General features: G+C 42.6%; 2 protein-coding genes, 2 long non-coding RNA genes and 1 other non-coding gene across 9 annotated transcripts; 1 reads left to right on the top strand and 4 right to left on the bottom strand.

Moving 5' to 3' along the window:
• Window positions 1–1,380: 1,380 nt before the first annotated feature.
• On the bottom strand, window positions 1,381–48,416 carry LOC136788694 (uncharacterized). Its single transcript, XR_010827330.1, has 3 exons — window positions 47,483–48,416; window positions 4,561–4,740; window positions 1,381–1,769 (listed from the first exon to the last, which is right to left on the bottom strand). It is a non-coding gene; the product is annotated as an uncharacterized lncRNA (long non-coding RNA).
• Window positions 20,758–25,969, top strand: LOC136788693 (uncharacterized). Its single transcript, XR_010827329.1, has 2 exons — window positions 20,758–21,451; window positions 24,528–25,969. It is a non-coding gene; the product is annotated as an uncharacterized lncRNA (long non-coding RNA).
• A 253-nt stretch (window positions 48,417–48,669) lies between the features above and the next one.
• Window positions 48,670–63,594, bottom strand: LOC136788609 (HAUS augmin-like complex subunit 6). The gene is given in 17 exon segments (XM_066987171.1): window positions 48,670–49,079; window positions 50,587–51,603; window positions 51,983–52,118; window positions 53,541–53,717; window positions 54,361–54,424; window positions 55,858–55,956; window positions 57,105–57,200; window positions 57,764–57,945; window positions 58,441–58,570; window positions 58,572–58,600; window positions 58,800–58,851; window positions 58,968–59,033; window positions 60,286–60,430; window positions 61,013–61,145; window positions 62,160–62,238; window positions 62,967–63,062; window positions 63,271–63,594. Coding segments are annotated over 17 exon segments (2,739 nt in total). The 5' UTR covers window positions 63,456–63,594; the 3' UTR covers window positions 48,670–49,026.
• Window positions 54,494–54,623, bottom strand: LOC125183976 (small Cajal body-specific RNA 8). Its single transcript, XR_007166920.2, has one exon. It is a non-coding gene; the product is annotated as a small Cajal body-specific RNA 8 (non-coding RNA).
• An 86-nt stretch (window positions 63,595–63,680) lies between the features above and the next one.
• LOC106048358 (perilipin-2) lies at window positions 63,681–84,173 on the bottom strand. 5 transcript variants are annotated; one of them, XM_066987395.1, is made up of 9 exons: window positions 83,845–84,171; window positions 74,285–74,341; window positions 74,010–74,205; window positions 73,255–73,337; window positions 72,487–72,772; window positions 71,988–72,172; window positions 71,131–71,265; window positions 70,150–70,440; window positions 63,681–64,837 (listed from the first exon to the last, which is right to left on the bottom strand). In XM_066987395.1, exons 4-9 carry the CDS (start codon window positions 73,309–73,311, stop codon window positions 64,706–64,708), a joined length of 1,086 nt encoding a protein of 361 aa, XP_066843496.1. In that variant the 5' UTR covers window positions 73,312–73,337; window positions 74,010–74,205; window positions 74,285–74,341; window positions 83,845–84,171; the 3' UTR covers window positions 63,681–64,705. The 5 variants fall into 5 exon arrangements, with proteins under 5 accessions (XP_066843496.1, XP_066843497.1, XP_066843498.1 ...); XM_066987396.1 differs by lacking the exon at window positions 74,010–74,205 and having other exon boundaries at window positions 83,845–84,173; XM_066987397.1 differs by lacking the exons at window positions 74,010–74,205; window positions 83,845–84,171 and having other exon boundaries at window positions 74,285–75,860.
• Window positions 84,174–121,896: the final 37,723 nt, after the last annotated feature.

Genomic DNA, 121,896 nt, shown 5'->3' with positions numbered 1-121,896 from the left:
TAGATTACATACCTGCAAATGAATAGAAACAGCCATGTGTGTGGCTGAGAATAAATAAGAATCTTGAAACCTCAAATTGCAAAGTCATCTGACATTAATTGTGATATGCAATATCAACATCTTAAACCTACAATGTTATTTGACCTGTGGTGCGTGTAGTGGGAAGAAATAGGACAATACAGTAGGAAAGGCAGTTTAATAACAAAGCAGCACTTGTACGTGTTTTATATGCTGCTTAAATATTTGAATTACAATAATTAATGGAATAGCATGTTATAAAATTTCATACTTGGAGTGTTGATAAGTAAAACGTAGGAGTGCTTAGAGAATAGCACAATGAAAACTCTTTTTGTGAACCTGGGCCTTTAAAAGTGAACAAATTCAGTATGCAACTTGATCTTTCAGGTGGTTTGGATGAAGATTTCTATTTGCAGTGTTCTCTGAAATACTGCAAATTATAACCAAATGTATATATGCTACATTTTATTAGAGTTCTGGAGTAACAGTTAAGGTATTGACCTAAATATTGATAAAAGACAAGGATATACATCTGTTTCAGATACAGAGTAGTTACGGATATATAAATACAGAAGGAAAGATCCTCTGCTTGTGCAAAGCAACCTTCTGTTGTTGCACACAGTGAGGTTATCCCAATGAATACCATCTGGTTACATAGCCTATGCAAAACAAAGTGTTCAAAATTGTGTATATGTGGGTATTTTGCACTGTGGGTCATAGTCTTCACCAGGCAAGTCATTCTAAATGGACAGTATTTCCTGTATCCTTAATGTAAAAATTCCAGTTCCTGCCATTGCAAATACGCAGCTGTATTTAAGTCCAACTTGCAGTCATTTCATTAACACTGCGTTCACATACCTTTTGTTTCCTTACTTCCTTTATCATTTTGAGTTTTAAGAAAAATTTGTTTCTGTACAATGGGACAAATCTCAATGCCAGCACCAATCAAAAGTTTTCATATTTGTAAAGCACAATAAAAATAAGACATTAAAAAATATTGTAAGAAATACAACAATACTAGCTATCTACCTAGCACCATTTTGCAGCTGTGCAAAAGTGGAGCAACTCTAATTTTCTCTTTATGTCTTTCTACCAAAACCAATAGTTACTGTGACAGTGTAACTGAAAGCTTTCTTCCAGTGCATGCAGACAGAGAAGTAATGCTGGTGGAAAGGAAGGAACGTGGTCCCATGAAGCCAAACCACCTACACCAAGTTACTGTTGCTTAAAAAATGAAGGCATAGTTGGGTGCACAGTTCACATGTTTTACCAGGAGGAGAGCTTGAGTGCTTTGGACATTTGCATGGAATTTCTGGATGTCCATAATTCTCTTACGTCTCTCGTATATCCACATATTAACTCTGCAGCACACACAAAACTGGTCCCATGCTTCATGACCTGCTCAGACCTATTGAATTCTGCACATTTTAGATGTGTCTGATCCACTGACCGTGTGTGCCAACCATGCAGTACACCAAGAGTATAGTCAGTATAGCCTAAAGGTAATACTGCTGGAATAGTCCTGAAATGAGAACCAAGGACACATACCTTCATAAGTGGATTTTGTGTCCATCTTGGCACCAGAGATGTCTCTCGTCTCACGGGGGAGGCAAGGAAGTACTTGACAGATAGGGTGGGGGTTATAATCTTGTCTATAAATGGAGGTCAAATCCATGCTCTCATCACTCTTGACATGCTTTTCAGGTACTTTAAGTTTCAATGGCAACACTTCATGAGCTATGTAATCTCTCCTGTGAATAATAATTTCATTATGTCTTTTTTCTAAAGGACAAAATTATGCTCCTTCTGGACATACGCAGAAATTATTACTTCCTCTTACCTTCACAACCTAAGCAAGTTTGGATAGGATACAAGCATTAATGAAACACACTAGCCCTTCACTTTTGGAAATCCAGATTCTGAAAAAGGAACTTAGGCAGCTCTGGACAAACTCAGGCAGGACAGATTGCCCCTTCTCTCCACCGAGCAAGGTTAATGGCCTTCCTCAAAGCTATGTCTGTTATCCAGGGAAGTTATACCAGAAGACGTAACTTCTTTTATAAAGCCCAATAATTACAGCAGGCTATCTAGGCATGACAGAGGGAACAGCCTTCCCAGACAATGCATTGCACAGCTGTTTAGCCCCGGATGGAGAGAGAACAAAACATTTTTCCTGCTAGACACCAACTGAGAAACGAAACATCAGTGTGGTCAGACAGGCAGCTTTTTCTCATGTACCGTTGTAAAATAACTATGTTAAGATACTGGGGTAGTGTTACGTAACAAAACATCACAGAAACAAGATGGAGAAGAAAATTACATCACCGTCTGACATTCACTGACCTGAACCTATGTCACCACACACATCCTCTTGTATAGGACAGACAGCCTGCTGCCTGGCACCAGAGAATTCAGTTTCTAGTGTCAGAATAATATTTCAATGGTATGCCGATTTGTTTACACCTTTGGCAGCTGGGCAGGAGAAACGGTCAGTACTGGAGCTATTCTAATATTAACAGTACATTTTCTGAGGCTCTGAATTTAATGTATTAGTCACATAATTTAGGAAATAAACAAGATTCTCAAAAGACTGTGTGGCAGAGGGAAGGAACATTCACACTGCAAATTTTTAAGTATGGGGTAAAAACAGAAATGCAAAAGTAAATAATTCCAAGGGCATCAAGAATTCCTTATGTAGATGTCACACAAGTTGTAGCCACTTGGTATCCTTTTTTAAGGGGCCAAGAAAAGGCAAGCAGCAATAAAATAGGCATGCAGCAGCCTCAGTAGCAGGGAGGGTTCAATAACAGAGATGATCTTTCCCAAGCCACTCTCAGAGCACAATAAAACCCAATTTTGAAGCAGCTGAGCCTGTACTGGGGCATGTAACTGATCACAGGCAGGTGATTCTTCACCAGTGTGATCAAGCATTTCTTGGCAGCAAGAGCACTTTCTCTCACTCTGTCTATTGCATTGCAACAGAACCTGTAGTGGAGACAACAGCGGACAGATTGATGGGCTGGTAAGTCAGTGGCAACCTGCATCCAAGACACTGTGAAAAGTGGTACTGCCTACAACTCCTGAACTTTGTCCAGGAGGCTTATTGCTTACCTGCAACATCTGATGCTCAGCAGAGGGTTCACTCCATCAATTCACTCTGCCTGAGAGGAGTTTAATCACACAGAAGTAGAGATCCTAGCAGAAGTCTAACATATGGTGACACCTTTACACTAGGCCTTGGCACTTTCCAGGTGGATGTCTTTTCTTGTGAGTGCTGCCCAGAGGACAGCAAGATTTGCAATCCAATGGCTAGCAGCTCAAGCTCTGTTTTCTGCTCTTACAAGGGTAGGTGATTTTTAGTTGTTTGATAAAGTGCATGCTCTGAAGAAGCAAGTAGAATTAGTTTCTTCTTTTCAGAAACTTTTCACTAAACTTCAGGAGTAATAGTTATTATAGGAATAACCATCCTTGTCCAAGCAAGGGTAGTTTTTCTGGTTGACCAAGAAGTTTCTAGGACTCCTTGACAGAACCCACATAGTGGCTGCACCTCCTTACTGTCCTTAAGAGGACACAAATGAGCCCAGGATTTATGGGCAGACACATGGACATCTAGCTGCTTCGGCTCTAGGTGGGAGGCACACATAGAAGTGACGTGTGAGAATGTCTCATCAAAGCCCTCTCAGTCCCTGCTGAAACCTTTAACATAGAGAGAGGCATCCCTAATATGAGTGAAAGTCAGGCATTTTGGCCTTCAACGGCAACATTTGTGTTTTAGTTTGACAACTCTTAAAAAGGCATAGAGAGGGGAAGGAGTTCATAAAGCTTGTCAGGATAAGGACATACAGATGGTGTTAAGAGTTTATTAATAGCCATTGGCATCTCCTTGGTCTCTTACTCAGCTCAGCAAAGGCAAGTGTGAGGTTGTTTGTGACTGTGCCTCTGAGCACAAAGAAAGCAAATATCAGGCAACAGTGCAAGTGTGAGGATTTCTGCTGAACACCAGCACTGGGCTGCAGCATAGCCGAGAAGAAAAACTGCCCAGCACTACACAGGGACTACCCTGAGGAGCACACCCACACCCCCCTTCCAGTCATCAAGCTTTACCATATTCATACCTCCTCACAAACCAGTCACTCGTGTTACAGTGTACAAAGTGCCACACAAAGCGCAGAACAAAAGAAAAATACTCCCCAGATATCATCCGTAGTTTCCCAGGCAATATTTCAGCTTCTTTCCCAGAAGCCTTCCCAAAACAGGAAGCAAGCAAACACCAGGGCCATAACCATGCTGCTGTGGCCTGTGTTTTCTTCAATCAGATCACATCTCAGCCTCCTGGAAGTGCAAGAAAAATAACCGCTTCCCTCCACTGCAACAACTGGCCTCAGACATCCATCACTCCTCACCAGTGCTTGTATAACCCCAGAGTTGTTGTCTTCGGGTTCCCCTTGTGGAAAGCAATCATTTTTGTTTTTTCTATTGCCCATCTCTAAAACACACATTCTCTAAAACACAACCCTCATTCTCATTCACTCCTTTTCGTACTTTGCAGTTGAGATGCCTTCCATGGGTATCTGTGCCATCTTGTACTCATCCTTTGGTTTGAATGAGTCTCTGGGAAGTGTGCAGGGTTAAAGGGGGTATTTCTCCATGTACTCCGATAGCACACATGGCTTCTCGCTCTTGTCATAGGGCCTGGTGGGCAGATGTGGACAATGGTGACATCTGCAAGGGAAAAAAATAACAGGGGATTTAGTGCCTCACAGGTCATTTTAGATAGCTGACTGAAAATACCTTCTATAACCTGGCTGCAGGGTACAACTATAAAACAGTGGATAAGTGACCATTGCAATGAATGCTATAGCTTTGATTATACCAAGTCCAAAATCACACCCTGCACAAAGAATGGGTTGTTTCTGTCTTATTCCATAGCCTGCAGTCACAAAAAGTCAGCAAAGCCAACAAAAACAGCCTAAGAAAAACATGTTCACCTGGATGAAGAAAATAAAAAAAATTAATCTGAAATACAGTCAAGTACTCCATATTGTACTGGACTGGAAACTCCATTTAATGTTCCTTTTGTTCCATTTCTCATCAATTTATTGTCCTACTTTGCACACTTATTGAGCTCACTTGAGTAGATAAGTGACAGTTTGGGAGTCTCTATTCACTCCTCCATGAACTCATACTTGGACAGCAGTGCTCTGGCTTTAAATGACACACATGCAGGAAAATAGAGACATGAACCATAATGATCTCGATGTCCTCCTGCCATAACTAGCTGCACTTGTTCTGAGATCAGCAGAAACAATACCAAGGAAGTATCTCCTATGAAAGTCTGAGCATACATGCTGAGAGCAGATGTTTGTACCTTGATAAACAAATAGACACCTTCTATGATCAGGCTCCTGAAAACTTACAGAACAGCTCTAAAGATGAAAATAATGATATGAATAATTTCATCACATTTTTGCTATTTGCTGTTCTTTCAGTACTTCACAGAATCCTTCCTTTTCTGAAAAAGCCACTTCTGTAGTAAGCCAGAGCCTTCAGATTAAAGTAGTTCCATCAGCTCCCGTAGATCAACAATGTGATGCACCAGCACAGGCCTTGCTGCTGGTGAGTGGGCACATCTGAAAGGAGAAGCTATACTGCAGCACATTTAAGGTGTCAGGGTGGGGGAATGAAGGCTGCCATGTAAACAAGAGAATCAACAGACGGGCGAACAGAACAATCCACCCTTTGGCTCTAGTGGAGATTTTCTGGAGGACAGCACCTAAAATATGGAAAACATCATTTGTTACTTCCCAAAGCAGTTATGTAAGTTGTTGACTGCTGGTGCTGACTTTGAAGGCATCGCTGTTTCTGCCAGCTGAAGCTTCTAAAACCTCTACATCACTGTAAGTATATTAGTTCTGGAGATAGTCTCGTATGAAGCCAGATGACCACTCCTAAAGCTGTGGTGCTTTCCAGTCTGTTTTCACTTATATAGCTGTATACACTAGATGTCACTGTATGCTCTCCCAGGAAAGGGTCAATTTCTACTGCTACTTGCAGTGGCACATAGAAGTGCCATAACTCCTAGAGATCAGTGAAGCTATCCTGGAATGACTTTTTCAAAACAACAAAAAACATGGCATCCTCCTACCTATCTATGGATTTGAGTCAATACAGGTCTATTGACATGGTAAACAATAAATTTCTCAGTATGGAACCCTGAGGTAAAGTTACTTCTGAAGCTAAAAATTCTTAAAATTAGTGTTGATTAATATATGCTTACTCCCTTAAATTAGACAAAACAAAATCAAAGTCACATGCATTCTATTTTTTTCAATGAGAGTAAATCTTAGAAACATGGAAATCGTCTAAAACATATCACACTTATTTTAGGGGCTCACCAAATTTCTTAATTAATACTGTGTCTAAATCCAAAGCAGTTACCTATTTAGAAGTCTGTACTCTGTCTGAGCAACATATTATTTACCAGGCTGCAGGTGTTTTACAAAAGTTGTGTTACTGAAAGGAATGGTAGGTAAGTGACATTTTTTGTTTTCTTCATGAATGAAAGAGGGCTGTGTATAAAACCAGTTTGTGTTTTTCATTATAGGATTGTTGCTACTTGTCTTCAGCGTTTCCTGCATTGCTTTTTATACAAAATCCTTTAGGCCATGCAGAACTGTATAACATTAAAGCTGAGCTACTGTTGCGACTTCTAGCCTAGACATGACAAGGCCAGATTTGTTAAAACTCAGACACTTTTCAGAGACTTTGCAGAGCTGAAACTATGGAGTTATCATTTCTTGAAGCAGATTCAGTATTATTCTCTACCAATTGCTACTATTACAGGTGTTCACAAGAGCAAAAATAAGTCCCGTTACAGAATCAAGATCTCTCAATGCTGGATGCTTCTCCCACACATAACAACAACAACAACAACAACAAAAAGGCAGTCTAGCCATAACCAGGCTCAGTTGTGGCTTCAAGCAAAGGGTGAAACAGAAAATATTTGTGTATCTGTAGACTGGCAATTAGTGCGACTTAATAGGAGCAAAAAAAGCTTTGAAGGCCCAGCATCCACCATACAGACACCTTAGGGTGGGTTTACCCTAGACGAGCTCCAGTCCAGTGCTCTGCCAGAGGAGCCGGAGATCCTCTCTCTTTGTGAAAGGAGCTCAGACAAGGTACTGCAAGACTGCTCCATAATGTGCACCAAAATGAGGACACTGAGGACTAGCTGATTTTCTGCAGAAGCTCACTCCTGACTGGAACTAAAATACCAGCATGGATTATCCAGCACTGGTGACCTCCTTCTTTCCGTGCTGTGGCCAGGCCAGAGCAGCGTGCGGAAGGCTTATCCTGTCAAAGACAGACTTTGGATCTCACCATGTGATTTCTTCCCAGAGACATAACAGTTTATGTCCCTTTCCAGTTTGATTTAAACCTGCTGGAGTCAATGTGAACTTTGCTGATTAAGGACTTTAGGAATAAGCCTATGGGACTCACAGTGAGAGGAGGCCTCTGGTTTTATGTCTCATACATCATTCCTGTCAAAGTCAGAGTGTTCCCTTCTGAACGTATGCTTTCCAGTGCTCCATCTAGTCCAGATTTGAGTTATTTATTTAAAAGAGCTTCTATACTTAGCAAAATCACTGTTAAATCAGATGTTGAGCAACCTAGGGTCAGTCAATGTCTGCTTACTCTTGCTTGTCCACATGACATTCTTGAAATGCACTTTGTGACAAAAACCTTCCAAGCACAAGCTGCACTGACACTTTCTGGCCACACTTGTGGTCTTTTAGCATTCCTATGAATTATTCCTCATCCTCCAAGGGAAAATGATCTGCCTATTCTTTCTGCTTCAAATCTGTTGGCTTCACACTTCCCTTAAGTGCACTTTCTTCCCACTGCTGTCTTAAAGTCTCTAACACAGCAAGCTAGTCTTAAGCTTGACTTTGGAATGTGTTGATGAGGCCCTTATGTTAGCTTTTTATGACAGAATTCACTCAAATAGGGTGGGGGAAATAGCTATACCACCTTGTTCACCACAGCCCTGCAGTAGCACTTTGCAAATAAGGAATTAATGACACTTCATTAACATCATCAGGTAGTATCCCATTACAGCTCACCTGCACACACACGGTGTGGAGGGGGTCTCTTCCAACACTAAGCTCCAAAAGTGTTCCAGAGCAGAGGTTCTGTGCAGTCCCCTGCCTGTGTCAGACAGGCTCTTTGCCACAAGCACTTGGTCCTGTATCCTGACAGACGTACACAAGGCAGAGGCCTGTGCCTACCCAGTGGCCCTGTTGGGAGCAGGAGACATGAGGGGTCCTGCAGATCAGCATGGCAAGGGTGGGTAGCCCAGATGCCCCTCCAGAAGACCACACAGTAGTAGGAAGGTAACAACAGTTTGCTGAACCTATGTTTTTCCCCTTGCAGGCATCTGGTTCTGTGAATACTAGGGGTCTTCTGAAGAGCCCAGGATGGGAAAAAAGGACAGGATCTCCTGCAGACAGCAGCAGACCTAGTTTGCCAAGCAGTTTGCCTTGTGATGAAGCTAAGCCTACATGAGGGACCAGCAAGATCTGGCGGTGTTTTATACCTCAACTATTCACCCACTCTTCATGTGTACATTTCTCCTTTCTCTGTTTTCAGGCACAAAACAACAGAATGAGATTTTTCAGAGTTAGCTCTTGGGAAAAGCACTTTCCCAAAAATAAACCCCTCACAATTGGGCAGAAATGCAAATCTGAATCTTCTGTCTTCTATTATTTTGCACTAAATTGCAATGTGTGCCCACAGATATTAGATTAACACACATTCTATCAGACTACAAGCGAAATATGATCGTCGTTGGTAACTCACCACGAACATATGATACAATAAAAGCTTCACTTCTGCATCTAAAGAGATATTATTGAAAATATTTTACTGAAGACTAATGTAAATAACAGAGCAAGACTCTCAAATATAAGGAATGGAAGAACACTAGACCTTGCATTTTGCTACACTTTACTACTTCTGGCATGATAAATATTTATAAAAGAACTACATAATTCTCCAGTACTGAATTCACTGTTATGTGGCTGCAGCAAGATGGCACACTAATGTCAGAACTAAACAGCCGAAGTCATGAATAAATGGTAGGTTACCTTACAGTTGCTATTGTTTTAGTACTGCATTTGTCAAACTGTACCTGATTTTCTAAATGCTGATGAGACCTAGATTTTGACATTTCTTAGGCTTGCCTGCTTAGATGTTTGTGTTTTTCTTCTTCTTTTCTTTTCTTTTTCTTTCTTTTTGGCTAATTCTACTCTGAGTTTCACTTGTCCAAATTATTCTTTACTTAATTGGGGTCTATCAAGTTAACCTGGCCAGTATTTGTAATCAAGCATGACAAGGAAATGCATAGGTTTTTTAGGCCCACTAAGAATTATGGAAGAACACCAGACTCTTGGGGGGTCGAATGCTGGAGAATTTCCATTTTGAACCACTTAGATTTCTAGTAGCCTAGAAGCAGACAATGATATCTTGAAAGCAAATATTTCCCAATAAGGGAACCTACTCTGCTGAAGTTTTGGACTCATTCTGCAAACATTTTCCATTTGGCAGAACTGAGCCTTCTGATTCCACATAGCCATGTGCTGTCCATATTTCCAACATAAAATTAGCAGTTATATACACTGTTGTATATGTAAATCAGCACATTAGTATAGAGGACATCAATGTAGGAAAAAATGTGACAAAATTCACATTCTGCAGTTTATACATTTGATGTGGGAAGTGACCCTAGACCTCTTATTCCCAGGCTACACTCTCAACCACAAAAGCAACAGCTGTCTGAGATTTGGATTTTATGCTTTGTAGATGAACAAGTAATGTGCTCTATGTAGTTCACTTAATTCTCAACAGCACCACCGAACACAAACTTTACACCAGTTGACATCAGCTCTCATCAGAAGGCACTGTCTCTGAAGAAAAAAGAAACTACTGCATGTCAACATGTCCTGCTAGTCCACAATGAGAAAGCCAAGAATTCAAAACAGCATTGGTAATAATTCACACTTGCTCAGCAATTTCATCCAAGCAAAGGATTCCAGATGTGCTGTCCATGTGAAAATAAGATGATCAGGACCTTGCCATTGTGGAGAAACACAGGGACAAAGACAGAAACATTCATATAGATGAAATACTGTATCATATGAAAAATACTATGGGCATGTGATCCTTAGGGTTAAGCATCAGGGTTTTTTTTGACTAAAAAGAGCACTCTCAGCTTACAATTGGAGATGTAACTTGTATTCTGATTAAGCAGGTTGAGGTGCATCAGCAAGTGTATGCTGCTGCTGAAACTCAGCCCACTTGTTATAGACCATTTTTGATGTACTTGTACCAAATTTGTTAAGTATGGAAAGAAAAAATATGTTCTGAAGCTATGTTAGCAGAATGTGGATAGCTAGGCAATAGCATGTAACTCACCTACCAGTCTGTGCAGTCAGAAGAAGATACTCTCAGCTCAACAAAAGTCTAATTGTTTATAGCCCTGGGGTCTTCAGTTCTGCTGTTACCTGTTCCCTCCCTCATATCACGCCACACGTACACCTCTATGCTACATCCCATGTCTGCATTTTCAAGGCCTCTGCTATCACACCAGGCCAGTATTGCCTTGCATTGCATCACTATGGTAGGGTCATAAGCTTTGCATTCTGCACAGAATAACTACAGGTTACCACTAGCTGTATAAAATTGTGGCAATAGAACATGACTGCGCAGAGACAAGCAGAACTAAAATAAATAAGGTGATGGCCACCTGGACATTAGAAGAATTGCTGTTAAGTTAAAAAGAATAAAACAAAGCCCCAGGCAAGCCAAGAGAAATTCAAATTCTAGTAAGTCCTGAGGTCTCGTAGAGTTAATACAGAGCCTGCAGGTTGTTCTAGTGATGGGAATCCTGTATTTATTGGGCTTTGGGGCTACACAAATAAAGGTATTATGGTCCCTCCTTAAATTTTATTTTGTCTCTAACATTATCCCCATGCCTAGCACAACAGAGGTTTTGAGGTCAGTTTCCTAGCAAAGTGCAGATACAATACTGATATCAATAATAGACATAATGTATGCATAACAATAAATAATATTTATTATTTAAGTTATATATGGGACCCCCAAACAGATTTTGTGAAAGAGCATGGCAGATATTTGTTTCTTCCCAAGTCAATAGTCAGTATCCAATTCCCTTCATCTCAGACAGCTCTATTGTTGGAAAACATTTTTAGCCACAGTTTTCCTGAACAAAAACTAACACCGACATAACTTCTGTATTCTCAAGAAAAAAGCAAGCCAAGAATTCAAAGTACATTAAAAAATACAATGATCACCTATAACCTGTGGTAAGTGTATTGGTTCTCCTAGCCCATTTCAGAAAAAGTATTTCAGATTTACGGCGGTTTCAAAGGCAGATAAAAGAATATATGCAAGTCTGGAGAAAGGATTGAGTAAAGAATCCCCCCAAAAATGGAACTATACATTAAAAAGACAAATTCTGGAAAAATTCTGGAAAGCAAAACATTCAGAACTGAGAAGAAAAGTTCTTTCCACAAATGATGGTGTAACTTGTTGTCATGGGTTGGTGCATATTTTCAGGCTTCAGGCAGAAGGGTATTTGTAGCTTTCCCCTTTAGCTGCTCACTCCACATTTAAGGAGATCAGATTAGACGGAGGACAAATCAGATCTTGAATGGTAATGCATATTTTTCTACAGACTCTCACAATGCATACAAACAGCATTCAATCGTGGCTCACAAAGCAAGAATCTTCAGCTTAACCTGCTCATTCCTGTCTCATAAAATGCCCTCTGTTATGCGACATTTCCAGCTTCCATGGTGCAGCTAAGCAGTCTGCACCAAGTGCTGCATTGCAATCGGTTACACGTTGATACAGGTTGAAAACAAGCATTTCTTGCAACATCTTGCACAAGAGTGTTGTGCCCTCATGTGGGGGCATTAAGGTATGAACTATAGCTCTTCCCCTATGTAAGCTGATCATGCTGAGAGCAGCACTCTTTTGTTTGATTAAATTGCATCTGTATTGCTCAGAGTATCTCATAGTTAAAAGCAAGATGAAAATCAGATGAGAATACCTTTTGAAATCATTAAGAACTACAAACCAAACTTAAATGGTAAAATGAATGCAACTCCCCTGCCTTAAAGGGTCTTTGGTTCATCTAAACAGAAGTTAAGATGAAACACCTGAACAGTTTACCAGCTCATATTAAAAACATGTTTAAACCTAGAATGGTTAACTTGGAGCCACAGCCCAGGACCAGAATCCAGGGTGTTTGATTTCATTTTCTGTATTTACCACAGTCTTCACAGTCAGCACAGCTCTCTGAGAGCTAAAGATAAAGTACAGCATTATTCAGAGAAGTAGGAGGAATCCTGCAAGGATTTCTCAAGATTTCAATGTTATAGAAATCTCTAGCTCAGGTAGAACTACAATAATGTCCAAGTAAAGATAGGAATGTGAAAATGCACCAGAGAAATGGGGCATGCTCTATGTCAGGAACTGATGATTAACAGACAGGCTGCAAAGAAAATCACTGAAAGTGAGTCTTTATTTGTGCAAATCTTTTCTCTTCCAAGCAATGGAGATGCAATCAGAGATCCAGCTACATGACTGGGTTACCAAAGGATAGACGATAGATTAGATGTCTGTGAAAGGAAGAGGAGCATCCAAGTGCAAAGTATCAAAGTATATTGCATATAAATATTGGATGTGGTAATAATATCAGGACAATGAAAACATTTTGGTGGAGCACATGGAAGGTACGAGGTTCTGCTTTTAGATGGTGAGTGGTCTTGAAACCAAAAGTAAATGTGCATAAAAGAAGAGATCGGTTGAGAGAAGTTTGAAGTACTTGTGATCATAACAGTACAAAAAAAAAAAAAAAAAAAAAACTCAATTGAATTCCCATCCAGCTCAGGAGCTTTTTTCTTTGTGTCATATCAGAATGTTGAATTCTGGATGCAAAACTTCACTTTTTCTTTGGCACATAGACTCTTTCACCAAATGCTGGAAAAGATGGATCAGTGATCACATCCAAATGAATAGAAGTGATAACGGAGAAAGAGAAGTTTGACACATTTGCACACACATTGTCTTCACTGTGAAGTCAGGCAAAAGTTTAACAGAAGAGGAACACACATTTATAGATGTACAGTGCTTATCAGTGGGAAAAGAATGAAATGTGGTCAGCCAGCCCTCCGAATTCACCCACATCAGAATGCCACCACTGGGAATGTGGAAGGAGGCCAATACGCTGGGGTTTGCTATTACATGTTGTTGTGGTTGTGTCCCTTTCAAAAGCTGCACACAGTCATCATGGTCATCCTTTTTAATGACCAAGTGAACTTCAAGCAAACCCCATACTGCGCTCACTATATTTCACATAGCCACTCCTGTCTTTTTTCACATTTTTTATCTTGCTTTCTACATGTGCAACCAGTAAACAAATTCTGTTACAATCTTCCTGCTAATCTCATCTCAAATACCCTTAATGAGTAAACATTCTACTGTCTCTTCAATACTCATCAATATGATTTTAGGTATTATCAGTACAGTTCAGAGGGCTTTGTTGACTTGCTGTATTTCAGCACCTAAAGGCTCACAGGCGATAATTTGCAGAAATAAATATAACTATCTTCCTATCTCCTTCAAACGTTCTCTTTGAAATAATATAAGCAATTATTAAGAATATTAACTCATTCAAAATAGAAAGTATAGCAAGTAGAAAGGAAGTCTTAAAAATCCTGATTAAACTCCCCCTTCCCCCCAACAAAAAAAAAAATATATATATATATATATAAATAAATCTGTGCAAATGCAGGCAATAGAGTAGACTCAGTAACTATTGTGTTGTCAGAACTCACTCATCCTAGCCAGACACAGGAAACAACAGAGAAACTGATGCCAAAATTCACTTTTGAGAGTTCCAGGATCTGTAATAGTGAGAGCACATACAAAAAATATGTGGCTGCATTATTTTTGTTATCTGACACAAGACGTTAGCAAAAGAAAGGTCCAAACAGTCCAATAATTTTAATAAATTATTTGTGGAAACAGTATCCTTTAATACTGGAATGTGCTCTTGATAGTAAACAGGTAGATATCTATATCTAGGGATACTAAATTTGGTTGGTAATGTGTTTAACTTCACAAAATGAATACAACGATTTCTCTGTACCCTCCAACTGAGAACTAAGTTTTATACCCCTCTCCACCAAGACAGCGGTCAAAGAGTAATTAGACCTGTTATGAAGTATTATAAAGCCATCATTATTTCATGCATGAGAGCTCAGATTTCAGTACATTAACACAATCACTGCATATCATATTTTATACAAACTCATGATGACAGATTTTGTAACTTACTAAAGCAAGACCTAGTGAAGTTCTTCCCTGTATGTGCATACCCACTGCACCTAACCAGCAATGATGGAGTAAATACTTTTACATCTAAGATTGTATAGCACTGCCATAGATCAAGTAGAGGCATATACTCGGTATTTACTTGAGACAAGAGAGAGAAAGGAAAGTATTTCATATAAGCCAAAATCCAAGAGATTCACATATCAGACCTCAGAGAATTCATCTGTAATCCACAAAGATTGACCAGTTTAAGTAGACAATGTCGCTTCCTTACGTGAAGCAAGGTGTTTGGATGTTAATGTCCAGTGTTACTGTGAACAAGCTGTGCCCATACTTAGGATGCAGATCACATCAGTGAATCCTGTCTGGGCTGGCAGGAGCAGAGACAACAGAGGGACATCTGACCTACTCAAGTATAGTGAATGCTCAAAGTATAGTGAATACTCAAGTATAGTGAAATGCTCAGCTGCATTTCAGGCTTGCAGGGATATTATAGCTTGTAAAACAGTATCTTTAAAAGTGTGCTAGGGAGGTATTGAATGAGGGCAACTTCTCTTCTAGACTGATAACTGTCAAGAGCTTCTCGTACAGATGACAGGCATCTGTTACATTTTATGTTGTCTGCTTTTGTGTTCACACTATCGAGGAACAAAACTCGTGGAAATAACTACATTAGAAGCTCGGAGAAATTCAAGAAAACTTCTAGCTTTAGATGTTTCCTAGGCTGCAAAACTGTTGGCCAAAAGAAAGAGTGCAATTGAGGGCATCAGAGAAAGGAATGAGGGAATGAATCAGGATTGAAGACATCATGGTGCATCTGGTGTGCCTGCTGAAATGGTAGGGAATGGATTACATAGATTAATTGTGTCATCCTTCATCCTAGTGATCATATGATATCTCAGGTCTCAGTAATACAGTACATCTGGAGTGAAAAATGATTTAGTATGAAACAGTCATCAGCTTTGTCTGGACAGATGGCTACCAGTCCTTGAAAAGAAGCTAGAGGTTTGGAAAAGTCAAGTACACCCACATATACTGGGGTCAGAAATGGCAAATACTAACATGTATCTTGGGGAATTGACTGTCTTCTGGCTGCACCTGGGAAACAAATGAAGGACCCTTTTCCCCTATTCCGGTAGACCCCAGCAATAACAGTGGCCTGCCCATGACCTGCTAGTTCAAAAGTCCAGTATGTGGAAATGCTATGCTGAAAATGGAAAACATGCCTCCTTCTGAAGGAACTGCTGAGCTAAAGGTCAGTACTCATAAACATGCAAGCTCTTAAATGGAAAGACTATTTCTCGTTTATTTTTTTGTTTTAATGTGAAGCAAATCCCTCAATCTAAGCTCCACAATTCTGAAATACCCTGGACTTTCACTTTGGACACAGACTTCATGTTTGGCCTCTATGATAATAAGGAGCTGAGGCTATGATGAAGGTTCTTTTAAAATTTAGACTTCATTCAAATGTTGATGACTTGTGTTCTAAATAGAAATATGTTAGACTTTCTTTGACTCCTCTTATTCAAGCTCATTTTTTGTTGTATGTATTCGGAGGAAAGTACAGTCACACCGAGTGATGTAGAGAAAAGGTAAGTGGAGAAATAATGCAGATAATTGAAACATCTGTGAAAACTGAAAGGAATCAAAGCTACCTAAACAAGTACACCAGCATATGGATAATTAGCTCCAACACTGCTATCCTTCACACCATTTCAAAGTGTAAGTAATTAATTGATAAATTAATTGATAAAATCTTGCCGAGGCGACCGGCTCCGGGGCAGACGCGTGCTGCAGCGGAGCGCGGGATCGGGACAGGCAGGGCTATTTTTCGGGCATCGAGCCTATGTGAGGGAGCCGCCAGGCACCAGCAGCCCTCGTGAGGGAGGCTGACGAGGCGTAGGCGGAGCCAGCAGCGTCAGCGACAGCTCCTCCCCCCGGCCGTTCAAAGGCAGCCCTTAGGGAGCGCGAGCGACCAGGAGCGCGGCGAACAGGGCCGGCAAACAGGGAGTGACACGGCAGTTAGCGAGGCAGTGAGCGCGGGCAGGAAGGGCGGGGACCCATCGTCGCTCTGTTGCAGCTACCTCTCCCTTCCGTGCTTGTAACCTGCTTGCATAGAACCTGACCATGGTATCAACCAGGCAGAAAACCATGGACTCCGCATCTCGTGCAGCATCTCCAGCCACGGTCACCACAGTGGCTACTCAGACGGAGGGATCCGGGAAAAACACAGCCGTCCAGGTCCTGGGCTGCAGAGTGTGCCCCAGCCTTCTGTCGGTCTCCGACAGCAGTGGTGGGTATGCCTGTGGGAGGTGTGCCCAGGTTGAAGAACTGCTCAGCCAGGTAGCGGTGCTCCGGGAGGAGGTGAACAGGCTCAGAAGCATCAGGGAATCGGAGATGGAAATTGACTGGTAGAGGTGCACTCTACCCTCTCTGAGGCAGGCTCACGAACCTGCCACAGCACAGGCGTCTCCTGTTATGTAGAAAACGGAGGTTCCCTCCTCCTGCCAGGCAACGGGAGGAGACCTAGATCATGGGGGGGAATGGAGACAGGTGCCTATTCGGGGTGGTAGGCGAGCCCTCTCTCTGCCCACCTCACCTTCTCATCTACCCTTAAATAATCGATATGAAGGACTAGAACAAGACAATCTGAATGACAAAGTAGATAAAAACCTGTCCCAGCTGGAGGGGGCGCCTAAGACAAGGCGATCTACACATCGCATTGCCACATCATCCTTCAAAAAAGAAAGAAGGACTATTGTTATGGGGGGCTCCCTTCTGAAAGGGACAGAGGGACCGATATGCCGACCGGACCCAACCCGCAGAGAAGTCTGTTGCCTCCCTGGGGCTCGGGTGAGAGACTTCGCCAAGAAAGTCCAGCGCCTGGTACGGCCCACTGACTACTACCCGCTACTGGTCTTTCAGGCTGGTAGCGGTGAAGTAGCAACGAGAAGTCCGAAGGCGATCAAAAGAGACTTTAGGGATTTGGGGCGACTACTTAGAGGATCAGGGGCACAGGTTGTGTTTGCCTCTGTCCTTCCGATAGGGGGGATCGAAGCTGAAAGGCGTGCTGTTCACATAAACTCGTGGCTTCGAGACTGGTGTGACCGGCAGAACTTTGGGTTCTTTGATCACGGGAAGGTCTATGCTACACAGGGCCTGATGGCACCGGATGGGATGTGCCTCTCTCGAAGAGGGGTAAGGATCTTTGGTCAGGAGTTGGCAGGGCTGATAGATAGGGCTTTAAACTAGAGTCGAAGGGGGAAGGGGCTAAAACCAGGCACGCCGGTGAAGACCTAAGGGAAGGTACGCTAGAATCAGAGGGGCTGGGTGCCAGTGAGGTCCTTCGGGCAGATCCACAAGGTGCTGAGTGTAAGGAGACGCACCTGAAGTGCTTCTACACGAACGCACGCAGTATGAGGAATAAAATGGATGAGCTAGAAGTCCTGGCCCAGTCCCGCAACTACGACATCATCGGCATAAGCGAAACCTGGTGGGATGAGTCCTGTGACTGGGGTGTTGCGATAGATGGTTACAGGCTCTTCAGGAGGGACAGGCAGGGTAGGCGAGGTGGTGGGGTGGCGATGTATGTGAAGCAGGGGCTGGACTGTGTGGAACTTCAGGTCGGCGATGGCAAAGTTGAGAGCCTCTGGGTAAGGATCAAGGGACGAACGAATAAAGGGGATGTCGTTGTGGGAGTCTATTACAGACCGCCTGGCCAGGATGATAGCGCCGATAAATTATTCTTTACAGAACTAAGAGAGGCCTCGAGATTAACTCCCCTTGTCCTTATGGGGGACTTCAACTTGCCAGACGTTAACTGGGAGTGCCACACGGCTGACACGAGCAAGTCCAGGAGGTTCATGAAGCACCTAGATGATAACTTCTTGGTGCAGGTGCTAACGGAGCCAACTAGGAAAGGTGCCCTCCTAGACCTGTTGCTGGAAAACAGAGAGGGTCTGGTGGGAGATGTGGTGATTGGTGGCCGCCTTGGTCAAAGCGACCATGAAGTGGTTGAGTTCAAAATTTACGGTGACAGAAGGAAAAGTGCCACCAAAACCTCATCCCTAGATATGGGGAAAGCGGACTTCAGGCTGCTCAGGGAACTAGTCAGCAAGGTCCCCTGGGAAACTGCTCTTGAAGGCCTCAATGTCCACCAGTGCTGGTCATTCTTTAAACGATGCCTCCTAGAAGCACAAGATCAGGCAATTCCTAAATATCGCAAGTCAGGCAGGCGGGGCAGGAGGCCGGCGTGGCTGACCAGGAACATTCTAATGGAGATTAGGCGGAAACAGAGAGTGTTTCGCTACTGGAAGGAGGGCCAGGTGTCATGGAAAGAATACAGGGATGCTGTTCGTGTTTGTAGGCAGAAAATTCGTGTGGCCAAAGCACACCTAGAGTTGAAGCTGGCTGTGTCTGTGAGAGAAAATAAAAAGGGCTTTTTCAGATATGTGAATGGAAAAAGGAGAACTAAAGAATACATAGGGCCGCTCCTTGATAGGGAAGGTCTCCTCACAGACAATGACATAGGCAAAGCAGAGACGCTTAACGCCTTCTTTGCCTCTGTCTTCAATGCCGATGATGGGCTTCGGGACCCAGGGTGCCCTGAGCTGGAGGACCGGGACGGTGGGGATGACAAACTCCCAACCGACCCTGAACGTGTGCGGGATTTGCTACTCCACCTGGATCCCTACAAGTCCATGGGTCCGGATGGGATTCATCCCCGGGTGCTGAAAGAGCTGGCGGACGTCATCGCGGAACCTCTCTCAATTATTTTTCAACGATCCTGGGAATTTGGAGAGGTCCCGGTAGACTGGAAGCTGGCAAATGTTGTGCCGATTTACAAGAAGGGTCAGAAAGAAGACCCTAGCAATTACAGGCCTGTCAGTCTCACGTCAGTGCCTGGTAAAATCATGGAGAAGATGGTTCTCGAACTTATTGAGGCGCACCTGGGGGACAAAGCAGTCATTGGTCCCAGCCAGCATGGGTTTGTGAAGGGTAGGTCCTGCCTAACTAACCTGATTTCCTTTTATGATAAGATCACCTGTATGATGGACCAAGGGAAACCAGCTGATGTGATTTTTTTGGACTTCAGCAAGGCTTTTGACACGGTTTCCCATAGGATCCTACTGGACAAAATGTCCACCATACAGCTAAATAAAAACATCATACGATGGGTGAGCAATTGGCTAACGGGCAGGGCCCAAAGGGTTATGGTAAATGGGGCTGCGTCAGGCTGGCGGGCGGTCACCAGTGGTGTCCCTCAAGGCTCCATTTTAGGGCCGGTACTTTTCAATATTTTTATAAACGATCTGGATGTAGGAATAGAAGGTATTTTGAGCAAGTTTGCTGATGACACCAAACTTGGAGGAGTTGTGGACTCAAATGAGGGTGGAAAGGCCTTGCAGAGGGATCTGGATCGGTTGGAGAGCTGGGCGATCATCAACCGCATGAAGTTCAATAAGAGCAAGTGCCGGGTCCTGCACCTGGGACGGGGAAACCCTGGCTGCACGTACAGACTGGGCGATGAGACGCTGGAGAGCAGCCTAGAAGAGAGGGATCTGGGGGTCGTGGTAGACAGCAAGTTGAATACGAGCCAGCAGTGTGCCCTGGCGGCCAGGAGGGCCAACCGTGTCCTGGGGTGCATCAAGCACGGCATCGCTAGTAGGTCAAGGGAGGTGATTGCCCCCCTCTACTCTGCGCTGGTGCGGCCTCACCTCGAGTACTGTGTGCAGTTCTGGGCACCACAGTATAAAAAGGACATGAAACTGTTGGAGAGTGTCCAGAGGAGGGCTACGAAGATGGTGAAAGGCCTGGAGGGGAAGACGTACGAGGAACGGCTGAGGTCACTGGGCCTGTTCAGCCTGGAGAAGAGGAGGCTGAGGGGAGACCTCATCACAGTCTACAACTTCCTCGTAAGGGGGTGTCGAGAGGCAGGAGACCTTTTCTCCATTAACACCAGTGACAGGACCCGCGGGAACGGGGTTAAGCTGAAGCAGGGGAAATTTAGGCTCGACATCAGGAGGGGGTTCTTCACAAAGAGGGTGGTTGCACACTGGAACAGGCTCCCCAGGGAAGTGGTCACTGCACCGAGCCTGTCTGAATTTAAGAAGAGATTGGACTGTGCACTTAGTCACATGGTCTGAACTTTTGGGTAGACCTGTGCGGTATCAAGAGTTGGACTTGATGATCCTTAAGGGTCCCTTCCAACTCAGGATATTCTATGATTCTATGATTCTATAATTCCAGGAAGCCACCTGAGGCACAACAGTAGCATAGAAACTATCACAAACTGTACATAAATTGGGCCAACTGTGATGTATAAGAAATGTTTGTTCATTATTTTTCATGGCTATATTAAGAAGGGAACAAAAGGAGCTGCTCAAGCAGCGGTAAAAACCTTGAGACATCCTGCCTGTTGATGTCTCGGATATACGGTTGAGAGAACTTTGTGTAAACAGTACAATTGCCAACCCGATAACCCACTGCCCTATCTTAAGAAAAACTAACATGACCAAATAAGGAGGAGAAACGCTGCAAACTAAGCAGAGGAAGACTACTGCCTTCATCCGCGCGACCACCAGAGGGACAGAGACGACCCCCTAGCAACAATCGACGCAGCCGCAGTACTAGAAAGGGGCCACGTAACCCCGGAAGAACCTGATGATAAAAGGGGACTGCGAAAGGGGGAGGGCGCGCGCCGTTTGGAGGAGCATGGACTCCCCGGCCGTCCAGCGCTGTTTTGCTTGCTGATCGCTTACTCAATAAACTAATTCTTTCTGGCTAAAAGAGTAATTTATAACAAATTTGGTGCCGTGACTCGGATAGAGGTAATTTGATCGAGAAACCTATCGAAGGGGGCGCCCCGCCGATTTCGGCGGCCTTCGCCGGGACTACTCCCGTTCAAGCCCTCTACCGACGAACCCTAAATTTCGGGCAGCAAGCAAATAAAGCCGGCAAAACCTCTAGGTAATCTCTGTGCACGAAGGCCAAACGAAGACCCACGGGGTGGGTAAGTATAGGCCGGTGATCCGTTCGGTCGGGGTTGGTGATCCCGGAGTGCGTCTGTGTGAGACGTCCAATTGCGGACGAAGTGAGTGCGGACCCCTCAGTAGTGCGGTTCCCACATCCCGCGAGGGACTGGGCCACGACAAGGGGGAAGCGGCTGTGTGTGTGTGTGAAGGCACTCCGGAAGATGGGACAGAAGAAGAGTAGGCCTTCTTGTCCCATGGGTGGGGTAATGCCTAGTGCTAGGTTGCCCCCTATTCCCCCAGATAGCCCACTGGGGTTAATGATTAAGAATTGGAGTGATTCCCCTTCTAGGCGAGGAAAGGATAAAGTAAAAATAATTCATTATTGTGTTGAAGTTTGGGGAGGTAGGCAAATTATTGGCCCATATCTGGGTCGTTTGACGACTGGGTGTGCCAAGCCTTAAATGTTTATGTAAATGCAAAGGAACCTTTTTGTTTAGAGGAGAGCGAATATGCGAGCTTTTGGATTGGCTCAGAGAATCGAGTTAATCTGTACCCTTTAAAAGAAAAAGGAGGGGCAAAATTACAAATTGTGGAGCCAAAATTACAATTTGTGGAGCAAGAGGTAAAGTACCTGGGTCACCAGTTAAGTAAGGGGACTAAGAAGTTAGACCCAGACAGAATCAGTGGAATATTGGCTTTAGCGTCCCCGCGAACTAAAAGGCAGGTATGACAATTACTAGGATTAATAGGCTATTGTAGACAATGGGTAGAGGATTATAGTGGAAAGGTAAAATTTCTCTATGAAAAACTGACTAGAGACAGGTTGCTGAAATGGACTCGGGAAGATGAGGAACGACTGAACAAGTTAAAGGAGGAACTAGTACGCCCCCCAGTGTTAAGCTTACCAGATTTAAGGAGGCCGTTTTGTTTTTTTTGTGAACAGCGCAGAAGGCACGGCATACGGAGTGCTGGCCCAAGAATGGGCAGGGAGTAAAAAACCTGTGGCCTATTTGTCTAAATTATTGGATCCGGTTAGCCGGGGTTGGCCAAACTGTTTGCAGGTAGTGGTAGCTGCTGCCTTGTTAGTGGAAGAAGCACAGAAGATCACTTTTGGGGGGGAAATCAAAGTAATATCTCCACACAATATATGCGGGGTACTGCAACAGAAGGCAGAGAAATGGATCACTGACGCCAGATTATTAAAATATGAAGGAATTTTGATTTCCTCTCCGAAATTAACATTAGAAACAACCTCCCTACAGAACCCTGCTCAATTTCTTTATGGGGAACCAAATGAGTCCTTAGGACATGATTGCCTCCGAAATATAGAAGAGCAAACGAAATTGAGACCTGATCTAGAAGAGGTGGAATTACCCATCGGTGAACAGATATATGTGGATGGTTCCTCGAGAGTAGTTGAGGGAAAGCAAAAATCAGGATAGGCGTTAGTAAACGGGAAAACATTTGAGATAGTGGAATCTGGACCTTTGAGCCCTAGGTGGTCTGCCCAAGCTTGCGAGCTATATGCCATATTGCGGGCCCTAAAATTGTTGAAAAATAGAAGCGGTACAATATATACAGATTCAAAATATGCTTATGGGGTAGTACATACATTTGGTAAAATATGGGAAGAAAGGGGGCTCATCAATTCACAAGGAAAGGGTTTAATACATCAGGAATTGATTACCCAGATTTTACAAGCTATCAGAGAGCCCAAAGGAATTGCCGTAGTACATATAAAAGGGCATCAAAAAGGCCTCAACCCTCAGGTTAGGGGTAATAATCTAGCAGATCAGGAGGCAAAAAGGGCATCATTAATGAGTATAAGAATTATAAGAACGAGGGAAGATTGCCCAGACTGTGGGAAATAGTTAATACTTATACTTAATACTTAATATATAATAATTAATATAATAATTAATAATATAATGAATATATAATAATACTTAATATAATATTTAATACTTAATACTGTGGGAAAGACTTAAAGGAATTTCCATGTTATGATTGCTGGAAGGATTTTGGTTTTGATGCCATACAATGTAGTTGCTCGTTCTGGGAAAAGGAGGAAGGGAAAAATCCGCATTGCTACTTGCACGGGCCCATATATACATTGCTCTGCTTTACGCAGCCAGAAAAAGGATAAAATGGCTCAAATGGGTATAAAAGAGATGGGGGTAAATGGGTATTGCCCGATGGACGGGAGATGCTCCCTAAGTCTGCAGCTTTAAGAGTGCTACGGAGGTTTCATGAAAACACTCATTGGGGAGCTCAAGCACTAGTGGATCAATTTGCTACAAGGTATATGTGTATTGGGATATACAATGTAGCAAAACGAGTTGTGAATGATTGCCTTGTCTGTAGGAGAGTGAACGCCCGACAAATGAGAAAAAGAGTGTTAGGAGGTCGGGAATTGGCGCACCGACCTTTTGCCAAAATCCAGATGGATTTCACAGAGCTTCCAAAAGTAGGAAGGTATAAATACTTATTAGTGATTGTAGACCATCTCACGCACTTTGTCGAAGCTTTCCCGACGACGAGAACAACGGCCCATGCCGTGGTGAAAATACTATTAGAAAACATTATCCCGAGATACGGGATTATAGAAACAATTGATTCTGACCGAGGCCCGCACTTTGTATCGAAAGTGTCCCAAGAAACTATGAAAGCTTTGGGGACAGATTGGGAATATCATACTCCGTGGCACCCTCAAAGCTCTGGAAAGGTGGAACGAATGAATGGTGAAATTAAAAAGCAACTAACAAAGCTTATGATGGAGACAAAAACCTCCTGGGTGAAATGTTTACCGCTTGCACTATTGAATATCCGGACACAGCCCCGAGCCGATGTCGGAATCTCACCTTTTGAAATGCTGTATGGTATGCCTTATGATTTAGAGATGCCATCTGATCGCCCCCAGGTACAGGATATCCAATTAAAAGCTTATTTAATACAGCTTATGAACCGACGGAGGGAGTTGCAAGCGAAAGGCTTGGTGGCTAGATATAGCAATCCATAGGATACAACCTGGAGATAGGGTTCTAATTAAGACATGGAAAGAAACGTCTTTAACACCACAGTGGGGAGGCCCCTATGTTGTTTTACTTATCACAGAGACGGCTATCCAGATGGCTGAGAAGGGGTGGACGCATGCCAGTCACATGAAAGGACCGATCCAGAAAAGCGAATGGGAAGCGGTCGCAGGCCCTGATGACTTAAAGCTCACGTTGAAACGAACTCGATAAATATGGTCTAACTGTCTATGTATCGTAAAAAAAGGGGGAGAGGGGACCCTGTTTGATCAGAAAAAGGTTGCAGTTACCCGAGAAACTCCCCTGAAGAACACTGCTGCTGCCGAGAAGAACCTGCACCTTGTAGTTCGCTGCAACCGAACTGACAAGTGAGGCAGAGAGTGAAACAGTGGGGAATTACGTGGCCAGGTAAAGAACTCCGGAAAATGGGCCCTAGCCATTTTTTTGCGATACATAGTAATGGGTACGATTGTTTTCACTGTTCCTGAGTCTGCGCACCCTCACAAACCTTTTAAATGGAGCCTGATTAGATGGGAAGATCACCATGTTGTTCAGCAGATAACTACTGCTGGGGGACTGATAGGGGAGGCATCATCTATATAAAGAAGGAAGAGACTAAGAGTCCCCAACGGGTGGGACCAAATCAGGAACTGTCGGGGAGTGTTTTGAGGATTCAGCCTACACAAGCTTTTAGAATGCTAACTCCTAATAGCCCTAAACCACTGGAGGTTGCTAATAAATCAGTAAACCCGGAGTACGGGATTAGAAATGAAGGGCTGACCGGGAGAAACATATGGAGAATCATGAATGCTAGTTATCAGTTGTTGAATCAAACAAATCCAGACGTGCCTAGACCTTGCTGGTTATGTCTTGATATAAGGCCCCCATATTACGACGCCATTGGGGATCTGGGAGAGACCACCCGTTCAAACGAAACCGATCCCCCACAATGCAATTGGGGAAGGGGTAGGAATAACATTAACGGAAGTAACTGGGAATGGCAGGTGCGTAGGCACGGTCCCTGGTGAGAAGTTCCATCTATGCAATATTACAGAAAATGTTACACAATTAGACAAAGAAAAATGGTTAATACCAGCAGATAACACTAGATGGGTCTGTTCATTGATGGGTGTTACTCCTTGCTTATCACTCAAACTCTTTAATGTGTCTCAAGATTTCTGTATACAGGTAATAATTGTACCAAGAATTCTGTACCATTCTGAAGAGTGCTGTGTATATGCAGACCACACTGGAGTAGTGAGGGATACAATGATGAAACTCAGAGAAGGATTGGAAAAGAGGAAACGAGAGAATGAAGCCAGGCAGAATTGGTACGAATCTTGGTTTAATTATTCACCTTGGCTTACAACTTTGCTGTCAACAATAGCAGGACCCTTGTTGTTATTAGTGTTAGGGCTAACCTTTGGACCATGTATTTTTAACCGAGTAATCGCGATTGTAAAAAGCCGTTTAGAGGCAGCGCATTTGATGCTTATCCGTGCTAAATATGAGCCTGTAACTATGGATGAGGATGCAGAAACTTTAATGCTCAGTAGTCAGGCATACCAGGAATTAATGAACAAAATAACTAGCTAAAAGAAAAAGGAGGGATTGTGATGTATAAGAAATGTTTGTTCATTATTTTTCATGGCTATATTAAGAAGGGAACAAAAGGAGTTGCTCAAGCAGCGGTAAAAACCTTGAGACATCCTGCCTGTTGATGTCTCGGATATACGGTTGAGAGAACTTTGTGTAAACAGTACAATTGCCAACCCGATAACCCACTGCCCTATCTTAAGAAAAACTAACATGACCAAATAAGGAGGAGAAACGCTGCAAACTAAGCAGAGGAAGACTACTGCCTTCATCCGCGCGACCACCAGAGGGACAGAGACGACCCCCTAGCAACAATCGACGCAGCTGCAGTACTAGAAAGGGGCCACGTAACCCCGGAAGAACCTGATGATAAAAGGGGACTGCGAAAGGGGGAGGGCGCGCGCCGTTTGGAGGAGCATGGACTCCCCGGCCACCCAGCGCTGTTTTGCTTGCTGATCGCTTACTCAATAAATTAATTCTTTCTGGCTAAAAGAGTAATTTATAACACAACCACTTTCTCTGCTATATTGTGAATGCATGCATTACAGAAACCAAATTTTCCACATGTACTTTGACGCCTGTATAGGACACATCCTACATGATTGAATGACTTTCCTTTCAGATGGCCTCTGGAGCAGAAAATGCTGTGAAGTCTGTCCTAAATCCAGTAACTGCTGTACTTCGGGAAATTAACCATCCATAAGTCATGACTGCAATGGAAATAAATATTACTGATCGTACACGAAATGTGGCCATGCAGACAGAAAGTGAAAAGCAAGAGAGGAGATAATGGAAACACAGGCACATAAATCAATGAATTTAAGACTACTAAGAGAAGGGAATTCATTCAACAAGATAGTTCTATTAACATCCGGGTTTTAACATAGAAGATAAGATGGTTTTGAGCCACTTATCTCAAGTGAATTAAATGACAATTGTAATGTAAGTAGTGCCCTTCATTCACCACAAATAAATGATGTGCCCAGAGTAAAACAAAGCAAATAGAAACCAACTCACAGGATGAGGTTGGCAGTGAAATCCGAGAACATTTCCATGTCCTATTTACACAATTAGGGGCACCTGCAAGGAGAATAGACTATTTTCTTTTCTAGTGAAATTAAAAATAAAGAGGCAGCTTGCCTCAGGATGGATGCTACTACTTGCAGAGAATTTCTGAGACAATAGGTTAGTGCTTCTAATATATGCAGCCTTGAATTCAATGTCTTATTACAGAATATAGTGAAATAGATATACAAGTACTCAAGAAGAACAGACAGAAATGTTTTAGAGTAAAATTGAATGTTTAATAGTAAGCATTTTAATAATTACTGAGATGTGAATTAATTGATTTGAAACAAAAAAATGTTTCCCACTGTTTTGTGCTAAATTAGCAGCCAGTGCTTTTACCTCCACTGAGACAGAGCATGCTGGAAAATGAGAATGGGAGTTGAGATACACAGCCACAATTGTCTGCCTCATGTTTGATCTTGAGAAACTCCCTTGTATCCAGTGCAAACTGCTCACAGCGCCCCTCTTGAGTAAAAAGCTGAAGATATTATTGTATCTCTGCTCACAGGTTATCCACCAGTGAATCTCACTTAATTTGCCTGTCCCCCCTCCCCAGCCCCAACCCCAACCCCAAATAAGAGTTACCATTGTTTTATTTTTACAAGTGGAAGCAGAAAAAGACAAAGTGATGCTGCAGCAGGTGCCAAAGACAACTGCATTGGAGCCAGTGGCTGATGAATTCTGCTCTATGTGCCCTTCAGATTGTGCTCCCTGCCCAAACAGTACTGTAGAAGACTACCACAATACCAACTTTTTTCCACTAACTGAATACAAGCAGAGTGATCCAAAAGCAGAAGCCAAGCTCAGTAACCCTTTGCTTAGTAGGCAAAGGATGCTAAGATGTGAACATCAGCAGGCTTGTGTTGTCACATAGCCTCTGCAGGCAGAAGTGCTGTGCTCTCCTTCAAGCCAGAGGAGGTCACAGTCCAGTCATAAAAGTTGTGTGACCATTTCTATGGGAAGGATGTAATGCAAAAGCAAAAAAGGTCTAAACCAGAACACATCTTAACTACGCTTAATGTTGGGAATCTGCCTCAGGACAGAAACTTCTGCAAAATGAGAGGCAGGATTCTCAGTCAGGATTATCTATGAAACCCTAAGGCCTTGATTTCATTTTGAATATAGGACATTTTACACTGAGCCACACAGAGAAGAAAGAAAACACTTTTGAGCAAAAGACTGAATTTCCCTTGTCTGAAATAATAAGCTGTCTGCACTGAGTGGTATCATCAAGTGTTTGTTCATCATGAATACAAGCAGAAAACTGTGCTAAGAATGGAGACTTCTTTGATACCCATTTTAGAGCCCTTCAAGTCTGATGTGGGAAAGCTACTCTGTATTTCACAAAGGTCTGCCAGTTGCTGCCACAACTACTGGTACTGCTGCCACAGTAGAAGTCAACTTCCTCTGTGTCACAGGGAGTCCCTCCCCTCTGCTCGCACAACAGGCTCTTCCGTATCTCATCTCTCAGTGACAGTGTTCTTCAGAAAGGAGGAATTCTCTGCCCTGTCAACCCTGACCCCTCCCAGAATCTCACGCATTTTTTCAAGGCACATCTCAAAACCTGTGGACCATATGCACATCTGCAATCCCAGCCTGGAGTCGGTGTAATTCCTTTACTCAGAGTGCAGATCCAGCCCCACAGTATGCTTTTTTCTGGTGCCTTTGCTTTTTCTTCAGCTGTGTTCCTGCTTCAGCATGTTCTGAAAACTTCGATGACACCTGATGTGGTGGTGGGATGCTTTGCAATCCGCGTACCTTCTGACCACAGCCTAGTGTCCTCAAATCTATGTAAGATTTAGAAAAAATGTTTTTAGAAAAATAATTATACAATTAATTTATTATAATAAAGGGGAAATTAATTTCCTTTCATCTTTGGAAAAAAACAGTAATTATGATAAACAGGCAAATGGACTTTAAAAACTGTCTTAGATTCAGAGAAACTAGAGAAATACCCTAGCTAATTTCCTTTTACACTAGTGAAACGAAGAGCTATTCCTCTGCAGTCAGTAGATTTAAACCAATGTACAACAGCAGCACTTAAGAAGAAAATAAGGTCCTGTATTCTTTTAATAGGACTTGAGCTTGGTACCATAGTAAAAATGAATGCTGCTGCAAAACACATGCTAAAAGCACACTTTCAACAAGTGTTCTAGTTTTCAGGAAGCATAAGAAGAGTGCTGATAAAACTTTGGCAGAAGGTCTCCAACATCTGCTTACTGTGATCCCTGTTGGATAGGATAGGATAGGATAGGATAGGATAGGATCGGATCGGATCGGATAGGATAGGATAGGATAGGATAGGATAGGATAGGATAGGATAGGATAGGATAGGATAGGATAGGATAGGATAGGATAGGATAGGATGGAACGGAACGGAACGGAATAGAACAGAATAGAATTGAACAGAACAGTTGGAAGGGACCTAAAAAGATCATCTGACCTCTTCAGGGCTGTCCAAAAGCCAAAGCATGTTACTGAGGGCATTGTCCAAACGCCTCGTGAACACCGAGAGGCACGGGGCACCAACCACCCAGCTAGGAAGCCTGTCCCAGTGCCTGACCACCCTCACGGCACAGAAATGTTCCCTAACGCCCAGCCTGGCCCTCCCCTGGTGCAGCTCTGTGCTGTGCCCGTGTGCCCTGCCATCGGTGACCAGGAGCAGAGACCGGCACCTCTCTGCTGCTTCCCCTCCTCAGGGAGCTGCGGGGAGCCATGGGGTCACCTCTTGGCCTCCTCTTCTCCAGGCCGGACAGCCCGAGTGTGCACAGCCTCTCCTCACGGGCATGCCCTCCAGGCCTCCTGCCGGCCCTGCTGCCCTCCTATGGGTGCCTTCAAGTACCTGAACACCCTTTTTGTGCTGTGGGGCACAGACCTGCACACAACATGCAAGGCAAGGCTGCACAAATGCTAAATATAGCAGAGGAATCACCTCTATATGCTGTGCTGTGTTAATGCACCCCAAAATGCAGTTTGCCCTCCTGGGTGCCAGAGCACACAGCTGGCTCATGTTGAACTTGCTGTCCACCAGCACCCCCAGGTCCCTTTCTGCAGGGCTGCTCTCCAGCCACTGGTCTCCAAAACTGTGCCTGTGTCCAGCATTACTCCGTACCATCTGCAGCACCTGGAATTTTCATTTATTGAGCTTCATATGTCATTTCATGCCATTGCTAATCGCCCAGTGCGCCATCCTATTCAGATCCCTCTGCAAGGCCTCTCATCGCTCCTGGGGGTTTTCTAATTCCTAAAACTTTCAAATGTGCTCTGCATAAAGCAAACTAAGAAGGGAAGGGACATGAGGAAAAAAGAGATTTACAAACAACTCCCTTGCTCCTACCTACATCAAATTTGTTTCTCTCTCTCTAAAAGGAAAGGCACTTTTTCACCATCTCTATTTTTCTGTTGAATTTACAACCTGAAGTGATATAGGAAAGCCTGGTTAGCAACATGGCAATACAGTCTGACAAAATAATAAGTTTGGAAAGTGGAAACAGCTTGCGTATGCGTCCTTCTAGCTCAGAGAACTGCAGGCAAATTTTGGCTGTTAAAAGAAACAGTCACCTTGCCAGGATGGGAGTTCTTAAGCCATAAAAACCTTTTGATATTTAAAAAAAAAATCAAACAAAGGAAGTTAAACACCAGGAAAAATTAAGGTTTCCTGTTGGAAAAATAAATAAATAAATAAATAAAAATCTTGCCTTTTCCACCCCCCCCCCCCCCCCCCCATTTCTTCCTATCTCTCCGTTTCTGAAACAGTCAGTTTTCACTACTGGTTGGTGATGGGCTTCCATATTTCCAAATTTGTAAAGTAAGAACACAATCAGTCTTTTTGGGGAGAGATTAATTTCCTAGTCTTTCCATCCTTCCCTTTATAAAATGGCTTTCATATTTTAATCTCTGTTTTGTCAGACTGTCAGACCTTCACAAGCTGTAAATTAGAACTGAATCCTGAATTATTGACAGGCTTTCTTGGACAACATTCTTTCATCTTTAAAAAAAAAAGGAAAAACAAGAAATGCACTGTCCATACCCCAGAGAGGTTTTGTTAACTTCGCTTCTGAAAAAGCCCACATTTCAGATGAAAACTCTGAGCGGTCTTACTTTCTGCAGACAGATACGCATACTGGACATCAAACTGAACCTATTCATAGTGGGTTCATTATAGGGCCCTCAAAGCAACAGCCGAACAACAGTAGCTACCATCATTTTTTATTTATTGACTATTTTTACAAGTATGAGAATGGCAAGAGAAAAAAAAATAGCAAAATAATAACTTGCATAGAAATATATAATTTGTTTTCTGCCATGATGCTTACACTGGAAATCTATATTATTGTTGTATTTGACTATTTATGCCCCTAGTGCTAAAGGTACACATAACAATTGATAGTCATTTTTACTATGCTCTTTGTCATGAACACAGATAGGCTAAGGAAGTGCTGTTACTCACACTTTCCAGACAGAGAACTATAGCACTGACAAATGCAGTAGGCTGTTGTCTGTGGAACAAAAACTAAAAGCAATTTTTCTAGCTTTTCAGAAGCTCCAGATAGCATCACCTCCTTCTTACCTCCCCAGAGCACTTGGCTACCAGCACATTAGCACCAATGAAATGCTATGATAGCATGCTGGGCATCAGGAAAACTATTATCATCATGTATCAGCACCCCAAGAGAGTGTGTCCTGACTACCTCAAGCTATTTTGTATCTTACAAATAGGAAGGAGGAAAAATTAGGTTCATTGGAAATGTCTTTCACTGTTTTGTTTCTTGAACTTATGTTACCACACCAAAAGTAGTTCTATATATCCTCTCACTTTCAGCTTTTCTGATCAAAAATATATATACATATCAAAAGCATGAAGTCCCCTTTCATGGGGGACTTTGAAAATTATGGCCTTTCTATCCCTAAACATAAATATTTAATTACATCCCTGTCAAATCAAACACAAAAAAAACTCCTCAGGTCAAACCAAAACAATGCGTAAGGGAAGCAATTTGGGTAGAAAGAATAATACAATGACATAAATATTTCCACAAGTCTCCACAAGATATCTATTTAAATATTAATCAAATTTTAAACTGTGGTTCATGTGCCACAGTGAACAACCAGTTTTTCAGAAACTCTTTGCATCAAGCAGATGTGGAAATGAATATGGAATTTAAGAAAATACATTTCTTTCAGGAAGATACTTAGCTAGAATACAGGCTACCATTTTAAGATTTTTTAGCAAGTGTAGAGTTCACAAAATATATTAAGACTACAAGTTCCTCTACAATTACAAATCATTATATTCAAGGCAAATGCTCCACAAAAGTCAGTGCATTATGAAAGTAGGTCACACTAAGTAGTCATGTGTCCTGCAAGGCTTGGAAATTATTTACAAAACTATTAAGGGCCATAGTTACCTATCTTCTCTTTGAAGTATATTACTACAGGTTATTTATTTCCGATATTTACAAGCATTTTAAACAAAAGACAGGGCATTTCTTGGAGAGATGCCAATGCAATAACAAATTGGTTACAACCATTCAAAAGGGACACCAACCTCCAGAGTACACCCCCTTTGTTTTATTTCAGTACAATCAGTATACTCTTTCTGAGAACTTGTACCAGGCTGCAGCACATCAGACTATTTATTCATGAGGCAGTTGCTTGAACATTTAAATAAAGAGCAGTAAGAATTATGAAAGGATTGATAGCATTTCAGACACATAATCTGCCTGAAATACTTGTCCATGTACCCAACTTACTTTACTTAGTTACAAATTTCTGGCTTTGCCTTTGGCTAGCTCTTTCAGCGCATGATGGCTAAACTTTTCTATTCTATGTGCAAGAATTTATCAGCTTGTTTTCCTAAAAACTTTAGAGAAACCTAAGGTACTTCCAGATTACACAACTTGTAATAATGACAAATTTTCACAAAGTGAATTCCAGATGCTTCTCAACAGCCATTTGTAATAATTTGGATGTTAGAGTCCTTTCAACAGAAAAAAAAAAAAAAAAAAAAGAGGCCTTCACAGACTGTAAACAAGAATTTGTAACACTAAAAAAGAGAATTAATCTCTCATAAACTTTAGGTAGGTTTCTAAATACCAGTATTTACTACAATCAGATTAACTAAGATCCATTGTTAGGTTTCAACTGGGGAAATGCATTCTTTTAATTAAAACCAGTAATTTTTAATTAATTTTTTTTTAATTAAATCCAGTACCTAGAGGGGGCCTACAGGAGAGCTGGCATGGGACTCTTTGCCACGGAGTGTAGTGACAGGACAAGGAGTAATGGGGCTTTGGGCAACCTGGTCTAGTGAGAGGTGTCCCTGCCCATGGCAGGGGGGGGGGTTGAAATAAGATGATCCTAAAAGGTGCCTTCCAACCCATACCATTCTGTGATTCTATGAAAACTGCCACAATATTTTCTGGGATTTCCTGCCTGGAAGATACAACTTGCATACTTCATAAAAGGCATAACCTTTTAAACTTTTTTCATCAGGAAGCCACATGCTCATGAGCACAACGTACCTAGAACATTGGCCAAAGCATTCCAGCCTTTCCAAACACCTGGAAAGAAGTGTCTAAATCACAGCAACACTCAGCACTGCATTCAGCTTTGGCCGGAATAGTTAGCAAACATCCCACAGCAGAGCAAGTTAAAAAATAGTTGCAGAAGCACTACATATGCCTTTCAGGCCAGCCTCCTGTCCCCAGGGGTGTGTTGCCACCCTTTGGAGCCCAGATGCACAGCCAAAAAGAGCAAGGACAGGGACCAGCAGTGCTTGGTCGCATCAGATCACTTTCCCTTCAGATCAATGCTTCTGCAGCATCACGGGGCTCTCTGGGCTTCTCTCTTCCTTGCAAACGCTCTCCCCAGGACCTAGGCTGTACGATACTGAGGATTTGAAGTATCTCTTACTCTGTACTGGGACAGGACATTATGGGTGTGACCAGGTTTCATGTCACATAAACAGTGAATAGATAAGGGCTGCACTTCCTCACTGGCTATCTAGAGAAAAGGAAACCTAAGAAGCAGGGTCGCAAAAATCCACCAGAAGCCACGAGAAGGAACAGATTCCTGCATACCTTCACCTTACCGAGATATGGAACCAAAACTTGCAGGGTCAGGCAATGCTAGGTTATGCCTGTTTGAAGCAGCAAAAAGAAACCCTCAGTGGAGATTCAAAGACATGTCAGGAGATGTGGGAGGGGACAATGCTCTTTTGTTTTATTTCCTTTATCGTTTTGTCAAGTGATTCTACAGGTGACAGAAGGAATAGGCACTGGAAATATTGCACATACTCAGCTTAAAGGCCTAGTCAAGCTGCAAAATACCTCATATTCTGACCCTGGCCTTCAACAAAACAGGCGAGGCATCAGCTGAGTCCTGTACACCAGCTCATGTCCCATTGCCAAGCGCCAAGAACAGAAAAGCTGGAGGCTAAAGGCTGCAAGTAGAGGATCTGAATTTTCTGCTCATCCTTTATGTTCTGCAGCCAGCAAGATCTGTGGGATGACCCTACCTTCTCTCCTCCCAGTACAGATGTCAGCATCCAGGAAAAAACAAGGAGGGAGAAGTATCTGAAAGCAAAAGTTTTCCCACTTGCCTGGTGAAAGAGTTGATGGAGTGCAGTTTAAGCAGCTGGAAATGCAAAGCACTTTCTATCTGAATTTAAAGAAAATTAATAGGAACAGATTGCCCACATTAAATCCAAGTTATTTTTTTTCTTTGAAATTGAGTAGCCATTAATATAAACTCAAGTCTGGGTTGTTGTGTTCCTATGCTTGAAAATTGGGAGAGGGCTGTGCTCTTGTAAACCTGCATTGCCCATATTTCCATCATGCGCTCCAAGAGACTGAATTTCTGAAAATGTTCCTAGGTTATTTGAGTTGGCTGTGAAGTAAAGTGGGTAAGCTACCTTCTCAAAAAATGGTAGTACTCCAACCAGTAGCAAACTTAGACATGCTGTTGGAAATCCTAGTTCACTATGACAGATCATTTCTTGGACAATATTTTTACAAGGCAAATGTCACAAGGAAAATGAAGCCTACCCAGAAGTATTGTTCAAATAAATATTGACTACATCTAATGGCACTAACTAAATAGATCAAGCTAATATGAGCAGGTGTCCTGGTTCCAGTTAGGACAGAGTTAATTTTCCTCATAGTAGCTGGTAGGGTGCTATGTTTTGGATTAGGATGAGAAGAGTGCTGATAACATGCTGATGTTTTAATTGTTGCAGAGCAGTGTTTACACCAGGCCAAAGACTTTTCGGCTTCTCGCTCTGTCCTGCCAGCGAGCAGGTTAGGGGTGCAGCAGGATCTGGGAGGGGACAGACCCAGGACAGCTGACCCAAACTGGCCAAAGGGGTATTCCATACCATCTGACGTCATGCTAAACAATATATAGGGGTGGCTGGCCAGGGTGGGGGGGCCGGCTGCTCGGGGATAGGCTGGGCATCGGTCAGCGGGTGGTGAGCAATTGCATTGTGCATCACTTGTTTCTTACACATTATTATTAGTAATACTATTATCATTATCACTATTATTATTATTGTTATTATTATATTCCTGTCTTAATAAACTGTCTTTATCTCAACTCACAGGCTTCACTTTCCCATTTCTCTCCCCCATCCCAGAGAGGGAGGGGGGAGGGTGAGCGAATGGCTGTGTGGTGTTTAGCTGCCAGCCGGGATAAACCACAACAGCAGGGAAAAAAAAAAAGCAAAGACCAATAGATAAATTTTGTCATGCATCTGTCGCTAACCTCATACTTTTTGCCATGCATTTGGAGTGGGAGACCAGAAGGAGACAAATTGGAGAAGGGGGACAGATACTATGCCTTGTTCATTCCCATTGAAAGCACAGCTCCTGCAGATTTCCTATCAGAAAAGGCTCTGCAGCAGTCAGATATGTGGAGGGAAAGAAGCTGCAAGCAGATGCTCCCAAGTGCATAGAGATGTGAGAAATATGCTGGGGGTGGAAGCAGGAGAGGAAAACACCTGCTACTGAAATGAGCAAAAGTGCTTAGGGGGAGGATGGGGATAAACAGTGCAGGAAGACAATTTCTGGACTTAGACAAGAGGACAGAGAGTGTAGAGGGATGCTGACGGATTGGAGGGAAATACTGAGAGCCCTCAGAGGTAAAGAGAAACCCAAAGATTAAGTGGGAAGGAAGAAGTGTGGGAAAAGGCAGGAGAAGAGGTGTCCAAGTGCTAGGAAGAACAGCTACTTTGGAAATGGATTTGCCTTCAGTGAATAATTATACTATTAGGTGATTTGGACTAGTTTTAGAAACACACTGGCAAAAACACACTGTCTTTGGCATGTTAAAGCCTCCTTACTCTGCTGCATTAAAGTGCAGCTACATGAACTCACAAGAGCTCACTAGCGAGAGGTATTCAGTCCCTTTAAAAAAAACAGATATAACGAGATTGAAAGTACATGTGTGGAGACTTTCAATGCTAAGTAGACCACATATTAAGATTTTTAATAAGAAGTATGTATGTGAATGGTTGAAATCTGACATCCTTCATTCCTGCCCTTTTGGCTTATGCAAAGCTGGTCATCAAAATGAGCCAGTTCACTGGTGCTCACTTCAAAAGTCAGTGCAAATCCTAAACTAATGGATTGTTACAAGTCAGAGAACTTCTGCCATCTTGCACATTGAAAGTATTATTTTGATAATGATTTATGTTGTGTTTTTTTTCCATAAATATGTTTGGAAGGCTGCTCTCAAATTATGGAATGCAGTTTTCTGGAGTAATATGCCTCTCAAGGAGTACTGCTCGGTTCTTATGAGAGTTAATAGAACCAATGGTGAAAAACAAAGCGTTCAGAAGCTAGGAAACATTGCAATTACAGCTGCTCGTGGAAGATCAGTCCAGACACATTGTCTCTGTGGAATATACTACAATTTAAATAACACAACCAAACAACGTCTCCACAGGAAAAGACTCATTGAGAGTCAGTTCAAAAATATTTTGGTCTTCTGCTTATTTGTTAGTTTGGGAGTGGCTAGCTTGTTTTGCTGTAACAGATCAGTAAAAATAGCTGCTGGCACATCGATGCTACAGATGTGAACTAGAAATCAGTATGTGGGAATCAACAAGTGCCCTCTTGGACTCAGTCCGTTGTTTGTCTTTGTTAGCTGCCAAGTGGGTCTTGGCAAGCCCAAGTGATCTCAGGCCAGGTAATTTCTTAGAATCATAGAGTCATAGACTTATTAAGGTTGGAAAATACCTCCAAGATCATCTGGTCCAACCATCCCCCTACCACCGATGTCACCCACTAAACCATGTCCCTAAGCACCACGTCCAACCTTTCCTTGAACACCCCAGCGACAGTGACCCCACCACCTCCCTGGGCAACCCGTTCCAGTGCCTGACTGCTCTTTCAGAGAAGAAATGTCTCCTCATTTCCAACCTGAACCTCCCCTGGCACAACTTGAGGCCATTCCCTCTAGTCCTAACACTGTGAGAAGAGGCTGACCCTCAGCTCCCCACACCTTCCTTTCAGGTAGCTGTAGAGAGCAATAAGGTCTCCCCTGAGCCTCCTCTTCTCCAGACTCAACTTATTCTTACGTGCCTTGCCATTTTGAATACCTCAGAGAAGCACAACCTAAGATACACATGGAAATCTGAAGATTTGGCATTTTTATCAAAACCTAGAGCGATGGTAAGTGATCACACTGACTAGATTTGGTGTTTTACTTAAGAAATTACATTCTTCAGAAGGAGATTTTTGCCATTGGTAAAGTTATTCTGAGTTATCTGAACACTTGAAAATAGCCAATCCATACATGTATCGAGACCGACATTTCATGCTTGTTAATAACATGATAACTGAAATAACAATATGGCAATCTGTAAGCAATCTGGGTGACTTCTGGAGTGCACTGAGGATAACATCTTGCTGCAGACAGCAGATAGCCCAATGAGAGAAATGTTACTGGACCTGATGCTCACCAACGCAGATGAACTAATTAAAGAGGTCAAGACTGGAGATGGTCTGGGCTCCTGCAATCATGCCCTAGTAGAGTTTGTTATCTTGAGGGATATTGGCCTGGCAAAAGAGTCAGGACCCTGAATTTTAGAAGAGCAAAAAGTTGTTTACAGATTTAATGGGTGAGATCCCTTGGAAAACTGTCCTTAGGGATAAAGGAACTGTTCAGGCTGGCAGGACTTGTCATAGAGCACAAGAGCTCTCAATTCCCACGCATAAAAAATCAAGCAGAGAAGACAGGAAACCGGCATGGCTTAACAAGGACCTGCTGATGCAAACTGAAGAGTAAGAAGGAAATGCACAGGCAGTGGATGCAGGGATGTGCGGCCTGGGAAGAGTACAGGGACACCACACGGACACGTAGGGGTGAGATCAAGAAATCCAAGGCACAATTAGAGCTGAATGTAGCAAGGGTTGCAAAGAATAATAAGTGATTCTACATGAACATTAGCCAGAAAAATCTAAAGAGAGTGTACCTCCTCTGATAAACAAAATGGGAGAAATGATGACAACAGACAGGGAGAAGGTCAAGGTACTCAACTTTTTTTTGTCTCAGCCTTCACTGGCAAATCACTCTTCCCACATCTTTCAAGTCCCTGAACCTTAAGGCAGGGACTGTCAGAGCAAAGTCCCTCCCACTGTAAGTGAAAATAGAGTTCAAGTCCACCTGATGAACCTGAACCTACATAATGCTGTGGGGCCCGATGACATGCATCCCAGGGGCCTGAGGGAACTGGCTGATGGAGTTGCCAAGCCATTCTCTGTCATATTTGAAAAGTCCTGGCAGTCAGACAAAGCCTCCAGTATCTGGCAGAAAGGAAACATCATTCCCATTGTTAAAAGGGATAGAAAGGAAGAACCTGGGAAGTACAGATGAGTAAGCCTCACCTCTGTGCCTGGGGAGATCATGGAACAGACCCTCCTCAAAACCACATAAAGACATATGGAAGACAAGGAGGTGATTCAAGACAACCAACATGGACTCATCAAGGACAAATCAATGCCTGACCAATCTAGTGGCCTTCTGTGATGGAATGACTACATCACTGGACAAGAGATGAGCAGCTGATGTCATCTACCTGGACTTCTGTAAGCCCTCTGATATGGTCCCATACAACACCCTTTTCTCTAAATCAGAGAGAGATGGATTTGAAGGGTAAACTATTTTATTAATAAGGAATTGGCCAGATGGACACATCCAAAGAGTTGTGGTCAATGGCTCGTGTCCAGGTGGAGATCGGTGATAAGCAGTGTTCCTCAGGGGTCTGTATTGGGACTGGTGCTATTTAATGTCTTTATCAATGACAGACAGTAAGATCGAGTGCACCCTCAGCAAGTTTGCAGACAACACTAACCTTACAGGTGCAGCTGAAAAAACAGAAGGAAGGGAATGCCATCCAGAGGAGCCTGGACAGGCTTGAGAAGTGAGCCCCTATGAAGTTCAATAAGGCCAACTGCAAGGTGCTGCACCTGGGTCAGGTCAGTCCCAAACATCGGTACCAACTGGGTGATGAATGGATTGAGAATAAGTCTGTACAGAAGAATTTGGGGGTAGTGATGGATGGAAATTCGGACATGAGCTGGCAGTGTGTGCATGCAGCCTAGAAAACCAACCATATCCTGGGCTACATCAAAAGCAGCGTGGCCAGCAGGTTGAGAGAGGTAATTTTCTCTCTCCCTCTGCTCTCATAAGACCCCACCTAGAGTCCTGAATTCAGTGCTGGGGTCCCTAATATAAAAGGGTATGGAGCCATTAGAGTGGCTCCAAAGGAGGGTCATGAAGATGACCAGAGGGCTAGAGCACCTCTTCTTTGAGGACAGGCTGAGGGAGTTGGGGCTGTTCAGCCTGGAGAAGAGAAGGCTCCAGGGAGACCTTATAATAGCCTTTCAATACTTAAAGAGGGCTTATAATAAAGATAGAGACTTTTTACAGGAGCATGTAGTGATAGGACAAGGGATAACAGTTTTAAACTGAAAAAGGATATATTTAGATTAGATTTTAGGAAGAAGTTCTTTATTGTGAGGGTGGTGAGGCACTGGCAGAGGCTGGCCAGAGAAGCTGTGGATGTCCCATCCCTGGAGGTGCTCAAGGCCAGGCTGGATGGGGCTTTGAGCAACCTGGTCTGGTGGGAGGTGTCCCTGACCATGGCAGGGAGCTTAGACAAGATGGTCTTAAAAGTTTCTTCCAACCCAACCTATTTTATAATTTTATAAATATTTACTACAATAAAGATTAATTTATGGCTACAGGGTTAAAAAAAAATCTTTTCTTTGGCTAACATAGCTTATTTTCCACTAAAGATACCACAAAACATCTGTCATAGCTGCTGAACTCCACATTTTTTAATCAATATTTACATAGGCTTCTCAGTGCAAACAGGAATTATTTCTGCATCATACAATATCAGTTCCAGTTCTTTCTCCAATTTCGCTTTCTCATAGAAAACGTACATCCAGACTTAACTGAAGTTTATTGCCAGGCAAATTAATTCTAACAGAATGAAACATTTTCCTGAACTGAAAGGCAATATGCAATAAATACAAACTAATTTAAGCATCAGCTCCACCTGCTTTGATTTTTCTTCCAAACTAAATGCTATTGAGATGCTGACAAGTGAAAGTCTGTCATTGATGTTTAGGAACAAAAGCCAAGACTTGAAGAGGACTGCAGGCCAGCAGACAGACAGACCTACAAAGCCACAAAACTGCTTGACACACAGTGCTTTGCAATGTCCATTTTCACACTGTCAGCTATGGCAAACTACTCAGTTCCAAATATTTAGAACCATATCACAAAATTTATCAAACAATAAGCGTCAGGAAAGTTTGTGACTAACATCAGCCTGCTGCCATCTTCTGGTGAAAAAAATCAGGACATTGACGAACCACGGGCAAAACCAATCAGTTCTCGCTTGCTCCCATTATCCTGGGCTTTTATCTTACAGTCAGCAGATGGTACACATGACTCATGCAGTGATATAACTTTGAGAGAACAAGCTGATTAAAATTGTCTCTCGTAGGATCACAAAATAGTGATTTCACAGGGAGTAACGATCCTTTTCACAAACCCCCTTTCACTGACCCTTTACTGTACCTAGAGTAATGGGAACAGTTGTCCAGAGGAACAAGGCAGCTTCAGCAGTAAGTAGTACTGCTGTTCTACCCAAAGAAATGCACCAATCCAACAACACTAAAATACACCTCAAACGCCATCTATTTACATGCACTGTAAATAGACAAAATAATCTCCTATTGTTCTTCTAAAATTCTCTAATTCTCCTAAAATCAGGAAAGATGGAATTTGATACTAAACAGGTAAAGCGGGTTTATGTTAACCAAGCCAGATCTGCAAGGGTATAAGCAGGTGGCACTCCACTGATGTCTCCTACCACTTAGTCTTGATTCTTGCCTGTTCTTTTCGTTGAGTGTGTGCAGCTGTGGAATGTTCTTCACAGCGTGAGGCATCCTGCGATTTGAGAAACCTGTATGTGGTGACTCCAAGGGGAAATCCAGGATTCACATCCCCAGGTCACTTCTTTCCATACATGCAAAGAGCAGCAAATTCTTCACGATGTAACCAAACTGATGGAGAAGGAAGACAGAGGAGAAAGCTGTTTAAGGGGCACTGTGACATTAGCTGTGATGCTTGGGATGTCTAGCAGAAAGATGACAACTTGCAAACCTTTAGCCCTTTTATTCCAGCCACAACTAGCTCTTGAACTGAAGTTGTCTCACAAGTCGAACTATAATTTAGAGACACTATTTCAAATATTTAGACCAACACACTTGAAGTAAGTTTACTCATAAGGCACTACTGCCATAGGTCAATTGAGTGTCAGCTATTGCTAGAGGCACAAAATGCAGGTCTGCAAATTATTCTGGCAAACCATGTAACAAAAAGGCATATGCACGATTTGCAGAAGACCACAAGGCTCACAAAAATACACTACTCATATACAGCACCGCCACTATTTTCCTTACAAACTATTTTCCACTCACAAACAAGTTTCACCAGAGCCTGAAAAGCAAAGAAAGGATTCTAGCAAGGAAACTGAAAATGGATTGAAGGTCACAAGTGCCCTGCTGACTTCAGAAACACAACACATGTAGCAGTTCCTATCTTCAAAACCCCACCAAGAGCAGTTGTGCTTTCATAACCCTGACCTAGTTTCAATAGAAAGACCCCATCATTTTTGAACACTGTCTTCCATCAGAAGGTATAGTTAGTTGTTCAATGACCCATGAAAATACATAGATTTTGAAGCAACATAATTAAGCTATTTTTTTGTTTCTTGCTAGGCTATCTTCATTTTAACCCATCTAATAGTTTGAGACTTTAATGTTTTATTGTTTTCCAGAATTGTATACTGCTATAATGCCATGTTGAGGCCTATGAAAGAAGATATCTCAGAATGCCTAACATCACAAAAACTCTTCTCTTCTGGATACATTTGCTTTACCCCTATGTAAAAAGAATTTTTGAAATGACAAATATTAATTTTGCACTCCTACCTATTCAAAAAAAAAAAGACAATACTGCCAAATTGATAAACGGTAAACCCTTGATAAAATCATGATTTTATGATATTAGCACTTCCCACGTTTGTGAAACAGTGGCTATAGACATATGTTGAATAAAGCTTACTCAGCTGAAAATACACTCTTGACTAAATCTTGAAAGGTAACTTGAAGAGACAACTACCAGCATTGCCACAGAGATTGTTCTTCCTACTGCAGAAAACCTGCCTGGAAAATCAGCATAGCTGGTCAAGCCCCAGGAAATGACTCTTGCCTTGCACAAATTGTCTGCATTTTAGTTCAATATCAACTGCTTTGATTTCCTATAAATGGCTGTTGATACTCCCTGAATGCCTGTGTTACACAGTGAGAGCGTGACCTTTGAATCTGTCTCAGCCTTGGTCTCTGCTGAAGACCAGCCTTCAGCTGTCCCATGTCTGACATTAGCAGGTAAGTCCAGGGAAAGGAAGACTTACCTCTAGCGGAGGAGGATCACATTAAGAAACTTACACAAACTGGACTCATCCAGATCCATAGGACCTGATGGAGCACCCACAAGTGCTAGACAAACTCACCCATATCATTTTGAGGACACTCTCAGTTAATATTGAAAGGTTGTGGCAACCAGAATCACAGAATTGTAGGGGTTGGAAGGGACCTCAAGAGATCATTGTGTCCAACCCCCAAAGAAGAGGCTCCTCAGGACTGGGGGGGGATCAACTGTCATTCCCATCTTTAAGACCAAGAACAGGAAAAACAGGCCAGTCAGCCTCAACATCACCCTGCGTAGATGGCAGAGCAAACAATGCTGGAAAACCAATTCCAGGCAAGAAGGTAATTTGGAGAGGTCAATATAGATTTATGAAGGGGAAATCAGGGTTAAACCAACCTGATAGCTTTCTGTAATGATAAAACTGGCTTGGTGGATGAGAGGTAAGCAGTGGATGTTGCTTACCTCAACCTCAGTGAGGCTTTTGACATTGTCTCCCTTAATGTTCTCACAAACAAACTGGTGAAGCATGGACTAGGTAAGCAGACAGGACGATGGACTGAATAATGGCTGAGCTGCCTGGATTCAGAACCTGAGATGATCTACACTGCAAAATTCACAATCAAGCACCTTTGATAGAAGTTACTACCAGGAATTTTGATTTAGTCCTTCCATTAAAATGAACTGACTGAGATCTAAACACTATTTCCATCTCATAAGAGCATGTAATGCAACATGGAACCAGAATAGCTATAAGCAAACCTGTTCCAAGGACAGGGGAAACATATTTCTCAGTTTACCTAATGATCTTTGATTATCTGTACAGCACTGTTCCTGCATACATGTACAGCTTTCTGTGTTATTCTGAATCACATTGGTAACACACAGCCCACCACTTCCTTTCTTTCTCACAGGCTACTTTAGCTACCATCTACTTTACTCGCAACAGCTACCAGTTATGTCCCGTCATTTCTTTTCATTCAACTATTACCTGCAGGAGCTACAGCATAGACATCATCAGTCCTATTTGGATTTAAAACATCTATCTTCCACACCTCTAATTAGACTTCTTGCATTGAATTGTCTTCACCTAAAAGTTTCTTGGGACAAGGACTGTTCTTAGTCTATTTGTCTTTGCTCAGTTGTTTCACTTATTTATTTATGAAGGATACTGTGTAAATAAGCTCTTTAACCAATTAAAGGTGTCCACACACAAACACAAATGATATAATTGTGTCCCTGGCTCCTGTGGTGCTTTCCATTAAACATGAAACTGCTTTTTGCAGCTTTGCTTGCCTAGTTTTCATAATTGCTTACTGCTAAAATGCTTGCAGCTGGAAGAGACAGTTAAGTAGCCAGAAAGAACATGTATGAGTGATTATGGATTAGATCCACTTGTTGGGGATGTCTCTGCCTACATGTAAATGTATCAGAAACCACTGTTCGTGACAAAGCAAAGCACCACCAGATGTGATACATGACTTAGAATTGTTGATGTACCCAGAATAGGAACAGAAAGATACTCTAACCCTCTGCATTTCTGCTTTATGCCAACTAAACAGAGTTCCCCATCTGTGAGCCTACACGCAATGCACCAGGCACAGCTGAACAGCCTCGCATAGACTGGAGTGCAGGTAGGTAACACCAGGTAGGTAGCATGGTCCAGAAGCTGCTCTCCATATTATATGGAAGAGCCACTTCCAAGCGGTACCACATTTAACAAGTTAGCCCACCTGAAGTTGCGTAAGTGCTGCAGGTGGAAAGACAGAGCTCTTCTGCAAATCACTAGCAGAAACTGGATAGAGTAATTTTTTGGCAAAGTTTTTCCAAATGATGCAACCCACAACAGTGAACCAGAACTATCAAGCCATGAATGTAATTCAAGCTTGCTAAAGGACCACATGACTCATCTCAAACTGGAGTACTCTCTTTTAAATTCCTACTCATCTTCTTCCTCTCACCAATTAAAAAATAAAATATTTGTTAGCTACTTTTATTTTATGTCATCTACCAGTTCAACTCTGAGAAACCTCTCCATAGCTACACTGAAGATGAACAAACTCTTCTCCATACAAAACAATGAAAAGTTATGAGTTACTATGCAAAAGCATACAATCATTTCAACATACATATATATATAAACTATAAATAAATGCTACACCATGTTACAGCACATAATTTTGTCCTGTTCCCTTACAGAATAGAACAGTGGTAGTTGGAAGGAGCCTACAAAGACCATCAGGTCCAATTGCTGGACCACTTCAGGGCTAACCAAAAGTTAAAGCATACTATTGAGGGCATTACCCAAAAGCCATTTGAACACTGACTGGCACAGGGCATCAACCACCTCTCTAGGAAGCCTGTTCCAGTGTTTGACCACCCACCCTCACGGTAAAGAAATTTTTCCTAATGTCTTATCAAATACACTGAATAAAAATCTGCCTCGTTCTCACTGATCCCCATGGAACTGTGAAAACTGCTCATCTCTTGAGCAAGGCATTACGATGGCCTCAGCTGTGAGCTTATGGCCTATGGGCTCAGTATTACTTCCTTGTGCATAAACGTACCCGATATGCACCACCAAGGAAGGAAGGAAGCCTTGTTTGCAGTTGCTCTTGCCCATGTACATTCTTAGTTTCAGAGATTTTAGTCAGAAGACACAAATTGTTGGGATGGGAAAAAAGAAAACAGCTACAAACTCACTGTCTGAAACACCTCAGTGTTGCTGCTGCTACAAAAAGCCAGTTTGTGTGACTGCTCTCTAGTACAGAAGTCACAAAAACATTGCACAAAATTGTATCTGTAGCTGCTACGAACACACTGTTGTTCCCCCAACTCCACCTCCTCACTGCTCCACAAGGGAAGGATTTCATCCTAAATCTCAACATAATTATGATGTCACCCTAATATAAACCTAACCAAAATTTTAAAGTATTCACCACAAACCAATAGGCAGGCGAACTACTACCTACAGCACAAAATCCATAATTTTCTAGTTGCCTGTAATCAATTAAAAAAAAGATTCCTAAAGCACACAGATATTTTTTCTTTAATATATACTACTTGCAGTCAGAGGCCAGGTATTCACAGGAAACAAACAACATCCATGCTCAAAGTTCTTTGCTGTTACTTCTTAATCCAGAACTGTGAACATGGCAGCAATCCAAAATCCAGTTTAATTTTTCTTAAGGTAAGCCATAATAAAGGTATTATCTACATCTTTAATATTTAGCTACTCTAGCAGTTCATCTAGCTCCTTTGGGGACTCAATTGTCTCTGCAGGTCCCTTCCAACTCAGGATATTCTATGATTCCTGAAAGACTACTGAGAGGCTCAAAGACGGGCCTATGTGGTACTTGGTCAGAACCAGAGGATCCCTTTCAACCCAGATCTGAGTGCTATAAATTTAGGTCCTTGATACCGTGGCCCCCTAACAGGATAATCAAATCACTGTTGTTCCTCTCTTTAACACGTTCCAAAGTCAAATCTAAATAACAATCAAAAAAAGGAACAGTAAATACAGGATGAAGAATGGAAGGAGCAGTGGTGTTTGTATCTTATCGGTAAGACTTTGATAAAAAAACTTAAAAGATACAGCTTAGTAGTCTGGTAACATTTGTATTAGTTTTCTTTTTGGAGTACATGCATTTGTTACTCATGATGAATAAAAATAATGCATACCAGGCTGATGTGAACTCTGTGTGGGCATCTTTCGCTTTTTACTGTCTTTAACAACAATAATTTAACAACTTTAAAGCAAACTAAGGCAAGAGTCAGATTATTTTTTCTACCTAATCATAATTTTTACTTTTAACCTGCAAGTATGGGAGAACAGATCTCATGCCAGAAGGCCTAAAGTTCATTACTACTTTCAAGAAAAGAGCTTGCGTACACTCACAAGAATTACACTTAACAAAACTACTAATGCGTCCTGCTATTTTCAGTTGTCTCTTGCATGTGTAAAGCTCTCACCCTTCGTCTTTTCCAGAATTTGCATGTTTACAGAGGAAGTATCACTTTGTACTAAATAAAACACTTACCAAAGACAGTAACACCTATTCAAAAGCCGGTTTGTAGGCAAAGTTTAAAGCTCTCCTCCTGGAGAGGCAATCCACTTACATAAGCCAAAATGGGAAGTCTCTCTGACACGTTTACTCTTATGACAAAACCAAGAACCATAACATTCAATAGGCACTATGTGGAAAAAATCATTACTGTTTTAAAACTGCTCTAAAATACCTTTATTTCTAATTTTCCATATGCAACTTATAGCAGTCAAAAACATCTGCAGCCGTAAGGAGCAATGCAGCTTGCTAGCCAAGGAACTACTACTCCAAACTCCTTCCCCCATCCTCTTTTACATACCCGCAGGAGCGCAGCTGACAAACGCATTTCTTCAAGGATGCAACCTTGTGCAAAGGCACAGGAGACGTGGGAGGCATGTTTGCTAAGAAAAACGGTTACAGATCAGGTAATGCTCTATAGTGGAAAAATCTCCTTAGCAGCAGCAGTCCCTGGAGACAGTGGTATCAGAAAAGAATCTGGGAACCTCCAGAAGCATCATTAGAGCGCACAACGATGGTACAGACTGTACTGACAGAGCACATCCCAGCTCATCAGCTCCTTTCCTGGCCTGGTGGTGTCCTGACCAGAGCTCTGTGGGTCCTGCTTTCAAGGCCCCCCTGATCAGGGCACCACTCCTTGGGACAGTCACCTAGGAAGCCTTTGTGAAGTCACCAGCGCCAGGCTGTAGAGCACACAGTTCTGCAAGCAACACGGCTCTGTTTATTCCAGACAGCCCACAGATATTGTCTGAGCTTCCAATTCTGTCTCTGACCATGACTAGATCAACATGGAAATGGAGTATTACAAAACATTCCCCTCTTAGCTGTTCTGCTGCTAGTGCTTTGGTACAAGAACAAAGTATCTTCAATGAGTTAGCAGTCAGCAGCCACCTTATAACTTCCACAACTGGCCACATAAATCTCTTTTCATTAAACCTGTCAAATTCTGCTTTAAAAGGAAAATGTCATATATAGGTTTTAAGAAGAATCTCAACCTTTCTCCAACTGTTTTGGAAGAAAAGATGAGAAAGATACACCAGAACTGAAAAACAAAATTGCTTTGAAATGCTTCAAAATACTGTAAACACATAAGGTTAGGGGTCAGTACTCCTGTAGTACATAGTTTATCTGGCGGAATTTGAACTTTTACAATTTTTTCCCCTATTTTATATATTGTCAGTTAGCTACATCACAATGTCATAAACATGTATGTATACATAATATACATACTTATAAAAATTAGATAATATCTACTGTTCAGAAATAAAGTAGCATTAACACTATCACAAACCATAAATTTTTAAAACTTCATTTAAAAAATTTTATTCAGTAAACTGTCTAAAAGAATATGCACTTCAGTGTCAGTTTTTTTTTTTTTTTTTTAATAAAGGGGGGTCTTTATCAACCGGGAAAACCGATGGTAATACTTGACTAGAAGTCTCAAAAGGAGAGGAGAATCATACGAAGAGAGAGCACAAAATACACACGTTTTTCAAAAAGGCAAGACAGATTTTAATAAGGAGTTCATTACTTCTCATTTGAGTCTGTTTTTCCATTTTCTAAAATTACATCATACCCACATCATCTGCTATTTTTTAAACTGTGCTTACAAAATATATCATTTTGTACACAGCTGATGGGCTGTTCGCAGAATACTGAAGTGGATTACATAGAATTGGAGGAACGAGGAAAGGCAACTGACGCTTGAACAAGCGGTCTGGAATATAGGCTCAGCAAGAAATAAAAGGAACACAGCTTCTCATCTGGGTAGTGTTTGGAGAAGATACTACACTCACAAGTGCACCATAATTATAATACTATGGTTATGCTTATGCTCTACAAATTCTATCCTGATGATGGTTCCTTTGTGCCCAGCTTCTCATTCAACTGCTCTTCATCTGGAATAAAAAACGTATTAGTTAACATCGTGTAATATTCAATTAACTGACAGAAATACTGTTCCAGAAATATCTGGCGTATATTAAAAGAAAACATATAAAATGTTACTTCTAATTTTTTTAGTTGTTTCCAGTCTGATAAAATTATCTGCTACCAATACAGCTTTTGCTTAAATTTGTGGCTAAGTTACTTTATTGCACCTGTACAGCAGAATTAAGAGGAAAATAGATAGCACGAGTGTTCATGTTCCATTTCAAGAGAATGCTTGGAAGCCTTGCTCAGGTTGCCTCCTATACTGGCAGTATCTTAGTCCAAAATATCTTCTATTCTACCCTTTGATAAGGAAAATAAGAAAAAGGCACAGTCATGCTCACAATCAACTTCCGTCACAGCCTCACCTGCTCTTTTCACAAAATAATACACTAAAACAACACTAAGTGTTAAGTTCTGTATTACAGCACTGGGGGAAAAGACTATGCGCCTTAGAAAGTCAAAGTTATTTTTCAGAGCTGTAACTAGCAGACTCACAGCAGCAGAATTTTATTTCTCTTACTTCAAGTGAGGTTACTGTAAAGCAGAACTAAGCAATCTAACCTAAACCACTTACAAGTAAATTTACAAATAACATGAGTCATGCATACAGTAAGCTTTCCTCCTCAAGCACCACTTGAAAAAGCATCACAAACTTTGTTTGATAATTTAAACTGGTAATCCATAGCAAAACACAAATCTCACTCGTCCTTGAGACTGACCTGTTCTGCTAAACTCCTAGCATGCCACTAAAAATATATGTTTTGGTGAAACAATCTTCTGTATAGCTATTACTGGCTCATCTTCATTTATGTATATCAAAAGTCAACCTTGGATCTAATAAAGCACTGCAACAATGGTTAACCAAAGAGGACGCTATACTGGAAGCACAGGGGACAGGCTGGAATTCAGGAGAGAACCATAGAATGGTTTGAGTTAGAAGGGACCTTAAAGATCACCTGATTCCACCCCCCCCACCATAAGCAGGGACACCTCCCACTAGACCAGGTTGCTCAAAGCCCCATCTAGCCTGGCCTTGAACACTTCCAGGGATGGGAATATTTCATAGTAAAAAGTGTACCAGTAAGTATTATAGACTGAACACCTGACTGAAACCAAAAAAGTTCCAGTTACCTACAGTGCATTTCTAAATAGCCAAATTTGCTCAGAGTAAACATTATTTCATATCAACCTCATGAATTCTCAAAATTTAACTTCAGATTCAGCTGCAGATTTCCTTAGAAAGTCAAAGAATAACTTTTCTCCTACTTGCAAGATGCTGATAAAACTAGAGAAAGGAAGCCTGTTTGCTTTGCTTTTGTCTCACCTTCCATAGGGAATAAGCATACAAATAATCTTTCATCCCACACTTCCCTATCAAGGTTCAGCTGTTCAGAGTAGGACACCTATGGCAGTATATCTGGAGTCAAAATGGACAACACCTTGTTACTTTAGCACAAATACGTGGACACTTACCCTTCAGTTTATGTATTAAGTCTAATGAGATTTTGTGTATCCTTGATGCCATTTCCTCCAGATCTTGAGAGAACACCAGCAAAGGCAACAGGGAATGATTTCCTTTGGGAAAAGATAACGGTGATGGTGTCTTGGTAAATTCTTCATCCAACCTGAACAGATCCAGAGCGCTGCAAAAATCATCTCTTTCTTTTTCTGGTCTAAGATTTAGGTCTGATATATAACTTACAGATTCATCTCCAGTATGTGTCTGATGCAGTTTCTCTCTATTTCCAGATGCAATCTTTTTCAGCATTTCGTATCTGCTGAACTGAGACTGTACATCTAGATTTGATTTTTGAGCACAGTCTTTAATTTTTGTACTACCTGGTACATCCTTGCTGTTCAATACATCAAAATCAGACTCCGAGCTTGTAGATTTATTAGCATCTATGCTATCAAAATCTTTTGGAAGAGTCTCATGCAGTATTCCTGCCTCAGCTACTTCACAGTTGTCAGAACTTAACACTGAAGGTGCATCCCACTGCAGAATTCTATCCACTAGAGAATCCCAAAGTTGGTTTGAGGGTACAGTATTTATTTTACTATTGCTTTCTGAAAAAATATCCAGAGTATTTACACTGTTCTCTACATCTAGACAAGTAGATTCTTCTGTCTTTTGTACAAAATTTCTGCTCAAAACAGTGTGCTCTAATTCCTGTTCTTTATCACTCTCATTCTCTTGCACTCCAGATGTTTCCCAAACTGGACATCCACTGATATTATTTATCCTCATCTGGTTCTGAGCTGTAAATTCTGTACAACTTAGTTGGGACTTTGTTTCTAACAAGGGATAATCAAAGTCAGGTACAGGAGATGAAGAGGTAGACCAGACTAAAGTAGGATCTGCTTTATTCTGTACTGTAGGACTAGCATCCATTGGAGCTTCTTCTGTCATGACTTCAGCTGGGGCCAGCTCTGTGTCTGATGAGTTGTCAGTCTGAATAGCTTTTCTCCACGAGCTTCTGATTTCAGTAACTAAATGAAACAAACCCAGGTAAAATTTTAGTTCTTTCATACTCTCCATTAATGTATTTCTCTTCGGTCACTTTAGTAACATAAACAATCCACAAAAGAGGATGTAATTACTGCTTTATACTGCGTACGCTAGTTTTCCCAGCCATTTGCCCCACAACAGAAAGGGGACTCCACACACAGGGCACATCCACGTTAAAGCAAATTTACAGTGTGTTCATTAGTCATAGTACACTGTGTTACACAAAAAGGAGCCGGTTAGGATAACTTGCAGCTTCACTAAGTGAATTACTTTTCTTCTTGTGTGGTATCTACAATGTCAATGAATTAATCACATTTCTAATCAGTGACAGAGTATTATAAAAGCAGGGTTTAGACTTACGCAGATTTTCAGGAGTTCGGGGAATTTGCCGCCTTGTCAAAAATGGGTTAAAAGTCAGTGAGCTAATGAGATCTTCTAATGTTATTCCTTCTCCACCACCACTCTGAGGTGACTCAGATGTCACGGTTTTTACAACCTGTAGGATGTTAGAAAAGCGCAAATTCTGAGAAAAAATTGTAACTTCTTTGTTTCTGCCAACCTATGGACCCAAGCAAATACCATTCTTCAAATCATCTGAAGAATCTGGAACCTCTTGACTCGTCTGCAGTTTACTGTTTGGGCTTAAAAATGAGCACAGTGACCTACAAACATAAAATTAAGATACAGGAGTGAAATCAGAATTTGATTTGAAGCTCCCTAGTCGTCTATGAATCCATCTTAAAAATAAGAAAATGGGCTCAGAAGATACTTGAGACGCTGGTCAAGAATAGTACAAGAATGAAGATTAGAGCTACATTTCCAACAACAGAACATCTCAGCAGATGACAACCAACTGCCCCCTTTCAGTGAAAGATGTAATTTACTTTCCAAATCAAGCTACAGTAAATTTAATAAGTTTTCTAAAGGAATACCTCATTTAAATCTTAACTAAAATATTGGAAACAAAGAAGTTAAATCCTTGCCTAGAAACCCCAAGCCTGTTAAATATTTAGCTCATAGAATTTCAGAAACAAAAAAGGACTGCTAAATTCTAAATATATGCAGTCATTTGTAGATTAAAATACGAAAGGTGGTAAAAATCATACCATGATTCTACTGAAAGCACTACTCACTTCATGATGGCTGTACTGGGTCTGGCTGGGATGGAGTTAACTTTCCCTGCAGCAGCCAATACAGTGCTGGCACAGCATCAGGAATCCCTCTAACCCCCCCAAGAGCCAGCAGGCTGGGGGTGGGCAAAAGGTGAGAAAGGAACATCACCAGGGCAGCTGACCTAAAGCAGCCAAAGGAGTATTCCATACCATATGTCACATACAGCAATAAAAGGTGGAAAAAGGAAGAAGAGGGGAGGGGTGGGCTCTCATTGTAAAAACATCTGTTTTTACACGTGTGCTACATGCGTTGAGGCCCTGCTTTAAGAACGTGGTCAAGCATCGCTAGTTTGTAGGAAGTAGAGAGTAATTTCTTTCCTCTGCACTTCCACACAGCCTTTGCCTGTTATTTTTTTTTCCCTTTTGCCCTTTCCCTTTTTTCCCTTTAGTTAAATTATTTTATTAATAATATTTTTTCCTTCAATTAAGTTATCCTTATCTCAACTCATGAGTTGTTTCTTCCCTTTTCTTCTTCCCCTCCTCTTCTGAGTTGTGGTGGAGTTCAGCTGCCTAGCAAGGTAAAACCACCACAATGGCTTAAAATTATAACTGCTCAAGCTCTACGCTTTCAGGTTTAGTTAACTGGGTGGTCACTCCTCAAATTTGGTGATTACTACCTAACAGAAAAATCTGTTCATATAAACAGATTAGAAGAGGTATTTATGATAACATTGGCAATTTGTTCTCTGAACTTAACGACCATTTATGTAAAAAAAATTTTTTTGAAAATCACAACATTTCCTAACCTCTTCTGCCAGTTCCTCTCTGGCTTTCTTAAGAGGGTCTTCCTTTTGGACAGCAGACCCTGTCTGGATAACTGTATTCTCCAATGATTCTGAAATGGTGAGGTCCTCCTCCGTCTCCTCTGAGATCTTTGGAGTGACAGGTTTTTCTTTCCCATTGTAAGTTTCAATATGGAAGTCCTAGAGGAATACACAGGAATTATTAGAAGTTTTAAATTCAAGCGTCCGAAAACTAGCATGAAGGAGCTGCTGCGCAAATTCTGAGAGCAATGGCTTCTGTGTTTATGTCAATGAAAATATCTCAAAGTCTTAAATTCTAACTAATCACAAACCATTTTGACACTCGTATTTTTAAAAAAGTAGAACATAAATAGCAGCTACAATAAACTATTGTACAGAACACATGATTTATCACCTGCAATTACCTTTAAACACACTGCAGTGAACAACTGTACAATGGTCAACTGCACATCCAAGTTGCCTTTAGGCCCCATTATACCCCTTAATTTCACACACAGCTTAAAGGAACCAGTGTGACCATTGTTCATATCAAAAAAACTGTTTCAGCTGGCAGGGAATCTGTGACAAACAGTATGTTGTGCTAGAAGTCAGCAGCAAGTGCCTATATTTCTTCTTGTCCTTTCCTAGTGCTTACAGAAGTTTGTGGCAGTTAGCTTTCACTGTCTACGACTCATTCAGAAACGTAGTCATATGATTTAAAAAAAAAGAAAAGCATGCTAGGTCTAGGCTCCAATCAATGCAAAAAAGCAAGTACTACAGAAGTTTAACTTCTTTGACATTTAGGACAATACTGAAGAATAACCTTTTCAATTAACGTGTCACTGCTTTCAGATGCTTCTGACAAGTCCAAAGATTCTGAAGAGATCCTAAAAAGAAAAAACCCATTTTAGAAAGAAAATAAGTGGCATGCAAGCCTTAGTAAAATGCCATCATATACTTGTGCACACCGTATCTGTCCGTTACGATTTCTCTCAGTTCGTCCCGGTCATCAGAAGGCAACTTTACTATAGGGAGAACATGTGACAATTAGAGCAGATTCAGCCCTACTTGTGTATCAGTCTCCCAAACTTTATAATTATGAAATTCTTTTACTTGATTACCACATAGAAAAATAAGTGTTTTTGCAGTATTTTTTGCAAACAAGTCTTCTACATTCTGCTATCAAACATAACTGCAAAGTCTTCTGCAGACTTGATAACGTACTTTTCCCTAGATATTCTTCCTCCAAATCCCTCTGATATCCACAGATCTGCCTGAAAGCAAACTCATAAATATTTAAACACACATCATCTGGTTACCAAATACTCAAGTCTTATCAGTTCTGATGACTGTAGTGTTAATGGCAACACTCTACCATCTGATGTACAGCCCTCATTAGTTAAGAACGTTATCAAAATTAGTTAAGAATAATGGCAACTTTAACTTACTGGTAGCTGTCTTTACAATCACAAATAGACAAAAAAATGCTGTGTCAAGTCAGTGAGAGAAATACACGATTTAATTGTTAACTACTTGGACAACTTTTGAGATTCATATGCAAATACAGCTGCTGATGACTAAGTATAGGACAGCCTCCTTTGCTAACTCCCTCTCTCTTCTATTAGGCAACTTGCAACTATCTGTAGGATTTCTATCCTGAAACAGCATTATTCAAAAAGGGCATTAAACTTTCCTGCACTTACAAAATGACAGGTCAAAACCTTTCATAATACTGTATATAATACTATAGTCTTGTGTTTTAATCTTTTGTTGGAACTGTAATAACAGAAGTGACAAAGTGATTTTAGAAGACTTGTGAGAAAAGCCCCATTCATAAAGTATTAGCACGATAGTTTTGCTCAAGTCTGGGATTTCCGTTTGGTTTTGTTTGGAGTTTTCTTCTTTTTTTCTTTTGTTGTTTTACTTTTTTCTTTAAACACAAAACCAGGGAACATGTGAATATCTGTTCTCTTGGTCTCAGGCAGTAACAACTATGTATTGGCTACCTCATCCCAGCCTGAGAAAGAGAGTTCTCCATTTTTCCCCCTCTGCCTCTTGAAACTTGAATGAATGTTGTTAAAAAGTTGCAGCTAAAAACTTGCAACTCCACTGCTGCACATTCTACCTGGCAGCAGCCAGTTGGTCCCTCTGTCTTCAGATGGAGAAAGCCACAGTTACATCAGGACCATCTTGCCCAATTAGGTAGTTGTGACATGTAAGGAGTGGGCTAATGAAATATATTCCTTTGATGCTTACAAATAAGCTTCTCTGATTTCCACTGCCCTTTTTTTCCCCAATCAATTTCTCATTGAAGTCATACCATCTTGTTGGTTGTAGTGTTGAATTATCCATCATACTTCCCGATGTCTCATCATCTTTCTTGTAATTTATATCATAAATGGAGTCACAAATATCTAGAAAATGTCAGAGTTTTAGTATTGCTTCTTTTGTTTTGCTATCATTCAGGCTTCCCAGGTGATAAAAGCGACTCAGACCACCTCTGTACAATATTCACAAGATGGAATTCATTAACACTTCAAGCAAATTCATAACCAGTGCAAGTGGATCTTAATATTTTTGCTTGGGAACCACCTGCAGCCACAGATGCCACTAACAGCCACCACCTATTTGTGTTGTTTCAGAATGCATGTTCCAGAGATAGGATTCTATCTGCTCCCCTACACATATTAATGAAGATGAAAGAACGTTAGGCAATTGTGACGAGCATTCATTCAGAACCAGGTTATCAAAGACTGTCAAAGAGACTTGCAAACAAAAGTAGGAAGTCTTCCAGACTCAAAGGAACTTCTTTTCCCTCTTCCCACCACAATTGATAGAAGCTCCTCTGGTCCACATACCTGGAATTCATGTTGTAAGGTAACATGAGACTGTATCCTCATAAGCTTCTTCTGCAGTATGAAGAGAGTGACATAGCTTGTAATAAATCAAGATCCTATCAAAAGGAAAAAAAAATACAAGCAAGCTGAGTAAAAGTGTGTAACATCAGCAATTAACACATTTACAATAGCTTTTCTTCAAAGCAGCACCCAGACTCAACATGAAACTTTTGCTGTCTCTGCTGTGTGCCTAGGCAAGGGTATAATCTTGAATCTCTGTAGAAATACGAGTGTCTGAATGAAACCGTTGGTCATATAACACTTTAAAGGGGAAAACCACAACTCTGCAGATGTTCAGTGACAGCACATGAAAGCTCTATTTCCAGAGCAGAGGGAAAAAAAAAGTATTAACCCTTATTTATGCTGATCTACTGTCTTGACAAAGTAGTTCCACTCACCATCTCAAATGAAGACACCAGCTGTCTTTAAGTTAAGCGCATCTTCTTTGCAAAAAGAAAAACTAGTTCATAAAGCAATTTCTGCTACGCTGTACTATCTAATTCACTAACCTTATATACAAAGCTTAACAGAGCTATATAGCATTCTATTGCAATAAAACACATCAACTTAGACGTATACCCCTCCTATCTTCATTCTTTTTCTTCCCCAGAATCAGATAAACTGAACAGTACTTACTGGATCTGGACCTCTCTTTAAACAAAAAGCACACTAGTCAAGAAAGCTTTTCCACTTCATTTCCAACTCCTTCTGTTTTCCAGAAATCGATTCTCTCAATGACATACAATGTTGCTCTTCTATTTTTTGCCTATAACATGAGCATGAAAAATGAACAGGAATACATTTGTTGTTGGCGATAAAAATTCTGCTTAAAAATGGAGCATATTACATGTTCCCCTCATGCTGCAAAACCTTTGATATGCAGGAACTTATTCATGCATTTGTTCTTGCACAAAAAAATAAATAAAATTCACAATCTAAAAATCAGCTGCTAGATTGTCCTTGTGCTTCTTTACAGCAGAATTAGAAAAACCATGCTAAAATACAAGCTTAAACTTTCCCTAAGCTAGTTTCAGTTCAAGTTTTAAAATCACAGAGCTAATTATGTAATAGGAAAAAAGCAGATCATCTAACAAACCAGACCTCCAAGAACAAACCCTAAAATATCCATGAAGCAAGGGCAAGAGAATGAAGTTACCTAGTGAAGAATTACAAAGATTACTTGAATGGACAATCAAGACAAAGGTGAATTTGTCAGAGGCAGAGGGGGAAAAAAACAGAACTAACGTTCTCACTATAAACAATAATTTTAGAAAAGATTCTAAGACAATCTTCAAACTAAAGAACAAGACAAAAATTCCAGACAAATACCTCACTGCTTTCAAATTCGATAGTATTTTATTTTGGAATTCACTTGTATTCTTGATGTCTTGGAAATGTTTTGATTTAAATTGACAACATTCATCTCTTAAGATCCTCAGGGCTTCATTTAATAACTGAATGACTGTTAAAAAATTCAGTTTTTCACCTTCATATAAATTTCCTGTACACACCTTGAAGTATTCCAAGAGAAAAAACGTATACGTGAACAATCACAACACATCAATATCAGAAAGTTATGTCTTCTATATTCAGCACAAGCACACAATGTTCCAGTTTGCAGTTTGATTCCATCCCTGTTTGTTAGATTTAAGCTTCAGGTTGGTTTTCCTGATTAGCATCATCTGCTTGAAGACAGGCTAAAAAGCTGTACGAACTAAGAATGCTTCAACTAATGGGGTATTCTTTTTAAAGACTGCCTCAGAAGATGGTGCAGGCCTAAACAGCACATATACTGCACACTAGAAACAAAATCCATTAGGAATGATAGTTCAAATGGCCAAGTTTTATAATGTCTGACCAATGAAAATTCAAGTGGTAATCAGACAGATTTAACAATGCAGTTACTTAAAAGTTCATAACTTAAACACCACCAATACAGAACAGCAGCATAATCACAACAAACTTTTACATACTTTTTTTAGGACAAAAGGACAAAAATCACTTACTTCGTGCATTTCACTTTCAACTTTGTCAGCCAACAGCTGTGGAACATTGACATTAGTTCCAGCTAAAGTGTACTGATCAACATGCCCTTCAATTACAGAGTCTACGATTTCAGTTTCCTTTTTCAGAGATGTCCATTACAAATGTCCACATATTGCGGACCTTAATAGGCAAGAAGGACAAAAATACTACATTAAAATGTTTGCTGAAATACTATAATGGCACAATATCAAAACAGCGTAAGAGCAGATGAAAGGGCTAGCATAATCATAGGCAGACAATCAGAAATACCAGTATCTGAGAGCAAGTGTTGTAAAAACGTTAGAAATACAGTAATCTGCCACAGATTAAGAATACTCACCTTTTGAATTCTCTCTGTTTTGTCATTTTTGTTTTGGTCATTGAGTTTCATCCTACACGCACATGCAAGACAGAAGTGGACTACAATGAAATTATGGTTCATAACATTTCTTAGAGCTAAGAAATTCATTTTATATATGCTAACTTAGCTCCAAGGAAAAGTACTTACTTAAACAACTGTTGCTGGTGGTATGCATATTCAGATTTTATCTGTTTTATTTCTTTAATTAAAAACCTAAGGAAAAAAAATCAACAGTTACCACAGATTTTTTTTTTAATATAGTTTTTCTCTGCTACTCTCAGAATTCCTTACAATCATTATGTGATTACACTTATTCTTTCCAAATCTGCATACTGGAGCAGTTTTGGAACAATGCAAACATGGATATACAAGTTCCTTACCATGACACTGTAGAGAAAATGACACTGTACAGCCTGGAAAGCCACTAAGATATTTATAAATTTAGCTGTAACTTATTCTATTGCAATGGCATGGCTTTTATTAGACCAAGTACATTAATGAAGTTACTAGTTACTACTATACTCAGCATCATTCCTATTCAGCACACCCACTGACTGCATTACCAAGTCATCTTCAGTGCAGTCAAAAAGTTGCCCAGATTGCTCACACATGACTGTATTGCTTTTCCAGCTAATATCAGGGTATGTTCAAGTTATCAGTAAGAATTAGGATCTGAAAGCCTAAAATGTGTTTGACTTGCTTTAAGAAGCAAACTTTCCCAGATCAAATTTTCATCAGCTTTCTCTGATTGAGGGGTGTGTAGCAGACACACACCACGTGTCTTAGCGGCAATGCCTCTGATTTTTGATCCAAAGTCATGAAACAGACTGATCCCCTTTTACGCAGCTAAGTTCCATGCACTGAAACTGCTCTTTTACCTACACTGCATCCCCTCCTCCTTTTCTGCTCTTTCCCAAATAGCTTGCAACCGCCCGCTACAGTACCCCTGTCATGTGAAGTATCCTACCCAATTTCTGTAAATTCCAGTGATATATAACTATGTAACTGACCAAAGTTCCAGTTATTCTTGTTTCCCAAACTGCAAGTGATTTTCATAAACAAGAATAAAGAAAAAGCATAATGTTGGTGAAATAATTAAGGGCTATGCAAATAAGACGTGTCCCACACTGATAAAGCAATGACCAAATATCTCATCCTGAAACAGTTTTATTCTACGATATGATCCTTAAAGTATTCAGAAATCATAGTGCTATACATGCAGAATTCCTGGATCATTTTTAGTGCCCAGGTAATCCTATCTTCCAGTATATAGCACCTCCTAACTGAAAAACTAATTTCTTCCAAACAGTAGAACAGTTGATTAAAGGAGGCAAAGGGGGAAAAAAATAGGACATTCAGCAAAACTCACAAGGAAAAAATCAGATGCATTCTACTCAAATCCTTTTAAAAACACATGCAAAAAAGTTTTATGAAAATACTCGATTTCTTTAAATACATTACTTACTGTGATTTTTTGTTATATTCTCGAATAATATCCTCCTTTTGCAAAATTTGCAGGAGTTTATTACATGCCACACTACATCTTACTTCTGCCTTGTACATACCCTCAGGCATTAAGTTTACAGCTTCAGCAAAAGATGTATCGCTGCCTAAATGAAAGTTAATAATTGAGTTATATCATTCACTTTTAGCAAATAGACAACTTCCTGTTCTACCTAGTTTTAATTAAGAGAATCACAAACAAGGTTGCCCATTTTACCTGGACTGAAGTAGAGTATTCAGGATACTATCTTTTTTGCCAGTTCTTTCTATTGCATACATTCTCCCTCCTTCACTCTCACCCACTTTCCCCGTTCTTTATGTCACCAAAAGAACATTAAATGCCTAGAACAGACAGTCCTGATCTTTCAGAATTACTCATGTTGTGAAAAAGAGCACAGGCTGAAAAGAATACTTTTGAACTGAACCATTGCACGCGTGCACAGACAACCCACCTCCACATCACACAGACAAACTTAGGAACAAGATCTATAAAACAACAGCAAGGAAAATAATCTGCATTGTTCTACCGGCAACAGCTTTATGCTAGTGCACAGCAACCCTGTTAAAAACTTTGAACTGAGCAACCAACACTGACCTAACTTAAAGCTCTTGGCATATGTTAAAGCACTTCACAGATTCACCATCAAACCAGACAAGTGAAATAATGTTATTATTCTGTTACAGCTTACCTACAGAGTTCTTTCTCAGGTTCTCAATCATTACATATCTTGCAAACCGATACATTAGGTGAATAAATTTATGACCAGCAGGAGAAAGAAATGAAGAAGTTGCAATTTGAGGAAGACAGCTTTTGCTTTCATTCTTGAACAAGTTAAATAGATTTTAAACACAAAATTAGACTAAGGAATAAAACCTAAACAACAGCCATCAAACACTCTGCTGAGTACAAAAACACTGCAGCCTACTTATTAGCAAGTCCGATGCAAAGCTAATTTACCTTGCCACCATCGTTGACGCTTTTTCTAGTCCAAGGAAGAGACTGACACTTTTTGAACATTCTACCACCACCCCTAGTTCCGTATATAAAAAATAGCTCTGAGGCAAAGACTGAAATCAGTGTTAGGTAAATATTAAAAACTTCTGCTCTCCTCACTCCTAAATGTAATCCCTTCCTGTTCATATTTTCTACTGAGGTCATTAATCAGTGTATTTTGTCACACTTTTATCTTGCTCAAAGATTTTGTATGGCTGGCTTTCACCTTGTCAAAAATAAAAGTGCTCCAGTACCTTAAAGATCTAGAAATCAGATCTTTATTAAAACAAATGCAGCATGAGAAGGCATAGTAATCAATGATTCCTGAAGCAAGCCATTTTGTCTCTTTCCATTTAGAAAGCCTGCCTTAAACTTTATTCTCTTTTCCCCATGAAGAAAGATTAACATTAAAAGTTTTTCATGCATCTGAAACCACTTTTACAATAACAAACACTCTCTCATTTAATTTAAGCAATTATCTCCCACGTTGAAGCAAATTATTCTCAATGATGGAAGGAATCTCACACAGATTTTAGATGATACTGGTAGGTCCCTTCCAAATCAGTATACTCTACAATTCTATGACTTCTGTGTAATAAAATATTGTCATCCAAAAGCAATACACAACAGTTTTCTGATCCAAAATTAAGACTTTGCCACCTATGCTCTGCCAAACAATTTTTTTAAGAAGTCTATCATCAGCTGTGTGAAATAAGGCATAAGATAAAACCTATTTGTCTAGTAAAGCAACTTTATTTAAAACTCAAATATGTTCTCTCAAAACAAAAGAATGAGGTCACAGAAACCAGCAGCATATCAATTCCCACTCTTGTAATACTTACTGTGATATCTTTTAGCCATGAACAACATTGCTTCCTAAATTCACTATCTCTGGTTATTTGTTCTGGTAACATACAGTCCCTTTTCCATGCAAAAACAGCAGAGGGGAGAAGAGAGGAAAAAAAAAAGCAACTTCAAAACATACCCAAATACTCAGTTACATAATTAACCACTACAACATCTGAACTAAGACGAAGTTTTCTTAGTGATGTCCCCTGGAGAACTCAGAGAATATGGTAATATTGCCTACGAGAAGAATAGCTACAAGTCTGTTAAATAGCTAGGTCTTCTTGCCATAAAAAGTTAATTACAGACTATTTCAGAAACAAATTTGTCTGCAGTTCTTTTTAACTCAGGAAAAGAAAGTGAAAAAGCAGCCTGAGAACTTATAATTTTCTTAACAATGGTTCTCCTCCAGCCATTTCTTTAAATTGTACGGTAAAATAGTTCAGCTATATGAGAATACATTAAGATAGGGTTCTCACAATGTTGAAGATTTTAGCAGGTATTCATAAAAGGAAGAAGTTACTTGATGTTTGGTAAGGGAAATGAATGGAAGAGATAAATTATTTTTCAGCTAGGAAAAATTTTTACCAAACTTGTCAAGTTACAGCTACTGTCAGAAACCTTTTTAACTAGGGCAAGTTTTCTTATGCATTACAGACTTGTGATAAAAGGGAAATGAGTTCTGTGACAGCACGTTCTTTACCTACAGTACTCCTCGGGAGACCGTTTTTTTACTTCAGCACCCATGCAAACCACATGGTTCGTTATGTGCACAGCACGAACTGAGCAACCCAAAGGCTCACCTGAAAACTTCTTCTGCACGCATCTCATCCAACTTGGTAAACAAGAACTGGGCAACAACGCGGAAAGCACCTACGTTTGGTGTATCAAACATAGACCTAGCAAACAAACACACAGCTGCGTCAGGAACGGTTAGGCTAAGGAGTTTATAGAGCGTTTTTACCGGTCGCTCAGGACTAATGCGGGATACCATTTTGTAACGCCATTCGGACACGTCCCCCTCACCACGCACCACAGAAGGCCCCCACACACAAACACACACACCCCGCCATGTTCTCCCCCTCCCCGGCCGCCCCCGGGGCTCACACGCCCAGATCGAGCTCCCTGTCGAAGAACTCCGCAGCAGCATCCGGGTCGAAGCCGAGCGCCAGCAGGCAGAGCCAGAGGTGGGTTCGCTCCCAGTCGCTGCCCATGGTACCGGCTGGAACATCCGCCGCCGCCATCTCCCCCTGCCCCTGCTCCCACCCCTGCCTCCGTCGCCCCGCTGCCATTTTCCCCGTCCCGCCAAAACCGCGCTCCCGCCGCGAGACGCCTCGCCGTGCCCTGATTGGCCGCGCTCCGCGCGCTGCCCGCTGGGAAGTGTAGTCCGGGAGGTGGTGCTCCCTGTCCCGGGCACCGCCGCCATCTTGCGGCCGCCGCCTGGGCGGGGCCGGTCAGGCGCCTCCGCCCTTATTCCTTGCTAATCCCCTCACAGACCCGAGGCGGACACCAGGCTGCGCAGTTCAGTCTTTTATTTCAAGGCATTTCCGTGACTCGGAAGTTCTCGCAGCAGCCCGCCCGGCGGCCCCGTCACATCCCCCAGCCGCGGGCTCGGCCTGATCCCCAGAGAGACGTGCAGCGAGCGCTGCTCGCCGGGCGCCCACCGTCCCCGCTGCTACAGGAAGCTAGCCCGGGTCCTCGTTAAAAAAAGATTATCGCTGACACCAGAAATACCTCTACCTTCGGTTCCCTCTCTTGACCGTCATTATTATTTTTTTTAATTATTTTTCTATTGTCCAAACCTGTTTCTGTCTCTTCCCTTTTCCCTCGCTCTTTCCAACGTCTTCCCCTTTCATTTTTAGCTCCCGTCCTTCCTTCTGGAAGGAACATCCCTTTCTAAGCATTTACCCTCTTCTAGTCTCAGGTCCCATAACCAATACTATCAGGATGACCAAAATTTTTTGCACGCAGAAGGCATGTAGAGAGAAAGGGCATCCTTTTGTGCATAAAGCATCCTTGGATAAAGCACCCAAAGGGACCCTACTCTAATCTCTGTAGGCACAGTGCCCAACAAAAAAAAAAAAACTGAGAGAATCTGAGACAGCCAAAACCTCCTGTCCTTTCCAGCAGCAAAGAGGTAGATGCAGAAGAGCTTTCCATGTAGACTTGAAAGGGGAAACTTCGTGGGCAAATCTTCATCAACTCCTTTTGTTGGCAGCCCTTTATGCAAAGCACTGGTGTGTTCTCTTGGCTGTTGCCAACAGGAGAACAAACAGCTATACAAATATTTAACAAAGACTAGATCAGTTGGATGCACTGGCTAAGCTATACCTGGTTTATAGAGCAGGAGCGTGACACACAAGCTAATGAATTAACCTAGCATGTAATCCTCAAGGGGTAATAATCAGTTTTGATGCAGCTAAGTGAAATAGCACTGATTTTAAAAAGTCCAAAGCTAGGTAGGATCAGCTTCAAAAAGGAGAAATATAGGTTAAACATGGCAAAAATACATTGTATCAAAAAGATGTTTTTCTGCTTTTCTTCATTCAACTCTTTGCCCTGTGGTGTATGGGCCATTTGTGCGTGAAAAGTCTTGTTGATCTTCATCCAAATCCAAAATGTCTGGGATATCATCTGACTCTGAAGAGAGGTCTGTAATAGTGAAATCTGGAACCTGTATAGGAACAAAATTTCAATCAATTCGAAAGTAAAACTAAATAAATTTGTGCAGTATTCCTGACTGAAGTCAGGAGATGAAGATGCTCAGCATCTCTAGAAATCAGACCCAAAGTACTGAATAGGGAGTGAAATATGATCAGTCACACATTGAACATAAATATAGCATTAAGACCAAATATTATGCAAGATCTAAATCAGTTGCTTGGAAGACAGGATTTGGTAGTAGAAGTGGAACAGAGCTAAACACACTGAGTGCATTTAGTGAAAACAATGACTAGAAAATTAAAAATTGAAGATTTTAAACTTGTTTTGCCTTTCTTCTTTCCTTGGGATCAATGGGTTATACAATGGAGAAGCCTAGAGAAGCTTGATATAGACTGCTTTGTACTGCCCTGCCTGCCTACCACATCAAACCTTTCCCAAGGACACAAATATCCGGAACTGGAAAAATACGCTGACCTCTATTTCAACTGCATATATTGTATTCTGTATTTTAAGCAGCTACTGGGTTTCAGAAATAGTTAGACATTAGTGGACACATGGATGTTACACACTTCTAAAAACCTTGGCTAAGACACTCAGGAGCTTAAGTCCCATTAGCAGGACTTAAATTACTTTGCCTCTTCTGAAAAATGAGATAGAATTAAGCAATTTACTCATAACCAGAAGTTTTCTACCCCAAGTGAAAAATTCATATATGTACAGTTTGATTCATGGTTAGGTTTAATGTTGGTAATATGATGAATACTTGAAGACAGACAGGATCATCACGTGCTTGCTCATGGGACTTTGGTTCTGTATGTCTGAAGAAGCAGTGACTTGAAGAGGCTTCTAAGCGTTTAGAATCACAGAATCCTGGAATGGTTTGGGTTGGAAGGGACCTTAAAGATCATCTGGTTCCAACCCCTCTGCCATGGGCACGGACACCTTCCACAAGTTTTTAAACTTGTTTTGCCTTTCTTCTTTCCTTGGGATCAATGGGTTATACAAAGGAACCTGCCTAGAGATAAGGTTGCCCAAAGCTCCATCCAACCTGCCCTTGCACACTTCCAGGGATAGGGCATCCACAGCTTCTCTGGTCAGCCTGTACTGGCTGGAGAAGCACTTTTAATTCATTCAGTAACTGCAAAACACCTTGCTTATGATCAATTTTATGGAAATTTTATGGAATATTTTACCAATTTTATGACCAATTTTTAGGAAAAACATACGAAAGAGAAGTCTATGCTTTGCCTTCCCTGAAGACATGCCAGAAGAACAGAGAACACACCAAAGGAGAAAGATTGCTACTGCAGCTATCAGGCTGTAGACAGCATTGAAGCACTGAATGTGAATTACTCAGTTCCTTGGAGAGTAGTTGGCTGTAGGACACCGGGTACTTAGAAATATTAATTAAAATATTAATTAAAACTGAGCTTTGGTAGACTTTAAGCAGCATGCCATGTATCAGGCAATAGTATGAGTACAATGAAATGCCTACACCACTTTGAGAGCCTAAGCTTGCTCAAAATTAAATCAGTATTAAATCTTCTCCTAAAACTCAAATGGCAGCAGGAATGTGGGAAACACATTCTTCAACCAGCAAGAATCATCCTGCATCTTTCTGCTTATTGCATTTACCGAAATCTCTAATTACTGTACTTAGAAAAACAATATATTTTGTCATTATCAGCAGATGACCCCATACCTCATATCATAGTACAAATGGAGATATGTAACAAGTCTAAGGCAAAGTAGCTCTTGGGGAATTTGGAGTTCGTTTGCAAATTCATTTAAAAATATGCCCAAATAGATAGTTTAACCAACTGGTTTATCCCCAGCACAAATATAGGGGAGAGAATGAGTTGAGAGCAGCTCTGAGGAGAGGGACTCAGGGATGTTGGTGGATGAAAAACTCCAAATGAGCTGGCAAAGTATTCTTGCAGCACACAAAAGTCAACTGCATCCTGGGCTGCATCAAAAGAAGCCTAGCCAGCAGGTCAAGAGAGGCGATTCTGCCTCTCTGCTCTTGTGAGACTCCAACTGGAGTCCTGTGTTCAACCCTGGGGCCCCCAGCAGAAGAAGGACATGGACCTGTTAGATCAGGTCCAGAGGAGGGCCACAAGGATGACCAAAGGGCTAGAGCACCTCTGCTACAAAGACAGGCTGAGGGAGTCGGGGTTGTTCAGCCTGCAGAAGAGACGTTCCAGGGAGACCTTATGGGGGCTTCCAGTACCTAAATGGGGCCTACAGGAAAGCTGGGGAGGGACTCTTTGTCAGGGAGTGGAGTGATAGCATAAGGGGGAATGGCTTTAAACTAAAAGAGGGTAGATTTAGATCAGATATATGGAAGAAAACCTTCACTCAGAGGGTGGTGAGGCACTGGCACAGGTTGCCCAGAGAAGCTGTGGATGCCCCATCCCTGGAGGTATTCAAGGCCAGGCTGGATGGGACCTTGGGCAGTCTGGTCTGGTGGGAGGTGTCCCTGCCCATGGGAGGGAGGTTGGAACTGGATGGCCTTTAAGGTCCCTTCCAACCCAACTCTGTGATTCTATAATTCTGTATTTAGACTGAGCAGGGTACATAACCATGCTCAGTAACTATGTCTGACCATTGGTAATTTTCACTACAGCATAGGTATGTCACCTCTATTACTTATGTCCATGTTTCTCCTACTGATAATAGGATAATCAACATTTCCATTTAAGTTTATGCTCTCTTTACATCCTTAGTGCGCACATAAAGGAGTCAACTGCTTACAAATATACTAGTAAGATGTTCATAGCCATTAAATAATTTTAAATGGGAGTGTAGCTGTGCATGAGAGTAAAACAGCATTGGTGTCAGTATCATTTATCTCAGTTTTGAACATACTAAGTTGTTTTAAAAGCACACTGCCACCTGCACCAGTCTAAGTAAATCCCAGTCTAAGTAAATCAATGCAAAGCCTCCACTGTTACGGGCTTGCTTAGATAAAGGACTTTCACTTCTGTATCACCTTTGTGTTTAATTGTACTCTCATTTCATAGTTGCTAGGAAGTTGAAACAAAGCCATAAGACAATTCTTGCAAGAATAGGGCTAGATATGACCCTTCTTTGTACTTTTCCTCTGTAAGATGGAGTTAGATCTTCTGAAATGAAATAGCATAAAACTTGCAGAACCCTTGCATGGAATAGTGTAGTAGGTTCTGCTCTGTTAATATTTTAGGTTTTCTTCATTCCATGTGAGATTTTTCAGCAGTTATTAGAACGCACATCAGCTTCAGTTCACAGGTTCTGGAAGATGTCCAAGACATCCATGCCTCCAGTGGGCAATTTAATCGGCATTCTACCTGTGCTAGAAAAAGTTATGTTCTGTCTGAAGTCCCTTAATTGCAATAAAGACTAGAGACATGCTATACTAAATTACCAGCAAGAAGATATCCATGCCATAAAAACTACAGTTCAGTTCCAACACCCAGCGCTGTCCTCATTAAGATGATCCAATAATCTAAATGCAAGGATTTGTACTGGGTACAATAAACCAAGAACATACTAATTCACCATTATTTAGCCTTCTCTTCTTCCAAGAAAGAGCTCCCTATTCCACTGGGAGTTGGAAACTTAATATTCTGTATACGTGGTTTCTATGTGGGGAAAAAAGTCACAGTACGAAAATGCAGGAGTTTTTGTAGTGTGTTGGTGTAACAGGCTATCAGCACAAACACATAAACACAACCAGGCATTGCTCTAGTTGTGACCACCAGTTGTACTTCAGCTCTAAAAGGCCAGAGTAACTTACAGAGTTACCCAGAGTTACTTAGTGTTTTGATTCACACTGTTTAGCAACTTCTTTGAAGCTGAGACCAACATTGCTAAATTAAATGACTGCAATGCACAGTTGCCTAGGGTATGCATCAAGAACACATCTTACCTGGACAGCAATAAACCAAGAAAGCTTTTTTCCCAAGTAACAGTAATTCTCATCAAGGGAAGGGAGTTATAGAAGTTACTAGGGAACAACTCCACTCAAGTAGATGAGTGTTAATTCACATTAGTCACTCAAGTTCAAAAGAGGGTACATAAAGTAAAAGAAAAAAAAAAGATTAAAGCTTGCATTGACAGTTGAAGAGTACACACTCCTACCAAGTCAGCAGCCAAGGCAGGTAGCTGGGAGTCTCATACAGACAACATCTACTAGATGGGGAAGACTGATTTTTTCTTTCCTATATCCTTTTTTCCTCACTGTAAGGCCATCCACCTGTTCACAGTCTGGACAGGTAACAGTAAGCACAAAAAAAGCAACAGTAAAGCAAAGACTGAATGGAAGGGAAGAAGGAAACACTGCAGCAATGTTATCTATGCACACAAATAGATTTAGATTTTCAATGTGTCTACTTCATTTGCATTGCAAGCTTGCTTTCTCTTGGACCCAGATTAAAGGAGTCACAGAACAGCAAGTTATGTTTTACACACCATACAAATGGAGACAGACTTTGGCTGCTGAAGCATTTATTACTAAGGTACAAAATGTATTACAAAAAGTTGGCTACAAAAAGCATACAACAGCAGGCACCTGAGTATGAACAGCATGAATCTTGTCTTTATACTGTCAAAAATATACTTTGATAATGATTTGGTCAGGTTACTGTGTAATACAATAGTAAGTTTATATCGTTAATATTAGCACTGTCACAGCATTCAACTCCAGCTGACTCAGTCAGAAACCCCACTTTCAGCTTTGGAATTCTGCCCTCACAGAATCCTCATGAATCATGTAACAGTTCAATTTGAGACAGTCATTAAAAAAATAATCAAATGCATGATCTGCAGCAAGTACAGAATTCAGGCATACCTCGCTAGAATGCAAGGCTTTTAAAGGCATTTCATAGCATGTAAGGCTTTTATATTACTCTGGTAGAGATTAAGCAGCAGATCAAATGCTTTCAGCTGGGATAAGAATCATTTAGAGTAAGGATATTACTACCATTAATAAGCATAGTGAGGTTTCTCAACTGTACAAACAAGGCATCTTGACAACTGTAAGCTGCCAGTATTTAGGCACTTCTGTTTGTTTTAGAGTGTCTTTACTACTCAGGACAATACAATGCATTTATAGGAGAGTGTCCTCTCTAAATCACTTCCCCACTCGTAAGTTTTTTCCCTAAAGCTTTTTGACAGCTACAGTTGTTAGTCACTTGTTTGGTCAGTCTGCAGAGTACATGTATGCTATGCAGTTTACTCAATAAGGTGTTCAAGCTGTTTGTCTTCCTGGCTGGAATTTTTCTCCCCTTCACCTTTGCTCTCAGCATGCTGAATGCCAGGCAGTTGTGGGTAAAAGGGACCTACCAGCCAGTTGAGCAGCGTGTTGTTAACAAGATAATCCATCACATCATCCAGAGACTCTTTCATTTTCTTTAGTTGTCCTTTGCTAGTAGCAAAAAAGCTGTCTGATAGTTCTGGAAAAGAGGATGCTGACTGGAAGATCTGGTAGACATCACCTGCCATTGACCCAACACTGTAAACCTGGTCCTGCACATTCTGTGGCAGACCCTGTAGGCTTGAGACCAGTGTGAGGCAAGTGGTCTGAAGCTGCTGAGTGAGGCTCTGTGCAATAGCTAGAGTTCTCGACTCTATGTGCTGGAAACAAAAACATAATAATCGCCTGTCAGTATCTTTTTGTGACTGTAGCAGTTTTATGTTATTTAAGAGACAAGGAAGCAAAGTAAAAGGGGTGAAAGTAAGATACAGCAGATAACATAAGGATTAAGCAAGAAGAGTAACAGACAGCTTCAAAGTACTTGATTTCTCCAATGTTCAAGTACTTTGGAACAGAAGCATTGGTAGTATCTACCCAACAACAGATAAGGAAGCTCTTGTATCAACTCTGGATAGCAAGTTAAAGCAGAGGAGTATTCTAGTGGATGAACCGCTATTCAAAGCTCTATAAGACTCAGTGAGTCTGTTCCTCAGGCTGCTTTATGCTGAGGAATTGCTATTTCCAGTCTGGCCATATGAGATAAGTGAATCCTAGCTGGTCTAGATATGGTTAATATCCCAACAAGTTCGCAGAATGAGGATTCTCTTGAAAGGAGAATAACCCTTTAGTGTTTGCAGGAAGTAGGCTCATTTAAGAGTTAGGATGTCCTCTGCTTTTCATAAGAGGAAATGGCAGATGCCTGAACTTCATCATTTAGATTCCACTTTTGTATAGAAGCATTCTGTGCTGTTAAAATGAGATGCTGTGCACTTTGGGGACTGTTAGTTAGCCAGTGTTACCTCGACAGTATGCAGTCCATTTATTTCCAGTTTACATTTACATCTATTTACCTCAGCACTATGCGACTCATCACCATCATTTTGACCTGTATATTTCTTCCATTCTGCCCAGGATTGACAGAGTTTTTCCTGAGCATTAAGAAGTTTCTGATTGGCACTATTCACGTTCTTTCTGGCATACTCGATCTGAAATACAGCCAAACAAGGAAGTAAAGTAAGAGTCCAAACAGTTCTATTAGGGCTACCCTAAAATACCAGCTTTGTATTTTTTTTTTAAACACTTAAAGTTCAAACGAAAGGCTTTGGAGAACATAAGGATATGCTCCTTCTCCACAGAAAAAGCTAGAAGCAGTTTCAAGATGTTATGTAGTCTACCCCTCTACACCTCAACTATTTCATCCTTCCCCACTGAACTCGTATACATGGAGCTCTAAGTATATAGAAGACCATAACTATGTACAGTTTGTGCTGTACATAAAGGTACATAGTTAGGATCAGATGACTGAAGCACTCAGGAATGCTCAGAGATACCCACAGCAAGAATAGCAAGCCCATGAAGAATCCTACATTTTGTTAATATAAAGACTGAAGTAAAGCACTGAAGTGTTTCTAAATTGCAAGACACTTTCTTCAATGAATAAATGTGTCAGAACTGACCCTTTACAACAAAAACACCTTTTAAACATTACTTCTATTTATGCAGTGCTTAAAGTTACAAGTAATTGGTCTGTTTTTACAGATCAACTTGATTTAGGACTTCTCCTGACTGGTGGTAAAAAGCTCCATTGGGAAGTGCTTTATATTTTGAAAATCAATTTAGTCACAGCTATCTGATTTTTCCCTGTTTGTTCTCTACATTCGAAAGCTATACCAACGATTTTATATCTAAAGTGAGAACTTGAACTTACCAGATTAACAGTATGGTGGAGCTGAGAAATCGTCTCCTGGCTTTTCTGTTTAGCATCTCTAACTTTGTTTAAGGCTTGCTGGTAGGCACGTGCACAGACCTTTGATGACAGAGATCCTAGCTGAACATAGTAACTTGGCTTTTGAACTCCAAGTTCAAAACCTTCAACTTTTGCAGCTTCTTCTTCTAGAAAAGTGGAAAGGGAGCAGATTGACCAGTGGAACAACACTTAAGAGGCCTGACGATATTTCATTTGCTTCATAATAACTGAATATTGGATTTGTTTAGTAGTCCTTTAACAGCAGGTTTGGTTGACAGGCACACATGTAACCCTTAGGTTCATTCTGCTTGCCTGTCAAGAAAACGCTATTACAACCAGGAAGGCCAAAGACAGTTTGGGAAGCACATGCTCCCTCCCTGCTATGAGGTAATAAATGGATGACTGCTTGTTTCTCTCCAATACATGTATACCATCAAAATTAAACCTGAATTGTTCTTACCTAGTTTTGCTTCTGTGAGTGGGAGATACTGGTCCACTAGGGTCTCTGATTTAGTGTGAGCAGTGGAATGGACAGTGCTCTCCATCTGCACCACACGACTTCTCAAGACAGTGTTAATGCCACCATTAACAACGGACTTGGTCATTTCTACACTGTCTTGCATCGCTTCTTTAGTCTTGCCCACAACTCCAGTGATTGTGTGAGCAACAGTTTCCTTGGCACCAGTCACAGTGGTTGTTACAGCTTCTCTGGCTCCAACAACTACATCCTTAGCATTGGCAACAGCCTGACAATGAAAATAGGTTGATTCACTAAAAATATTTGATAAAAAGAGCTACATAATCCAGGAAACAGAATTATATTAAGGCTCATACAAGTATTATCTAGGAAGAACTTGCACTGAAAGCACATAGACAAAACAAAGATATGATTGTCATGCAGCCTTCAGCTCAACACTCTTCAGTGAATGTAAATCAGTTTGTTTTACAATGAGCAAGAAAAAGTTTTTACAGGATGCCCACCAGTGAACAGCAGCTACAGATATATCAAGTAGCAGGCTAATGTAAAAAAAATAAATAAATAAAAAATAGCTCAGTGACCTTCCAAAAGCAAACGATTCTACAGAAATGCACTCCATCTCCTCACTACATCTAAGCTGTGAAACAAGTGCAGCTTACAGGAACTCCCCTCACTGCATTTTTCATATCAACAGCAAAGAGACAGGTATAGAGATCTTCTGCTCAGCATATGTACATGGAGAAGACTTACCTTGTCAGTGGGTTGATTCAGTATAGGCAGTCTCTCTTCAATTTTGTCTAGACCCATACACGTGTAGTTGTTGGCAACTACAACTATAAAAGAGATTACAACAGTTCAACAGTTGATTTTAGGTTTTGTTTTACCTTAGTATAAATAACTCCAATTGTTATTTGTTTTTGAAACGGAGCTCACACAGCAGCACATTTAAAGTAGCTTCTCTCCCCTTTTCAGGGGAATTTGAGGTAGCAAAGCCCCACAAGAAGGCTGGTCTACAGTGCCTTAAGCAAGCTCACTTGCAGGCAGAGGAAGTCTGTTCATATACCTTACAAGCAACTGTTGTAACAGGTTGAAACACCTGGCCTACTGCCAGTTGAAGAAACTAAGGCTTCTAGTTACAACAGCCTTTTGACACAGTTGCCAAATTTAACCACAAGTTACAAGAGAGAAAGCACAAAACACTTGAAAGTAGGTGAAAGGTGAGGAAGGTGTTGCACAAGCAACTACACAGTCACCTTGCAAATCACAAGGAGCCAGTCAGTTCAGTATTATGAAAGCTGGAATCAGCTTTGGCTCTGGATTCCACCACTCCCCCAAGTCATACCTATCTGTAATAAGTTACTCAACAAGCCTTGCTTGTTGAGATGGTTGTCAGCTAGCTGAAATAACACTCCAGACCAGCATGACTGTGCTCAACTGTAAGCACATGTTAATATATAAAGCAATCAGTTGAATTAAAGGTATCAACAGCTCCATCTTTGCCTTACTTTGTGGTTCCAGTTTCTAGATGATAGGCATAGCACTTGTCATGGCTACTGAAGTAATTGTCTTCACTCCTTTCTCTGCTATCTCACATACTGACTTCAGATAGGGATGGTTATCCTTTGTGGTAACATAGGCTGTCGATACCATATCATAGGTGGAGCTCACCAAAGGAAGGTTTGCTACCCTTGATACAATGTTCTGTTTAAAGAGAAAGAGGTTAATTGACTATTTTTCTGAACTATACATTAAAAACCCTACTGGGCTATCTTAAACATACCTGTTGTGGATCAATTGCTGCTAATGCCATTTTTTCAGGTCTTCAGTCTTACACAGCCTATGAAAGAAGCATGTCAGAGTTAGGACATCCTCATATCCACTTCATTTAAACACCAGGCTTTCAAACCAATAATTGCTTTATAATCAACCCCACCAGATCAAGGGGATTAAGGATGTTTGTTCTTGCATATAGGAGATCCTTTTTATTTTAACAATTTAAAAGTCCAAAAGCTTTGTTTCCTAATGCTTTTCATTGGTTTAAGCAATACGAGTACGCCAGATGCAAGAAACAGGCTTTGAAATACAGCAGTTCACTACAGAATTACAACTTGAGTCATGTCTTTTTTCTAGGAGAACTACATATACTTGGTCTCAACTGTTGAGCCAGGGTGAAGGAAACCTACCCAGCTGTTCTTAAGCTAAGAGTTTATTAAAACTCTCATTTAGGAAGTCTAAAGGACAGATGAAGACTCTACCACCAGTATCTTTAATCAGATTAACAAAAGGGAGTCAAGTTTGAAATGTGATTAGCTGTTGTTGTCCAAATATTGTGGACACTTGAAGACTGCGGTGAAATACTTATCTCTAACCTCAAATTAATTCTCACCCAAGTTACTCCACTAAACACAGTGGGCTCATTATCTCTGCTGCAGTGTCTGATGCCCACACAGGGTTTCCACTGCTCAGTTACTCAAGAGTTAGAATTCCTGTAGCATGCACAGTCAGAACTCTCCCACAACAGGAAATAACTTTCCTTTGTGCTAATTTAGGAATTACTACCAAGCCCACATTGAAACAGGCTGGGGAGAGCAGTTGTTCAGCAAGCCTATGCTACGCAATTATCTATCTTATTATGTTGTGGTTTAACCCGGCTGGCAGCTAAACACCACACAGCCGTTCGCTCACCCTCCCCCCTCCCTCTCTGGGATGGGGGAGAGAAACGGGAAAGTGAAGCCGGTGAGTTGAGATAGACAGTTTATTAAGACAGGAAAATAATAATAACAATAATAATAATAATAATAGTGATAATGGTAATAGTATTAACAATAATAATGTGTAAGAAAACAAGTGATGCACAATGCAATTGCTCACCACCCGCTGACCGATGCCCAGCCTATCCCCGAGCAGCCGGCCCCCCCACCCCGGCCAGCCACCCCTATATATTGTTTAGCATGACGTCAGATGGTATGGAATACCCCTTTGGCCAGTTTGGGTCAGCTGTCCTGGGTCTGTCCCCTCCCAGCTCCTGCTGCACCCCCAGCCTGCTCGCTGGCAGGACAGAGCGAGAAGCTGAAAAGTCCTTGGCCTGGTGTAAACACTGCTCTGCAACAATTAAAACATCAGCATGTTATCAGCGCTCTTCTCATCCTAATCCAAAACATAGCACCCTACCAGCTACTATGAGGGAAAATTAACTCTGTCCTAACTGGAACCAGGACAGATATCCACCCCTTATTCCATACCATTTATGTCATGCTCAGGTTACACTCTGTCCAATACATTCTAATTAATCACCATTTTCATCTATGATATATAGCAATCATGGTAGTGATGACATACAGTATTATATAATAATTAACATACTACAATTCAACTCATGGGCTATTCTCACCCAGTATCAAATCCCCTTGAGGTACACACCGGACCTCCCCATTCTTTTGCATTACCCACCAAGTGCATCCAGGTCCCTGAGCAAAAGCAATTCCACGAATGGGTTTGCCTTTTCCTGAGGCAGGAGTAGCCCAGACTGTTTTACCCAGCATGTTTCTTACGTGCACTACAGGAACTTTATCCCCTTCTACAGTGCGTAACAGGTTTGATTGGGCAGGTCCAGCTCGGTTGGCAGATCCCCTGGTATTGACTAACCAGGTGGCCTTTGCCAAATGTGTATCCCAATTTTTGAATGTCCCAGCACCCATTGCTTTCAGTGTAGTCTTCAACAGGCCATTGTATCGTTCAACTTTTCCAGAGGCTGGTGCATGATAGGGGATGTGATACACCCACTCAATACCATGTTCTTTGGCCCAAGTGTCTATAAGGTTGTTTCGGAAATGAGTCCCGTTGTCTGACTCAATTCTCTCTGGGGTGCCATGTCGCCATAGGACTTGCTTTTCAAGGCCCAGGATAGTGTTCCGGGCGGTGGCATGGGGCACAGGATATGTTTCCAGCCATCCGGTGGTTGCTTCCACCATTGTAAGTACGTGGCGCTTGCCGTTGCGGGTTTGAGGGAGTGTGATGTAATCAATCTGCCAGGCCTCTCCATATTTATATTTCAGCCATCGTCCTCCATACCAAAGAGGTTTTGACCGTTTGGCTTGCTTGATTGCAGCACATGTTTCACAGTCATGAATAACCTGTGCTATAGTGTCCATGGTCAGGTCCACCCCTCGATCACGAGCCCATCTGTAGGTTGCATCTCTACCTTGATGGCCTGAGGTGTCATGGGCCCATCGGGCTATAAATAATTCACCTTTATGTTGCCAGTCCAGGTCCACCTGAGCCACTTCAATCTTAGCAGCCTGATCCACCTGCTGGTTGTTTTGGTGTTCTTCAGTAGCCCGATTCTTGGGCACATGAGCATCTACATGGCGTACCTTTACAACCAGGTTCTCTACCTGGGCAGCAATATCTTGCCACAATGCCGCAGCCCAGATGGGCTTGCCCCTGCGCTGCCAGTTGTTCTGCTTCCATTGCTGTAACCACCCCCACAGGGCATTTGCTACCATCCATGAATCAGTATAGAGATAGAGAACTGGCCACTTTTCTCGTTCAGCAATATCTAAAGCCAGCTGAATGGCTTTTACTTCTGCAAACTGACTCGATTCACCTTCTCCCTCAGCAGCTTTTGCAACTCGTCGTGTAGGACTCCATACAGCAGCTTTCCATCTCCGATGCTTTCCCACAATACGACAGGACCCGTCAGTGAACAAGGCATATTTCTTCTCATTTTCCGGTAGCTTGTTGTACAGGGGGGCTTCTTCAGCACGAACCACCTCCTCCTCTGATGATATCCCAAAGTATTTGCCTTCTGGCCAGTCCATAATCACCTCCAAGATTCCTGGGCGACTGGGGTTTCCTATTCGAGCCCGCTGAGTAATCAGTGCAACCCACTTGCTCCATGTAGCATCAGTTGCATGATGCGTAGAGGGGACCCTTCCTTTGAACATCCAGCCTAGTACCGGCAGTCGGGGTGCCAGGAGGAGCTGCGCTTCAGTACCGACCACTTCCGAAGCAGATCGAACTCCTTCATATGCTGCCAATATCTCCTTTTCAGTTGGAGTATAGCGGGCCTCAGATCCTCTGTATCCCCGACTCCAAAACCCCAGGGGTCGACCTCGAGTTTCCCCAGGTTCTTTCTGCCAGAGGCTCCAGGTGGGACCATTCTCTCCGGCTGCGGTGTAGAGCACATTCTTTACATCTGGTCCTGTTCGGACTGGCCCGAGGGCTACTGCATGAACTATTTCCTGCTTAATTTGTTCAAAGGCTTGTCGTTGCTCAGGGCCCCATTCAAAAGCATTCTTCTTACGGGTTACTTGGTAGAGCGGGTTTACAATCAGACTGTAATTTGGAATATGCATTCTCCAAAACCCCACGACACCTAGGAAAGTTTGTGTTTCTTTTTTGCTAGTTGGTGGAGACATAGCTGTTATCTTGTTGATCACATCCATTGGGATTTGACGACGTCCATCTTGCCATTTTATTCCTAAAAACTGGATCTCTCGTGCAGGTCCTTTAACTTTATTCTGTTTTATGGCAAAACCGGCCTTCAGAAGGATTTGGACTATTTTCTTCCCTTTCTCGAAAACTTCTTCTGCAGTGTCACCCCACACAATGATGTCATCGATGTACTGCAGGTGTTCAGGAGCTTCCCCCTGCTCCAGCGCAGACTGGATCAGTCCATGGCAAATGGTAGGGCTGTGTTTCCACCCCTGGGGCAGCCGATTCCAAGTATATTGGACTCCCCTCCAAGTGAAAGCAAACTGTGGCCTGCACTGTGCTGCTAGAGGGATGGAGAAAAATGCATTAGCGATATCAATTGTGGCATACCACTTGGCTGCCTTTGATTCCAGTTCATACTGGAGTTCTAGCATGTCCGGCACTGCAGCACTCAGTGGTGGCGTGACTTCGTTCAGGCCACGATAGTCCACTGTTAGTCTCCACTCACCATTAGACTTTCGCACTGGCCATATGGGACTATTAAAAGGTGAATGAGTCTTGCTGATCACTCCTTGGCTCTCCAGTTGACGAATTAGCTTATGGATGGGACTCAGGGAGTCTCGGTTGGTGCGATATTGCCGCCGGTGCACAGTTGTGGTAGCGATCGGCACTTGCTGTTCTTCAACCCTCAGCAACCCCACAACAGAAGGGTCCTCTGAGAGACCAGGCAAGGTAGACAACTGTTTAATGTCCTCTGTCTCCAAAGCAGCTATGCCAAAAGCCCAGCGGAACCCTTTTGGGTCCTTGAAATATCCTCTTCTAAGATAGTCTATGCCAAGGATGCACGGAGCATCTGGGCCAGTCACAATACGGTGCTTTTGCCACTCATTACCGGTTAGACTCACTTCAGCCTCCAATACAGTTAACTGCTGGGATCCCCCCGTCACACCATAAATACAGATGGGCTCTGGCCCTTTATAGCTTGATGGCATTAGAGTACATTGTGCACCGGTGTCTACCAAAGCCTTATACTTCTGTGCGTCTGACGTGCCAGGCCATCGAATCCACACAGTCCAATAAAATCGATTGTCCCTTTCCTCCCCCTGGCTGGAGGCAGGGCCCCTCTAGTCCTGGTCAGAATCTTCATTTCCGTGTTTAAAGGACTGCCTGCTGGAAGTTGGAGCAGCAAACCTTTCAGAGAACTCCTTTTTCCCAATTGTTTTCCTTTGCAATTCACGTACCCGTGCCTCTAGGGTCGCAGTAGATTTTCCATCCCATTTTCTCATGTCCTCTCCATGGTCACGTAGGTAAAACCACAGGGTGGCGCGGTGTGTGTGCCCACCATATTGTCTTCCTTGCATAGATGAACGTTTACCCCTAATAGCTGAGACACTGGTTTGTACAGGTGGGGAGGAAAATAATCTCTCTTCAAGTTGGTGGATCTTTTCAGAAAGTTTCTCCAAGGTATTCTCTTTTAGCTGGTGGACACTGGTTCGTTCAGGTGAAGGGGAAGATAATCTTTCTTCAAGTTGGTGGATCTTTTCAGAAAGTTTCTCCAAAGCATTCTCTTTTAGCTGGTGGACACTGGTTCGTTCAGGTGAAGGGGAAGATAATCTTTCTTCAAGTTGGTGGATCTTTTCAGAAAGTTTCTCTAAAGCATTCTCTTTTAGCTGGTGGACACTGGTTCGTTCAGGTGGAGGGGAAGATAAATTCTCTTTAAGTTGGTGGACCTCTTCAGAGAGTTTCTCCACAGCTGAGACACAGGCCTTTAGGGAAGAGGAGAGATTTCCTTCGTACTGCCGGAGTATTTTAGTCACTTCATTCACTGTGGGATTCTCCTCCGCTTTCCAGGCTATTATTGCCAATGAGCTGGCATATGATGATGGTGCACTCTGTACAAACTTCCGCCACATGGGTAGTGTACACCGGACTGCATCTGGATCTGCGGATGTTTGTGCGTCGTCTAGGTCCTTATAAATTACTTCCCGTACGGCCAATTCCCTCAGGTACTGAATTCCCTTCTCCATGGTGGTCCATTTGCTTGGTAAACATACAAGTTCTTCCTTGAAGGGATACCTTTCCTTCACAGCTGACAGGAGACGCCTCCAGAGGCTGCGAGATTGTGCTCCATCTCCAATTGCTTTGTCAATGCATGCGTCCCTAGCAAGGGATCCCAGCCGCCTGGCTTCCTTGCCCTCCAATTCCACATAATTGGCTCCCGTGTCCCAGCACCGGAGCAGCCAGGTGACAAGCTGCTCGCCTATACAGCGACCAAAATCTTTTTGCACATCTCGTAGCTCACGCTGGTATAGAGTCCGGGTAATTACTGTTGATTTTTCGACATCCTCATCCTCATCTTCAGTCTTCTGCACCTTTGATGGCCGGTGTAGAGTCCGGGTAGTTACTGTTGATTTTCCGACATCCTCATCCTCATCTTCAGTCTCGTGCACCTTTGATGGCTGGTATGGAGTCCGGGTAGTTACTGTTGATTTTTCGCCATTCTCATCCTCATCTTCAGTCTCCTGCACCTTTGATGGCCCAGCCTCGTCTTCACTACGCCCAGACCTAGCAGAAGACTGTCTGCGTTTTAAACGACCTGAGCCTCTATACCATTTCTTCACCTTGTCTACAGGGGCAACTTGCACTGCTACAGCTCGTTTCTCTGACCCAGACACAGGGTCTGCCACAGGGGTTGGAATACCCTCTGCGGGGTCAACTTGCACTGCTACAGCTCGTTTCTCTGACCCAGACACAGGGTCTGCCACAGGGGTTGGAATACCCTCTGCGGGGTCAACTTGCACTGCTACAGCTCGTTTCTCTGACCCAGACACAGGAGTGGGAGCAGCTGCACGAGCTGGGGCAGCTGCAGGAGCTGGAGCGGCTGCAGGGGCTGGAGCTGGAGCGGCTGCAGGAGCTGGAGCTGGAGCGGCTGCAGGAGCCGGAACGGCTGCAGGAGCTGGAGCTGGAGCGGCTGCAGGAGCTGGAGCTGGAGCGGCTGCAGGAGCCGGAACGGCTGCAGGAGCTGGAGCGGCTGCAGGAGCTGGAGCTGGAGCGGCTGCAGGAGCTGGAGCTGGAGCGGCTGCAGGAGCTGGAGCGGCTGCAGGAGCTGGAGCGGCTGCAGGAGCTGGAGCTGGAGTAGCTGCATTAGCTGGAGCGGCTGCAGGAGCTGGAGCTGGAGTGGCTGCAGGGGCTGGAGCTGGAGCGGCTGCAGGAGCCGGAACGGCTGCAGGAGCTGGAGCGGCTGCAGGAGCTGGAGCTGGAATAGCTGCAGGAGCTGGAACTGGAGCGGCTGCAGGAGCTGGAGCGGCTGCAGGAGCTGGAACTGGAACGGCTGCAGGAGCTGGAGCTGGAGCGGCTGCAGGAGCTGGAGCGGCTGCAGGAGCTGGAGCTGGAGCGGCTGCAGGAGCTGGAACTGGAGCGGCTGCAGGAGCTGGAACTGGAGCGGCTGCAGGAGCTGGAACTGGAGTGGCTGCAGGAGCTGGAGCTGGAACGGCTGCAGGAGCTGGAGCTAGGTTGCTAGTAGCATCAATTGCAGCTCGATAGGCACAAGCCAGACCCCAGCACGCTACAGTGATTTGTGTCACTTTGGAACTGCCAGAGTCATGACACCTTTTTTTCAAGCATTCTGCCAGCTTTTTAGGATTTTGCAGTTGTTCAGGGGTGAATGTCCAAAACACTGGAGGTGACCACTGCTCTAGAAACCTGCCCATATCCTCCCACACTCCCTGCCACTCGCAACTATCCCGCCTCAAGACAGATCTCCGGATGAGATTCCTAAGTAGTTGTTTAACCCTCCACAAAATCTGAAGCGCATTCAGGAGACATAACAACAAGAGCAGGCTGGTCTGAGTATCCCAAGGATATTCAACATCTCGGAGAGCCACCGTAACTAGCTCGGGGGATAAGAGGGTGGTGGTGAAGGAGAAAGGGAGAGTGAACAGGTAGGGAAACATGTCTTCCCCTGTCCCCTTCACAGATTGGCTCCCTAACGAAAACAGGCAATAGGTGTAATTGCTAATAGTTTCCGAGATATGGGTTCCAAAGTATAGAGTCGACGTCAGTGCTGAGTACAAATACCAGGTTAAAGTCGTGACCAGATATTTCATCATTTCATAAGCCATTGCTACACCGCACAGTACCATAACAATCTTAAACCAGGGCCCGGAAAGGATAAACAGTGCAACAGGGAGCACATACAGAAAGTAACGCACCATAAAACTCAATTTGGAATACAGGTACAGCAGACTGGAGATTAAGGCAATCAACATCGTGACTAGCAACTATTAAGCAGGTCCAATACTTATACCAATTTTAGTTTAACACACTCTGGTCAGATTTGTCGATATCTCAACCCTTCGGGCCCCACGTTGGGCGCCAAGAGGACTGTTGTGGTTTAACCCGGCTGGCAGCTAAACACCACACAGCCGTTCGCTCACCCTCCCCCCTCCCTCTCTGGGATGGGGGAGAGAAACGGGAAAGTGAAGCCTGTGAGTTGAGATAGACAGTTTATTAAGACAGGAAAATAATAATAACAATAATAATAATAATAGTGATAATGGTAATAGTATTAACAATAATAATGTGTAAGAAAACACGTGATGCACAATGCAATTGCTCACCACCCGCTGACCGATGCCCAGCCTATCCCCGAGCAGCCGGCCCCCCCACCCCGGCCAGCTACCCCTATATATTGTTTAGCATGACGTCAGATGGTATGGAATACCCCTTTGGCCAGTTTGGGTCAGCTGTCCTGGGTCTGTCCCCTCCCAGCTCCTGCTGCACCCCCAGCCTGCTCGCTGGCAGGACAGAGCGAGAAGCCGAAAAGTCCTTGGCCTGGTGTAAACACTGCTCTGCAACAATTAAAACATCAGCATGTTATCAGCGCTCTTCTCATCCTAATCCAAAACATAGCACCCTACCAGCTACTATGAGCTACTTAACTCTGTCCTAACTGGAACCAGGACACAAGCCCACATTGAAACAGGCTGGGGAGAGCAGTTGTTCAGCAAGCCTATGCTACGCAATTATCTTCCAACGTGCACTCCCATGGAGAAAACAGTAATACTCCTCCCCATATAAACCCTATAAAAGGGAGAAGGGAAAGAGATAATGCAGTACCACTTCAAGAAAACACACAAATATGAATACTCAGAAGTGCATTGTCATTCTGTGAATACACAGAAGCCAAACAAGATCTGTAAGCACTTTTTGCTTTGACAGCTCCACAGAGCACTTCACTCCTGAAAGGATGGCAGTTCTGAAGGCTGTGTTGCTAGGTGTGCCAGAAAGCCCAACAGCAGCTTTCCTTTTTACATATATGATAATATCAAAACAGGATGCATTAATTTTTTGCTTCGGGTCAAGTAAAAATTTCTCTTTCGTTACATAACAGGCAATGACAACAGCGTGCTGTTAACACTTTGCAGGCGCATTTGCACACACCAGCGCGCACACGTGCCAGAAGGCAACTCCTGTAATGTGATTAACCGCTGTACACGAAGCGTGCAAGCAGGTAATAAACACGGGCTACGAGAATAACAGAGGAGCCCCCCGTCCCACCCACCGAGCACTCCCACAACCACCACACGCCCCGCAGCCGCCCGCGCGGCGCCGCACGCCGGGTCGCGGCTGATGCCGGCCGGCAGGAGGAGGGGCCCTCGCCTGAGAGATTATTCGAGGCTGGCAGCGCGTCCCAAAAGGCCCGGCCGCAGGCAGCGAGGCTGCGTGATTTCATTCGGCAAGGGGCGAGCTCGGGCCGGCCGCACGGGTACTCGGAGCCTCCGGAGCTACCCCTGCGCCCAGCGGGGGCAGAGGGGCAGACCCCGAGGCGCAGCCCACGCTGTGAGGGCGCCGTGCCGGGCCGGGGGCGGCCATGTCCATGTGGTGGAGCCGCGCGGAACTCACCTGGGCTGGGAGCGCGTGAGAAGGGAGGAAGGGAGAGCTGCGCGCGCGTCACGGCCGCTCCTCGTCACGAGGTGGGGTGGGGAGAAGAGAATTAGTTCCTAAAACAAAACAAAACAAAAAAATAAAACCGCGGAGAAACTTTATTACAGGGAACTCTTGTTCAGCCTTTCTGTCAGAAGGTCCCGGTAGCTTTAATTGTTTAAAGGTGGGAAATGGCAAGGAACCAGCGTATCTGTCAGCCTCAGAACACCGAGACTCCTTTCTGCCCCATTACTGCACCCTAAACAGCAGTCATCCTGCAAATGCTGTTTTAACTTTTACTGCTCTTTACACAGACCGACATCCTCTTCTGATTATCACTGTGCCAGGACAGCAAATTCCTCTAATACAGAGCAGTACAGTAAAAAGTATTGTTATCTGCCCAGGATGGGGACAGAAGGCTTCCTGCAAAAGCTTGGTAGAAAAATACAAAAACCATCTCTCCTTCTTATCTGTTATTCCCTTGTTGCAATACCCTTTGTCTACTGCTATAGAGATTCTGACCCTTGCTCCCACAGGACACTATCTTCCTAATACAAAAGGGTAGATTTAGATTAGATATGAGGAGGAAATTCTTCACTGTGAGGGTGGTGAGGCACTGGCACAAGTTCCCAGAGAAGCTGTGGATGCCCCGTCCCTGGAGGTGCTCAAGGCCAGGCTGGATGGGGCTTTGGGCAACCTGGTCTGGTGGGAGGTGTCCCTGCCCATGGGAGGGGGTTGGAGCTGGGTGGTCTGTAAGGTCCCTTCCAACCAAACCTTTCTGTGATTCTGTGATTCCTGGACTTTGGGAAAGAGCATATGTTTGTTTGTTATTCAACCTGTTCAAAAAAGACCTTCCCAGAATGGTGTTTCAGTTTGTTTCTGCAAAGTAAAATCAGTTCACTCTTCTTGTTTCAGAGCAGAACAGATTAGAAAACTATTCTGGAACAAAATAGGGATTTTCACTTCTCTGAAGTGCTTTATCATGCCTCTGTTAGGACCCATACCAAACACTTCACAGGCACAGGCACTCCACTTTTTCTCCTTGTAGTTATCTGAGACCTCCATTTGTTTCTCATTCACAGTCATATGACTTCTCAGGTGTAAAACATTCAATTGTCAGAGATATCTGTACTGGGAATTCCATAGTATTCCAGGCATTTTAGATACGAATACGCATCACTGTTATTTGTAGTACAGGGACACCTGCAACTCTTGCAGTCCAGGGACGTACTCTGCCAGAACACAGCTGGGGCACAGTCGGGATAGCTGACCCCAACTGACCAAAGGGATGTCCTGTGCCATGCAGTATCATGATCGGCAACAAAACTGTGGGGAGAGAAGGGGGAAGGAGGGGCAGTTGGAGTGATGGCACTTGTCTTCCCAAGAAACCATTATGTGTGATGAACCTGGCTTTCCAGAAAATGGCTGAACATTTGCCTGCCAGTGGGAAGCCATGAGTGAATTCCTTATTTTGGTTTGGTTGCACAAGCAGCTTTCGGTTTACCTATTAAGCTGTCTCTATCTACCCACAAGTTTTCTCACTTTCACCCTTCTGATTCTCTTCCCCCATCCTGATGCAGAGGAAATGAAGGAGTGGCTGTGTGGAGCTCAGTTGCTTACTGGGGTTAAACCACAAGATATGCTGAGCCAGGGTCAACTGACAGATAGAAAGATAGTCTATTTGTAAGAACTTGTACAAAGATTTTCATTTGGCATCATGCCTAGTGGATGAAGAGATATCATGGGGAGTCGAAAAGGAAGCAGTGAAGTCAATGTTTACTTCAGTATACATAGTCTGTGTTAACCTTCCACCATACCTGGAGGTTCTATTAGACTCCAGAGGTACACATGGAAGTCAGGCAATGTGATGTATCATTTGTACTTCATATATAAATTGATATTATCTGCAGTACTGTTTAAACAAGATCATACGTGTCCACTGTAATTTACACATACCATGCAGATGACATTTCAGACCCTTGCATCAACAGCTGCAACCAATCATCTTTAGAGTTACAATGCATCAAAATTATCTTCAGGTAACGCAGATTTTGCCATGATGGTGTCATTCATATCTCAGTATTTCTGTATCTGAGTGTCTGTAAACTTGCTTCAAATCCCTATCTTGTAAAGAAATATGTATGTACTTAGTTTCATGGAGATAACTGCCAATTTACAAAAATAGTTCACTACCTACTTTAGATTTGCACAGAGGTAATTGGATATGCCATTCAGTATTTGCTGAATAAAGCTGTAAATAATTTCACTGATTTCATCAGACCTATTCATATGGTTGTATCCACTGAAGGATCAGTGTTGCAAAGTCCAAGTAGTTATTGAGATGTATTACAAAGAAAATCAAAGCAATCAAATGGGAATGGGATTAGAAAGAGAAGAAGAATCTTTGATCAAGAATTCTAATTGCAGCCACATCCTTTGCCACACCACCCTCTGTAAGAAAGTTATTTACCTCTTAAGATTTTGATAATAGGCATTTAGAGTGCTTATTAATACAGTGAGCCCTCCTATCCAGCTGCCTCCTGGCCATCCAGGGGCCTTGTGAACGTACTGCCAGGGTGTACTTTGTAGTTTACTAGCGCTGAAATCAGGCATACTGTTTGCAGCCAAAATACCACCTCGAACTGCTTGTTACCCTTTGGGGATTATGCCCTCCTCAGATTTGTTTGTGTAACAGCCTGTTGTTGCCTGTTTATAACTAAATGTTATCATACATATTTGTAATGGTTATTTTTTTTCTAACACAGACCATTTTAACCATGGTAGGAGAAACTCTCCATGATCTTGGCCTGCAAAACAGTGAGCACAGAAAGGTGGCCCTCTGGAGTAGTCAAGAATCATGTCCAACACCACAGCTTTAGGAAAATGGCGGGCTTTAAAGAAGTGCCTCCGGTGACAGTTTGAGGTTGTTTGGAGTGAGCTAGAGGCACGAGACAACTGAGGCATACCTTCCATGTGCCTCAGGTTCTTACACGTAACACTGGCACTGCATTGCTTCTCAGCAGTCAGGATTGCCCTAGGGACACTAAGAGAAAGAAATTATTCAAGGTCCTGAAAGATAGATGATTTTCAGCATCCATAACATATATAATCAAGTCGATTATTATGGTTCCTCTGCTTTTAAATATTTCTAATGTTCAAAGCATGTATTTTTTTCACAGTGTTTATAAAAGTTGCTTTGTCATGAGATACAAGTGAGTCCAAATGAACTGGGAAGCAGCGTACTTGTCTTGGCCACCTTGAGGCTGTTGTCTGTGACCAAACATAACAATCAAAGTTATCTTCCCGCAGCTGTCTCTCACTGTTCTTCTTTACTTCCAATCCCACATTAATTCATTTCTAGGCTTTGCGGTCCTGCCTTGCACTGTTCTGTCTTTGGACCTGTAACTACCTCCTTATCCACTTAAGCTGTCTATCTACCTTACATCTTGGTTTTGGGGTTAAGTCCTCGGTATATTGCTGCATGAAAGCTTTCCCCTGGTCTTGGTTAATTATGTCAATAGCTTCTCTGCTGTGGCTTACTTGACTTTTTCTCTCCTAAGGAGGGGATATCAGATTTGTGAGGCATGATCCTCCTTTTCTAAGTCCACATTAATCATCTTTATAAGAATAGCAACCTTATTCTGCTCTGCCCAGGAGCACAGCACTCTTTTGATTCTGAGCAGCATGATCTGCAGTTTTTCTCTATTACACGCTTCATTTCTAGAATGTACTTATCTTCTGATAGGTCATGTTTTTTCTTAGCTGTCCAAAGATTATTACCTCTTACCTCTTCAGCTGTGACTGTCAGCTGATTTAAAAGAGAGGAATTGGATAGGAGGTAGCTCTGCTGTGGACTCCTGAAGAAAGGCAAGGGCAAGCAGAAGTATAGGCAAGCTGATACTGTTGCCCACGTCGTGAGTACAGTAGATCTGAGATGTTTAATTAAGACAGAAGAGGAGGGGAACTCATCCTAGCTTGAGAGGGACAGGGAGTCAATTACACACTATACATACCTACATATTGCACAGAGGTGTTTTTTTTGTTGTTGTTGTTTTTTTTTTGTTTTGTTTTGTTTCATTTAATTAGTGGTGTCTCTGCTCCTGCCAGATGTCTTTGGAAAGCTAAGCAGCAACACATTGTTATTGAAACATGCAGCACTTTCAGAAAGATCACAGAAAGCCTTCGTCTCATGTGACATACACGTTATAGCCCTGTAGCTTTCATGCTTTACATGCCATAAAACACTGGATGAGGCCATGACAGAAGTTAACAGAAGTATCAACACCCAGAAAATATAGTTATCGGAAAGAATTTTGTTATCATAGATACAAGACAAGCACAGGAAAAAAATACCCAGGCCCTATTCTAGAATTAAGGAATGTATCTGTTATCACCAGGGGAAACAGGTCAGAAAATGATAAGGATTTAAACTATTTTAATATCATATTCAGTGCAATGGAGAGAAGGGAGATGTAACCATAAGCCACCAACTGAGGTGTCCATGGACACTTATCTGGTGTCATAATTTATAACTGCCTAAAAGCTGCAAGAGAAACCATTCTGCTAACCAGAGGCCAGACAATTTTGCTCCTGAGCACTTCTGACAAGCATATGCACTTGCAGCACATGTCCTTAAGAAGAGGGCATAGAGTAAGGGAATTATGGTTACTACTTGTAACTCAGTGCTAAAAATAAAAATTAAAAAAAAAATTAAAAAATAAAAAAATCCAGCTCTTCATTTTCAGACTGTTTTTCAGTTTTCTTAAGAAATCAACATTCCAAAAATATTTCAGTGTATTTATATAAAGTTATCATGGCTTATTCCTCTTTGAGAATGTCATGTTGTTTCATTGATGTTAATTACCAAGTCAGTACTGTAGTCAGTACTGTTCATGTTTATCTGCAGTGATAACAATGGCATTCAAGACTTCTCAGCATGCTGCACAGATAAAGTTCCTTGAACACAGTTCTTTCAATATTAGCTGGGTGAATCTCATGCAATTTCATTTTCACAGAATTTAGCCCTTGTTTTGGATTTATAGGTACTAGATGTAAACCATAGATTCCTTGCTAGACAATAAAATTGTAATATATTTAGTTAGCTGCATAGAATAATAGTTATCATATGCATTTGACTGATGCAATGGGAGTATTGACTACAACACTTAAAATGGATTGTGCTATGAAGACATCATCAGTCTATAAAGCTACTCCAATACCTTTACTCGTTTCTACTTCACTAACATGCTTTTATTTTGCTCTGTATGCTACGCCTATGAATGACATCATTGCTTATACGTAAAATGATCTCAGAATGTATAACATAATCGGAGGACACTCTACTGGATGCTTTCTATGTAATCTAATATAGAAGCTATTTTTAAGAGTGCAATATTATTTCAGTCTGTGAGTGTGGGAAGGATAAGGGGTTGAATAATAATTTAATATCGGTAATTGCTCTGCTAGAGGTGTATTGTCGCAGCAAAGATCAGTACATTTTAGACAATGGACAGATAAGAAAAATTTCTGGTTTTGTATGATGTTTTACTTGTCAACTGGTGGTCTGACAAAAAAAAAGTATAATAGTGGAATATAAGTAGCATAAAATGACCTTCATGTTCACTCAAGAAATTTTATAAAACCCCTCATGCTGATGAAGCCTGTATCAGTCAAACAGCAACACCAAGAAATTTTAATACATCAGAACAATAGTTTATTAGCAGTAGTTGCTGGTCTATCAGGATTTCGTTTTGGTTATGCTAGGATGTCTCTGATGGTTATGGCTTTAAATGTCAGGGATCAAAAAGTGCCTGGTCTTTAAGGCAAAAAAGCCATGAGTCAAGTGTGCCCCCAGCACAAGCAGTGCCCTCAGTGGCAGGATACAGTCCCACAGGGTCTAAACAGGGTCCCCAAGCAGGGTCAGGGCCCATCAACAGTCTAGTAGCCATCAGGTAAGGCAAAATAATTAATCAGGCCCTAGGTCATTGGAATGGAGGACTACATGCTTTAAAAGAGAGACAGGCAGGGAAGAAAAGGTGGGGGCGTTGCTCTTTGTGTTAAGAAATTGATAGATTGTGAAGACTTGCCTCTGAGAAACAGCCACGAGCAGGTTGAAAGCCTGTGGGTAAAAATTAAGAACCAGACCAGCAAAGGGCACCTTGTGGTTGGGGTCTACTACAGGCCGCCCAATCAAGGGGAGCCTATGGATGAGGCCTTCTTGCTCCAACTACAAGAAGCTCACAGGCTCTCATCCTCCTGGGATCACCTGCATGTCTGCTGGGAAAACCATGTGGCAAGCAGTAAGCAATCCAGGAGACTCCTGGAGTGCATTGAGGACAACTTCCTCGTCCAGTTATTAGACAAACCAATCAGAGGAGAAGAGTTACTGGAGCTGGTGCTCACCTATGTGGAAGAGCTCATTAAAGAGGTTAAGACTGGAGGCAGCCTGGGTTGCAGTGACCACACCCTGGCTGAGTTTGTGATCTCGAGGAATACGGGCCTGGCAAAGAGGAAAGTCAGGACCTTGAACTTCTGAAGAACAAACTTTGAGCTATTTAAAGACCTAGTGGACAAGATCCCATGGGACACTGTCCTTAGGAACAAAGAAGCTGAACAGAGCTGGCAACTCTTTAAGGTTGTTTTCTTAAAGCACAAGAACCCTCCGTGGCCATTTGTAAGAAAGCTAGCAGGAAAGGCAGAAAGCTGGGAAGAATACAGAAACAGTGTCCAGATGTACAGGGATGGCATCAGGAAAGCCAAGGTACTGACAGATATAAACTTGGTGAGGGATGCAAAGAACAACAAGAAGGGGTTCTACAGGTACACTGGCAGCAAAAGAAAGACTAGGGAGAGTGTAGTGCCTCTGATAAATGAAGACGAAGAACTGGTAATGGCAGACATGAAGGTACAGGCAGAGGTACTTATCAACTTCTTTGCCTCAGTCTTCACTGGTAGTCAGGCTTCCCACTTCTCTTGAGTCCCTGAATCTCTAGGCAGGGGCTGGGGGAGCAGAGTACCTCCCACTGTAAGGAAAGAGCAAGCTCGAGACCACCTGATGAAACTGAGCAGGTACAAGTCTATGGGGCCTGATGACATGCATCCCAGGGTCCTGAGGAAATCGGCTGATGCAGTTGCCAAGCCTCTCTCCATCATATTTGAAAAGTCCTGGCAGTCAGGCTAAGTCCCTGGTGACTGGAAAAAGGGAAACATCTCTCCCATTTTTAAAAAGGGTAGAAAGGAGGACCCAGGGAACTACAGACCTGTGAGCCTCACCTCTGTGCCTGGCAAGACCATGGAACAGACCCTCCTGGAGGCAATGTCAAGGCACATGCAAGACACTGAGGCAATCCAAGACAGCCAGCATAGCTTCGCCAAGGGCAAATCATGCCTGACCAATCTGGTGGCCTTCTTTGATGGAATGACTGCATCAGTTGACACGGAAAGACTGACCAATGTCATCTATCTGGACTTCTGTAAGGCTTTTGACACAGTCCCACATGACATCCTGATCTCCAAACTGGAAAGATATGGATTTGAAGGGTGGACCACTGGTGGATAAGGAATTGGCTCTGTGGCCACACAGAGAATGATGGTCAATGGCTCTATGTCCAGGTGGAGGCTGGTGGCAAGCGGTGTCCCTCAGAGGTCTGTCTTGGGACCGGTGTTATTTAATATCTTTATCAGTGACACAGACAGTGGGATCGAGTGCAAGTTTGCAGATGACACCAAGCTGAGTGGTGCAGTTGATACAAGAGAAGGAAGGGAAGCCATCCAAAGGGACCTGGACAGGCCAGAGAAGTGGGCCCATGTGAACCTAATGAGGTTCAACAAGTCCAAGTGCAAGGTGCTGCACCTGGGTCAGGCCAATCCCAGACTTGAGCACAGACTGGGAGAAGAACTCACTGAGAGCAGCCCTGCAGAGAAGGACTTGGGGGTTCTGGTGGACAAAAAGCTCGACATGAGCCAGCAGTGCGTGCTTGCAGCCCAGAAGGCCAACTGCATCCTGGGCTGTATCAACAGAGGGATAGGCCGCAGGTGGAGGGAGATGATTGTGCCCCTCTGCTCTGCCCTTGTGAGGCCCCACTTGGAGTGCTGCGTCCAGGTCTGGGGCCCCCAGCACAAGAAGGATGTGGGGCTGTTTGAGCAAGTCCAGAGGAGTGCCACAAAGATGATCAGAGGGCTGGAGCACCTCTCCTATGACAAAAGGCTGAGAGAGCTGGGGATGTTCAGCCTGGAGAACAGAAGGCTCCAGGGAGACCTCATTGTGACCTTTCAATACTTAAAGGGGTCTTATAAAAAGGATGGAAAGGGACTCTTTATTAGGATGGATAATGACAGGACAAGGGGGAATGAAGAGGAGGCTCGGGGGCGACCTTATCGCTCTCTACAGGTACCTTAAAGGAGGCTGTAGCGAGGTGGGGGTTGGTCTATTCTCCCACGTGTCTGGTGACAGGACGAGGGGGAATGGGCTAAAGTTGCTCCAGGGGAGGTTTAGGTTGGATATTAGGAAGAACTTCTTTACTGAAAGGGTTGTTAGGCATTGGAATAGGCTGCCCAGGGAAGTGGTTGAGTCACCATCCCTGGAGGTCTTTAAAAGACGTTTAGATGTAGAGCTTAGTGATATGGTTTAGTGGAGGACTTGTTAGTGTTAGGTCAGAGGTTGGACTCGGTGATCTTGGAGGTCTCTTCCAACCTAGATGATTCTGTGATTCTGTAAACTAAAAGAGGATAGATTTAGAATGGATGTTAGGAAGAAATTCTTCACTGTAAGGGAGGTGAGGCACTGGCACAGGTTGCCCAGAGAAGCTGTGGGTGCCTCATCCCTGGAGGTGTTCAAGGTCAGGCTGGACAGGGCCTTGGCCAATCTGATCTAGTGGTTGTCATCCCTGCTTACGGCAGGGGGGTTGGAAATAAATGATCTTTAAGTTTCCTTCCAACACAAGTCATTCTGTGATTCTGTGATTCTAGGTGAAGCCAGGAAATAAAAACAACGATTTAGGAGCAGTAGAAAGCAGGAATGGAGAAAGGTATACAGCTCAGGCCTAAACTTAAATGGTGTGCCTGGGCCATGAGCAGAGGGTCTGTGGGTGCTCAGTGAGACCAGTCACAGCAATTAAGGTTTTTATAAGTGCACTCAGAGCTCTGACATAAAGTTGCAATTAAAGCCCTTAAGAAGTCCTATGGATGCAGAGATTCTTACATTTTCCTTCACCTGCTTATCTAGGTGATACTAATGACTCTCTATCAGCTGATGGGATGTCAGTTATCCTAGAAAAGAGAGGGCTGAGACACATTGTAAGAGATCATTATTTCACTCCCTTGTCTACAATAGTATTTGTCGTTTCTGGCAGGAATCTGTTAAACCTGTTTTTAAGACCCTCTGACAACGAGTTTCATAACCAATCCAGGCAATCTGAATCTTACCATTTATAATGGTTACACTGAGTGACTCACAGTGCATTTCAAGGACTTTGGTGGCTCTTCTGTGCTCTGCAAAAATAGAGATCAGGTACTATTCTTCTTTTCTTTAGGCTGAAGGGCTCTATTTCATTCAGCCCTTCTTTGGCCATGTTTGTTAGCCTGATGATCCTCATTCTTCTTCTGAAGTAGAAGCTGTGTTCTTATATTGAAACACTTCTGGTCAATCCATATTACCAGGATCTCACTATGATATTGACCTTTATCCTAGATTTAAAGCAATGGTTAGAGCTAGGCTGTAATCTGTTATGATCTTCAGAGTCTTCCCTGAAGAACGACCTCACAAATGGTTCATTATCCAGTGCCTGTGCAGACATCTTGACATCAAGCAACATTTTGCATTCAACTTCAGTGAATTTCATCCTTTATCCTCATTTGGACAGTATCTCCATTTTCTCTAATAAGCCAAGTTAATTTCAAAAGCTTTCCTACATATTTCAAGTTATTTATTGTGGTGTATATTTCCACGTTTCAAGAGGATGAATGCCAGTGTAACACAATACTTCAGATGGCCAGAGTAACATTCAGATGCCCTTCATAAGTGTGCAATAAGTTACTGAAGTTTTCTGAAAGACCTGTTACCATTCATCAGATAACTCCTGACCTTTGCAATATGATAAGGTGTGACTGAGATTACTCGTGACATTACTTAGACTATTTCCTTGAAGAAAATTAATGTTTTGTTGTTGCTGTTGTTATTCAGTAACACTGCAAAAATCTAACTACATTCTAGGCCCATAGAGCTAAACACAGAGCAAACCTAAGTAATACAACACACAGTGGGGCAGGATGCTGGAATGAAAGAGGTTGCTATAGTTGTTTATGAGAGATATGGAAAGTTAGAAGTGACTTATCTGAAGTCATATAACAGATCATTGGCAGTACCGAAAGGAGAACTGAATGAGTCAGATATCTCAAATTGAAAAATAACCAGAAGTTCTTTGTTTCTGTGCCTTCCTCTGCAGCCTCCTCCAGTTCAACAAAAGATTGAACAATTTCAAAGAAATTGTATTTAGCACCCAACAATGCCTGCAGGAGTTTATATTAGGCACTATTAGAAATTTTCACTTTTGGAAAGCATTTCAGGTTATTATTGTTTTTTTAATTAAATATTAAACTTGACCACACAAAGCATAGTTTATATTAGTGTCACTTACTTACTTAGCTTTCTAGAATATATCTACCTTGCCGAGGCGACCGGCTCCGGGGCAGACGCGTGCTGCAGCGGAGCGCGGGATCGGGACAGGCAGGGCTATTTTTCGGGCATCGAGCCTACGTGAGGGAGCCGCCAGGCACCGGCAGCCCTCGTGAGGGAGGCTGACGAGGCGTAGGCGGAGCCAGCAGCGTCAGCGACAGCTCCTCCCTCTGGCCGTTCAAAGGCAGCCCTTAGGGAGCGTGAGCGACCAGGAGCGTGGCGACCAGGGTGGGCAAACAGGGAGTGATGCGGCAGTTAGCGAGGCAGGAAGGGTGGAGCGCTCACACCCGCCCATAGGGACAACTCCTCCAACGGCACTCTCCCGTCAGCTGGGCGGCAATGGTCTCCACCAGGCACGGTGCTTTCTCTAGGAAGTCAGTACGCACCCAGACCGACTGCCCGTCCAAACATGCGGCAGTTCAGGTCTCCGGATGCGGGGAGTGTCTGAGCCTCTTGCTGCCATCGGCGGGAGGCAGAGAGACTGCTTGCGTGAGGTGCGAGCAGGTGGATGACCTGGTCCGCATGGTGGCGGAACTCAAGGAGGAGGTGCAGAGGTTGAGGGATATCAGGGAGTGCGAGCGGGAGATAGACTGGTGGAGCGACTCCCTGCAGGACCAGAGGGAGAGGGACCAGGGTGAGACGCTCCAAAGGGGGGTGGACCCCCTGCCCTGCCTCCATCGGGCAGAGGGAGGGGACCTGCGAGTTGAGGAGGAATGGAGACGGGTCCCTGCTCGACCTCGCAGGAGATGCCCTCCCCTTCCGGTGCCGCCTTCCCAGGTGCCCTTGAACAATAGGTTTGAGGCCCTGGAGCTGGAGAGACCGGTGGGTGAGGATGAGGTAGGAAGCCTACCCAGGAGGATGCCTGAGGTGAGGAAGTTGACTCCACGCCTCAGGACTGCCTCCACCAAGAAAGAAAGAAGGGTGATTGTTGTGGGCGACTCCCTCCTCAGGGGAACGGAGGGCCCTATTTGTCGGCCTGACCCCACACATAGGGAAGTCTGCTGCCTCCCTGGGGCCAGGGTCAGAGACGTTACCAGGAAGCTTCCCAACCTGGTTCGCCCCTCTGACTATTACCCGCTTTTGATAGTCCAGGCTGGCAGTGACGATGTTGAAAAGAGAAGCCTCAAGGCTATCAAACAGGACTATAGGGGGCTGGGACGATTGGTGGAGGGAGCGGGAGTGCAGGTGGTGTTTTCGTCTATCCCTACGGGGGAAGGGAGAGGCACGGGGAGGACACGGAAAGCTCGCGTGGTTAATAGGTGGCTCAGAGGCTGGTGCCAGCACAGAAATTTTGGGTTTTTTCACCATGGGGAGCTTTACTCGGCACCCGGCCTGATGGCCCCAGACGGGTCCCTATCTCCAAGGGGAAAACGGATCCTAGGCCAGGAGCTGGCGGGGCTCATAGAGAGCGCTTTAAACTAGGTAAGAAGGGGGACAGGGCTCAAACAAGGCTTGTTGGAGCTGTGCCAGGGGGAAACAATGGCTAGGCCGGGGAAGAAGGCGATGGCCCAGCTGAAGTGCATCTACACTAATGCACGCAGCATGGGTAACAAACAGGAGGAGCTGGAAGCCATTGTGCAGCAGGCAGGCTACGACTTGGTTGCCATCACGGAGACGTGGTGGGACCGCTCCCACGACTGGAGTGCTGCAATGCCTGGCTATCGGCTCTTCAGGAGGGACAGGCAGCACAGAGGGGGTGGTGGCGTGGCTCTCTACATTAGAGAATCTTTTGATGTTGTGGAACTCCAGGCTGGGAATGATAAGGTTGAATCCCTGTGGGTTAGGATCCGCGGGAAGGCCGGCAAGGCTAGCTTCCTGGTCGGGGTCTGTTATAGACCGCCGAACCAGGATGAGGAGACGGATGAGGAGTTTTATAGGCAACTGACAGAAGTTGCAAAATCGTCGGCGCTTGTCCTCGTGGGGGACTTCAACTTCCCGGACATATCCTGGAAACACAACACGGCACAGAGAAAGCAGTCTAGGAGGTTTCTGGAGAGCGTGGGAGATAGCTTCCTGACGCAGCTGGTCAGTGAACCTACCAGGGGTGGTGCCCCGCTAGACCTTCTCTTCACAAACAGAGAAGGACTGGTGGGAGATGTGGTGGTCGGAAACTGTCTTGGGCAGAGTGACCACGAAATGGTAGAGTTCTCTATTCTTGGCGAGGCCAGGAAGGGGACCAGTAAAACTGCTGTATTGGACTTCCGGAGGGCTGACTTTGAGCTGCTCAGGACGCTGGTTGGCCGAGTCCCTTGGGAGGCGGTTCTGAAGGGCAGAGGAGTCCAGGAAGGCTGGGCGCTCCTCAAGAAGGAAATCGTGATGGCACAGGAGCGGTCCGTCCCCACGTGTCCAAAGACGAGCCGGCGTGGAAGAAGACCGGCCTGGCTCAACAGAGAGTTGCGGCTTGTGCTTAGCAGAAAAAAGAGGGTTTATAATCTTTGGAAAAAAGGGCGGGCCACTGAGGAGGACTACAAGGATGTAGCGAGGCTGTGCAGGGAGAAAATTAGAAAGGCCAAAGCTCATCTGGAGCTCAACCTGGCTACTGCCGTTAAAGACAACAAAAAATCCTTTTACAAATATATCAATGCGAAACGGAGGACTAAGGAGAATCTCCATCCTTTACTGGATGCGAGGGGAAACCTAGTTACTAAGGATGAGGAAAAAGCTGAGGTGCTTAATGCCGCCTTTGCCTCAGTCTTTAGCAGCAATACCGGTTGTTCTCTGGATACCCAGTGCCTTGAGCTGGTGGAAGGGGATGGGGAGCAGGATGTGGCCTTCGCTATCCATGAGGAAATGGTTGGCGACCTGCTACGGAGCTTGGATGTGCGCAAGTCGATGGGGCCGGATGGGATGCACCCGAGGGTACTGAAAGAACTGGCGGAGGAGCTGGCCGAGCCGCTTTCCATCATTTATCGGCAGTCCTGGCTATCGGGGGAGGTCCCAGTTGACTGGCGGCTAGCCAATGTGACGCCCATCTATAAGAAGGGCCGCAGGGCAGACCCGGGGAACTATAGGCCTGTCAGTTTGACCACAGTGCCAGGAAAGCTCATGGAGCAGATTATCTTGAGGGTCATCACGCGGCACTTGCAGGGCAAGCAGGCGATCAGGCCCAGTCAGCATGGGTTTATGAAAGGCAGGTCCTGCTTGACGAACCTGATCTCCTTCTATGACCAAGTGACGCGCTTGGTGGATGAGGGAAAGGCTGTGGATGTGGTTTACCTTGACTTCAGTAAGGCTTTTGACACAGTTCCCCACAACATTCTCCTCAAGAAACTGGCTGCTCGGGGCTTGGACTGGCGTACGCTTCGCTGGGTTAGAAACTGGCTGGATAGCCGGGCCTAGAGAGTTGTGGTGAATGGAGTCAAATCTGGTTGGAGGCTGGTCACTAGTGGTGTCCCCCAGGGCTCGGTACTGGGGCCGGTCCTCTTTAATATCTTTATTGATGATCTGGATGAGGGCGTCCAGTGCACCCTCAGTAAGTTTGCAGATGACACCAAGCTAAGTGCGTGTGTCGATCTGCTCGAGGGCAGGAAGGCTCTGCAGGAGGATCTGGATAGGCTGGAGCGATGGGCTGAGGCCAACTGTATGAAGTTCAACAAGGCCAAGTGCCGGGTCCTGCACCTGGGGTGCAACAACCCCAAGCAGAGCTACAGGCTGGGAGATGAGTGGCTGGAAGGCTGCCTGGCCGAGAAGGACCTGGGAGTATTGGTTGATAGTCGGCTGAATATGAGCCAGCAGTGTGCCCAGGTGGCCAAAAAGGCCAACAGCATCCTGGCTTGCATAAGAAGCAGTGTGGCCAGCAGGTCTAGGGAAGTGATTGTGCCCCTGTACTCAGCTCTGGTGAGGCCGCACCTCGAGTACTGTGTTCAGTTTTGGGCCCCTCGCTACAGGAAGGACATGGACGTGCTCGAGCGAGTCCAGAGAAGGGCGACCAAGCTGGTGAGGGGTCTGGAGAACAAGTCTTACGAGGAGCGGCTGAGGGAGCTGGCGTTGTTCAGCCTGGAGAAGGGAAGGCTCAGGGGCGACCTTATCGCTCTCTACAGTTACCTTAAAGGAGGCTGTAGAGAGGTGGGGGTTGGTCTGTTCTCCTACGTGCCTGGTGACAGGACGAGGGGGAATGGGCGAAAGTTGCGACAGGGGAGTTTTAGGTTGGATGTTAGGAAGTACTTCTTTACCGAAAGGGTTATTAAGCATTAGAACGGGCTGCCCAGGGAGGTGGTGGAGTCACCCTCCCTGGAGGTCTTTAAAAGACGTTTAGATGTAGAGCTTAGCGATATGGTTTAGTGGAGTACTTAGTGTTAGGTCGGAGGTTGGACTCGATGATCTTGAGGTCTCTTCCAACCTAGAAATCTGTGATACTGTGATACCTCATGCAGCACAAGGGAATACAGCATAAATAAGGCAATCATAAAAAGATAAGCCAATCTCTGTGGTTGTAGCATAGAATATCCTATCCTTTTAGTTTGATTTTCCTTATTTATCATCTTTGTACAGTCTGTTTTTTTTACGTTTTGATGAAAAGCTTTTACTATAGTCAGAACCAGGTCCCATATTACTGTGCTGAATGCTGATTGTGGATTCCAAAGCAAACAAGGATTCAAGACCAGGTCCTCTGTCTTGATACTGATACAGATGGGATTTGGCCACTTCTGACCCATTCACTTGCAAATCGCATACACTTGTAAAGGAAAGATCTGTAAGGAAAGATGAATTGATTGTTGGCTGGTACCATATGTGAACAGTATTGTATTTTCTTTTGACAGCTTTCTATCTTTCTTTCAATAATGAAGAATACTATTCTATCCTGTTTTCCCTATGACAAAAGAAATTTGCCAGAGGTCTCTAACACCTAAAGGATTAAATTCTAAATAAAACATTAACTTCACAAAGACAGTATTTTTAAAGCAAATGCTTAAACAATCTCTTTAAGTTCTAGGAGAAAGCTGTTCAACAGAAAACTAATGAGCTACACATCCTCAAAGATAAAGGAACAGCATTCCTTTTCAGAGGAGCAGTTTCCCCCTTCTCTCATATGCTCTCATGTAGACTCCCCCACCACAAAAGCCAAGATACGTCCTATAATTCACCTAAACCACCTTTTCTTTCTTTCTTTCTTTTCTTTTCTATTATTATTATTATTATTATTTTTTAGAAATTAGCTACTTATTATTAGTTAACTGCAACTTTTTCATCTGTGATTGAGAATTTCTTTTATTAAGCTCAAAGAGCTGCCTTACTGGACGAAGACTATTTAATACATTTCACAGAAAACTAAAAGGAGGTTCAAGCTTTCTCTGCTTATGTTTCCTTATACTTGACAGAGCAAGAGAAAACAAGGCCAGCTAGTCAGCTACTGTAAATCATTTCAGCATTACTGATTTCAGTGGATCTGTGCTGACTTAGCACCAAAAGATCTTGCTTTAAAAGCTTTTGGAGACAGAATCAAGTCTAGGGTCTCACTGCATGAGAAATGTTCTTCTGCTGGAATTCAAAGAGGCTTCCACTGCAGCCTCGCTCCTCCTCCTTCACGTGTCCTTCCCTGCTACTTTGAGGTTTTCACAAACTCCCCACCTCTACGGCTTTTTTCTTAAACATGGCTAAATATGTTTCTCTTCTAAAGCATGTTGGTGTTGCTGGAGCACACTGGACAGTGTCCTTTTGACAAGATAGTGGCCTTGAATATGAGTTACTGGTGTGTAACTTGTGCACAGTAACTTTAACAAACTCTGGTTAAACTCCACTTGGCTGCTTTGACACCATCTATAAACAATGATTCATCTTTTGCTGTAGCACATAGTTCACCAACCTGCTAAATCAAACATTGCTATTAAAACTGACTATTACATGCTTGCTGAACTGTATTCCATGGAGCTGGCCTGCGATTCCAGAATTATTCCACGTGTACACAAGATGATGTATTCTGGTCAGTGATGCAGGGGAGTGAGAATCAGCAGATCAAGGTTCAAAATTCACTGGTAACGAAGAGGGCCTCCCCTAGACTTCATACTGGCTAAATATAAAACTAGTGATATAGAAGTTCTGGCACATTGTTAACATGGCATTCCTCTCACACTCATTAGCTGCATTGAGAGGCAGAGCATATAAGTTTGGGTGTCCCATTTCATTCAGTTGCATGGCTTCCAGACTGCAGATGCTCGTCTCCCAGTGAGACTGGAGCATAAAACCATTGAGCTGGTGTCCACCTGTGTTGATCTATCCTAACCTACAGAGTTTGGGGCTAGTTACTTTGTTTTTTCCATGGTAGTTAAATGCTCCACATGGATGTTGTGACATTTAATAGCTTGTTTACTTCTGAATGTTTTTCTGATGCTCAGAAATACAGCCCCTCACCCACAGTGCTCAAAATCAGCAGTAAAGCCAACCCATAATGCTAATGTAACTGTTTTAAATGAATATCTTACTGTGTTTTATAATGTAGAATTTTCCTTTAAGAAATGGGAAAACCTAGGCAGGGAGATAACATTACTCTACACAGGAACAAACTCTTCCTCAGCTCCAGCTAGAGATCCTGGATACTCAACGTTTCTGAAAGTCATGCCCAAATTGGACATTCATTATCAGAGGCTATCAGAGTAGTTGAGTTCTAGCTTCAGTGTTTTTATCTTCCCAACTGTAAAACAAAAATGTTGAGTTCACTTTGTTATTAACATATAAATATGAGATGCCCTTAATGAGCTTCAGCCTCTGGGGAAGTTTTAATCTGCAGTCCTGAATAGCTATGTGTTCAACAAGTTCTTGACAGAGGCTCAGGAATGTCAAGAAGCCAAAGAAGAAAAGGTTTTATAAACCAGATCCTGGTCTTTGATAACATCTCAGATGAAACAGGAATGACTGAAAGGAGGAGTAAGGGAACAGATGACAGTCAAAAGCGCTGAACCTTTGGTTTACCAACCATAGACAACCAGTCAATGATTTCTGCTGGCTAAAGTAACAGGACTCAACCAAGAATGATCCACACTTAATGAAAACTGGTCTGTTTAAACATCGTGAGGCTCACTCATGTTGATTCCCTTTTCTTCCATGACATTTCCTGGCTATGTGCATTGGGGGTAATAGGTTTGCTTAAAGAACAAAGCACAGAGACTGTCAAGGTATATAACAGTACAGCTGGAACAGAAGCTCAGGGCTGCCTGCAATATCTGTTAGGAATACTGGACTTCCTGTAATCTGATTGTTAAGAAAATGTTTTTCGTAAATCATCTGATTTGTTAAGGGACAGTAAACAACAGCTGTTTTGGCAATGATTGTGAATTCCACTTTGATATTTTAATCCTTGTTTTAATGGTCTAAAGTTCTAAATTTCTCTTTGACTGAAGTCTTCCCAAAGAATACAATCCAAACATCTGTGCTGTGCTTTCCTGGAGTTGAGATGGGCTAGAGAACTGCAGAAGAGCTGCTTTGGAGTGGCTCTTTTATCTCTAACCTTGATTAATGTACTGTTCCACTTTGTTTCTACCACAAAGGGCCTGTGAATCAGGCTGCCATGAGCATTCACAAAAGCTTCCGTGTGCAAAGACATTCATGAGTATCCCTCAAGCAGGGATAACACGTACTATTAATAGTACATGTATATGCTCTGAAATGTTGCTATTCTGGGCATTAGAACTATATTGATTCTGTAGTGAAGGATTTCTATACTGGTAGGTAGGGAGTTACAGAGCACATTATAAATCATGCACAACATTGATTTCTGTATTAGTCATTCCTGTCTTCACATTTTTGGTTTGTTAATATTGCACAAGGGACTTTATTTCATCAGTACCAAACATCTGGATAACTCCTTGCTTAGGAGTTAAATCAATGTCTACTGAAATCAATGGAAAAGCTCCTATTAGTTTAGAGGCATCTGTATCTAAACTAGCACTCTTTTAGCTTTGTCTTTTTTACAGGAGCAGGAAGTTTTCTGAATCTGAGCAACAAAATATTCTTCCTCTGAACTAACTCAGTCAGAATGAATCATAATGAAGGAAAGGTTTGTAGATTTTCTAGAAGTGAGAGACTTTGAAAAGCTTAGTTTTTAATCCGTTAGTTTGTGTGAACCTTCACTGATTTTACATTCAGTAGGCTAATTTAAGAGTACTTTGTTTTTGAGAGAAGGCTAAGAGACTGTAGTCGCCATCCTTCTTTTCCTTTGCAAGTTGAAGAGGTTATTTTCCCTAGCTGTTTGTCTTCCTTTGGCTCTATGAAGTTACTTAGTATGAAGTCCTTAGATTTACTGGCAAAGGACTCCCTGGGAGTATTACTTAATTCAGTTCTGGCAAGATCAGTTAAACTAGCTTAGGCAGGTTCAAGGCAGACAACAAGCAACTCAGGCTGTGGGAGGATGTTTCTCAATGTTCTATCCCCTGAAGTTCAAGGAAAGCTAGTAAAATGGACAGACACTGAAGGCTGTTCCTTGCCAGCTCTTGCTTCCACTTAACACAACAGGAGTACAGACATCAGGAAGTCCATGACAGTCCAGGAGTGTAGCAGCAACTGTAATGGAGCCCGGCAGAAGAAAATGCATTTACAGCAGAATAAAAATAAATGGTATCTCCACAAGTTTAGTTGAATTTCTGAAAGTGGAGAAGTTCTGCTGAGAAGATAATTTTGTGGAGTGCATTCTAAAGGTTTAAAGGACCTGGTCTTCCTTTCTGCACACCTTACTATTATTCCATCATCTAGCTATCTATAACATAACACAAGTGCAAAACTCCATCTGTCATCATCTTTTATTAAACTATTTTGATAGCTTAGTAATTATCCATCATAATGTATCCACTTGTATCAACTTCACACATAATTAATGTATCAACTGTATTAATACCCTTTTTGTTTTGGAGGGGAGCAACTACGTCTGTTTTAGGATATTATGACCCAGCATTCTGAAACCTGTTAAAAAAAAAAAAAAAGTGAGCTGAAAGGCATTTTTGTCAACAAAACCACCAAGTTCATATTTCTCTGATTCCCCAGTCAGGCAAATCTCAAAGACAACACGATACAAAGCAATGGAGAAAAACTGCTACCCTATCTTGTTCCCATCTATTTACTGTTCCTTGCCATATCAGATAAAAATAACCCTCTCAGATCTGCCCAATGAGCCAATTGTGTAATGCTCCCCAGTCCAGGTCCATCAAAATAAAGTAGGCTGTTTCAGACTGCTTAAATATCTTTGTTAACTCATGTGGGTTAGTGAATGAATATTCATACATGCAGCTCAACTGCTAGATCTGAAACTGTGGTAACCTTCAGTAAGGGTTACAATCTCTTGCATCAGCACTGGTGAAATGAAAGGAGATTGTGTCTTTCCCACCCAAAACTATAATCATGCAGTAAGATCATCATGGAACAAAACTTGGTAGAATCACATTCTCACTAAAGTAAAATTTCATGATTAGTGATTAGTTGTTCCTAGGATTTCAATTTTAAATTTATTTCAGATCAAAACTTTGAATGAGGTCTTTGCCCTTGCTCTATTTGTAAAGCTCTCTTGTGTAACCAAATGAACAATAGATGCTGACTTGTACCTATGAAAAACTGTACAGGAAGCCTGTGCACTGAGCTCATAAGAGATTTCAGATCAAAGGTAAAAGCAGATTGAATTACAAGGGTAGAAAAAGAACAAAGCACATTTGTTGGAACTGCATATTCCAGTCCTCCAGTAGATCATGTAAGTAACAGCAGTTTGACTATAAAAAGGAAAGATGTAATGGAAAACTCAAGATTACCAGTAACTTTGGGGGAGTGAGTGCATTGCCCTCAGCTGATACTGGAGTGGAATTCTGCATGCAGATAAACTCCTAAAGATATGTTTGTCATTTTGAAAATCTGGTGTATTTGTTACAGCCTGGCATAGTTCCATTCCCCTTTGTGCTCAGCAGTTTGCTGTAAGCAGACTTAATTTTGGTTTTTAAGCCCCTAATTCCCTGGGTTTGGACATTCACTGTTTATTGTTCTGATGCTGTTATGCTGTTCACAGGCACAATTTTCTTCCAGGATGCCAAGCAGTCCAACTGCTTTAAACACCAAAAGAAATGCCCAAACCTCGACACATGTATGTATACTAACATATATAAAAATTAGCAAAAACTGTGTTTAATCCTACATCCCATAAAGCAAGACGTTAGGAAAGTAACAGCCCTCAGTGAGTGTAAGCACTGTGAGAGCATCCCTTCTCCTGGAGGTTTGGCTATCTGTGCTCAGGACTGAAGAAGGCCTGAGCTAACCATCACCATGCAGCATGGGCCAGCTGCTCCCTAGGGGAGGGGAGCTGGGAGCTGAGGGAGATCCCAACAGCTTGCAAGCCACAGAACTGTCTCACAACCCTGAGCAAGGTGAGTAGGGCATGGCCAGGGATGGCAGCCAGAGTCAGCTCAGAGCCCATCACATCAGGCATGTTCAAGGTGAAGGCCAAGGTCAAGCCAGGAATGCAAGTCAGAAAATTAGGGTCACGATCAGGCTCTGTGAGGGTCACCAGGCAGGTCCACAGTGATGAGGAAGGTCCAGTATAAGGCCGGGGTGTCAGCGTGTCAGTCAGCATCTGGGCCTGGATCAGTGGGCCCATGGCCAGGCGTAGGCAGGGCTGCAATGCAGTGGCAGCTGTAGCTCAGCTGGGAGCCAAGCACTAGAAGGGCAGCTTAAATCAGCTCCCATGGGAAGCCCCGGCTTCCCTGCAGTGCTGTCTGGGAGGAATCTCTCCAGAAACACCAGAGGGAGGGGACAGGTGTCAGCTGCACTGTCTCTGCATTGCCCCTGAGCCCAGGCAGCCAAAGCCCCAGGAAGAGAGGTGCTCTCTAGGCCCTTACAGAAAATACATTTCATAGCCACAGTAGGCAATGGCTGCAGAGAGGATTAAAGAGAAACAAAACAAAACCTCACTAACTCAAGACCTGAGAACCCTTTTCATGTTCTGGCAAGCCAACTTCTTGCTCCTTCCAGCCTCCTTTGTCTCTTTCCTGCTTCAGCTGGATACTTAAAGTTTCTATAATTAAGCTTAAAAGAAAAAGGATGATACAAAAGGGAAGGAGAGGGGACTTGTCTAAATTACCACATGCCAGCTATAAAGACGTAACAGGATGTCTCTTTTTTCCTCAGAGAAGTTGGGCCAATAGATTGAGAAATTCATCCCAGTTTAGCTGCTTGGTAAGTAAATAACATTGTGACTGGTCTTTCAAATAAGAACTAGGGCAGTTGTCTAGTAACAATGACAAAATTGTTGAAAGTGCTTATAAAATCACGTAAGAACGAACACAAAGAATCCTCTGAGGGTGATTTTTTTTTCATCCAAATCCCAGCAAGCACACACTGAACCCAAGATGCACACAGATCCGTTTGAATATCCCTGTCCTTCCTGCCTCAGCAAAGGGGAGGATTGCAGCAGGTTTATTTTCTGAAGACATTTTGTGAACATCTGCAAAATACTCTGTGGGCAGCATCTTCCCTTGTTATCTTAAGCAGGTGGAACCCACCTTAGTCATTATCTATAAAGGTATCACTAATATTTCTTTCTGTCACCTAACAAAATCCCAGGCTTCCCCACCTTTTCTTATTTTTCTTACAATCTGGTTTTATTGCAGGTATTTTTTTTACGTCAGTTGATATTGTTCTTCTAGCTAAACAGACATTTGAAAACAAAACAAAACAAAACAAAGCAAAACAAAACAAAACAAAACAGAACACTGTATGTCATGTAAAGTTAAAACCCATTTCCTTCCTATTGCTTACACTTACAATGAAACCTGATTTTTCCTTGACTTTCCTCAACTACTCAGCTGATTCTAAAGTCCTCTTTTTGTAAGGATCCACTTTTTCTGTCTGTGAAGGAACAGTGAGTCATTGAGTCAGCAGATAGCAGGCTTCCTGAGTGAGTCAACAGACCCTATCCCCTCCTATTCTGCGGCATTAGTATTCTGTAACACAGTATGATGTGTCAGACAAGCACTGCCGGACTGCTATATACTTCATCCTTGACCTTTCCCCTAGTTTCTTTTTCCTTTTTATCTTTTTGTACTTTCCCAGTCTTTTGTGCCAAAACTAATGCCCTTATGGTTAAAAAAAAAAAAAAAAGGAAACAGGTTCACAAATTAGGGTGATCTTTCCCCCCAGTTCTTTGTTACTTGATCAGCCCTCTGATCAGTAACTGCATTTACACAAATATAGAAGGCAAAACTAGTCACATAGCAGAGATAAAATAATTTCTTCTACTAAATTATTAATGTCAGCACCCCGTTTTTTTTTCTAAATCTCTTCAGTGGAGCCTACTTATAAAGCTGTCTTTCTGATAAAGCTGGAAGATCACAGAGCCTCTAGCAGAAACAAACATCATGGCTTCCTTTAAAGGCATGTAATATTTCTCGGAACAGCTGCAACTAAGAAAAGCAAAACAAAACAAACACACACACACACAAAAGAATAACTGCATGTTAGTGTTTCATACGAACTTCTAAATTTTGGACCCACAATCAGTCACATTTGTAAATGTCATTCTGAAGAAAAAAACATTAACTTTTCAAAAGCACAAGGGTGACAAGTGATCTGTCCACCATCCCTCAAGAAGCAGACAAATTCTAACATGTATTGCATGAATCTCTCAGGATTTAGAGGCCATTCTTGTTCTATGACAGTTATTCCGGGGAAAAAGGTTGTATTTTCTTGGGTTATTGGCAGATAATGATTCATTTAGATATGAATCAAACCAAAAATAAAGCATTGTGCTGTAAGATGGCTGGTATTCATAAGCTGAGACACTACACTGAACAATGAAAGCACATGTAATTTAATATTTTTGATGCAAAGGGTCTGCTACCCTAGGTGAAACAGTCTCACTTAGTCTTGAGCTCACTTTTTAGAATGACTTAACTTTCATGCTCACTTTCACATCACTTTTTCAAAAGATCGCACTTATGAAGTTATTCAAATTCCTTGAGTCTACTGGCTTCCAGCAAACTCTAGTGCACATTGTATTTGAATAAAAAATGAGTAGACCTGACCTATGGACTGCTACAGTAGATAAATATATAATGCATAAGGCCACTAATCTTTCTCCTTGTCAGCAACTATGGCTTTAGCAGCTTTTCAGCATTTTTTTAAGATGCTTTTAACCCAGCACTTACCTTTCTAGGTTTTCCCACAAAGCTTCGAACAATATATATAAATAATTTAAAATGAGTGTGCATTTCTTTCCTTGATCTTTGATGTGGATTACTGGGGGGGGGAATCTATTTCATTTGTTTCATAATACTGTCTAAGTATTAGCTCCACCCATGTTACTAAAATTATTTGCATATACACATAATGCTTTTCAGTACCAGTGAAGTACGGGAACTTCTGCAGCTGCATCATAGCTAGATGACATTTAATATTTCACAGTGAAATGAACTAAAGTTAACTATTAAAAACTCCTGAAATTTATTACAAAACTAATGTTTGTTTTTATGTAGAAAGAAAGGTATAATATCATGAACAGTAATTTTGAGTAATTTTGAGATTGTCACCTACTTCTTACAATGATAGGTATTTCATACAAGTTCTCTTCCATGCTTTACTTGCTCCTACAAGCTCCTGTAAGTTCTTTTGTTACTATAGTACTGCTTTGAATCCTTCTGTAAAAGTTATTTCTGCACAACTGTATGATATTAAGAATAATTTTGATAATCTATTTAGGAAAGACTCACTTCTTATTTCTGTTTATTGACATACGTACGTAGTATCACACTAACCTTTTGGTATTTTCTAAATATTGAGATACCATTTTGATATCCTGCAACACTTACATGATTTTGTAACATGAAAAATAACTCATTTTGATCATATGGTCTTACTGATATTTTCTCTCCTTATACAGAACCTATGGAAGTTACAAGAATTTATGACATTTTTTGTTCATAACAGATCCCACTAACATTAATAAAAAGTTTACTGCAGATATCAGCTAGAACAAATTTTTAAGGAAAAAAGTGAATGAAGACATGGTAGTGAAAATATGTCTGACCTTCTTGCTAATATTTGCATGTGGGCTACTAAATGAAAGCTCATTCTGAATACCTCATTGTTTCCTCGTATGTTACTAAGCTGTGTGGCACATTATCTGTACTTGAAAAGAGTACTGCACATTCTGGTCATGCCTATCCCCGTAAATAACAATTAGAAATACAACAGGCAATATGATTTTTCTGACAATACTAATTCTGTACCTAATGACTTTTTTCTTTCCAGCATTCCAGTTCACAGAATTACAGAATTACTGAGTCTTGAAGACACTACGGGAAGTCTCTAGTCCAACTCCATGCTCAGAGCAGGGTATCACAGTATCACAGTATCACAGTATCACAGTATCACAGATTTCTAGGTTGGAAGAGACCTCAAGATCATCGAGTCCAACCTCCGACCTAACACTAAGTACTCCACTAAACCATATCGCTAAGCTCTACATCTAAACGTCTTTTAAAGACCTCCAGGGATGGTGACTCCACCACCTCCCTGGGCAGCCCATTCCAATGCTTAATAACCCTTTCGGTAAAGAAGTACTTCCTAACATCCAACCTAAAACTCCCCTGTCGCAACTTTCGCCCATTCCCCCTCGTCCTGTCACCAGGCACGTAGGAGAACAGACCAACCCCCACCTCTTTACAGCCTCCTTTAAGGTAACTGTAGAGAGTGATAAGGTCGCCCCTGAGCCTCCTCTTCTCCAGGCTGAACAAGCCCACCTCCCTCAGCCGCTCCTCGTAAGACTTGTTCTCCAGACCCCTCACCAGCTTGGTCGCCCTTCTCTGGACTCGCTCGAGCACGTCCATGTCCTTCCTGTAGCGAGGGGCCCAGAACTGAACACAGTACTCGAGGTGCGGCCTCACCAGAGCCGAGTACAGGGGCACAATCACTTCCCTAGACCTGCTGGCCACACTGCTTCTTATACAGGCCAGGATGCTGTTGGCCTTCTTGGCCACCTGGGCACACTGCTGGCTCATATTCAGCCGACTATCAACCAATACTCCCAGGTCCCTCTCGGCCAGGCAGCTTTCCAGCCACTCATCTCCCAGCCTGTAGCTCTGCTTGGGGTTGTTGCGCCCCAGGTGCAGGACCCGGCACTTGGCCTTGTTGAACTTCATACAGTTGGCCTCAGCCCATCGCTCCAGCCTATCCAGATCCTCCTGCAGAGCCTTCCTGCCCTCGAGCAGATCGACACACGCACTTAGCTTGGTGTCATCTGCAAACTTACTGAGGGTGCACTGGACGCCCTCACCCAGATCATCCAGATCATCGATAAAGATATTAAAGAGGACCGGCCCCAGTACCGAGCCCTGGGGGACATCACTAGTGACCGGCCTCCAACCAGATTTGACTCCATTCACCACAACTCTCTGGGCCCGGCTATCCAGCCAGTTTCTAACCCAGCGAAGCGTACGCCAGTCCAAGCCCCGAGCAGCCAGTTTCTTGAGGAGAATGTTGTGGGGAACTGTGTCAAAAGCCTTACTGAGGTCAAGGTAGACCACATCCACAGCCTTTCCCTCATCCACCAAGCGCGTCACTTGGTCATAGAAGGAGATCAGGTTCGTCAAGCAGGACCTGCCTTTCATAAACCCATGCTGACTGGGCCTGATCGCCTGCTTGCCCTGCAAGTGCAGCGTGATGACCCTCAAGATAATCTGCTCCATGAGCTTTCCTGGCACTGAGGTCAAACTGACAGGCCTATAGTTCCCCGGGTCTGCCCTGCGGCCCTTCTTATAGATGGGCGTCACATTGGCTAGCCGCCAGTCAACTGGGACCTCCCCCGATAGCCAGGACTGCCGATAAATGATGGAAAGCGGCTCGGCCAGCTCCTCCGCCAGTTCTTTCAGTACCCTCGGGTGCATCCCATCCGGCCCCATCGACTTGCGCACATCCAAGCTCCGTAGCAGGTCGCCAACCATTTCCTCATGGATAGCGAAGGCCACATCCTGTTCCCCATCCCCTTCCACCAGCTCAAGGCACTGGGTATCCAGAGAACAACCGGTATTGCCGCTAAAGACTGAGGCAAAGGCGGCATTAAGCACCTCAGCCTTTTCCTCATCCTTAGTAACTAGGTTTCCCCTCGCATCCAGTAAAGGATGGAGATTCTCCTTAGTCCTCCGTTTCGCGTTGATATATTTGTAAAAGGATTTTTTGTTGTCTTTAACGGCAGTAGCCAGGTTGAGCTCCAGATGAGCTTTGGCCTTTCTAATTTTCTCCCTGCACAGCCTCGCTACATCCAGGGTCAGCTGCAACAGGTTGCCAGGGATTGAGTGCAGTTTAGTTCTGAGTATCTCCAAGGATGGACTGTTCACAACTCATCTTGGCAATCTGGTCCAGTGTTTGGCCACCATCACAATAAAACTCCAGAGCATGCACGCTGGAGTTCCAAAGGGACATGAAAAGGACCTGAGTTGGCATGACTGTTAAATGAGATGATGCTATCTTCCCCCTGCCATTGAATCCTTGCCCAGTTTGTGCTCATTGTCTCCTGTGCCATCACTGGACACCACTGAGAAGTCTGGTTCTATCTTCTCTTCTCATGTTCAGAACAGGGCCAGCTACAACAGGTTTCCAACGTCTGTGTACAGTTGAGTTCTGAATATCTCCAAGGATGAACAGTCCACAACTCTTCTGGACAATCTGGTCCAGTGTTTAACCACCATAACAATAAAAAAAGGTGTGCTTTTTTTTTTTTCCCTTATGTTTAAGTGGAATTTCCAGTATTTCAGTTTGTGCTCATTGCCTTCTGTCCTGTCAGTGGGCACTACTGAGAGGTCTGGTGCCATCTTCCCTACTGACACCCCTCAATAGGTATTTGTGCATGCTGGTAATATATACCTGACACTTCTCCATGCTAAACAGTCCCAGCTCTCTCAGCCTTTCCTAATAGGAGATAGGCTCCAGTATCTTAATCATTCTTGTGGTCCTTTGTTGGAATGTCTCCAGTAGCTACTTGTCTCTCTTGTACTGGGGAGCCCAGACTTGGACAAAGAACACAGATGTGCCTCACCAGCACCAAGTACAGGCTCTGTACTTGATCACAGACATGTACAAGATCACTTCCTTCAACCCTCTGGCAATACTCTGCCTACTGCATAGGACACTATTGTCCTCTTCTGCTGCAAGGGCACACTGATGGCTCATCAACAGCTTGGTATCCAGCTGTACCCCAAGAGCCTTTTCTGCTGAGCAGCTCTTCAGCTGGTCAGTTCCCAGCATGTGAGAGCGCACAAGGCAATTCCACTACAGATGCAGAGCTTGGAAGTTCTCTTTATTGAACTTCATGAGGTTCCCATCAGCCCATTTCTCCAGGCAGTTGAGATCTCTATAGCAGCACGGTCTTGATGTGTACATTTAAGAGCATGCTCTCCAAGGTTCCAAAAGGCCATGAAAATGAGCTGGGTTAGCATAACTGTTAAAAGAGATGACCTTCTCTTCCCCCACCATTGACTTCTTGTTTTTGCCTCTACTTCTGCATTAGCCTGCTCTTTTACACTAGCAAAATTATCTGGGCAGCTGCTTAGTTAATTACTTTGCAGAATTAATTATTGTAATTTTAAATTAAACATTTCTGTGAGGTTAAAATCACCACAACCTATATGAACACCTCTGCTGATACTATGGATCATGGCAGCTGGAACAGAAGCAAGCACTAGGGAACAAATATAGTGATATCCACCTTTTACCATGGCAGTAATAGTCTGATTCAGCTTGCAGCACTATAATACTTGCATTTAAAATTTTAAGTGAACAAATCAAACAAGCCCAAAACAGCCTGTATATCCAGTTCAGCAAAGCTCTTGGGGAGTGGAGTCAACAGCCTAACTCATGCTTTAGTTGAAGTGCAGTATTTAGGTCTATATAAAACAGATATATTACACACAAGGAGAATGTCGGTACTATACACAGAGTTACAGAACAGGGGCAATGATTTCATCTTGCTGCAATAATTTATTGATTAGTGGCAGGACCAGTATATATGCATATGAAATATATGTCAGGCCCCTGAGTGCACTAACAGGCTCTAATTGCACTGACCAGCCCTGTAACCATCTTTCTGTGTAATTTTCTTATGCAGCTGCTTCCAGCACTGAGCTATCAGATTTGTTGTCTTTGTTTCAGAGCTGCTCTAATCAGTGCCACTGTGCAGCACTGGACAAGACTAATGTGAAAACAGCTGTGTTGAGTCTGCTGTCAACCAGTATCCCCATATCTCTTTCTGCTCTCCTGCCACTTGCCTCCCAATCTGTACCTGTGTCTGGCATTACTACATCCTAGATGCAGAATCTGGCATTTGTTCTTGTTAAATTTCATGCCATTGCTATTGGCCCAATGCTTCGACCTATGTAGATCCCTCTGCAAAGGCTCCCATTCCTTAAGAGAGTCAACATCACCTTCCAGTTTAGAATTACCAGCAAGTTTACTAAGGATGCATTCAACTCCTGCATCCAGATCATTGATAAAAATGTTGTCCAGAACTGGAACCAAGACTGAGCCTTGGGGAATGCTTCTAGTGACTGGTCACTGGCCTGATGCAGTCCCATTCACTACAACCCTTTAAGCTCTACCATTCAGCCAGTTCTTCACCCGGTACATCATGTACCTGTTCATCTCACAGTTGGACAATTTCTCCAGAAGGATACCGTGAGGGGCAGTATCAAAAACTTTGTTAAAATCCAGAAAAACTATATCCACTGCCTTCCCTTCAACCACTAAGTGGATTATCTTCTCATAGAAAGATATTGAATTAGTGAGACAGGACTTTTCCTTTGTGAACCCATGTTTGTTGGGCCTGATGACAACATTATCCTTTAAGTGCCTTTCAGTAGCACCCAGGATAATCTTCTCCATAATTTTTCCAGACACTGAAATTAAAATTATAGGTCTGTACTTTCTGAGGTTTTCTCTTATGCCCTTCTTTTAAACTGGGATAACACTGGCTAGTTTCCAGTCAATGGGGACCTCCCCAGACCTTTTGTAGACAATTGAGAAGGGTTCTGCTATACCATCTGCTAACTCCCTCGGTACCCAGGGATGAATCACATCAGATTTATAAACATTCAGATGATACAACTGATTCCTTACAATGGCGATGGCAACAAATGTGGACTGCAGCTCTGTAGTCTTCCTGTGTGGCCTGATCTTGCTTAGAGAGATCATATGCTTTCTTTTTCTGTTTGAGTTCCATCAAGAGTCCCTGTTCAGCCAAGCAGGTCTTCTGCCCTACTTACTCAACTTACAACGCAGTGGGATTGCCTGTTTTTAAAAGGTGACTCTTAAAAAGTAACCAGCTCCTTTGGACCCCTAAGGTCTGAAAAGCAGATTCCCAGGGAACCCTGCTAACTCCTTAAGTTAGTATATATTCCTATCTTTTTTAAATTGTATTTTTGAGGGAATTTTTGATTGAAAAATGCTTTTCTAAGTCACTCCTGATATTGTGCTATGACACAGCTGACCTTACCAGTAATTCCAGTACATTGTCCTTTGGTTAGAGTCTACAGAAGATACACAGCATAAAGCCTGTCACTATCATGAGACTGATCAAAGTTTCATACAAAAGTAACAGTTCTGTTGTGCAATTCCACATACATCAGCATAAAAGCATAAAATCTGCAGAAGAGGAAGAAGAGGAAAACAATGGTTCAAGAGGAAGTGATTCAGGAGTAAGCATACCATGTTCTATAAAATACATATGAAACCCTTAACCATACTAGCGGGATAGCTGAACGTTTCTGTTCAGCACAGAAATAATCACTGGAGTAAAAAAAATCATGTTGTGGTTTAACCCGGCTGGCAGCTAAACACCACACAGCCGTTCGCTCACCCTCCCCCCTCCCTCTCTGGGATGGGGGAGAGAAACGGGAAAGTGAAGCCGGTGAGTTGAGATAAAGACAGTTTATTAAGACAGGAATATAATAATAACAATAATAATAATAATAGTGATAATGATAATACTATTAATAATAATAATGTGTAAGAAAACAAGTGATGCACAATGCAATTGCTCACCACCCGCTGACCGATGCCCAGCCTATCCCCGAGCAGCCGGCCCCCCACCCCGGCCAGCCACCCCTATATATTGTTTAGCATGACATCAGATGGTATGGAATACCCCTTTGGACAGTTTGGGTCAGCTGTCCTGGGTCTGTCCCCTCCCAGCTCCTGCTGCACCCCTAGCCTGCTCGCTGGCAGGACAGAGCGAGAAGCCGAAAAGTCCTTGGCCTGGTGTAAACACTGCTCTGCAACAATTAAAACATCAGCATGTTATCAGCGCTCTTCTCATCCTAATCCAAAACATAGCACCCTACCAGCTACTATGGGGAAAAATTAACTCTGTCCTAACTGGAACCAGGACACTGTTATATTAATATGGATATGGATGTACTGGACAGTAGGAGTAACTAATCATACTAAGTCTAAAAAAAAATTTGTCATTCCATGTCTACCTATTTACTTGTTTTCTTCTAAGAATCTTTGTTAATCCTACAAAATGTTAACAAATGGTCCACCCTAGTCACATGGCTGTTGTGACTACCAGTTATCAGAGGGCAAGCAACACCATCCCAAAACACATGAAATTCCTCCTGACTTCTGAAGCTTCCTCAGCAGACCAGAATTCACTGTGCAAAGGGGCAGGAATGAATTCTTTTCTAGAGGGGAAAAGCCTTCAATAGATTGAGACAGCTAATTAGGATTATTTAACTTGAGAACAAAATAGTCTCTGAACCAGAGTCCAAAATAGTGACAACCAGTGGAGGTGGTAATTATCATTTCAGTCAAAACAGCATTATGCAGTACTGCAGCAGGTTATGGTTTCCAATTTCTGTCCTTCAAATACCACAAGATAATGAGTTATCTGACATCTTTTTTTTTTCTTTTTTTTTTTTTTTCTTCCCAAGGTACAACTTTCTGCTCAATAAAAACAGTTGAATTGGATGATTTGCTTTTGCCTTTCAGGTGTCATCTACCCAATTCAATAATATTCTACAGCTTACAGTTTATAGGCTTTTTTAAACAAAAGACATAAATTAAACATATTAAAAGAATGTTAACTTCTACATTTGTATGACATGTAAAGAAGCATGTGTCATGACAGGAAGGAAAGTTTAAACAATTCTGTAAAATTTGAAATATCTCCTTATGAATGCTGCACACATTACTAAAAAATGCAGAATCCTTACAAAAGGCTATAGTATGAAGGATGGTGGGAGGGAACAGCCAAGAATTCTTCAAATAATCTCTGTGGAATATTAACAAATCACAAACTTAAACAGTGGCTTTTTCTATGTATAATTCGTAACCACAAACATATTTACAGGGTTTTGGAAGGTGTAGCTAGAAATTAAAATATTTTCCTTTTTTTCTACAAAAGTAACACTATTGTTAACACTTTTAGAACTACCAGGCTTCCTCCCAACACCACATGGAAGAATAAATCCTATAAACCACAAATCTTCCCCTTTCTTCCCTCTTTCAATACTTCTGTATATTCTGTAGGTTGCAAATAAAAGTAAGACACTCACATTTGAAATTACAGCCTGCTATTCTAACTGAAGCTTTGTTCACTAACACTGTCCACACAAAGTCCATGTAACATCAACAGGACCCAATACATTTAAATTCACTTGCAGTGTCAAGATGTTCCACATTATCAATTTTAGCCTGCTTTTACAATAGAAAGTCTACATCAAATAGTTAGGTAAGTATTAAGGTCCATGTGAAAAGCAGGCTTAACTCAATCTATTAGTGCACCAATTCTGACATGAGGAATACGTGAGATCCAATCTAGTAAGGTGATTAAATAGTCATTTAACTTAAATAATATTGCTGAACATACTGATTTAGGGAGTTTCACAACCACATAGAATCATAGAATCACAGAATATCCTGAGCTGGAAGAGACCGACAAGGATCATCGAGTCCAACTCCTGGCACCACACAGGACCACCCAAAAATCAGACCCCATGTCTCAGAGCATTGTCCAAATGGTTCTTGAACTCCAGCAGCACGGAGCTGTGACCACTCCCTGGGGAGCCTGTCCCAGTGCCCGACCACCCTCTGGGTGCAGAACCTTTCCCTAACACCCAGCCTGACCCTCCCCTGTCCCAGCTCCATGCCGTTCCCTCGGGTCCTGTCGCTGTCCCCAGAGAGCAGAGCTCAGCGCCTGCCCCTCTGCTCCCCTCGTGAGGGAGCTGCAGGCCACCATGAGGCCTCCCCTCAGCCTGCTCTGCTCTGGCCTGAGCATGCCAAGGAACCTCAGCTGCTCCTCATACGTCTTGCCCTCTAGAGCCTTCACCATCTTTGTTGTCCTCCTTTGGATGCTCTCTAATGGTTTTGTTCTTATATTCTTCTTATATTGTGGTGCCCAAATCTGTACACAGTATTCAAGGTAAGGCCACACCAATGTCTTGAACATAGACATATCCTTAAATCCTCTCTGACCCTGCGTTTCTCCTTCTAGAAAACAACGTGTCTGTAAGGATTCAGTATGCATTAGCATGAAGCATTTTAGAATCATGGAATCATTAAGGTTGGAAAATACCTCCAAGATCATCTGGTCCAACCATCCCCCTACCACCGATGTCACCCACTAAACCATGTCCCTAAGCACCACGTCCAACCTTTCCTTGAACACCCCCAGGGATGGTGACTCCACCACCTCCCTGGGCAACCCATTCCGATGCCTGACTGCTCTTTCAGAGAAGAAATGTCTCCTAATTTCCAACCTAAACCTCCCCTGGCACAACTTGAGGCCATTCCCTCTTGTCCTATCACTAGTTACCTGTGAGAAGAGGCTGACCCCCAGCTCCCCACAGCTTCCTTTCAGGCAGTTATAGAGAGCAATGATGTCTCCCCTGAGCCTCCTCTTCTCCAGACTAAACAACCCCAGTTCCCTCAGATGCTCCTCACAGGACTTGTGTTCCAGGCCCTTCACCAGCTTCATGGCCCTTCTCTGGACACGCTCCAGGGCCTCGACGTCCTTCTTGTAGTGAGGGGCCCAAAGCTAAACACAGTACTTGAGGTGCAGCCTCACCAGAGCAGAGTACAGGGGGATGATCACCTCCCTGGTCCTGCTGGCTATACTATTCCTGATACAGGCCAGGATGCCATTGGCCTTCTTGGCCACCTGGGCATACTGCCAGCTCACGTTCAGGCAAGCATCAACCAGCACCCCAGATCCTTTTCCTCTGCACAGCTTTCCAGCCACTCTGCCCCAGGCCTGTAGCATTACATGGGGTTGTTGTGGCCAAAGTGCAGGACCCGGCACTTAGCCATGTTGAACCTCATCCCATTGGCCTCTGCCCATTGACCCATCCTGTCCACAACCCTCTGCAGGGCCTTCTTTCCCTCCGGCAGATCGACACTTCCCCCCAATTTGGTGTCATCTGCAAACTTACTGAGGGAGCACTCAATTCTGTCATTCAAGTCATCAATAAAGATGTTAAAGAGGATGGGCCCCAACACTGACCACTGGAGAACACCACTGGTGACCGGTCGCCAGCTGGATTTTACTCCATTCACCAACCTCTGGGCCCAGCCGTCCAGACAGTTTTTAACTCAGCACTAACAACAACAGAAATATTTAACACTATGATAAACATTTCACACTCTGTAGACAGTACAGCTTGAAAATGAAGTCTTCACTCTTAAGATTCTTATTGCTGGACTTTTGAAAATATTTACAGAAACTGAAGTCAGAAGTATTCTGAGAAAACCTACATAAAAAGGCCATACTCTACCATGAAAAACTGAAAGCATATCAAAACCAAATAGAGGTGGGGATAACTTGATGGAAAGGAATGAGATCAACGTTTCAATTTGCAGGATTTTTAGCTCCACCTAATGGTCGGAATGGAAAAGATTTTCCTATCCACCTCATATTTTCTATATAATTGCTATTCAAAGACATGACTCCCTAGGGTACAAATAAAACAACAGACATCATTATATCAAAACAACACTAAGAGTGGCACTTATGGCAGCAATAGTGAAGAAGCACCAGTAGTCTTCATATAATCAACAGCTCATGAACATTTGCTGTCATTGGAGCTATGTCAATATTTAGCACGGCTGCTTCCAAAGAACAGGACATTCTGTTACCCTATTCATACTTTAAATAATACAAAAGATTCTTAGTAGGCAAAGATTGGCAGTGTTTGAGGGAACTACATGAATTTACATTGATGCAGATCTGATCATTATGTTCTGCTTTATTTGCTGAAGCTTTGTTCTATATTGTGTTAGTTACTTGTGTAACACGCTTTCTTTGGATAAAAAGAAAGTCTTTCACGCATGCCACTCAAAGATTTATGCACTAATTCATTAGGTATTTACAGTTTCTTTGTTTTTTTCCAACCAGGCATGAACTTGGAACACAGAACATCAAGCAAAGTCAGTGACATGCTGTGGATAATTATTATTATTAATTTTTTTTGGTAGATATGTACAAATTCTGTATTAACTCCAGTGCACGTAATGAAAAGCACTCTTCTCATAATTTTTGGGAATGACAATGGGAAGGTACATATGGTAGCATAAACTGGATTCTTATTGTAAGTAATTCAGTTGGAATATTCTTGTGAACATAGTAATATGTAAGCTAAAATATATTATCCCACAGTGCCATAAATTACTAAGGTTTGAAATATTTTGTCCTCTTCCAAAAAATAATGCTGTTCTCATACATACATAGCTGAATCCGTATACCCTGCATTTACACTATGACAGACAGAATACCTTCAGTAGTGATAGATCTCTATGAAACGTTTTTTAGTTTTTTAGTTTTTTAGCTTTTAGTACAATAGCTTTTATGTTGTGGTGTTTCTCAGGGTCTAGATGCTAAGCCACCAAAGAATGGGCATCAGATTCAGGCTGAGTTACTAATTGTCTATGAAGGACAAGAATATAGATGAGATATATATATATAATATATATATATCATATATATATATATATATTATGATACTGACTTGCTTAGTTGTTTGCTCCAGAGAAGGGTAATTTTCTCCTAGTCTGTGTGTGAAAGCAGATAACCTTTCCATGCTTCCCTGCATGGTAATTCAATGTTAGATGAACATTGTGGCATAAGTGCTCTGCAATCAACAGCAACCAATAACATACCACAAGATACTTCAAAAAGCATTTTATTCACTATTCTTTGAATAAAATTATTCTTTAATAGGATTACAGCTCAATGTACATTCTAGTTGCCAATATCACCGTTTTCTTTCCTTGTGATTTTTTTTTTCTACTTAAAAACAGAAAAAAGCCAAAAGGAGAAAACCAGAACTAGATAGACATGGATAATGATAAGACCCTAGTAAGAGATTATCATGCGCTAATACAAATACTTGTAACAGTAAGGAAAAGTATAGAAAATAATGTTTTAAAATATTTAGTTTGATCAAATTTGAGAAGAAAGTGTTTGCTAAACCTAAACTGCACTTTCCCTAAGTAACTTTTTATTAGAATGCATTGTCATTAATACTGCTGTAACGATAGGCAGTTCTGAAAAATTTCCTAAGTGTTTAAAGTAAAAACAGTAAACTTATAACAGGAATCACTGAACCATAGAATATCCATACTTGGAAGGGACCCATGAGGATCATTGAGTTCAACTCCAGACTCTACACAGTGCAACCAAAGAGTTAAACTATATATCTAAGAGAACGTTGTCCAAACACTTCTTGAACACTGGCAGGCCTAATGACATAATCACTGCCCTGGGGAGCCTGTCCCAGTGCCCGACCACCCTCTGGGTGCAGAACCTTTCCCTAACACCCAGCCTGACCCTCCCCTGTCCCAGCTCCATGCCGTTCCCTCGGGTCCTGTCGCTGTCCCCAGAGAGCAGAGCTCAGCGCCTGCCCCTCCGCTCCCCTCGTGAGGGAGCTGCAGGCCACCATGAGGCCTCCCCTCAGCCTGCTCTGCTCTGGCCTGAGCAAACCAAGGGACTTCAGACACTACTCATATGTTTTCCTCTCTAGATCTGTAACCATCTTTGTTGCCCTTCTTTCAATACACTCTAGTGTCAAAATACATGACACTATGGAACATACAATACTAGTCTCTCACTGTTATAAATGACTGAGTCCCAAATAGGATTACAATCAAAGTTTACAATTTATTAAATGAATAGAGGCAAGCAAACAGCGCTGGGTGCGCCGGGAGTCTCTGCTCCACCAGGACGCACACCTGTTACATAAGGCGGCTGGTTTTTATGCTCCTAGGCTAATACATATTCATTACTACTTCTAGAAGAGGCAGGGTTACTATAATTGGTTTCCCGAATCCGAAGTCCTCCCAGGTGCGCCTGCTTATCAGTCTCTGTTAGTTTCTCGGGGGCCGCTCGGACGGGGAGGCTCATATTCTTCCTCCTTATCTAGTGGTCTCTTGGCCGGCTGTCAGAAGTTACTGCACGTCCGTGCAAAGTCAGCAGTTTTTCTCTGAAGAAATCCCTTTGTTCTCTTCTCGCCTAAACCCAGGCCTCAATGTTAACCCTTCAAACCCCTTAGTGGCACGAATTGCTGGACCATTCCTTACATCACCAAGGTACATAGTGATCCAGTTTCTAATCACACAAAAGGTCCTTCATGTCTTTTTTAGCACTGTCTAGAGCCTTTCTATTTCTACAGTTTTGCAAATTAGAACACTTGTTATTCTGGAAATGTGGGAATTATGATTACATAAATTTAGATTTCCAGCTACAGTACAGTACTATTTTGAAATTGATTTAGATCACTATATATGTGTTAAATTGTTCATATATGCTTATAATATAAAACACCAAAAGTAAGCTTCTGGTGATGTATAACATCTGATTCTGAATATTCAAAGATCTTCATCAAATATTAATCATTCAGTCATTTTAAACATTCATATATTCAAAATAAAAAAATGTACAGTTAATAGCTTCCATGTTTTTGATATGACAAAGAATACTAGAATGTATACAAAGCTTGAACTGTCTCATCATACACATACATTAAAAAGAACATCCAAGCATCACTGCACTGCAACAAATACCTTAGAAGTTATACTTCTACAGACTGTCATAGAGCACATGACATTAGTCCATGCTTTCAGTTAAATCTAGCTACTCTGTCGTGCTTGGGAAACATACAAGCAAGGCTGACTACTTTACCAGGCAAACATAAGCTATTTCTGAACTAATTCATATCAGTGTCTTTCACTCAGTGCTAACCACAGATTTATTCATGCTTTTACGTATTTGTAAGACAACATTTACTTTTGGACAACTGAAGGAAAATCTGTTGTTTGTGTGTGTTTGACTTACCTCAGATTGAAACAAAGTCTTAGCAGGGGTTTGCAGTGTTTCATGTATAAACCCACATAATAGTTCAATGAAGTCTGAAAAC

The sequence above is a fragment of the Anser cygnoides genome, chromosome W (genome assembly GCF_040182565.1).
Source record: "Anser cygnoides isolate HZ-2024a breed goose chromosome W, Taihu_goose_T2T_genome, whole genome shotgun sequence".
NCBI classification, from domain to species: Eukaryota; Metazoa; Chordata; class Aves; order Anseriformes; family Anatidae; genus Anser; species Anser cygnoides.
This window is presented reverse-complemented; position numbering and strand designations above follow the sequence as displayed.

Bases quoted from the DNA above. Each gene is read 5' to 3' on its own strand.
- LOC106048358 (XM_066987393.1), bottom strand. From the start codon at position 78,932: ATGCCATCAAGCTATAAAGGGCCAGAGCCCATCTGTATTTATGGTGTG.